At 44.4% G+C, this 139,705-nt stretch overlaps 3 protein-coding genes, 2 long non-coding RNA genes and 1 other non-coding gene across 9 annotated transcripts; 4 read left to right on the forward strand and 2 right to left on the reverse strand.

Moving 5' to 3' along the window:
* Positions 1-7,649: 7,649 nt before the first annotated feature.
* Positions 7,650-22,141, reverse strand: CTSE (cathepsin E). Of its 3 annotated transcripts, XM_001090284.5 has the most exons (9): positions 21,950-22,136; positions 21,142-21,298; positions 20,387-20,504; positions 19,284-19,402; positions 14,283-14,482; positions 12,117-12,239; positions 10,611-10,752; positions 10,411-10,509; positions 7,650-8,452 (listed from the first exon to the last, which is right to left on the reverse strand). In XM_001090284.5, exons 1-9 carry the CDS (start codon positions 22,015-22,017, stop codon positions 8,288-8,290), a joined length of 1,191 nt encoding a protein of 396 aa, XP_001090284.4. In that variant the 5' UTR covers positions 22,018-22,136; the 3' UTR covers positions 7,650-8,287. The 3 variants fall into 3 exon arrangements, with proteins under 3 accessions (XP_001090284.4, XP_028708360.2, XP_077860804.1); XM_028852527.2 differs by lacking the exon at positions 10,611-10,752 and having other exon boundaries at positions 21,950-22,137; XM_078004678.1 differs by lacking the exons at positions 10,611-10,752; positions 21,142-21,298 and having other exon boundaries at positions 21,950-22,141.
* An 11,431-nt stretch (positions 22,142-33,572) lies between these two features.
* Positions 33,573-98,307, forward strand: RHEX (regulator of hemoglobinization and erythroid cell expansion). 2 transcript variants are annotated; one of them, XM_078004693.1, is made up of 6 exons: positions 33,573-33,638; positions 93,598-93,704; positions 93,946-94,046; positions 95,526-95,669; positions 97,014-97,075; positions 97,624-98,307. In XM_078004693.1, exons 2-6 carry the CDS (start codon positions 93,676-93,678, stop codon positions 97,822-97,824), a joined length of 537 nt encoding a protein of 178 aa, XP_077860819.1. In that variant the 5' UTR covers positions 33,573-33,638; positions 93,598-93,675; the 3' UTR covers positions 97,825-98,307. The 2 variants fall into 2 exon arrangements, with proteins under 2 accessions (XP_077860819.1, XP_077860823.1); XM_078004697.1 differs by lacking the exons at positions 93,598-93,704; positions 93,946-94,046; positions 95,526-95,669; positions 97,014-97,075; positions 97,624-98,307 and adding exons at positions 50,617-50,875; positions 53,484-53,532; positions 53,811-53,917; positions 54,425-54,477; positions 54,742-55,659.
* LOC144341419 (uncharacterized) lies at positions 59,984-68,390 on the forward strand. Its single transcript, XR_013418339.1, has 4 exons — positions 59,984-60,113; positions 60,557-60,617; positions 60,764-60,856; positions 66,142-68,390. It is a non-coding gene; the product is annotated as an uncharacterized LOC144341419 (long non-coding RNA).
* Positions 71,286-71,371, forward strand: LOC114675071 (small nucleolar RNA SNORD60). Its single transcript, XR_003726173.1, has one exon. It is a non-coding gene; the product is annotated as a small nucleolar RNA SNORD60 (small nucleolar RNA).
* Positions 98,308-105,714: 7,407 nt separating the features above from the next.
* AVPR1B (arginine vasopressin receptor 1B) lies at positions 105,715-112,044 on the reverse strand. The gene is given in 2 exon segments (NM_001246222.1): positions 105,715-106,049; positions 111,105-112,044. Coding segments are annotated over 2 exon segments (1,275 nt in total).
* A 943-nt stretch (positions 112,045-112,987) lies between these two features.
* Positions 112,988-120,677, forward strand: LOC144338168 (uncharacterized). Its single transcript, XR_013412036.1, has 3 exons — positions 112,988-113,030; positions 113,270-113,541; positions 120,294-120,677. It is a non-coding gene; the product is annotated as an uncharacterized LOC144338168 (long non-coding RNA).
* Positions 120,678-139,705: the final 19,028 nt, after the last annotated feature.

Genomic DNA, 139,705 nt, shown 5'->3' on the forward strand with positions numbered 1-139,705 from the left:
TGAGGTTTTAGATACACATGGGTAGAAGATTCAGTCTACCATCAGCCTGGTAGGAAGAGGTTCTGGTCCTCATGCTTTGCCCTTACCCCAGTACCTGTACACACACACACACACACACACACACTCCTCCCCTACGCCAACACACACAGCACACACACAGATAAAACACATACATGCCACACACCACACGCACTACCCACACACACCCCACACATGCACATCACACACACAAACAACACCCACACATACCACGCACAATATACACACAATATACACACCACACACACATACACACCACATACACAAACACCACACATCACAGACATCACACAAACACACCATACACACACACCACACACACACACCACACATGCACACCACACACAAACACCACACATACATACCACACAACACACACACTTCACACACACACCACACATACACACCACACACAAACATCACAGATACATATCACACACAACACACACAACAAACACACTGAACACCACACATACATACCACACACAACACACACTACATAAACACACCACACATACACACCATACACAAATATCATGCATACATACCACAATACACACAAAGCACAAACACACCACACACAGCACACATACATACCACATACAAGATACACACCACACATACACACCACACACAAACACCATACATACATATCACACACAACACACACTACACACATACACACCACACACAATACACACATACTACACAAACACACCACATACACACCACACACAAACATACCACATACACACCATACACACCACCATGCACACACACCACATACACACACATACACACATACACACACCACACACACATACATACACATCACACACAGAAACAATACATATACATACCACACACAGTATACACACCACACACACAAACTGCATACATACCACACACAATACACACATACTGCACAAACACACCACATACACACCACACACAAACACATCACATACACACCATACACACCACTGCACACACACACCACATACACACACACACACATACACACACACCACACACATACATACACATCACACACAGAAACAACACATATACATACCACACACAGTATACACTCCACACACACAAACTACATACATGCCACACACACACCACACACACATTGCACACACACACGCCACACACACGAACAACACATATAGATACCACAGACAATGCACATCACACAAACACATCACACACACCCATGCCACGCACACACGCACACACACACACAACACATACATACATTAAACTCCACACCAGGCTTGTGAGATGTGAAGTAAGTCCTGATGTCTCCTCTCAAGTGAGGATTGTGACCCAACCTGAAATACCTAGGAGACCACAGCAATTTAAAACGCCGCTAACATGCGGCTAATTTGGTGTGTCTTTGAGCTGCCTGGAACGGTGCCTGGAATCGCTATGACTGGCGGATGAATGGAGAATGAAGTGAGTTTAAACAGGCCTCAGTCAGGGGATATCAGGCCTTGCCAGAGCCCCCTCAAGGCTTGTAATGCATTGGATGCCCCCTTCTTCCCCCACATCTCTGGGGGCAGATTTTGCCTTCTTGGGCCCATTCGTCGTCTAATAATCCTCTGGGTCAGGGAGTTCTTGCTCGTGTCCAACAGAAGTCTCTGACTGCTCTGTGACCGCTGTCTACGTCTCATCTGGCCGATCAGACTTCACATTTCTCAGGGGGGCACAGAGCGAGAATCCTTGAATACCACACTGGGCAGCTCACGGTGCCAGCTACAGGCCTGGCCTGGGTATGTTGTGTGTGGTTTCTTCAGTGGAAGAAAAGTTGAAGCTCATTTCATTGTTTCAATTAGCAAACATGCCTGGAGGGAGGAGGCAAAAGTTTCCATGGAGAGCCAAACTGGGCGGCACACACTGAAACTGGGAAACCTCTACCCCAGAGCACGTTCACCCCAAATGTTCCATTTGGGTGACTTGGGAAAGCGGGCATCAGGCCACCCTCAGGCCAACCACTAATGTTTGACGACTGACTTGTTCTTAAATTGTTGCCCTTTAGAATTGTCCCCCATAGTCTTCTACTTGTTTCTGAGGCCAAGTTTTAAGTGAACGTGTGTGTGTGTGTGTGTGTGTGTGTGTGACAGACAGAGAGAGAGAGAGACAGAGAGAAGGGATTAGACAGGGAGCCCACATAGGGGTGTAGAGGCACATTTGACCCTCTTTTGGAGAAGATGTGAGCACTCTCGTGGGGCCCGCTGCTGCCGAGGGTGCTTTGGGAATGGGAAGTGAACTGTCCATGCTGGTCCTTACAGCCTTTGCACATGGGACTGAAACTGGTACTTTCAGGGTCTATTTGCAGAACTATCCTAACACCTTTGGAAGCCAAGTCGCCAGCCACCCTCAGACTCTAGTCCCCACTTCCTCCAGCCACGTGGATAAAGAGTCAGCCAACTTCCCTTCTGTTCCTGTGACACATGCTCCAGAGGAGAATGACGCCAGCCTCGACCCTGCGGAGGAGGTCCTGATGCTGCATTCCCTCACTGCTTCCTTCCTTCCCTCCTGTAGGTGTTCATTCAATGATCTGAGCCCGTCAGATCCTTTCGGGGGTGCAGAAATGGAGAATTGCATTTTATCAGTGGAAATAAAACACGGAGCAAACAATGGCATAAAAAACACAGCTTAAGGGTTGTGGGGATTTAGAGGAAGGAGAGATTAATTCTAGTTAGGAGACGTCAAAGAGGGCTTTATGGAAAGAAGGCATATGAATTGGAGCTTGAAGGACGTGGAGGATAGGAATGTGCAGATGTGTGGTGAATGGAGCAGGGATTCAGGCTCAATATGCAGAGAAGCGATGTGGGGCCAGGGAGAGGAGATGCTGAACCTCTGGCTGGCAGAAGAGCGAGTGCATGGGAAGGGCTCCAAGTCATAGCTGAGCACCTTCACAGTGTATCCCATGGGCTGAGATTTCAGTCTTGTGTCTCACAGCACTGTGTCTGACAGCTTTTCACTGTCATCTTAACACTCATTGTAAGGGGGTCATTTTGGGGAAACAGCATGTTCCTCTGATGAACAGAAGAGAAGGAATTCTAGGACTAAGTGTACAAGTAAGAAAATCGGGATGATTCCGTTTGGTGCAGGGTAGACTAGATGTCCAGGGAGAACAGGTGGTCAAACTGAGGCAAGGCCCTGGGAGCCCTGGAAGTTGCGCCAGCTTGGATTGCATTTGGCGTGCGGCGGGGCACCACTGTGAAGTGTACGGCAGGGGAAGGGTGTGATTACAGCTGGGCTTCAGAAATATGTACCTATCAGGCACTGGTTTGTCGGAGGGCAAGAGACAGAATCAGTGTCAGGATGTTCCTGGAATATTTCTGGTGAAAGGTAATGACTGGAGGGTGGGGACAAGGAAATAGGTCACAGAGGCATTTCTGTGGCAGAACCAGCAGGGTCGTTGTGAAGACTGAATGATGTTGTGTGGCTTAGGCATCATTTTCACACTGCAGCCGCCATCACTCAGACTCCTGGCCAACACCAGACCAGCAGATTCAACAGTCGGGGCGGCCCTTGCACAGAAACGGCCATTCCAAAAGCCTGCAGGGGTGCTGTCTAACAATGGGCTTCCACATGGCTCTTGGGGTGCTTTGTCTTAGACGAAAAAATCATAAAACCATTTACTCTACGGCTTTCTGCCTTTTATGAGACTCGCTTATGTAGAGTGAAGGTCTGTGGCCTGATGAGCATAGGCATGTAAGCTAGGTAAATGTTTACATAAGTGCAATGTGATTGCATCCTCAAAATAACCCAATGCAACACAGTCATCCCTTGGTACATGTGGGGAACTGGTTTCAGGACCCCCAAGTACACTAAACTTTGAGCACACTCAAGTCCTGCAGTTGGCCCCAAAGAACCCACATATAGGATAAATCCGTGCTCCATATACATAGGATTTGCATCCCGAGAATACCGTATTTTGTTGTTGTTGCTGTTTTTGAGATGGAGTTTCTTTCTGTCGCTGAGGCTGGAGTGCAGTGGCACCGTCTTGGCTCACTGCAACCTCTGCCTCCTGGGTTCAAGCAATTCTCCTGCCTCAGCCTCCCGAGTAGCTGGGATTACAGGCACCTGCCACTATGCCCGGCTAATTTTTGTATTTTTAGTAGGATGGGGTTTCACCATGTTGGCCAGGCTGGTCTTGAACTCCTGATCTCAAGTGATCTACCCGCCTCAGCCTCCCGAAGTGCTGGGATTACAGATGTGAGCCACTGCACCAGCTGAATACTATATTTTTGGTCTGCCTTTGGTTGAAAAAATAAAATCTGTGAATAAGTGAACTCGTGCAAGTCCAAACCTGTGTTGTTCAGGGGTCAACTGTAGTTCCTACTATCATGCCCATTTGACAGATGAACAAACTGAGGTGCAGAGGTCCCACAACTGATGCTAGGAATGAAGTCCGAGCCTGCCTGACTCTGGAGCCAGTGTTGTTAACTGTTCTACTACGTTGCTTTGATAGCTTGTTTGGATCAGGCTGTTCTAAATTGACTTTAAAAGCAATAATTTGGTTAAAAAGGAAAAATAAAAGTAAAAACCAAACAAACAATGTATGTGTGCAGGTGTGTAGTTGTGATCTACTCTGAGCATGACACCCAAATCAGAAGGGAAGGTACCACTCTTAGCCAAGTGCTCCCACCCAGGTAAGATCACGGATTCTTCCCAACAGCTCTGAGGTGAGTGTCTTAGAGACATGAAGTCATTACCCAAGGCCACCGAACACAGACGTAAACCAAGGCTATTTGACTTTCAGCCTGGTGTGTCTTCTGTGATCCCTGCAGTCAAAAACTGACAGCCAGGGCCTCTCCCAGTTATGTTGCAGGTTTTCGAGTACTTCACTTAGTGTCTGGCATAAAATAAATATTTGTTGTATTGGATTGAATTGAACCCCAAATGAACCTAACGTTCATTAAGAGAGGATCTGATAAATAAATGGACACTGCATAGATGTTAGAAGAATGAGCTATCAGCAATGACAGGGAATCTACTGTTAAATGAAAAAAGTAGTTTAGAGAAGAGTCATTCTGGCACAGAGTGAACGCCACAACTGGGGTCCAGCCTGGGAGGCCACATGGGTTCTTGACTTCATGCAGGAAAGAATTCAAAAGCAAGCCAACAGAGTAAAGTGAAAGCAAGATTATTAAGAAAAGTAAAGGAATTCAAGGGTAGCAACTCTACAGGCAGAACAGCGGTATGGGCCGCTTGACCAAATATACTTATGGTTATTCCTTGATTATATGCTAAATAAGGGGTGGACTATTCATGAGTTTCCCGGGAAAGGAGTAGGGAGTCCCAGGAACTGAGGGTTCCTCCCCTTCGTAGACCATCTAGGATAACTTCTGGATGTTGCTGTGGCATTTGTAAACTGCCATGGTGCTGATGGGAGTGTCTTTTTAACATGCTATTGCATTATAATTAGCCTACAATGATCAATGAGGACCACCAGAGGTGGCTTTCATCACCATCTTGATTTTGGTGGGTTTTGGCTGGCTTCTTTACCACATCTGGTTTTATCAGCAGGGTCTTTGTAACCTGTATCTTGTGAAACCAGTCCTGTCGACTTCCTATCTCATCCTGTGACTAAAAATGCCTGACCTCCTGGGAATGCAGCCCAGCCAGGTCTCAGCCTCATTGTCCCCATCCCCTATTCAAGATGGAGTCACTCTGTTTCCAATGCCTCTTACATGTAGAGTATGATTCCTTTAGAAAAAGTTTCCTTACCAATAGCCACCTCTGTTAATATGTGCAAAGAAAAGTCTGTATAAAATGACTTCAAATTGATAATGGTACTTTTCTCTGAGGAATAAGGTCATGGAGGATTTTCACATGCTTTACAATAAGAAAAAACAGAAGATACTTTCATTTTGAAGGAAGCAAAAGCTAAAAGGGGGAAGAAAAAATAAGTTGTTTCTGATGGCAATAGATACCACCAGAAGGGGGATGTGCTCAGGCCAGGATTCTCCATGTCAGATCTCTCAGGGTGGGCCCTCAGTCCCCAGGGTGAAACAGGTGCTCTCTCAATCTCTCTCTCTTTCTCAATATCTCTCTCCGTCTCTCACTCCATCTCCAATGTACTATGAAATATTTTTATTTACAACATACATATGGGCATGCTACAAGGAACCAGGACTCTGCAGGACAATGGCTGATGCCACATATGGGACTGGAAGTGTGCAAGATGGGCTGGAAAAGTTTACAAGAACTAACTTGAAGATCACCCACTGGCTAACGATAGAGTGATCTGGCATTAAAGAAAAAACTGGTGAGCTGAAACACATCAAATACGTTTAAAATCCTTTGATGTTTAATATAGCACCAACTCATTCTGAAAACTGGTAAATAAAGGAAATAAAACTCCAAGTAATTGTCTTCTTTCCTGGGCAAATGGTTGATGAGGGAAAGGTTTTGTTTTGTTTTGTTTGTTTTTGAGACAAGGTCTTACTCTGTCACCCAGATTGGAGTACAGTGGCATGGTCATGGCTCGCTGCAGATTTGACCCCCTCGACTCAAGTGATCCTCCTTCCTCGGCTTCCCAGAGTGCTGGGACAGGTGTGAGCCATCGTGCCCACCCAAAGTTTTTTTTTTTTTTTTTTTTTTTTTGATGGAGTCTCGCTCTGTTGTCAGGCTGGAGTACAGTGGTGCAATCTTGGCTCACTGCAATCTCTGTCTCCTGGGTTCAAACGATTCTCCTGCCTCAGCCTCCTAAGTAGCTGGGACTACAGGTGCATGCCACCACACCCAGCTAATTTTTGTATTTTTTTTTTGAGATGGAGTCTTGCTCTGTCACTCAGGCTAGAGTACAGTGGCGCAATCTCTACTCACTGCAAGCAAGTCTTCTGCCTCAGCCTCCTGAGTAGCTGGGACTACAGGTGCGTGCCACCACACCCAGCTAATTTTTGTATTTTTAGTAGAGACGGAGTTTCACCATATTGGCCAGGCTGGTCTCAAACTTCTGACCTCGTGATCCGCCTGCCTCAACCTCCCAAGGTGCTGGGATTACAGACGTGAGCCACTACGCCTGGCCTAATTTTTGTATTTTTAGTAGAGATGGGGTTTCACCATGTAGGCCAGGATGGTCTCAATCTCTTGACCTCGTGATCCACCCACCTCGGCCTCCCAAAGTGCTGGGATTACAAGCGTGAGCGACTGCACCCGGCCCATTTCTTTAATAGAAGAATTCCAACAAACAAATGCCAAAGGGATAGCAGAATTAGAAAAAGCCCTGTTCTACAACCCCTAATTATAGCACGGATCTCAGCAATGATCATCAACGACCGCTGAAACGATCAGGTAAAATGCTGAACTTTGTAATGAATGATTGAAGCCAATAACTCCAAACCCACCCATCAGTCTTAACATCACCGATAGAGAGGCACCAGCATTATCTGCCTCCCGACGGGAGACCACAGGAAGTACCCAGTGCCATCTAGGAAGTATTTTTGCCACAAAACCAGACCTCCAGATCTAGCTACCATTTTATAGGAAAGATAAGTTCAGAGAACTATGTCAAATGACACCTTGGAATTTCAGCCAGGAACGTTTCATATGTGCTAAACTCCTTAGAAGGAAAGACACCTATAGACATTTCAAATAAATGCAATTTATAGGCCTTGCTTGAATCCTAATACAAACAATCCAACTATAAAAACAGCCAAACATTTGTGGGACAATGGGAGATGCTTGAATTCCAACTGTATATTTAAATTTAAGGATGTTAGAAATATTTATGTACAAAATGATGTAATGCTCGGAATTTGCTTCAGAATAATCCAGGTACAGCATGTGGAGCTGGAGGAGTGGGCAGCAGTGCAGATAAACAGGCCTGGCCGTGTGGATGGGTTGTCAGAGCTGAGTGGAGTTGCACAGGGATTTATTATACTATGATCTCTGCTTGTACGTATGTTTGGAGATTTTCATAATCAAATGTGAAAATTTTCTGATTTTCATAATCAAAAGTCAATAAAAAATATAGATATACAACTTAATTCCTCCATCATGACGGTGGTGGGAGTGGTGTGTATGTGTGAAATGTGTGTGTGTATGTGTGAAATGTGTGTGTGTGTGTGTGTGTTCTCATGTTCTGTTGGTCTTAATTCAAGTTGCAACCCTGGAAACAGCTACATTCTCTGGAAAAGCACTTTTTACAGGTGTAAAGAATGCCCCAACCTAACAGATTCAAGGGGTGTCAGACAGGCAGGCACAGACACAAGGCCCCTCCTTAGGGGACTGCTGGGGCCAGTCCCACACGGTTATTCCCACGGTCGAAGACCGAGTAAAACTGTCGAATGAAGACATCCCCCAGGATCCAGAGGGGCCCAGCTGGAGGGTGGATGTCAAGTCCTTGAAAGCCGCTGCTGCAGAACTGCATTCCATCCACGAAGTCCTGGGGTTGGAAAAAAGGATGCAAATGACATGGGAAAGAAGGAAGTAGTGCTCCCTGGCGGCTGCCTGTGTGGTGGTGGTGGCTGGCACTGGATGGCCTTGGACAGCTGGTGGGTTCCACCATTTTGGTCAGTGGGTTCTTCCTCCTGCTTCATATGTCCCTACCCTAGTTTTCTCAATAAATTGTTTGTCTACACAAGTCCATTCTTATGGACCTGGGGTCTATGTTCTACAATTTTGAGAAGGGTTCATCTGTTATATACTTCCACCTGCCCCCACCACCATCATTTTACAACTGGGAAACCCTCGTTGCATGGCTAGAAGAGCAAAACGGTTGGCATCGGAAGACCTTGGTTTAAATTCTGGTTTCTTTGGTTTCTAGTGAAGCTCAGCTTGGTTTTTGTTAAGGGAGAGAAAGAACTCTGTTAGTGGCTACCCACTGCTATTTTCTTGTTGATGTTCTGGGAACAAACATTTGAGTGACCCCCTTTAGATGAGGCAAGTAGGCATCCCTTGTTCAAGAGAAGAGTGTCACGTTCTCCAATCTTAATTTTTAGTTTGGCAAAGATGTGCTCTACCAGGCAAGTGTGGCCTTTCCAACAATGACTTGAAATTTGAAGTTGCTGATGAGGGTGTGGGAAAATTTGCAGAGGGCTCAGGGAGACTTCTTGAGAGGAAGGACATGAAAAGTCAACGTTTTTACAGCAGTTTTGATGGATTGAGGTGACTCTGATTGAAATCTGCTGGTGAGAAAGAACCATGCATCATACTGGGAAAGAACCAGCACAAGACCTTGTGATCCACCTGCCTTGGCCTCCCAAAGTCCTGGGATTACAGGTGTGAGTCACCATGCTCGGTCAGGTCATGATCTTCTAAAATGATCTTCTAAAGGAACCATGCACCGTACTGGGAAAGAACCACGCACCTCCCCTCCCCTGGCTTCTAGGAAACTCCCACTCTTTTTTGGGCTCTCCAGCACCTGGAACACATCAGTGATTTCCACCTGGGCAGGGACTCAACTCACATGGGGGAAGGTGAGAGTGTGGGTGTGCTAGGGTGTTGATGGGCGTGTGGACTGATGAACAGGGCTCAGTCTAAATGTCTCACTGGTCCTCAGTGTGGTGTTCACAGTGGCAGCTCCAGAATCCCTATGTGGCAGGAGCTTAGGGGACTTACCATGAAGCTGTGTTTTAAAGCAAACATTTGTTTTTATTTGGATTGTCTGTTGGTAGCTTTGGGAAGGAGTTAATAGAGGCTTAGGGGTAGGACTGAAGCCCTCAGTCTCTATCTTAGAACCTCTCTTCTGATGCAGTTACCCTGATGCTGTCAGTGACTCTTGGAAAAATTAGTGTGTTGAAGTGTAGTGCCAAATACCTACAATGCTGGAAATTCAGACCAACTGTGGTGTGAAGTGCTCACAGGTGTCCAAAAGGTCCAGGAGTTCCCTTTCTACTTCACCCTACAAACTTGAGAATTTACTGCAACAAAAGACATTTTCTTGCTAGAGGAGGAATGTTAATTTGAATGTTAGGACAAATATAATCTTATTCTCCACTCCTCCCTGCAAACAGCTCATATCTTGAACCATTTATTTGACTCTCTAAGTCTCGATATTCTCACCTATAAAATGAGATAGTAATAGTTCCAGTCTGACCTGGTGGTAGAGGAGATTAAACTTTGTCAGTTGAAAAGTCCTACATGGCAATATCAGAAGACTTCCTTAAATGGCTTGCCCGAACTTTACTACTGCTTCACGGCAGAACTGGAAATTAGAACAAGCCCCGTGGTCTTTCCATCACAGGCAGCTGTGTCCCTCCCAGAGGGAATGCCACCTCAGAGCAGAACAATGCGGGGCGGGGCTTAGGGTAAAGTCGGGCAAAGTGCAGGCGACTGAAAAGGGGAAGTGGTAGGCAAGTGGGGAGGGCCTTGTGGCCTGCAGAATAAGGAAATAGTTCTTACCAGCAGGGTGTAGGCAGTTGGGCTGAGGGTGTAGGGGACTCCGTTGATGGTGAAGGTGACATCCGGCATGACATTAAGGTTGGCACACTCCACAGCATACTAAAACCCAATACGGAGGATCTGTTTAGAGCCTTCCCACCTCCCAAGAGAAGGCCTGGCTCTCCTGCCCCCACCATTCCCTTCCCCAGGTAGGCACTCACTTCTCCATCCACGGGGGCTGCCCCGATGGCATTTTGCAGCTGCTTAATCTTGTCGGAAGGGCCAGTGATGAGGGAAGTCCCTGTGTCCACAATGGCCTGGCAGCCCTCAGAGCAGAACATCACAGTGCCTCCCACCTGGATGCTGAGGCGACAGAGTTGCAGTCAGCCCACCTTCCCTCCCCTGGCTCCTAGGAAACTCCCACTCTTTTGTGGGCTCTCCAGCACCTGGAGCACATTAATGATTTCCCCCCACCATATGAGTGTTCCTCAGTTGTTTTCTACTGAGATCCATAGGAAGAAATCTGTTTACTTCTTGACCCAGTGCACACACACACCCATTCATGCAATTGAGGTGCACTCTAGTATTTTCTACCACATTCCAATTCATCAAAAAATGTAGGTCATGATCTTATGATCTTATTTATTTATTTATTTATTTACTTATTTGAGATGGAGTCTCACTCTGTCACCTAGGCTGGAGTGCAGTGGCTCGGCCTCAGCTCACTGCAACCTTTGCCTCCCAGGTTCAAGTGATTCTCCTACCTCAGCTTCCCGAGTAACTGGGACTACAGGCGTGTGGCACCATGCCTGGCTAATTTTTGTATATTTAGTAGAGACAGTGTTTCACCATGTTGGCAAGGATGGTCTGAGTCTCTCAACCTTGTGATCCACCTGCCTCGTCCTCCCAAAGTCCTGGGATTACAGGTGTGAGCCACCACGCCTGGTCAGGATCTTCTAAAATGATGTCATGACCCATAAATAGGTGAATTCCTACAGTGTGAAAAACCCTCAATAGACAGTGAGCATTGAGACCTTTTATTTTTTGCATTCCTAATGCCTGATACCTTGCAGGAACTCAATCCTAGCTAAATTGAAACTTGAACTGCACTTTTCCAATTCCTGCATTGTCTAGCACGGCACTAGGTATGAGGCAGGCATGTAGTTCCACTTCCCCAATTGCTTCATGCCCGGATACTGTATATATTTCCCAGCTCAGTTTCAATGTAATCCCCTCCATGACGCACTGGAGGGTTCTTTAGATAGAAGCTGTCGTGCCTGCCTGCTGGACCACGTTGATGGCACCTCTCTTGGACCACTGACCACCTTCCATTTTATAGGATAGCGGTTTGGGTGCCTCTCATCTTCTGTACAAGTTTTTTGAGGGCAAGATCTGAATCCAATTCACCTGTGCAAACCCCCATGTTACTCATCCCTCGCCTTGTGTGTCAGTGTTGAAAGAACAAAGGGGAGCAGGCTGTGCGCTAGTATTGACTGTCTGTTGAATTAAAGGCACGCCACATGTACAAGGAAGGAAGCTTTGTCTGCTGCCCTGGTTACAGAGGTCCCTTCCTGCACACTTGCTCAGCACCTCCATACCTTCAACCACAGTAAGCTTCTGGCATCCTCTGCTAGCGACCAGTGGTTTTTCAGTTAATTCCGTTTGAGTTGTGCCTCTTTTGAGTACAGTACCCCTAGTACTGTAACTACTTCATGGGGAATACTCACTTATCCAGCGCAATCTGCCAGTAGCCTTGCTTGGTGACTGGGACCCAATTCAGGCTCCCAGAGAAATGGGAGTGGTCGTAGCCTCCGAAAATCAGCTCACTCCCCACACCACCTTCTGGGTTACTACATGGAGAGAAATACAAACTGTCCAGGAAGGGCCACTGCAAAACTCTAGGGGTGAGTCTCAGCTAAGACACTTTGCTTCTTGGTCTCATACCAAGCAGCCAGGTAGGCAGAAACATCAGCCTTGGCTTTGAGACCAGGACTCTGACTACTGCAAGTGGATTGGTCTGGGCCTTTTTGACACAAGATTAGAAACAGCTCCCCTTGACCATTTGTGAATGTCCTTCTGCTTCTTGGATAAAAAGGTTAAGGAGTTGGGAAATGGGGCCAGCAGGTCTGTCATTCAGAACCAAGGCCAGGACCATCCTGGGTGGGTACACATTGTGTGACTTGAAGCAACCCCCAAAGACACCTTTTCCCAAGGTATCTTCCCCACTATGGTTGTGACAGCACCTGGTGTTTTTGTGTTCTTCACTCATTATGTTAAGGCAAAGAGGCCGACTTGAATGTATCATGACTTACTAGAGCTTGAACACTTATTTCCATTGGTATTGATATCTCAGATTATGTTCTGGAACCTAGCAAGATTCTGGAGAAATCGGACCTAAGACAGATTCATTTTGAGGAGGAAAAGGATCAGAAAGATACAAAACTGAAATCAGGGTAGTAAAGAGGGAGAGAAGGGAATACCTGTAGGAATTTTAGGACAGTGGTTTTAGAGAGGGAGTGGGGAAAGGAACTCACATTTGTTGATTACCTTGGTAGAAGGCCCTGTACTGGGGATTTTGTCTATCTAAACTTATTTAACTCACATCAACCTAGTGGTCCGTGGAAGAAACTGAGCCTCAGTGAGATGAAGCAATGTAAGTGGCAGGATTCAAATTCAGGTCGGTCTGACTGCCAAGCCTCGATATTCCCCATTACAGCCCACTTTTCCCAGGCGACGGGAAAAGGAAGTTCTGCAAGGGGAAGCAGAAGTGTCTAGACAACCTGCCTCTCTCACTCACAGCTCTGCCTAGGCCTGGTACTGAGTGCTGTCATGCTGGAGAGGAAGCACAGCTTGATAGGGAAAATCCAGGACCCTCCATGTGGGAGAGGGGAATGAGAGGAATGGGCTTATGCTGAAACAGAGTGAGTGCAGGCCAGGTCTGACCTGGAAGCAGTCAGGAAGGTCAGAAATCACCTTCCTGTGTAAGGAGGAAGAGGAAATGACCCTCCAAGGATGCCGGGCAAGAGTGCCTAGAAACAACAAACATTGTTGTTGTTTTCCAACAACAATGCAATTTTTAAAAATTGTTGTAAAAATATGTAACATGAAATGTACTATCTTACCCATTTTTGAGTCTACAATTCAGTAGTGTTAAGTATGTGCACACTGTGTAAAATCCAGACCTTTCATTTTACAGAACTGGAGTTTTATACCCATTAGGCCATCAACAATGGTTTAAGAACTCCTCACTTCCCCTCCCCAGGCTCTGGCAACTGGCAGTCCACTTTCTGCCTGCGAATTTGACTACTCTAGGTACCTCACCTAAGTGGAATCATACAGTATTTGTCTTTTTATGACTAGCTTATTTCACTTCGCATTATGTCCTCAAGTTTCTTCTGTATTGTAGCGTATCTCAGAATTTTCTTCCTTTCTAAGACTGAATAATATCTGATTGTTTGGATATGCCACATTTTGTTTACTCATCCATCAGTATGCAATTATTTCATTGTCAGCTTAACTTTTCATTTGTTTCTGCCTGCTCCTCCTGCAGGTGCTGTCATTCTTGTTTCACTGTGTCCCCAGTGTGAGCATCATACTCAGCATATAATAGGAGCTTGATATTTAGTGACAGCATCAATGAAGAACCAATCCCAGAGATTCCTTAAATTTAAGCCAGTGTAGTAGAGTTTACAAAGTGCTTTCACAACTACTTGACGAAGCAAATCCCATTTCCTCAATATTCAGAGAGGTTAAATGTTTTGACTAAGATCACACAGCTGATAATAGACCAAGCTAAAGACCCAAATCAGGTCTTTTGACGGCTAAGTCAAGAGCACGTGTTGTCTCCCTATAGTTATAACTGACTTTAACCTCACAGTCTTGATGGGTCTTACCTGCTCATGTAGACAGAAAACAATGGCAAGTCCACCAGGTTCTGAGCCATCATGTTGTCAAACACTGGAGTCACTCCTCCCACAGCCAAGGAGGGGTATCCCAGGCCCAGAATTCCATCAAACTCTGCATCCACAAAGGTCTGGCCTGGCTCTGTGACACTTTCTCCAAACTGCTGGCCAACGACAGTCAGTCCTTCCACCTGGCAGGAGAAAGCCCACAGGAAAATGGCACAGGGGATTGCTGGCAAAGAGTTTGATTCCTGGATTCTCCTCTGTCTTGAAGTTAATTCTTCTCCTTCCCAACTTTCCTTGACTAAATAAGCACAAAGATGCTTGCTATATTCTCAAGAAACAGAACATTCCAAAACCTCAGAGGCCCTCATGCACCTGCCAATCATTGCGCTCCTACTCAAGAAGAGCCAGTCTCCTGACTTCTAATAGCGTATATTGGCTTTGCCTATTTTTTGGATTTATATAAATGGAATCATCCCATATGAACGCTTTGGTATCTGGCTTCTGTCACTCAACATTGTGCTTATTGCACACTGTTTTTTTGTAACTTGTTTCAGAAAATTTTGCCTCCCCTAAGATTTTGAAAACATTTTCCCATGTTTTCTTCTAAAAGCTTTATTGTTTACCTTTCACATTGAGATCTGGAGTCTATCTGAAATGTGGTAATGTGTAAGGTAGGAGTCAAGATTTATTTTTTTCTATCTGGATATTCATATGACCTGGCACTACTTAATAAATATACCACCATTTCCTCCACTTACTGCAGTGTCATGTTCAACATAAATCAGATGACTGTGTGGATAGGTTTTGTATTTTCTGTTCTGTTCCATTTGTATATTTTTAAAATTCTGTGCCAACACCACACATCTACATTGCTGTAACTTTATAATAAATCTTAATATTTACCAGTGTTTTTCTTCAGCAAGGTTGTTTTGGTGTATTACACATCCATATAAATGTTAGAATCAGTTTGTTAATTTCTAAGAAAAAGTGCTCTTGTTTTAATTGGAATAAAATTGGTTCTATAGATCAATTGGAAAAAATTTGACTTTTAAATAAAACAGAGTCATTCAATCTATGAGCATGGTTTAGTTTTCAATACAGGTCTTCTTTTAATTTTATTCAGTAACATTTGTGATTTTTATGCAAGTCTTTTACTTTTATTTAGTAAAGTTTTCTATTATCAGAGTAGAGTTCTTGCACATTTTTTGGTTAAATTTGCTTCAAAGTAGCTATGGTTTTGATGGTGTTATAGTGTCATTAAAAATCTATTTGCCATTTGTTTTACTTGCTACAGGTTGAGCATCACAAATCTGAAAATCTGAAACTGAAGTGCTTCAAAATCCAAAACTTTTTGAGTGCCAACATGACGCTAAAAGAAAATGCTCACTGGAGTACTACAGATTATGGATTTTCAGATTTGAGATACTAAACTGGTAGGTGTAATGCAAATATTTCAAAATCTGAAAAAATTTGAAACCTAAAAGACTTCCGGTCCCAAATATTTGTGATAAGGATCCACAACCTGTATATATAAATCCAAATGATTTTTCTTTGAGACGGAGTCTCATTCTGTCACCCGGGCTGGAGTGCCGTGGCATGATCTCGGTTCTACTGCAACCTCCGCCTCCTGGGTTCAAGCAATTCTTCTGCCTCAGCCTCCTGAGTAACTGGGACTACAGGTGTGCGCCACCACGCCTGGCTAATTTTTGTATTTTTAGTAAAGATGGGGTCTCTCCATGTTGGTCAGGCTGGTCTCAAACTCCTGACCTTATGATCCACCTGTCTCAGCCTCCCAAAGTGCTGGGATTACAGGCGTGAGCCACCATGCCTGGCCCTAAATGATTTTTTTATGTTGACCTCATATCCAGCAACTTTGCTAAGTTCACATATTAATCCCAATATCCTTTCTGTAGATATTTTTGGATTTTCTACTTATGGAATCTTGTCATACATTAATAACAACAGTGTTATTTCTTCCTTTTCCATCTTAATGTTCTTCGTTTCTTTTTTTCTTGTTGCACTGGCTAGGATTTTCAGTACAATGTGGAATAGAAGTGGTGAGATTGAGTGTCCTTGTCTCATTCTTGATCGTATGGAGAAGTCTCTCGACAATTCACCATTAAGTATAAAGTTTGCTGTGGGCTTCTTTGTAGATGAAGCCCTTCATCTTTCTCAGATTAAGGGAGTTACTTTCTATTCCTAGTTTGCTAAGGGTTTTTCTTGAAGTCATGAATAGATGTTGAATGTTATTAATCTATTAATATAATCATATTGGTCATATGATTTCTCTCCTTTTATTCTGCTAAATGATAAATTCCTAGAAAGATGACCCTTGGTTAAGATGTATTATCTTTTTATACAACACAAGATTTTATTTGCTAGTATTTCATTTAGAACTTTTGCATCTACATTCATGAGAGAAAGATTGGTCTGTAATTTTATATTTTCTTTTGTTATAATGTCCTTTTCAAGTTTCATTATTAAAGTTGTGCTGGTTTCATAAAATGAGTTATAAAGTGTTTTTACTTTATCAAATATCTGGAAGAGTTTGTGAATTTTTTTTTTTTTTTTTTTTAGTGTTTAGAAGAATTTATCAGTGAGGCTTTTCTTTGTGGAGTTTTCTTTGTGGAAGGATTTTTTAATAACAGAGTATATCTTTAAAAGATTCACATTTTCTAACTTTTGTTTTTGCATCAGTTTTGGTATGCTGTATTTCTCAAGGCATTTGTTGATTTTTTGAAGATTGTAAAATTTATCAATATAAAATTATTCTTGATAACTTTAGGGTTCTCTTTCTCATTTCTAATACTGTTAAATTGTATTTTCTTTCTTTTTTCTTAATTAGTCATGTCAGAGGTTAACCAATTTTATTACTCTTGCAAAGAATTAATTCTTGGCTTTGTTAATTTCCTGTGTGATCTCTCTATTTCATTAATGTCCCATTCTACTCTTTATTATTTCCTTCCTTTTGATTTCTTTGGGTTTGATGTACTATTATTTGTTTATGGTTTGCTCATTTTCTTGTTATTTGTTTCTTGAAATAGGAACTTAGATAATTGATTATTAGCATTTCTATTAATAATACATGCATTTTAGGCTAAACGGTCCCTTTAAGGGCTGCATTAGCTTCATCTACACATTTTGGCATGTCCTATCTTTATTATGTCAGTCAGGGTTTGATAAGGAGAAGCAGAGCCATTAGGAGGTACTATAGATATAGATGAAACGATATGGATATAGATATTGATTATATGCAACTGTGGGTGCTAGTTAAACAGTGTACTTGTTTCTGGCCTGGTGCTGCAGCTGCTGTCTACAGTTTGCACAGCAGAAAGGGAAGATAGATGTCAAGTGGGAGAAAAAGGGCCAGTTGGAACCCATGAGTGTGAGGGTGGACTGGAACCCTCATTGTTCTCTCCCTGCCCCCAAGTCTCCATCCTCAATGATGGGGATGTTCTGCAGCAAAATCTGATGATTCTTTATAGAGGTAAGTGCACACCTGGCCCTGGAGCCAGAAAAACTGAGGGAAGGAGCAGTGCAACTGACATTGCTGTGGGCTTGGCTGCTGCCCTACATCAGCCAGGTGAGCCAACAGATAGGTGACAAGCTATAGGCACGAATTCCCCTTTCTATTCTATTTCAGTGCCTTCCCTGCATCTCAGAGGTTATTGTGATGATCAGTTTGGGATGTAGCCTTCTAAATAGTTATTTGTACTTTTATATATATATTATGTGTAATTAGATATATAATGTATATGTATATGTCATAATATATATAATTTTACAGATCATATAATATATACACATTACATATATGATATGTTGTTAATATATAATAGATTAGTATATTATATTATATATTAATATACACAACATATTAATATATAACACATAATATACTATTAATATAATACATTATATCACTTATAATATATAATTAATATTATATAACATATTAATATAATGTATTACATATCATATTAAGTATATAATATATAACATATTATATAATAAAATTATGCAATTATTATAGACTATATCTAATATATATCTATATAAAATATACAGATGGATATATACAGTATACTATATATTATATATTCGTACATACGGATATTATATATTATATATGTAATGTGTGTATGCACACACACACAGATAGTTCCAATAGAAAATGCAGTGCATTGTTTTATCTGTATGATATTTTTACATAGATGGTGTTTTTCTGCTTCTGGCATTCTTTCAGCTGATAATATGTCCTACTCCACCCACTCTAAGGGATGTTGATGAAAGCTGTGCCCTCCTGGCCTTGGGAATACCCCCTCATGGACCAATGCTCACCAGGAATAGGTCAACCTCTGTTTCTCCCAAGGCCCAGGCATATATTGCTGTCTATAAGCCTGAAAAAGTACCTGGTTCTCTGTCCCCACATTTGTCTGATTCCCATAGTTCTAGGACCCATAGGACTTCAGAGGGAGTCAGAGGGTCAGAGGTCAGAGGGAGTTTGAGGAACAGCTCATGAGCTCAGCACTGAGTTCAGTTTGGGCCTTGGCCTTTGGACAACTGGGTTTCTGCCTTGGCTCTGTGACTGGGCTCTCATTTCAGACCTTGCCCCCTTATTTTACTGAGTCCAAACCTCGCCCGCTGACATGGGCTTCTTTATCCTTCAAGATGGCGACCTGGTCTTATCTCCTCAATGTCCTAGAGACTGGAGATCCAGCTGTGCACCCTGTCACCAGGCTTTGTGCACTGGGCAGTGCTTCCTGCCGGAGTCCCCCTACACTGTCCTCAACTAGGGCACAGCATGCTGTGCAGGCTGACCCACTGCTACCATCTCAGGTGGGGAGTGTTGGTCCCCCTTTCCCCTAGAAGTTAGTCCTAACCCCTGTTTCCACCCATTCCTGAGGCAGTTTTGAAACCCAAGACCTCTGAATAAGTCTCCCAAGTTTTTGGCCGAGATAGAAAAGATGAAGAACTTGCACTCACAGAGACTTGGTCGGCTCCAATGATCCCAGACAAGCTCCCAGTTCCATACTGAATGGAGAAAGATTGCCCCGGCTGGCTGTACGTGCTGGACTGGGAAGGCTGGAACCTGGTGTGCGTCTCTGGAAAGAAGTGCATCACTCTTGCCTATGCCATCTGCTCACTGCCTGCATCCTCGCCCTGGTGCCACCCAGCCCCAGTGTGTCAGGGTCTCTTCCCTTAACTCTCAACACTGAGGGAGAGCCCCTAGAAGCCTGGTGATGCCCCTCCCTAGTGAGCAACTACATTTCCCTCTAGCTACAGATGTGGCCTAATTGGAAACCAAATAGCTGTCCCTGAGCAAACCTGATTGTCCACAATGACCTCATGAGGCACACCAAGATAAGTGCCATTTATCAGGCGCCAGCCACAGTCCCGGCCACCCGTTGTGGGTCAGAGGTTGGCCTTCAGAAGAAACTCAGGGGTAAACAATTGCCCCAGGAAATTACTCCCAACTTTTCTCCCAACCCGTGGACATCTCTAGCCTTGGGCTTTCCAGGGAGATTCTGTCTCTGGGACTTGTCCTGTGTCGAACAAGTCATCTTTCTGTAGCTCTTCTTTTCCAATCCTTGCTGAAACCTCCGAGTTACCTCTGGCCAAATGGACCCACCCATGCCATTGTGCCCCACCAGCCGCACCTCTGTGCACCAGGAGATAAGGCTACCAAGCCTCCTTGAAGCAAGCAGACTCTCTACACTAGAACCCAACTAACCTACCTGCTCAGAAATAACCAATTAAATTAAACTTTCCCCTACATTCCTTTGGGTGTTCCAAAGGAAGTGAGTCATTATGTCAAAGATTTCTCTTTTCAATGGCTTTCTTTCTATTAATTCTGATCTGTATGGAAGTTGCTCTCTTGGACAGCAGCCACATTTTAGTTCTTCCTTGGCCTTGCTCTATCTCTGCTGTAAGCAGTTCCAGGGCAGACTCAAAGATGGAGAGGGGAAGCTGGTGTGGCAGGGGTGGCCAGTTTCTGGAACCTAAGCCCTGCTTCCCCAGAGTATCAGGCTTGGCTTCCCAGGACTGGCCCCCAGACATTCTCTGCTGGTGCTCCTGGCCCCACTTACTGCAGGCTGGGCTGGTGCAGTACACAGAGGGGACCCAGAGATTGGAGGAGCCAGTGTCGAAGATGACAGTGAAGTTCTGTGGTGGGGAGCCAATGGAGATAGTGCCGAAGTATTCCATCTGCAAGGAAGAGTGAGAAGGAAAGCGGGTGTGGGTGGTGGCGAGGGACAAGGGTGCTCACCAGGAAGCCAAGGGAAAGCTCCCTGGGGCCAAAGCCTCGGGTACTACAGACTGGAGTTTACAGAGCCTAGGAAGTGGCAATGCTGGAAAATAAAAGGTAAAAGGAGCAGAGAAATGGCCATGAGTGAGGAAATCAAACCAAGCCTCTGGCTACGTCATTTGATTTTACTTGCATTAACCTGATTCTTATAAATACATTGTAGGAGAGGCAGTGGAGGAAGAACCACCTGTTTTACAGACTAGGGAACTAGGGCTGGGAGAGGTTAAGTAACTTGCCTAAGGGTACACAGCCAGTAAGCTGCCCAGCTGAGAAAAGCAGAAGCAGGGGCCTTCAGTGTGGGATGATGCTTTCACTCCCAGCCCTTTCCTTCTGCAGAGAGCTCTGACATTTGGGTACACTGGGGCCTGCTTAGCCAACTCCATGGCAACCCAGGGAATCAGTCCCCATGGATCATCCATCCAAGTGAAGAAATCCACAATGGCCTTCAGCGCTACTGATATGGCACTGGCCATGCCCTGATGCTGGGCCTTCCTCCAGCTCCCACCTCTCCCCAGCCCTGATCCCAGGAGGCCTCACATCCAAGTAGTTGATGAGGGGTTCGTTGGCACTCTGGTCCATTGAGCAGGACTCGGTGAACTGGATCATGTCCAAATTCTGGGATTTCCAGAACTCAGAGAGCTGGCTCCGTGCCCGCAGCTTCTTCTTGAGGGACGGATGCCTCCTGAGGGGCACCCTGGAGACAAAGCCCAGTGTGAGGAGGAGATGTACTTCTACCTCCCTCTTCCCCCCGTTCCCATCCCATTTTCTCAGGGGCCAACTAGAGAAGACAGAGGGGGGGATCTGCAAGACAGCATGCAGGATCAGCGTCCTCTCTGCCATTCAGACTGCCCGGCCTCATCTCTGCCCTGGAGAGTCTTAGAATCTTAGAGTGGAAATGGCTCCCCTCCTGGAGCTGAGCTCTTTGAGATCTTCTAGGAAAATGGAAGATGTGGGGAGGTCTGCAGTTTTACATGAACATCACGAAGGGCTGATTTAAAGGGACAGAAAACTCTTGGAGGCAGTGATGGTCAGTCCCCTGGGGAAGTACTGGGGTGCTTTGAGCTACAAACCACAACTGCAGGTTTCTGCTCTTTTGTAACATAAGAAGCTCCCCGGGACTTGGGAAGACACCTCCATGGAGGTGGAGGCAGGAGGATGACTTGTTGAGGACTGGAGATGAAGGCCATACACAGGCAACCACTGGGTAAGCCTCTTCCATGCATTGATGCAAATCCTCAGCTTCTCCTCCTCTTCATCTCCCAGTCAGCTTTCCTATCCCAGAGCAGCCCTGAGCTGCAGGGCAGGGGTCTACCCAGCTGAACACAGTGCAGGGATGTCTCCTCACCTGTGAAGTGATCCTTGGGCCTCTCCCAGGTCCAGGAGCACCAGCAGCAAAAGAAGGAGCGTTTTCATTGTGGGTCCGACGGTCCGACCAGCAGCTTCTCCCTTGCCCCCTCCTTTCTTCTCTCCCCGAGGGCAGTGGGAACGGACTTTCCCTAACTCTCAGACCTACCCAGCCCAGTCTGAGGGCTGAATGATAAGGCCCTGGAGTCATTAGCCATGCCCAGAGTAAATACAGCATGTGGAACAGGGCGTTCCCCCTCCACCCCTCCGTCCCTTTCCCACCTACAAGAGGAGTGTGAGTCTGGGAGTAGAACTTGGGGGTCCGTGCATTCTCTATGAGCAAGAGGGTCCTCTGAGGCTTGGCTTCTCCCAGGGCCTTGGCACCTCCCCTGACCCCAAGAAACCCTGTGTTAATGAATCCAGAGGGCAGCACATCCCTGGCTGCCTGGAAGCGCCCACTGAGCTGTTACCGCGAGAGCTCTAGCTGGAGACTCTGGAGGCGTGGGAGCTGACTTGTCATGGGTGGCAGGATTCTCACGCAAAGTATTCATCCGTCTGTTTTCTCAGTGATTGTTCTTCTCTCCTCAGTCTCTCAAATGCTCCAAAGGCAGTGTACCCTTCCCTGGCCCACTTTGAAGCACAAACCAGCACTCCTCAAAGGTCCTGAAATGGGAAAATGTGGCTGCGGATTCATGGAGCACACTCTCCTGACTCCAAGGACTTGATGAATCCGGGGCTGGGGCTCAGGGGTGTATAGAGGAGAATGCAGGGGCAGTGAGGGAGGGTCAAGGGGGTCAGCGTCTGGAGCAAGTGCCCGCATGAGTCTACTAGAGCGGCCATGACAAAGTACTGAGGCCTGAAACAACAGAAATTTATTTTCTCACTATTCCGGAGGCTGGAAGTCCAAGATCAAGGTGCTGGCAGACTTGGTTGCTTCGGAGTCCTCTCTCCTTGGCTTGCGGATGGCTGCCTTCTCTCTGTGTCTTCACATGGGTCTTCCCTCAGCATGTGTTTGTGACCACATTTCCTCTTATAAGGACACTAGTCATATTGGAGTAGGGCTCACCCTAATGACTGCATTTATCCTTAATACCTCTTTAAAGACCCTGTCTCCAAATACAGTCACATTCTGAGGTACTAGGGGTTAGGGCATCAACATGGATTTTGGGGGACAGAGTTCAGCCCTTAACAGTGCTCAGGGACAATAGGATCTTCTATCTGTTAAGTGGGACTAAGCACAGGGGTGGAGAGTGGGTGGGGCTCAGGCCTTAGTTACCGCAGTGTGTGAAACCCCCTCACCATCAGCCTATCTCTGTGACCACCCGCCTCATAAACAGATGGTGGGACTTCACAGCCTGGGGTGGGGATGAAGGGGTTACAGGAAGGAAGACCCTGACCTGACTCAAGTTAATTGGACCCTCTTAGCCAGGGCAGCAGTGGCCACCACCATGTGCCAATGCTTCCAGAGGGCACTAGCTCAGCAGTAGGAAGTAGGTGGCCTGGGTTTAGCTTTAGCTCTGCCCTGACCAGCTAGTGGTCTGGAAAATCTCTTCAGTGCTATGGGATCTGCCTTTCATCTCTGAAGTTCAAAAGACAAGCAAACGTGGAGTATGGAGCTAAGTCAAACCTACCCTTGGGTCCAAAAATGTTAAAAAGACATCAAAAGGATTTAAGGAACAGCCTAGACCTTTGACCCCTGAACCCAAGGCAACAAAGCCTGTTTGGCATTTCCCAGGAGCCCGTCTCATTGTCCTTTCACTGGGGAGAGCGGTCTAACCCTAGAAGGTCAGCTTTAGTCAGAAGTGGCTAGAAGTGCAGATCATTCATTTTGGCAGTAAGCTCTGCCACGGTTTGCCCATAACTTCTTACTCACCAGATACCTTAGTTTTGTCATCTGCCAAATACCCTACCTACATCAATGGGTTTTTAAGGAGGATTAAATAATAAGGTACAGATGTACTTGTTGTACTGCATTCTGCTTTACTGCACTTTGCAGATACTGCTTTTTTTTTTTTTAATTGAAGGTTTGTGGCTAACCTGTGTCAAACAAGTCTATAGCACCATTTTTCCAATAGCATGTGTTCATTTTGTGTCTCTGTGTCACATTTTGGTAATTCTTACAGTATTTCAAACTTTTTCATGATTATTTTATCTGTTATGGTGATCTGTACTCAGTGACCTTTGATGTTACTATTGTAATTGTTTTGGGGTACCACAGACAGCACCCATATAAGACAGAGAATTTAATAAGTATAATTGTGTGTTCTGATTGCTCTGCTAACTGGCCATTCCCCTATCTCTCTCTCTCTACCTCTCTTTCTCTCCCCCTCAGGCCTTCCTATTGCCTGAGACACAACAATATTGAAATTAGGCCAATTAACAATTCCAGGATGACCTCTAAGTGTTTAAGTGAAAGGAAGAGTTGCATGTTCCTCACTTTAAATTCAAAGCTAGAAAGTATTAAGCCTAGTGAGGAAGCCATGTTGAAAGCCAAGAAGGGACGAAAGCTAGGCCTGTTATACCAAACAGTTACCTAAGTCATGAATGCAAAGAAAATGTTCTTAAGGGAAATTGAAGGTGATATTACAGTGAACACACAAATGATAAGAAAGCAAAATAGTTTTGTTACTGATATGGAGAAAGCGTTATTGGTCTGGATAGAAGATCAAAGCAGTGACAATATTTCCTTAAGTCAAAGCCAAATCCAGAGCAAGGCTCTAACACTCTTCAATTCTATGAAGGCAGAGAGAGGTGAGGAAGCTGCAGAAGAAAAGTTGGAAGCTAGCAGAGATTGGCTCATGAGGTTTAAAGAAAGAAGCCATCTCCATAGGTGAAGCCTATGGAGATTTCTGCAAGGTGAAGCAGAAAGTCCCAAAGCAGAAGCTGCAGCAAGTTATCCAGAAGATCTAGCCAAGATCATTGATGAAGGTGGCTACAATAAACAACAGATTTTTAACATAGACAAAATAGTCTTATACTGGAAGAAGATACCACCTAGGACTTTCATACTAGAGAGAAGTCAATGCCTGGCTTCAAATCTTCAAAGAACAGGCTGAATATTTTGTTAGGGGATAATGGAGCTGGCGACATGAAGTTGAAGCCAATGCTCATTTGCCCATTCTGAAAATCCTAGGGCCCTAAAGAACTATGCTAAATAGAGTCTGCTTGGACTCTATCAGTGGAACAACACAGCCCTGGATGACAGCACATTGGTTTACAGCATGGTTTACTGGATATTTTAAGCTTGCTGTTGAGACCTACTCTCAGGAAAAAAAAAAAAAAAAAAAAAAAATTCCTTTCAAAATTTTACTACTCATTGACAACGCAACTCATTGCCAAAGAGCTCTGATGGAGATTCACAAGGAGATAAATGTTTTTATGCCTGCTAACCGAATATTCATTCTGCAGCCCATGGATCAAGGAGTAATTTTGACTTTCAAGTCTTATTATTTAAGAAATGCATTTTGTAAAGCTATAGCCACCATAGATAGTGATTCTGATGGATCTGGGCAAAGTAAATGGAAATCTTCTGGAAAGCATTCACTATTCTAGATGCTACTATGAATATTTATGATTCATGGGAGGCAGTCAAAATATAAAATTAAAAGGAGTTTAGAAGAAGTTGATTCCAATCCTCTTGGATAATTTTCAGGGGTTCAAAACTTCAGTGGAGAAAGTAACTGTAGATGTGGTGGGAACAGCAAGAGAACTAGAAGTGGAGCCTGAAGATGTGACTGAATTGCTGCAATCTCATGATCAAACTTGGATGGATGAGAAGTTGTTTCTTATGGGTGAGTAAAGGATGTGGTTTCTTGAGATGGAATCTACTCCTGGTGAAGATGCTGTGAACACTGTTGAAATGACAACAAAAGATTTTGAATATTGCATTAACTTGGTTGATAGCAGTAGTAGGGTTTGAGAAGATTACTCCAGTTTTGAAATAAGTTCTACTGTGAGTAAAATGCTATCAAACAGCATCATATGCTACAGAGAAATCTCCATAAAAGGAAGAGTCAATCCATGTGGCAAACTTCGTTGTTTTCTTAGTTTAAGAACTGGGCACAGTAGCTCATGCCTGTAATCCCAGTATTTTGGGAGGCTGAGGCGGGCAGATCACCTGAGGTCAGGAGTTTGAGACCAGCCTGACCAACATGGAGAAACTCCATCTCTACTAAAAATACAAAATAGCTGGGCATGGTGGCATATGCCTATAATCCCAGCTACTCAGGAGGCTGAGGCAAGAGAATTGATTGAACCTGGGAGGCGGAGGTTGCGGTGAGCCAAGATCATGCCACTGCACTCTAGCCTGGGCAACAAAAGTGAAACTCCATCTCAAAAAAAAAAAAAAAAAAGAAAAAGAAAAAGAAAAAGAAAGAAATTGTCATGACCATCCCAAACCTGGAGCAACTATCACCTTGATCAGTCAGCAGCCATTAATGTTAAGGCAAGACCTCCACCAGCAAAAAGGTCATGACTCCCCGAAGGCTCAAATGATTGTTAACATTTTTAGCAATAAAGCATGTTTTCATTAAGATGTTTTTAGACACAATGCTATTGCACACTTAATAGACTACAGTACAGCGTAAACATAACTTTTATATGCATTTGGAAACCAAAAAACTTGTGTGACTGACTGTATTGCAATTTTCACTTTATTGCAGTAGTCTGGAACCAAACCCACAGTAGCTCCAAATGATGCCTGCATATGGAAGTTCTTGAAAAACTGTAACATGTCATGTGAACGAAAGATTGTCACTAAAAACTTCAGCGTTTCAGAAGTGCTGGAAAGCTTCTTACAAACTCTCAAGGCAAACCCACTTGTAGAGCAGAATGAGAAAACTGAGGCAGAGAGGCAAAGTGATCAGCCCAAGAGCACATGGTTCATTTAGTGGCTGATCTAGGATTAGGACTCAACCCTCCTAACTTCTAGGCGGGCAATCTTTCTGCTACAGAATTATAGCATCATTATCACTGAACTATTGAAAGGAGCGTAACCATAACCCCTTCCTCCTTTTCCATCTTTCAGACGTCTCCCCGCATCCCCCTTGCCCCTGTTTACTAAATGTAGAGGGTTTGCCTGGCCCAGGCTTGAGAAAAAGCTGACTGGTCCTTGTAGCTGTGGGCCACCTGATACTGAGTGGAGCAGACAGAGCCTGGACTGCCTGCAAGAAGCCCCTGGGTCTAGCTGGATTTTGGAAAATTTGACAAAGGTTAGGAGCAGGAACACTGGGGATGTTTGTCAGAGCTAATGAGATCTGTCCTCTCCAGAGACATTGGGAGCTGAACCTACCCTGGCTGTAGATTACTGGCTTTTTCCAGCAAGAACCAAATATTGCTGTGGACAATTTGAATACTTTCCAAAGAACAAAAGACCTTAGGCATATGTGTGGTGGTCTGTGTGTGTCCTTTGAGTAGAGGGAGAGAGAAGAGAAGAGCATTTGAGGTAAAATAGTATGATGTGGGGGAAAGTGACACATAGTATAGGCAATGACCCAGACTCTCTGCATTAGGAGAGGGTCTTTGGAGAAAGAGAGAGAGAGGGGTGGGGGGAGAGAGAGACCCTCAGGAATGTGGATTGGAGGCTGACTGGATGTAGAGACTTTATTCCCAGAACATTTGAAAGCTGGTGGTGGTGTCACTATCTAGTGAACTTCTTTCTGGAGCTTCAGCTACCAGAAAGTAAATTAATAATAAAAGGACATTTGGGAGGCTGAGGCAGGCAGATCACGTGAGGTCAGGAGTTCAAGACCAGCCTGGCTAACATGGTGAAACCTCGTCTCTACTAAAAATACAAAAATTAGCCGGGCATTTTGGCACACGCCTGTAATCCCAGCGACTCGGGAGGCTGAAGCGGGAGAATCTCTTGAACCTGGGAGGTGGAGGTTGCAGTGAGCCCAGATTGCACCACTGCACTCCATCTTGAGAGGCCAACAGATGTCTCAAAATAATAATAATAATAATAATAATAACAATAATATAAGAGGACAGTTGCTCAGTGCTCTGTGGATCAGTTTTATCAGGGCTTGATAGCTCCTAGGACAGAGTCTGTTACTGTCAGACCTGAGCTGGCTCCTGCTCACAGGGGAGCCGGCACTGCAGGATGCACTCCAGGATGCCTGACTCTGGCAACGTTACTGGTTCAGCACAAACCTGGCCAACTGGGAAATGGCCCAACCTCTTTTGCTTAGTTAGGAAATGAGGGAAAATCCATGATGCTGTGTGTGGTACAGTAGAAAGATGTCTGTACCAGATGAGATGAGATGAGATGCCTGGCTCCAGTCTTGGCTCTGCCACTAACTGGCCACATGACCGCAGATAAATCCCCTCTTTCTGAATCTAGTTTTCTTGTCTATAAAATGAAGAAGCTTGATTGGGTGACAATATCAAGGAGCACTTTGGAGGCATTAGCTCTTTGCCAGGCCCTGAGCTGAGGGACTTACAAGCATTAGTTCATTCAAGTATCTCACCAATCCTATCAGGTAGGTATTGTTTTTAAGCCCATTTTACAGATGAGGTATAACTGAGGCACAGAGGGTTTAAGTAACTTGCATAAGGTGCTGAAACCAGGATTCAAACCCAGGTTTACCTGACTTTGAAGTCAGTGTTCTTAACTGCGGCATTGGATCATCTTTAAGGTCTGACATTCTAAAATTTCTTTCTGGAAGAGAAGGGCACAGAGGAGTGGGAGAGAGGAAAAGGAGAGAGGGACAGAGGATAATTTCTTGCATGGTAAAAATTGGAGGCCTTTTTCTTGTAAGAAGAAATGGGTGTGTGCAGGGTGGGGTGTGGAGGTGAGGAGCTGCATGATGAGATATCTTCTCATTGCATATTTTTGCAAACATGTTCTATTTTGCCTTCAAGGATCCTCTCAGCAAGGGTGACTATTGTATTGCTGATAGGAGCAAAAACTCCCCCATGTACCTTTCTCTGACCCCCCATCCTTGACACTTAATTCTGAAAAAATAAAATTTAAGGTGCTCAAACCACTTTTTTATTCCCAAAAGAGAGCACCTGGCACTAAAAGCTTACTTTTTCCGTGTATCTTAATTTTCTTTGGTTCGTCAAAGCCTCTTGTTTTCATTCAACTGGAAATAAGAAAGATTCAATGTCTTCAGTATCTCCCGACGTCAAGGATTCAATTTGTTGGAGTCATTTCCAAAACCAACAGCAATTCTACTCCAGGAAAGTGCCTTTCAGACCAGAAATTGCTACAGCACAGACAGCAGAGGGCGCAGGCATTGGGGACATTTCTCACTTGAATGCTGCCTGTGTGTCTTTGTGGCGGGGAGTATGTGTGTCTGCACCTGTAAGCAGGAAGAGCAGCTCATGCCTCAGGCTTGCCAAAAAGCAGGACTGCACACTAACACCACCATCTGCTTTGCTTGTTACTGAGCCCAGGCTTTGGAAGCAGACAAAGCAAGGTCTGAATTCCCAACTCTGCCACTTAACAGATGATTGCGTGACACTGGGGATGTTCTAGAGCTTCAGATTCCTTCACTACAGAAAAGAAAGAATGATTTCCTTGCAGAATGATCTGAAGATTCCCTGAGACCATATTCAGGATGAGTGCTTTCTATGTATTACATAGCCCAGTGCTTGACACCAAGTAAGCCCTCATTACGGGTAGCCTGGCTAAATTCCACTTTATGCCATGCACAGATCTAAGTGTTTTAAATGTAATAGGAAATAGGCCCAGAGAAGGAAAGGAATTTGCCCAAGGCCACACAGCAGGTAATCATGGAACTATGCATGCTGAAACTCAGGAAGTCTCTCTATAAAATCTGTAATCTTGGCTGGGCGCGGTGGCTCACGCCTGCAATCCCAGCACTTTGGGAGGCTGAGGCGGGTAGTTTGCTTGAGTTCAGGAATTCAAAACCAGGCTGGCCAACATGGTGAAACTCTGTCTACTAAACATACAGAAAGTAACCAGGCATGGTGGCATGCAACTGTAGCCCCAGCTACTCAGGAAGCCGAGGCATGAGAGTGGCTTGAACCTCGGAGGCGGAGGTTGCAGTGAGCTGAGATTGCACGACTGCATTCCAGCCTGGGCGACAGAGCAAGACTCTGTCTCAGAAGAATCTGTGATCTTAAACACAACTCTCAGCTGTCATGTATAGTTTACATATATGTTACTGTGTATATTAACAGATTGAAATACATTCTGAAGGTCATTCACACTGATGTGCATTTTAATTGTTCAGGACAGTTGCTGAAGTTGCCACCTGTCCTTACTTCTTACTCTGTGATCAGGGGCTCAACTACTGAAAGGCTACAAAATAAATATACTCTTTGACTCTTAGTTTCCTTATCTGTAAAATGGAGTTATTAGGAAATTAAATAAAAGCATATGTGAAAATGCATGACACACAGTAAAAACTTAATAATTAATTAACATTTTATTGTAAGAAGAGAGAGTATACCATGGCAAATACATCATAAATCTGATTCCTTTCTTCCATTAATCTCCTTGAGTTTTCTTTTTTACATTTATAGTCACGGGGGCCTCCCTCTGCAGTGCTTGTTTCTTTAATGTTTTATTTCCTGTACCAGGACCACTGGACTTTCTGAATCAGTTTCCATCCTGGAACTTCCTCAAGAGGCCTCAGGGAAGGATTTAGGCTGTGGCTAAGTAGAATAAAGGCAGAACTTTAATCTCAGGTTCTTGTTTAAGGTGAATTTGTCTCCATTCCTAAAGATTCCTGCCTTGTTCCCAGCCCATTAAGTGCCCTGGAAACCCACAGAAGGAAAACACATACTAAAGATGCAATTAAATTTACGTATATTCCAAGACACAGAGACACTCATCTGATCTTCCTTTCAGGTTTAACAAGCTTCTTTTTTAGGAGAGCCTCCAAATGAAACCCCATTACTGAAGTCTTGGGAAACACCACTCATTCATTCACAGAAAAATCTGGATGCTTACTTTCATTGATCCTATTTCAGGAACAAAAAGTCTGAGGCCTCAAGACGGCTCTTCCTCAAAAGGGCAAGACACAAGTATAGGAATCTCAAGAGTCTTCCTGACCATAGATGTGTCCACTGCAATGGCTCAGGCAAGAGACAGTGGTGGCTTAGAATAGAGTGGGGATGGTGGACAAGGAAAGAAATGGTGGGCTGAAGTTTGTTTTGGAGATAGAACCCACAGGACAGGCTAGCAGATTAGATAGGAATGAAGGAAAGGAAGAATCAGGGATGACTCCTGGATTTGTCTCAGTCTGAGACAAATCAGTCTCTGTCTGAGTCCTGCATGAAATGCTGCAAGTTCAAGGTTATTTCTGCATAGGGCATTGTTTGTGATAAAAAGTTTGGAAATAGCCAACAATAAGAGATGGCTAAATAATTATGTCTATGCAATGGAATGTGGTGGTGCCAGGTTAAAACAATAAAAAAGCCTCAAAGAAAAACATGTAGACCATATTGTTGACTTGAAAAATGTAACAGTATGTATAGTATGCTATTATTTGTATTAAAATACAAGGTGAAAGTATACATAGCCCCATTTGCTTATATATGAATAGGATGTCTCTGGAAAGATATACCAAGAAGTCGGTAGCATTAGGTACTTCTGGGGAAAAGTTGGTGGGTAAGGACAGGGTGAGATGGAAGCTTGTTGTCTACTATTTTGTACTCTCTGAATTTTGAGTCATGTGACTATGTTGCTTTATTAGTTTTCTATTACTGCTATAACAAATGATCACAAATGTAGTGGCTTAAAACAGTGCAAATTTATTATCTTATAGTTCTGTAGGGTAGAAGTTTGACACAGGTCTCACTGGGCTAAAATAAAGGGATTGGTGAGCTGCATTCCTTTCTGGAGGCTGGAGGGGAGACTGTTTCTTGGTCTTTTCTAGCTTCTAGAGTCTCCCTGCAGGCCTTGGCTCATGGCCCCTTCCTCTGTCTTCACAGTCAGCAGAGTGTCTCTGACTCTTCTCCCAAATTCATGTCTTCCTCTGACCACAGAGGGGAAAGGTTATCCACTTTTAAAGACTCCTGTGACTAAATTCAACCCATCCAGATAATCCAAGATAACTCGCCTCAAGGTTCTTAATTACATTCACAGAGTCCCTTTTGCCATGTAAAGTCACATATTAACAGATTCTAGGGATTAGATACGAGCATGTTTGGAGGCCATTATTCTGCCTACCACAGTTACTTATTCAAAAACAGTTTAAAACACGATGAAAAAATAGTGACTCCTCAGCTTTTTGTTTTGAGCCATCAGGTGGATAATTTACAGAGTACAGGGACTGAGGCAGCAGAAACAGGCTGGAGGAAGCAGAGTCGAGAGACTTGTTTGGGCATATTAAGTTTGAGATGCCAGTAGACTTTTCAGAGGTGATATCAGCTTGACTCTTGAATGTGTGGGTCTGGTGGTCATAGGCTTGTTAGGGCTGGAGATATTAATTTGGGAGATATCAGTGTATAGAAAGTGGTTAGAGTCATGAAACTGGCCAAGAGCACCTAGAGAGGGTTTGTGGATGAAGGAGAAGCCTCAGGACTGTGCTCTGAAGCCTGCAGGTAGGTGAAGGAGGAAGAGGAAGCCAAGGAGGCCAAGAAGGAGCACCAGTGGGGATGCAGAAAAACCCCATTACCTCCTCCGGGGAGGCTTCCCCACCCAGCCTGGATCTAAAGAGCCTCCATCCTACTCCCTAGTTGCCTCTATTGCACCCCCTTGTTCATTTTGTTTATGGGATGATCACAGTCTGTAATTCTCTTGTTTTGTTTCTTTGCTTATTGCCTGTCTTTCCCCACCGTATTGTAAGTTTCATGAGAGCAGAGCTTCGCCCATCTTGATCATTGCTGTATCCCCAGCACTTGGTCCAATACCTGGCTCAGAGTAGGCACTCAGTAAATGTTTGTTGAATGAATGAGCGAATGAATGGGTGGACGAAAACAAATTTAATTCCTCTACCCTTAATCCATAAACAAAGAAAATGGCGCTAAAATTTAAGTTAAGGGGAAAAAAAAGTGCAGCTGTCTTACATCCTTCGCGGACTGTTCCTCATGTTAGGGTCGCATAGGAGTTGTCTACTGAAAGCACCAGGAAGGTACCTCTGTTCCACCTGTGCCACCTTGCTTGAAATCCTACCATTATCATTCCCTGGAGTGAGGCATCATTCTCTTAGCACAGTGCCCAATAGTTAGTAAGCACTCAATACATTTGAGTTCTTCTTTCTTAAAATTATTATTCAGTCTTTAAAAAATGCAAATATCCCTGGGAAAGATGGCCCACAAAGTATTAACTCCTTAGTACGAATTTGTGTCTCAGCAGAAATAGCTGAGGAAGAACCTGGTTTTTCCTTAAACTGGTTGTTTCCCCCCCAGCAGCACACGGCTTCATTTTTGCATTATCTGAGATTAGTCTACAGGGGTGGAGTTGCAGAAAGGGGGAAAGGGCTTTCCAGAAAATGCTAGGGAATCTAAAGCAAACTTCAATATCTGGTTTTGCTGAGGCTCATGCCTGCACAGCATGAAGGTTGCTCTGCAAGCCACGTCAGCCACTGGCTTTTCATTTTGGGGTTGTTTGAGTCTCCCTGTGAGCTGAGCCAGGCAGTGGAGGAAATGAAGAGGCTCTCAAGGGAGGGGCAGGGGAAAGAGACAGTGGCAGGGTGGGTGCAGCTGGCAGTGAGAGACTCTGCCTCTTCAACACGGATGGCTCCTCCCGCTGCCGCTGCTGCTCCAGGAGACAGGTAAACATTCTGTGCAGGGTTGAGACTTCTCTTTCAGTTTCTTTCCTACTTGTCTGGAATTTGGGCTCACACAATATAAAGTGGACATTCTGTAGCCTAAAGGGACTAGAAAGCAAGGCATCCCCCTCTTCCCTTGAGCTGTTTCCTAGGGTGCTATAGTCCCAAACCCCCAAATCAATTACATCATCTGACAACTGCTTGTGTGGACAATGGGAAAGAATATTGTGCTTGGGGTATGTCTAAGGCTTATAAGAAAAGCCTTGAGCTGCAGGTTGAGTATCTTATAATAAGCAGTGTGGGAACCTGCAGCCAAATGTATATTGTTGGGTGAATGTTCTCCATCTGTTCTAGATCCCTAACTAGATACTGAGTCCCTTGAGGGTAAACCCATGCTCTAATCTAGACTTTTTGGTCCTCCAACACCCAGCACAGTAGATGGACGTGGAGATTTGCCTACACTTCTACACCTGTGCTGTCCAAAATGGTGAGAACTTGAGGCGTACTCCAAGTGTAAAATATACCCTGATTCTGAAGACTCAGTAGGAAAAAAGAACAAAAAACACTAATAATTTTTAAATGAGAACAAGTTCATATAATAGCATTTTGATATATTGGGTTAAATAAAATGTACTATTAAGATTACTGTTACATGCTTGTTTTTACTTCTTAAGTGCGGCTACTAAAACATTTTAAATTACACATGTGGCTTATGTTATGTTTCTATTGAACATCTCTGGTTTATATTGTGCTGGCCTCCCCTCTCCCATCCTTTCTTGCTCCCTTTAACCTCTAATCAGACTAGAGAGGTCCTTCTCGCTGGGCGTCTAAAGCCCTCAGAATCTTTTATTGGTCAGAGCAGGATCTCCTGGGTATTTTACATTTGTCCAATCACTGATATATCTTAGCAAATGTGTTGGTCATGTCATTTAAGCCTTCCCTATAATAGCACCCTTTGTTCTAAGGTAAAGAAATTCAGGCCAAGTGCAGTAGCTCATGCTTGTAATCCCAGCACTTTGGGAGGTTGAGGCAGGTAGATCACCTGAGGTCAGGAGTTCGAGACCAGCCTGGTCAACATGGTGAAACCCCATCTCTACTAAAAATACAAAACTTAGCCAAGTGTGGGGGTGCATGCCTATAGTCCCAGATACTCAAGAGGCTGGAGAATCGCTGGAACCCGGGAGATGGAGGTTGCAGTGAGCCAAATCAAGCCACTGCACTCCATCCTGGGTGACTGAGTGAGACTTCATCTCAAAAAAAGAAAGAAAGAGAGAAAGAAATTCAAGCAGCCGCAATTAGGAGAGGGATTGACTTTAATTGAGCATCTTTACAAATGTTATCTTCTTTAAATTTATTTTCATTTGGTTAGGTAGGCATTGTTTTCTCTGCTTTTTTCAGCTAAAGAGACTGAGACTCAAGAGCTCTGATAATCTGTCCCAACCGAAATCATCCACATAGTAAGAGATGCAGGGTCAGGGCTCGAACCCTGGTGCACCTGACTCAAAGAGCAAGTTTTCCCCCCACCAGTAGCACGTGGCTTCATAGTTTGCATAACTTGAGATGAATCTACAGGGGTCTCCCCCTTCAACCTGCTATGGAAGGGGCTCATTAAGGACACCCTGTATGATTTATTCTTTATCACGGATTTCTAGATTGTGCAAGGAACAAGTCCATCCAGGTCTTGGAGCACCTGAGTACATTCTAGTGCTGGCATCGTCCCTAATTTACTAAGTGCCTAGAACAAGTAGCTTCTCGTCTCTATAAAATAAAGAGAACCTTTACAGTTTGTGATCCTAAGCCTGTTAGGTGGGGAAAGTGGAAATTGAATTAGGCTGCCTTTGTCATTTTTTGTTTGCTTTAGGGACAAGTTCTCACTGTTGCCCAGGCTAGAGTGCAGTGCTATTTATAGGCATGATCATAGCTCACTGCAGCCTCCAACTTCTGGGTTCAAGCAAGCTTCCTGCCTCATCCTCTCAAGTAGCTGGGACTACAGGTGTTCACCACCTCATTTGGCTGGCCTTGTAGCTTAATTTAATGGGTTACACCTGGAATTAGAGGATTTTTTTTTTCTAAATAAGAATTGAAAAAAAAAATCTGAGAGCCTATTATTTCTTCATGTCAAAATTTCTGTTGAGTGTCCTGAACATTAAATTCCAGACAAATGAGTCTATGTCATGTGGGTGGGCAGAAAACCTCAAGTTCATTTGCAAGGATTAGAGGGCGTTTGAAGGTTGCCCACTCAGCAGGCAGTTTCCAGAGTGGCTTCACGCTGGTGCATGTCTTGGAAGTTGTGATCTGGTATCATTGCTCTAATAGCTAGAAATCCTCATTATCTGTTTAGTGGATCGGAGAGGAGAGCCAGATCCTTTCATAAGTCTGCTTATTAATCCTCCCTGAAAAGCCATGTTATTAGAGCAGCATCAAAGCTGGGACGCCCTTAGGAGCTCCCTCGTTAAGACTCTGACAGCTTCTTCCTTTTTCAAAACCGGATGTAAAGCGTGAATGGAGTCCAGCCTGAGGCTCTTCCCAGCTGTGCTGACTAGTCCAAAGGCAGTTAAGCCCCCATATCCACTCCCACCCCCAACCACCGCAACTCAGGCTTTACCCAAATTTCTTTATTCAATGCCTGCTGATTGCTGTTAAGAAGGCCTGTGAAGATTAATTTTCCAAATGAGTTGCCATTTCTGGTTCCAAATCTTTGGAGGGTAAATTTAAGTGTCCCACAGTAGTTAGATCTTGCAAATGGATTTTGGGCTGACTAGTGATTTTTATCTGTTCAGCTAGGCTGAGCCATACATTAATTCACTTCAAGTCTTTGAGCCTTGATGTTTAAAAAAAAAAAAAAAAACATGGGTGAGGGAATACATCCTTTATCTACTTTCCCTTTGAAATTTGGTTCTGGGGTTTGAAGGTGGCATTGGGAAAAAGGGACAGAAAGAATTGTTAGTTAGGCCGTGAGAACCTATTTCTTAGGCGTGTCTAGTACCAATAAGGGCCTGCCTGTTGTTCCATGTATCCCCCTAACATAGTGTAGCTGTAAATAAAAGGAGGAAAAACATTTCATATAAACAAGGGTCCGATTGAGTTACTTCTGGAAAACAGACAAACTCTCCCAAATCTTTCTTCTTTTTTGTGTGTGTGGCGGAGGGGGAGATGGAGTCTCACTCTGTTGCCCAGGCTGGAGTACAGTGGCATGATCTTGGCTCACTGCAACTTCTGCCTCCCAGGTTCAAGCGATTCTTCTGCCTCAGCCTCCTGAGTAGCTGGGATTACAGGCTCCTGCCACCATAGCCAGCTAATTTTTGTATTTTTAGTAGAGATGGGGTTTCGCCATATTGGCCAGGCTGGTCTTGAACTCCTGACCTCAAGATCGACCTGCCTCGGCCTCCCAAAGTGCTGGGATTACAGGTGTGAGCCACCGAGATCTTTCAACATGTCAACAATGGAGATTGTCAAGGCATATATGTTACCTTTAAATACAATTTTTTTCCTGTAAAAATCCATAAGAAAAGACCAATGGAGGGTAACCTACTCTTGAGAAGCTTTAATGGGAAGAATAAGCTAAAGATGTTTTTCTATAACTGCTAAAGCTTGTTATTTATTCCTTCCCCAATCCCCAAATCCATGACCTTTGAAAACAGGAGGCGTGTCTGAAAAAACAAGCAAAAATGACCTTAATCCTGACAAGGTTGTAAGTAAATATTATCAACCTAGGGAACAGTGTGGCATTTTTAGAAACTGCTGAGGGAAATTTGCGTAAACTTGTAATTAGGCTGAGAGCCTTTCAAAGCAGGGAGTACATGGTAGGCACTCAATCAATGCGGAATAAACAGGAACTGGTGAGGAGCCAACTCTTTGCTGACTTGCCATTCTTGCTGGGCCCTGTCGCCTGCTCCTGAAGTGGCTGCAAGGATTCTGCCTCCACTGAAGCACACACGTGCCCATTCTATGGGGGGAAAGCCAAAGGGCCCTTCCTTTGGCTTTGGCCGTGTGGCTGCAGGGCTTGAAATCCTAAGAGATCTGTGGCAGTGCAGTCCAGGGTGTGCTGGGTCTGCAGTGAAGATGAGGAAGGGGATAGAGAAGGAGGATGGAGAGACGATAGTTCCCCGGAGGGCGCACACTTTCACTGCCCCTAAAGGCACTGCAAGCCCTAGGTGGGAGGCTTCTGGGGGAAACGGCTGGATGGTGGACACCCCTCTTCCCTCTGGGTGGTCCAGGAAGTTCTTCCTGAAAGTGGCACCAAAACCAAAACAAAACAAAACAAAAAAAACAGGCTGGAATGTCTGTCGAGTGATGAAGTGATGGAAAGTAGCTCAGAGAAGGGAATGAGGGGCAAGAGGATCTGCTTTCACTTGCTCTCTTTCTTTTACAGCTCTCCCTTTCACTTTACAGTATACACGTGCTTAACATCTACTCTGCACAAGGCTTTGATTTTCAAAATGAGCTACATATAAAGTGACTCCAACATGACTCAGGCGCTGAGTCTTGGGGACACAGATTAAGGGGACATTTACTGAGATGGGTTTTAAAATAGAATAGGATTCTATTTTAAAACCCATCTCAGTAAAACTAGAGATAGTCTAACCCTTGCTCATCATATATCAAAATAGATCCATTGCAGGAAAACAAAAAAAAAACAAAAACAACAACCTATATTAAAAGTAGCAGGCATTACTAGAAAGAGATCGGAGTGGCAAGATAAATTATGAGCTCTGTTAGGTGCAAGAAGAGATGCTCTGTAAATAGAAAGAAGAAGAAGAGGAAGAAGAGGAGGAGGAGGAGGAGGAGGAGGAGGAGGAGGAGGAGGAAGAGGAGAAAATCTCTAAGGGTTGTAAAAAAAAGTTTAACTGTCAGGAGAATTTTTTTGCCCCCAGGTGCTGCGTTCACAGGCAACTTCCATTATTCCCAGGCTGCCTTTGGCAATTCCTTTCACCTCTCAACACTTCTTTGAAAAAGTATCTTTACTTTTCAAAACTTGTTTCCTCAGTACCGGAGAGCTTAGCCTTTTCAAATCAGTCTTCCCCTTCTCCATCTCCTAACTCCCAATCTCTCCTTTCTTCCTGGACCACTTCCTCTCTTTGGTTTTCAGCCTCTGGGAGGCAGACACCCCCAGGGGAGGCCAGTTCTCTCTGCATCCTGCTCGTTTTAAATTTTTTTCTCTCCTCTCCTCTCATCCTTCTCTCTGTTAGCAAAATATATAGTCCCTGTAGAAAAATTAGAAAACAGGTCAGGTGTGGTGGCTCACACCTGTAATCCCAGCACTTTGGGAGGTAGGAGGATTGTTTGAGCCAAGGAGTTTGAGGCCAGCTTGGGCAACATAGGAAGCCCTCATCTCTATTTTTTTTTTTTGAGACGGAGTCTTGCCCTGTTGCCCAGGCTGGAGTGCAGTGGCACGATCTGGGCTCACTGAAACCTCCATCTCCCGGGTTCAAGCAATTTTCTGCCTCAGCCTCCTGAGTAGCTGGGATTACAGGTATGCACCACCATACCCAGCTAATTTTTGTATTTTTAGTAGAGATGGGGTTTCACCGTGTTGGCCAGTCTGGTCTCAAACTCCTGACCTCGTGATCCGCCCGCCTAAGCCTCCCAAAGTGCTGGGATTACAGGCATGAGCCACTGCGCCCGGCTCTATTTTTATAATGAAATTAAAATTTTTTAAAAATGGGAAATGCAGAGGTATAATAATAAAGAATATGAAAGTCACCAGAAATCTCAGCACCAAGAGATAATTACTACTCTCATTTTTGGTATTTACTTTTCCATGATATGGACATGGGAAGATGGCCGTAATATATTAAGCAGGGAAAGAGTTAACAAGATTACACTTGCAAGCACACATGCACACAGCATGTTGATTTCCACGGAGTGTATTTGACATTCTGTTGGCTTATCTGCCTTTTGTTGACCCAACAGTATGGTGTGAACATCTTTGTTTTCCCAGTTACTTTAATGGCTAAATTGTATTCCCTCTCATGGATGTCCTACAATTTCCACAACCATCCCCCACTACTGGGTATCAAGGTTGTTTCTCAATTGCTGCTAGTGTAAATGACACAGTAGTCCCCTACTTTACCCCTGGATCTTTGTACACATTTTCTTAATGATGTCATTGGGATTAATTCCTCTAAGTGGAGTTGCTGAGTCTAAGGAGTATGGACATTTTTATTGCTTTTTTTTTTTTTTTTTGAAATGGAGTTTTGCTCTATTGCCCAGGCTGGAGTACAATGGCATGATCTTGGCTCACTGCAACCTCTGCCTCCTGGGTTCAAGCAATTTTCCTGCCTCAGCCTCCAGAGTCGCTGGGATTACAGGCACCTACCACCACACCCGGCACATTTTTATATTTTTAGTAGAGATGAGGTTTCACCATGTTGGCCAGGCTGGTCTTAAACTCCTGTCCTTGGGTGATTCACCAGCCTCGGCCTCCCAAAGTGCTAGGATTACAGGCATGTGCCACAGGGGCTGGCTTTCATTGCTTTTTGATACCCACCACCAAATTGCCCTTCAGAGAGATGATTACAAGTTGCCTTCTTGCTAGAAAGTGTCTGTCTGCAGAAGACTTCGCTGGGCTGAGAGCATTTTAATTATTTTTAAAAATTAGTTTCAAATTGTTTTAACTTAATTTATTTAGTTTTTAGAGTTGGAACTTCTTTAAAGACATAGATATCTTTGGCCATCTTCACGTGTCTTTCTCCCAATAGGAGCATTACAGAACATCAGTTAGGTGCAGAGACTGGGCAGTGCACCCATGTGCAAGGACAGGAGACACACATCCTCCCTGAAGGAGTGACAGTCTAGGGAGGAAGGCAGACTGCAGGCGAGGTAACAGCAGCTCTGTGTGAGGAATGCTACGATTGCAGGCGCTGTGTGGGAGCCCCCTGAACCAAAGCCCTCCCGTGAGGGAGGGGGATGTAGGGGTGGGGCGGAGTGTGCACAGGCAAGAACAAGCCTGGGGCATTGAGAAACTGCAAGAAGCCCAGGCTGGCTGCAGCATAAAGTGTAAGAGAGCTTGGCTGGGAGGTGGGCAGGACTCAGATCATGCCAGGCCTTTCATGCCTGAGTAGGCAACCACTGTCAGTCAGGTTCATGCACAGTAATCCCACGCACTAGGTAACATGCATGTGGAAGAGAACAGATGCTTTGCTGGCTGTCCTCTTGCCCCAGTCACTTTTTAACAAATCACTAAAAGGTCCTGGGTTACTATTGACCCCTACAGCACTTGTGTGGGATAAGGAAGGGATGCCCCTAACGAAACAAACACAAGTTGGTTCTATATTAATTACATACATAAAATTATTAAATCCAAGATAATAGAAAATTAGTGTTTTTAGTCACAATACCCAGGATTTGAAAGTCTCTGGGATGTAACAATTCGCCATAAGCTAGTTTTAGTCATAAAATAATTTTCATGGGCACAACATTTTCTGTGGCAATTTTAATACCTACTTGTTCCAGGTTTTTTTTTTTTTTTTTTTTTTTTGAGACGGAGTCTCCTTCTGTCACCCAGGCTGGAGTGCAGTGGTGCAATCTCGGCTCACTGCAACCTCCGTCTCTTGGGTTCAAGTGATTCTCCTGCCTCAGCCTCCTGAGTAGCTGGGATTACAGGCATGCACCACCATGCCCCACTGATTTTTGTATTTTTAGTAGAGATGGGCTTTTACCATGTTGGCCAGGCTGGTCTCGAACTCCTGACCTCAGGTGATCCACACCCCCCCTCGGCCTCCCAAAGTGCTGGAATTATAGGCATGAGCCACCATGCCCGGCTCAGTATCTTATTTTCTATAAAAACGGTCACTAGAATTGATAGTCTTTCTTGTGACATTCTGGATAAGTAGCTTTTTATAATTGTTTTAAAAGTATCTATATTTTCCACTCCTTGCTGATACCACCAAAGTTAATGTATCCTAAGAGCTACGACGGTTTTAGGAAAATGTGTCTGTCTGGAATATTATTACTGAAAATATATTGAGGCACTTCATGGGAGGCAATTAGATTTTATTAATCTACTTATTTATTTATTTTTTGAGGTGCATTTGTTGTCTTGCTCTGCCACCCAGGCTTGAACGCAGTGGCACGATCATGGCTCACTGCAGTCTCAACCTCCTGGGCTCAAGCAATCCTCTGCTCTCAGCCTCCCAAGTAGCTGAGACTACAGGCATGTACCAACATGCTGGCTAATTTTTGTATAGATACAGAGTTTCACCATGTTGCCTAAGCTGGTTTTGAACTCCTAAGCTCAAGCAATCCTCCTGCCTCCCAAAGTGTTGTGATTACAGGTGTGAGCCACTACACCCAGACACGTCAACTAGATTTTAGAAAGTGACTTCAGGATTTTAGTTCCTCTTTCACCAATGCTTCATCAGTATCACTCTTCCTCCTATGTTTCTCAATTTCAGTTGTGTACTTTTAATGGTTGCAGAAGCTCATATTTATCATAATTTTTCAATTTATGCATGTCATCTAGAATACTGAAAAGACCTTGAGATATTCTTTATTATAAACTTCTCTTTTAAGGAGATATTATTGCTTCCAATATAGAAAAAAATTAATTTTGCTATTGACCTTCAGAATGTAGAGGATTACAGACGTGAGCCACCTCACCCGGACAGGACTTTTTAATATTGGCTTTAAAGAATAGGCAACACTATTGGCTTTAAAGAATAGGCAACCTGGCAGGGTGTGGTGGCTCACGCCTGTAATCCTAGCACTTTGGGAGGCTGAGGTGGGTGGATTACCTGAGGTCAGGAGTTCGAGACCAGCCTGCCCAACATGGTGAACCCCCCCCATCTCTACTAAAAATACAGAAGATTAGCGGGGTGCAGTGGTGCGTGCCTATAATCCCAGCTACTTGGGAGACTGAGGCAGGAGAATCACTTGAACCTGGGAGGCGGAGGTTGCAGTGAGCCGAGATGAGGCCACTGCACTACAGCCTGGGCAACAGAGCAAGACTTCATCTCAAAAAAAAAAAAAAAAAAAAAAAAAAAAAAAAAAAAAAAGAATAGGCAGCCTTAGAATCTTTTGGGGACTTATGCTGAAATCCATTAAGTTTGTCATAAATTTTTTTCATCTTTGTTGTATCCCTGCTCCCTCAAATCATCATAGCCTATGTTCAGTGTTTTTGTTGGTGACGTTCGACCAAAAACCTAAAGAATCCTTCTCCAGTTGTATCATTTACTGTAAGAATAAAATTAATGTTTATCTATATATATATTTGCATTTTGAAAATTTACAAATCTAAAAATAATTGTCAACTGTTCCACATGGCTTACATCAGGAAATGTACCTCAAATTATTTAACTGTGTGATATTTACCATTTCTTACAAGATTCACAATGATTTCAGTCAACAAATCTGCTATATTTTAATCATTTGGTTTTGCTTTTCACCTGCTAAATAATGTGTAAATGTTATTTGGTGTTTATACAAACATATCGTATATAATATTTGTACAATAATATACAAGTATATGTTTATATAAACAAATATATATTGTATATATACAAATATATTGCATATTTGAAATATATATTTGTATACTGCTCCAAGTTCTACTAAGCTTCTATGCTTTTTGTAAATGAAGAAAATTCCTGTTATTATGCTGCTTATACATTTTTGTAGATGATCCTCTGAATGCTAGATATTGTCTTGCCAAAACAGAATTGAGTTTATTATGTGTTCAGTGTAATATTTTCCTCATCATATAGAATCTGTTTTGCAGCATTAATAATTATATATTTCTAATCAGCTTTGAAATTTGAATACTTAGCATTCCTATTGATGTTTGTTTCAGATTCTTCACGTTTACTAAGAAAATGTGCTAAGTGCTGTAGAATCTTTGCCATTTTCCAGATGATTTTTTGTTCTCAAAGAGGTGGCAAAATACAGAGTCCTTTGAAGTATAGTAAAATAATCAGAATCTAGTCATTATCATTTCTCCTAACCATTTGGAAAAAAAATTGTGTCCATTGTATTTCCAAAAACTTCCAACTTGTATTATCTTTTGTAAAGATAACAAATTTCTTACTTGAGTTGAACAATTTTCAGCAAGAGTACATCTTTGTTTCCTATTCAAACTACTTGGCCATGTGTTTTAATTCTTTGCACTTTTAAAGTTACTTTTTTTTAGATTCATTGATTATGGTTGACAATGGAACTAAAAGGTAAATTCACATCTCACATTTCTGTGACACATTCACTGAAACAAACAGCCCTAAACTCTCTATTTTCTTTTGGTATTCCACCCTTTTCTCCCGAAATTTATTCAATAATCCAAATAGTTTTACTTTACTTTTTATCTAGACAGCTTTTCATCTTCTGGTTTTAGTTTGATTTTTTTTTTCTTATCAGTATCCTGGGAGAAATAATATTATATTAGCTTATAAAATATTAAAGAAATATTATTAAGGCTAGGCATGATGACTCACGCCTGTAATCCCAGCACTTTGGGAGGCTGAGGTGGGTGGATCACGAGGTCAAGAGTTCAAGACCAGCCTGACCAACATGGTGAAACCCCGTCTCTACTAAAAATATAAAAATTAGCTGGGCGTGGTGGCGCGTGCCTGTAATTCCAGCTACTCAGGAGGCTGAGGCAGGAGAATCGCTTGAACCCGGGAGGCAGAGGCTGCAGTGAGCTGAGACCATGCCACTATACTCCAGCCTGGGCATCAGAGTGAGAAACTCTATCTTAAAAAAATTATATATGTATATATATATAAAATTAAAACATAATAGCGTAGTTTATCCTAGAACTTAAAACTTTAATATATATATATAATGAACCGTGAAACTTTACCAGCAGTTAACTTTTCTCCTGAAGAAATTTTCTTTAACACTCCATAAACAATAGTTATGATACAATTAGCAATTCATGATATGATAGTCTCTAATTTATGAATATAAAATAATTATTTTATGAATAGATAATGGCCTTGATCATTAATTACTACAAAAGTGAGTTGTGTCATAATAAAAATCTGTAGATCTAAACTAGGAATTCAGAGCTACCATTCAGGCAGACAACATGAACTGTAATGCAAAACTTCAAATTTAGCCAACACACAAATGCTAACACAGGAGTTTTTAAAAAATTAGATAAAAATTGAAACAAGAGTTGGAAAACAACTCCTTGTTTGGAAGCACTAGTTATTGTGGCACTCGTTACTTAAGCCAGTAAGGTCTTTGTCAAACACTCTCTGTTTCAGCTTATGAAGTAAATGTCAACCCTGTTAGAAAGCCTATTTCCACCTGAAAGAAAGTTGTCATAAAAAAGGATTTTTGTTAGAGAAGACATTTTATTGTTATTTGCCAGAAAATTATTGTAATAAGAATATGTCATCTACCTTTAGAGTTAGCAGTTACATAAAAAAAGTGAAAAAAATTCAACATAATGATGTCTGTGATGTGGATAATTTCTTTCTTTCTTTTCTTCTCTCTCTCTCTCTCTCTCTCTCTCTCTCTCTCTCTGTTTCGAGTTTCACTCTTGTTGCCCAGGCTGGAGTCCAATGGTGCGGTCTTGACTCACTGCAACCTTCACCTCCTGGGTGCAAGCGATTCTCCTGCCTCAGCCTCCCGAGTAGCTAGGATTACAGGCATGCACCACCATGCGTAGCTAATTTTTTGTATTTTTAGTAGAGACAGGGTTTCTCCATGTTGGTCAAGCTGGTCTTGAATTCCCGACCTCAGGTGATCTGCCGGCCTCTGGCCTCTCAAAGTCCTGGGATTACAGGTTGGATAGTTTCTTTAGATGTCATGCCCTTGAGCAATAAACAACCTGAACAACTGTCCTTAGCTCCAAAATTTACATAGTCATTACAGCTAATAAAGATAATATAGAAACAATCTATGTAGTAAATGGAGGCATAGTTTAAGGGATTGTGAGACCTTTGTTGTTTGCTAACCGTGACCTTGAGCAATTCACTTATCACTCAGTTACCTCAGCTACAAATGGGGTTATGTATGCTTCATCCTTCAAACTGCTGACCGGAGGTCACACGAGATATCCCCAGTTCTGAACAGTCAATGAAATCATAAGATGTGCATAAGGTTTCCATTTTGCACTTGTTAAAAATGTGCTTGCAGCCGGGCATAGTGGCTTATGCCTGTAATCCCAGCGCTTTGAGAGGCCAAGGCCGGTGGATCACTTGAGGTCAGGAATTTGAGACAAACCTGGCCAACATGGTGAAACTCCATCTCAACTAAAAATACAAAAATTAGCTGGACATTGTGGTGGGTGCCTGTAATCCCAGCTACTCGAGAGGCTGAGGCAGGAGAATCGCTTGAACCTGAGAGGCGGAGGTTGCAGCGAGCCGAGATCACGCCACTGCACTCCAGCCTGGGTGACAGAGGGAGACTCTTGTCTAAATAAACAAATAAGTAAGTAAAATGTGCTTGCTTAATTTTTTTTTATTTTGTTTTTAAATTGAATGAAGGATATGCGCAGAGCCAGTAAAGGATGGTAATATGGGATCAGTTCCTGTTAAGTCACCAGTGGACGGTTCTGGTTTCACGTGTTCACTGGTGCTTTTTTGTAGGAGCCCGAGAGGCTGACAGTTTAATTTTCTTAGGATGCCAAATGTTAAGGCACTTGTTTGACATTTGCAAATAAGCTGCTGTGCAAAATGAAAACCTGATGGTGATCTTTAAAGCAACCCCAACCAATGAATGTCTCTGCAACAAACCTCAAGAGGACACAGGGTTTCTATTTTGAGAAATGAAATTCTGCAAAAACAACCAAAAAAAACCATTTAAAGTCATAGAAATGGTGAGAGTATTGACTTCAGAGGAAGCCAGGAGGAAGTTTGCTCAAACATCCCCCTCCCGTCTGCTCCTGATGGCTCCATTTGATTAAGCCAGCACATTTGTGGCCAGCCTGAAAATGAGCAAAGGGAATGTGTCCAAGTTCTCATTCATTCACTGAGCATTTATTGAGGCCTGCTGTGTTCCAGGCACTGGCCTAGAAGCTGGGGAGATAAGTGAAATTAGACATGATTTCAGTCCACTGGGCTCTTGAAGTCTAGTTCATGAACTGTCTTTCTTGCCCTCTGTCTTCCTAGGTTCTGTTCCTCCCTCCTTCTGCATCCTAGGTGACAGCCTTCCTTTCACCCTTAGGTGTGCAATTCTCCCGCTTAGCAATGATTTCAGATGTTCATTGAAGGAAAAATGGCTGCGTTCCAGCTGCCATGCCTTCACTCCAAGAACCCTCCCACCTGGTGTATCCACAGCCTCAGCACTGCCTATAGGAATCCTTCCTACACATCCGTGACCACAACAAAAGCCACCTCCTCCATGTAGTCTTCCCTTGTCACTCAAGTTAGAAACAACCTGCTCCTCCTTTCTGATCCAATAGCCCTGTTTTCGTACATCTTTTTAGCTTTGATTATACACCTACCTTTTGTTACAGCTGCTGTGGTTGCCGCGGATATTTTCCTCGCTAAATAGGGGTGGGGTTGAGCGTGGGGCAGCACTCCCTAAATCCAGGGCCCATGTCTCATTCTTCTCTATCCTTGAAACCCGTCTCACACTGCTAAGGACATACCACATGCTAAAGAAAAGTTTGAATTGGATTTTTTTTTCTTTTATTTTAGATGCCCAGAATTAGATTGGTCAATCCCCGTAGTGGCATTCTTACATCGTGGGTCCACGAACTGTTCTTATGTTCTATTTATTTCATATTTTTGAGTCTTCTTTGTTCTCCATTTCCCATCCACTCCACCCATCCCACCCCACTCCTGTTATAGACACACTCTCTTGTTTTATTGAAGTGTGACCTTCGAATCTATCTTCCATAATGTTATTTGCACACTTGTGTAAGCTTGAGTGATACTTGCCATTGTTGGGATTGAATTTGCCTTCGGCTAAGGGAATGAAACACCTCCACTGGAATTTCAGGCACCAGCGCCTGCAAGGAAGTGTTTTGAGGCAGCGACTCTTGGAATCAAGGCAGGAGGTAGTCAGCAGCTTAGTCCAAGGGCGGCGGACTTATCCTGCTTCCGCTTCCGCTTCTTCTCCAGGCTCCCCCAACCTCAGAGCCTCCTTGTTACCTCATGCCCGGACGCTGCCCGTCTAGTAGAGCCTTTCTACACAGCCGCTGCACTGCCAGCCAGGAGGCTCCAGGGGGAATTCTTATGCCCAAGCGATTGCTGTCCTCTTGACACATCGCTATTTGAGAACAACCATTTCTGTACCTCCTGAATCTTTTGGCTTGCACCCCTGGATGTAGCATAGCACACTCTTGGCAAATAAGGCAATACGCTCCTCTCTTGCCCTATGATGAAGAAATGCCATGTGTCCTTAGATCAGCAATTCTCAAACTCTTTGGCCTCCAGACCCATGTACACTCTCAAAAATTACTAAGGAACCCAAAACGCTATTGTTTATGTAGTTTATGTCTATTTATATTGACCGTATCAGAAATTAAAACTAAGAAAACTTAAAAATATTTATCTAATCCCCTTAGAAAATAGTACTAAAGCCACTACATCTTAAACATAACACTTTTTGTAAAATATAACTATTTCCCAAAGCACGAATAATTTAGTGAAAAGAGCAGCACTGTTTTATGCATGTGCAAATCTCATTATTCATACCTAGCTCAATAACAGACAGCTGAGTTCTCAGGTCTGCCTTTGCACTCAGTCTCGTGCCATACCACATGTCACATAGACTTTGGGAAACTCCACTGTATGCTTGAGAGAAACTGAGAGTGAAAAAGGCAACTAGTATCTTAGTATTATTAAGAGAGTGGTTTTGACCTCATGAACCCTCTGAAAAGATCTCTGGAACCCCCAGGGTTCTACACTTTGAGAACTGCTGCCTAGATCATCGGTTTCTTGATGACAAGGCCATTTGCTGTTCATCCTTACAGACTGGGTTATTTATTTATTTATTTATTTTAACTTAAAGACCAATGTAATAGGACAGACTGGGTTTTAAACAGACTATGTAGTTGGCACTCAGTAAACCTTGCTTGAATTGTTTGGAAATGTCTGTGTCATGAGGGTTTATTGCTCTATCATCAGCATCCAGGGACGTTCTATACCCACTCTAGTGATGCTGCTGTTGCTGAAGGCTTTTGGATTCTCCTTGGAGGCTGGCTTTTAGAGAAATCGGTAGTTCCGTTGAATATCCTCCGTGATGCCATATCTTTGTTCTCTGAGAAGCACTTTGATTTTTGGGAACAGCCAGAGTGATGAAATCTGGTTTCTAATACGAGTAGTCAAATTGGGTAACACTGTATTTTGGATTTGTAAAAGGGAATACTGTCTTCCTAAAACTGGGACGGCAGATCTACTTTAATGGCCATTTCTCTAATTTTACACATATATTTATACCTATGCAAATGATGTTTGTCACAGTTTAATAATTACATCATCATTTCAAGAGTAAAAAGTGGAAACAATCTAAATTTACTACTAGGTGACCAGTTAGATAAGCTGTGAGCAACCATAGAACAGAACACTCTGAAGCGGAAGAAAGGAATGATAAAAATTCTGTATGTATTAATAATAAATTAACTCCTAGATATATTAAGTGAAAAAGCAAAAGGCAAAACAAAGTATGTAGTATACTATCATCTGTAAAGAAGACGCCTGTATAGTGAGTGTGTGTCTGTGTCTATGTGTTTGCTCATGTATGCATAAGGTGCACAATAAACTGGGCATGTGGTTTCCTCCAGGGAGGAGAACTAGATGGCTGGGGTCAAGAGCAGGTGAGCAGCTTTTCCAGGACTGTCCTTTTGTACCTTTTGAATTCTAAAACCATCGGAATGTGACCTAATGAAACATAAACTTTAAAAGTCCCAAACTGAAAAGATGATGATGTCCTCCCCTTACAAAATTAAAAATAAAAACAATTTTAACACTTAGAAAACCTATTCTCTAAAAGAATTCTGTGTATTTCCTGGGCAATTACACAATTGTTAGAATAAATGTACAATGTACCAGGTGACATGTGGAAGGGGACAACAGAAGGGGGCAATGACAGGCACTTGTGAAAATATTCGCCTTTTTCTTAATCATGTCTTGTTCCTCTTCTCATCCTTGCTTCATTTCACAAATAGGGGAACTGAGTCCAGGTAGGTGAAGTGACTCATCAGTGCCACCTGGGCTCTTGGTTCTAATGCTTGCTTTGTTAGAGAGGAGATTTCCAGACTGCTCCTGCAGCTCTCTCTGCTAGGATGTGGTAGGAGTGAGGGGAGGAGAGGGTGGCAGATCCTCTTTCATTTGGCCTTAAACGTACCTCCCTCTTTGCCTCTCACCCTGAGCAGGTCTGGCATCTCAGGCCAGTGAACACCTGTGGTGGTGGCTGTGGGACAGCTTCTTCCCCTGCTCTTTCTCTTCCTTCTTCCCCTTGGCCACCCACACCCAGGCAGGTGTCCTCGCCAACCCCAGGACACTGCTCTTGATGTTTCAAAGGCACGTGTCCTCCTTTTCTGAAATTGACATTACCCAGTTCAATATCACCTACTTTACCAGAGTACTTTGGGCTCTTTCAAATCAATTTCTGCTTCAAAGGATAAAGAGTTGTCATCAGCTAAGAGGTTCAAAAGTCTTTGGTGTAGGCTCTCCAAAATTCTGGCAGAGGTCAGGTGACCCTGGCTTTTATAAAGGAGTCTGGCATTCATTCATTCATTCATTCATTCATTCATTGAAGAAATATGTATTGGACCTATTCATTGCATGAGGCACTTTCTAGGCACTGGGGATGAAATGTTGGCCGAAACAGATAAGGTCTCTGTTCTTATGAAGCTCACATTCACGTGATGAGAGGCTGACAGTAATCAAGCAAACAAATAAATGATCAAGGTAACTTCAGATACTAATAGATAAGAGGGCGATGTGACAGATAGGGGCTGGGGAGCCACCTTTGGACTTGTGCTGAATTCTATCTGAAGATACCTTCACTAAGAGAGAGGTGCTGTCTCCATGGCTTTTGAGGGCCTCCCCTCCAGTGGTGAGATTTTAACAATCTCCCCATCTGACAGGTTCTTATGCAGGAATGAAAGACATGGAGGGGAAGAGGGGGGCCAGCTCCCTGAGTCCTGTGTCCACCAGCTGCTGCTAAATACCTCTCAGAAACTCTGCTTCTAGCTAAGGGGACTACTTCTCTCGGGAATCTCAATACTTGGAACAAGAACCTCGTGGATGGACCCTTTGGCAAAATGAATTGGACCAACCATAGGTTCCAGGACTGGAGAGCCAGCAATGCCTCCCTGGACAATCCCACTCAATTACTCTGCTCAGGTAAGACCAACTGAAAACCAGACCAATACAAATCGTTGCTATTCCTGTTTTTTGTTTGTTTGTTTGTTTGTTTTTGTGATAGGGTCTTGCTCTGTCATCCAGGTTGGAGTACAATGGTGTGATCATGGCTCACTACAGCCTCGACTTCCCTAGCTTAAGTAATTCTCCTATCTCAGCCTCTCAAGAAGCTGGGACTACAGGCATGCAGCAGCACACCCAGCTAATTTTTGAATTTTTTTTTTTTTTTTTTTTTTTTTAAGTAGAGGCAAGGTCTAGTCTAATATTGCCCAGGCTGGTCTCAAACTCCTGAGCTCAGGCGGTCCTCCTGCCTCGACTTCCCAAAGTGCTGGGATTATAAGCGTGAGCCACTGCGCCTGGCTTGTTGTTACTGTTAAATAATAGTCTGATCACTGAGTTCTTAAACAACTCCATGAGGTAGACATTCATATTCTGTCCATTTCACAGATGAGGCTCAGAAAGGTTAAGTGTCTGTCCTAAGATCACAGTTAGGAAGTGTCTGAGACCTAGGTCACTGAACTTTAAATCTCAGGCACTTTCATGACATCCTCCTTTGTTCTTCTCGCCCCTACCCACCTCCTCTGCCTGCCCAGGATAGGTACTTGCCTTTCTAGCCCTGGATAGACACCCTCATGCTGTGTCCCCCTTGCTGTAAACAGGTGTGCTCCACTCCCACCAGCCTCCCCCAGCTGGTGACCCAAGTTCCTCTCTCATTGCTCAGGGCTTATGTGTGTCATCTGCCCCACCCCACTCCCCCATACATCATGCCCTGTGACTTGGTGCCTCGTCTTGTGTGATTCATGGCTGGTGCCCTGGGCACTGGGAAGATCTGGTTTCCAAGACCCCTTCCTACCCTCCATCCAGTAGCTGTCAAAGGGAAACTTGGTGAGGTCAGCTATGTCACTCAGAAGGGAGACAGGGAAAAAGGCAGAAAGGAAGGGAGCTGTTAGGATACCCAACAGTATTCCATCTGGCCTTGGTGCCCCCAAAGACTGTGAAACTTGGTATTTGTGTTCCCAGATGCAATTTATCCAAGGTGGCTAATAAATTGCCCTAGTGATCCAATGAGCTCCCCCCACCCCACCTTGGCTGCAGTCTCTGCATTGTGCAGCCAGCTCCTCAAGACATGTGGTCTGAGAGGTGCTATCTGCTGTTGTTGTAACCAAGCGAGTTATAGAGAAACGCCACACTCTGAGATGAATTCAGGAGTCCTTTATTAGTTGGCGACCAAGAGATGGCTAGTGCTCAAAATTTTCTTGGCTCTGAAGAAGGGGCTAGACTTTCTTTTGTACTTTGATTTAGAAAGGGGAGGCTCGTTAAAACAATCTTAGAGAAGTAAGCAAAAAGTTAAAAGGATAAATGGTTACAGGAAAGCAAACAGTTCCAGGTGCAGGTGCAGGGGTTTTAAATCTATCACAAGGTGATAGACGCTGGGCTTTGGGTGCTATCAACCGGACACAAACGCAGGGGCTCTGGGTGCTATTAAGTGGGTGAATTCCTGGGAACTGCGGATGTAGCTTGCCACAGTATCTTATCAGTTAATTTCATTTTGGATGTGCTGGGAGTCAGCTTGCACAAGTTAAGTCCTTGAGGAAGGAGGGTGGGTAAGGGGCTGCAAATGAAGGAGCCAAGATGGAGTCTGTCTGGCTATCCTAGCTAAGGGAGAGTCAATTCAGGTTAAAACAAGGTAGGGTATCACACTATAAGGGCTGAATCATGCAACTTCACTTTATGGGGAATAAACAGGAAGGAGCCTGAATGCAGGTAAAGAGAGCTTTGGGTTTGGAGTCAAAATGCGGACTCCAGTCCTGGCTGCAGTATTTGCCTCAGGCAAGTGCCTTCCCCTGAGATTCCTCACCTATGCAATGGGAGAGTTTAAGATTCCTTCTAGCTCTGAGAATCTACAGATGGAATGTGGCTGGAGAGGGGATGGGCTTTGTGTCTCCATTCCTGGAGGCAGGAGAAATTCTTTCCCGGTGTGAATAATTCTCCCCTTCCCCACCAGAGCATGGACACGCTCTCACGCCTGCCACATTTTCCTAGTCGTAGCTCTACTGGCCTTGCCTATGTCCTGATCCTGTCAACCCTTTCACGTGCCCCTCCCAAAATGCTGGGATTACAGGCGTGAGCCACTGCTCCTCCCCCAGGTACCTAGCACTGCACCATCCTGGTTATCTCTTTTTCTGGACCTCCTATCGTATCTGCTAACCCTTGGTAAGAATGGTAGATCTCTGGAGTGAACCAATCACATGGAGGCAGCAGAACGTACTGTGTATGAACACACGATTTAAAGTCAGAGACACGGAGGTTTACGTCCGAACTCTGCCACTTATCAGTCTTATAACTCTGAGCAAGTGTGATCCCCGAGAGCTGTTTTTCTTTACTGTATAATAGGAATAATGATTGTTCCTATCTCAAGTCTATTTATGAAGACTAAACAAGATAATGAATGTGCCCAGTATATATTAAGTTCACAATGAACAGTAGCTAATATTACCATTTAGGATTCTGTAGAGCTCGTTTGCATGGGTGTGCAAGAATTACCTTCATATCTCCTTCATATTACTTTCCTCTCCTTTCCCTTACGCAGAGAACATCACCACCCTGAAGCCAGAGACTAACCCTGAAGGACTCAGCAGGTGGGTGAGAGAAGGGCTGGACCCATGAAGGAGGAAGGTGGGCTCCTGGAGAAGGGATCTGTGGGGATTGGTGTGAGTGGGGCCACGGCTATGGAGGCTAGAGCTGAAGAGAGGGGCTAAAATGGAGGCAGGAGATGGTTGGCCACTAAGGAGGTGGAAGCCTGGAAGTGGGAGAGCTCCTACAGGGGCGAGGAGGCCCCAGGGCACTTTTGTGGAGGGTCACCAAAGCCAGCCAGAGCAGCTGGATGATCCTCATGTCTCTTGGTTGCTTCCTTCAGTCTAAGCACAGCAGCCACAGCCCTTTCTGGCTCCATTGCTGTGGTGGCCCTCATCTTGCTCCTGGTGGGTCTCTTGTCCATGACCCTGAAGAAATGGAGGCATGAGAGTGAGTTGAACAAGCTGGCCCTGGAACTGGGAATGAAGAGAGGAGAAACTGGGGGCAGAGACTGGGGTGTCTTCCCTACGGGCAGCCTTGTCGGAGTGGGGGCAGGTAGTGGGAGGGTAATATGAAGGAGATATGAAGAGGAGACCTCTTCTGTAGAGTTGTTGGGGACTCTGCACAGCAATAAGACTTACTCATCACGCAAGTTCTTCTTGCTGAAAGCGATATATAGTATAAGCCATCTGCATATATGCTTATGGTCTACATGCCTCAGCTAAAAGAAATATTGATGCCAAATAATCTCTTCTAAATCATAAACAAAATTATAAATTATAAAGTGTACTCATTTCTCCTGTGTCTTCCTGGGAATTTAACTTAGTCTCAGAGGCCCAATAGGCTGAGTGAGGTGGATTTTGCATTTTGAAGTTAAGCCCTAAATCCAGCAAACAACTGAGTAAAGATGGTTATTAACCCAACACAGACTGACTCTGAGTTTATCCATTTTTCTAGGACTATTTAAGAAACAACTGAGGCATCAGGCCAACTTTCCCCACAAGTCCTCGGTAAGGAGCTAGTCCAGTCGCACGTAGAGGGGGGCTCCTGGCCTCCTTGCTGCTTCCTACCTACCTAGACCCCACAGAGAGGGTGGTGGGATGAGGCAGGGGGCAGATCTGGAGGAAATGTTTCTGAAAACAGATCTAGGGCTTGTGCAGCAAGAACTCAGCATTCTACTTGCTGTCCTGTAGGGACAGCCTAGTGCCTGGTTTTGTCTTTGGGAGTCCCTGGCGCCCAGCGGTCTGCCTCTAACCAGGGTTCTGTCTCTAAAGGATCTTTCCCGCCATGCCGATGCCATATATTCCAACGTGATCAACCTGGCCCCCCAGAAGGAGGATGACTTTGCTGTCTATGCCAACATGCCCCCTTTTCATCACCCCAGGAGGACATCGCCAGACCAAGTGGAATATGCCTCCATTGAATTCCACTGATGGGAAGCCAACGAGATGCTCAGAGTGGGGGTCAGACCTGGCCCAGCTGGATCGTGGCATACCCTTTGCTTTAGATTTATGTGTGTGTTAAAAAAAATACATAGGCCAGGAGCAGTGGCTCACACTTGTATCCCTGGAGGCTAAGGCAGGCAGATCATGAGGTCAAGATATCGAGACCATCCTGGCCAACATGGTGAAACCCCATCTCTACTAAAGATACAAAAATTAGCCAGACGTGGTGGCACATGCCTGTAATCCCAGCTACTTGGGAGGCTGAGGCAGGAGAATCACTTGAACCCAGGGGGCGGAAGTTGCAGTGAGCCAAGATCACACCACTGCACTCCAGCCTGGCAACAGAGTAAGACTCCATCTCTAAAAAAAATACATAAATAAAATAAAACAAAAAACAAAAAACAAACAAAAAAACATAAAAACATATTCTGAGGGAGGTGGATGGCTGGACATTTCTTTTAATTTATTAGACTCAAAGTACAGTTCTAATAGGAAGGAGTGACATACAAGAGACACAGGACATGCTCATCCAGACCACCCCCAGCCCCAGAGGCACGGGGTGAGACAGACTGGCCAATAAGGGAACCCGCTGAGCTCCTGCCCCTCCTGGGGCAAAAGGGCTGAGGAGGGGGATTCAGACCATTTCAGGCCCAGCTGCTTTTGTCTCTCCAGTCTCGCCCTATCAGGAGTTAACACCCCGTGGGAGTCAACTTAGGAGTCATGCTCATGTCTGTGATCAAGTGCGTGGCTGACTGCCTGCTGTGTCTGCACAGTACAATTGCTGGACAATATGCCAGGTGTAGGGGAGGAGGCACAGCGGGGCTGCAGGTGCCTGGGAAGTGCTTCCTACTGAGGAAATGGTGAGCTCCCAGGAAGCATGGGGGCCGCCTGAGAAAGAGGGCAGGGAAGGAGTGCCAAGCGGGAAGTGGGCTGTGTGTCATCGCTGGCCAGAGACAGCTCCCGTGGGAACTGTGGTAGATGACTGGAACTTTACAATTGATTCACTCCTTCTTTTCATCATTCACAAATACTCATTAAGCACTTCCATGATCTAGGTCCTGGGAATATAGCAGTGAACCCAACAGACAAAGCCTTGTCCTCACAGAGCTTACCTTCTAGAATGAACAAAGAAACACACAAACACACAAAATGTCAGATGGTGGGATGTGCTATGGGGAAATAAAGCAAGCATTCTCTACCCTACACTTCCTTGTAAGAGGTGAGAGTGGGTTGCTAGTTTGTATCAGGTGTTCAGGGAAGGTCTCACTGACATCTGACCTAAAAAAAAGGTAAGAATGTGACACCTGATGATAAATAGGGAAAGAGTATTTCAGACAGGAGGAAAGGCAGTGCAAAGGCCCGGAGGTAGACGGGTACCTGGCATGGTCAAAGAAAAGCGAGGAGGTGAATGTGTCTGGAGTGGAGCTGGGGGATCGCAGGGGTCAGAGCAACGATGTGGAGGGAGTCAGGGTTCTTCACTATTAGGAGGGGGCTTGGAAAATGGAAAGTTTCCAGCATGGCTTGTGTTTTGAAAAGATTTTTCTGTATTGAGCCAGACTGTAGGGGCGAGAGCGGAAGTAGAGAAGGTAGTAATGCAGGAATGCCCAGTGGTTAAACCCTCAAAACAAAAGGACTTGCATGCTTCTCTGGAGACAGCTAGAAGGCAGGACGCCAGGCAGAAGAGAGAAATCCATATTGAGGTCAGTCTCTGGATGGCAGGGACCCCATAGACTGGACCAGTGGTGGCAGTGGGAAAGGTGCCTGGGGAGGCTGGTCAAAGATTAACAAGGCCAGAAGCCTTCTACCTTGAGTCTTGCTCTGGCAACCCCACCTCTTCTTTCATCTTCTTCCACCTAGGGAGAAGTCTAATGGGCTTGATAGTTAGAGGTGGTGAGAGGATAGGGACAGGCAAGTCCTGCCTGTGGGACAACAGGGATCCGGGACTCAACAAGTCTTAGGCCTCTCGCCAGGACCAGCATGTTGGGAACACGCCTCTACATCCACATGTGGTCTCAGAATGGGCAGCTGCTTGCCCTGTACCCTCAGCTTGGCCTGGTCTTGGTGATAGGGTGGGGAGCATGGGACATTGCACAGAAGGGGTGCAGAAGGCAGTGGGGACCCAACCATCGGTGTTTCGGTTTTTTAGTGGCCTGTATCTGCTTTAGCCAGGACTGGGCTAGGCCTCAGGACCAAAGGGACCAAAAAGAAGAACCACCGTTTAGACTGCCACGACACACAGGGCCCTGGAAGACTGCTGGCTGGATATGTTCAGCACCTTTGGTCCCTCCAGGGATTTCTGAAGATTCTCATTCAAATCAGTACCTGAGTTTGGGAATCAGTGACTGGAGACAGTGTTTCCCAGCATATTCCATGGAGAATCCATCCAGAGCCCTGGTCTTTAGAGGCATATGCCTCTGGTTCTACCACTCTCTACAATCTTGTTGCTCTTATCTGCAAATCTCTTATCTGCTAACTAGATATTCCCCTAATTTATAGGGGTGTCTACTTAAAATTATTGATATCTGTAAATTTTAAAAAAGGAGAACTTTCTTTCTTGTAAAGGGTTACAACCTGGGCCGGGCTCAGTGGCTCATGCCTGTAATCCCAGCATTTTGGGAGGCCGAGGTGGACGGATCACTTGAGGCCAGGAGTTTGCGACCAGCCTGACCAACATGATGAAACCCTGTCTCTACTAAAAATACAAAACTAAGCCGGGCATGGTGACATGCTCCTGTAACCCCAGCTACTTGGGAGGCTGAGAAAGGGGAATCGCTTGAACCTGGGAGGTCAAGGTTACAGTGAGCCAAGATTGCACCACTGCACTCCAGCCTGGGCAACAAGAGCCAGACTCTATCTCAAAAAAAAAGGGTTACAACCTGCAGACAGGGAAGTGAAGCCTCTGGCTGAAACTGAAAGCAGACACTTCAGAGACAGAAGGAAGAGGCTGAGATTTATGCCTAGTGAGATTGGCTGTACATACATATTCAGTAGGTTATAGGACAATCTTATAAATATTTATGAGGGGTCCTAATGCATGTGTAGTGGATAAACATATATGTTACATAGGACCCATGTTTGTAGAGACAGTGTTAAAATACAGTAAATTTAGGCACTGTATGTCAAAAGGTGAAACATAAGGCACAAAGCCATTTTGCGCTTAATCTCTGTAAACCAGTCAGAGCCCGTCAGTGGTTGGTGGTCAGTTATCAGGACAGGATGGAATTCTTTGTCAGGCCGCTCAGTTTTCATGGTGAACCTGTGATAAGGGAGTGGAGTCTGGCCATGGTGTCAGGTGATCTGCTGAAGTCCATGGAAGGATCTTCCAGTCTTTGTTTTTCAGGTGTTGGTTTCTGTTTATCTCTTAGAAAGCCTGGTAACAACAAAAAGAGGGGGTACTGGCTGGGCGCGGTGGCTCAAGCCTGTAATCCCAGCACTTTGGGAGGCTGAGACGGGCGGATCACGAGGTCAGGAGATCGAGACCATCCTGGCCAACACGGTGAAACCCCGTCCCTACTAAAAAATACAAAAAACTAGCCGGGCAAGGTGGTGGGCGCCTGTACTCCCAGCTACTCGGGAGGCTGAGGCAGGAGAATGGCATAAGCCTGCAAGGCGGAGGGAGCTTGCAGTGAGCCGAGATCCGGCTACTGCACTCCAGCCTGGGCGACAGAGCAAGACTCCGTCTCAAAAAAAAAAAAAAAAAAAAAAAAGAGGGGGTACTGAGGCTTGTCTAACCTCCTATCTCATCAAAGCCAGGGAAACTTAAAGTTTTTCTGGGGAATCTGGGCCAAGAGGGATCCATTCAGTCTGTCAGAGGCATCAGATTTTATTCTGGTTCCACAGGGGACTCTAGAACATGATTCCTGGTCTCTCCACCCTAATCCTGTCTTCATCCAAGGAGATTTTAGTGGCAATGTAGATAGTTCTTTCTAGCTCTGAGCTCAAAGTTTCCCAAAGCGTATTTTTCTAGTTATGAGAGACGTTATGAGAGATATTAATGGGGGTAGGGATAGAGAGATTAAATGAGACCTATGATCAAATGAGTTTGGGAAATGATGAATAAGCAAAGGATAATGTAGAAGAAGAAATTTTCATTTAAAACCAAAGCTGATGATGTGGATTCCTAATAAGATAAGTGAGCAGCAACCTGGAGGGGGCCTCAGGTGGGGAGAGCAATTGTTCTGCCGGACAGCTAATCACTGACAACCCACTGGCACGACATCCTGTTCCCAAATACCTCGCGCTACACATAGCCCCAACAGCACGACCTCATTCTGCACATAGCCCCTCCAGTACAACCCTAGAAAACCTCCCTCCAGTCCCTGCCTCTTTGCGGACAGCCCCTTCTCTGCTGTGCTGCCCATTGCCTCCTTGCAACATATTCTCCCTGTAATGAGCTTGCTTTCTTTAACTCACTACTGTCTTGGTAAATTCTTTTACCATCTGTGACGCCACCCCCAGCCAGTTGCACCTGCAACAGATGACAGCTACTTTTGTCTTCTAAGGAGGGTGGAATGGTTCACATCGATAAGAAAATACGTACTCCGTGGTTCCATTCCACTTACGGGGACTGGAGACGGGAGGAGAAGGTAGAAAGGAAACTAACATTTCTGTGCTTCTGCACCTTTTCTGTGTTGATAACCTGCAAGTGCAGGGCAGACAGCCCATGTGACCTGATTGCTTAGGACTTTTCTGCTGTACATCTGTCGGCCAGCGAAGTTATTACTAGGCCCACTTTCACTCTCAAAAGTGTCATAGTTTGGACGACGAATTATATGGCTACCTGTTAACAAGGCTTTGAAAATGTAAAAGTAGCTTCAAGACCAAATACGGAGAGGAAAACAAAGTTGTTTTGTACAATAAAGTGAGAAGAGTTGAGTTGGGGTGAGGTGGAGGGGGTGAGGGAAATAAAAGGAAAGTTTTGAGGGGGAAAAGGGGCTAAAATCATGGCGATGTAAAAGGCTTTCACCACCACAAACCTTAGTAAAGCCACTGAACACAGACATGCCTTATAGGGTATTTTGGGGAAAGGAAATTCATGAAGAGGGGACTGAAATCCACAACTCTATCAGCATAGAGCAGAAATAAGGCAGAAGTGGCAAGAGGTGCACTATGAATGAGCTGGAGAATTTAAGGGGAAGCTGAACTCAGAGTCGAAGTGACCTTGAGAAGATACACCCTCTGGAAATTCTCAGAATCTCAGGGTGGGTCCCAGAGTATCTAAAGACGCCACAGTTCAAGGGAGTGAGCCAATTATATGTAAACCTTAATGGATAGGTTGACCTCGGCATAAAACTTGGTGGAAATTTTAAACAGGTTTCTTTATTTCAGCACTTCTCAAAGCGTTCATTGTATGAGGTACTTTGTGAATGTCCATATAGTATTTTTCGAATTCCCTTTTATTTCCCCAGGGGGCATCCCATAGGACAAGAAGTATTCTTTGTGACACCCCTGTGGGAAGAACTGGTTTAAAGGGGTACCTGTCTGGGCAACACTGTCCCATGGGGGCCCCCATGACCAAACTAACTCTGCTTCTATCCAGAAAGGGTGCAGAGCAGCCACTAGACTTTTATGTGGCAAATAGGATGGTTATGCCCAGCCTGAAGCCAGGATGCGCTTTCTGACTGCCTTGATTTGTGTTCAACAGCTCTAAATGCTTAATGAGGTAGCAAGACATGTCTCTCTTGGGCAGTACTTCCCACCTGGGGGTAAGTTTGCCACCCTTACCCCCATCCCAGTGAATATTTGCAATTCCTAAAGGTGTGTTTTGATTGTCACACCTGGGTGGGGAAAATGCTACTGGCATCTAATGCATAGAGGGCAGTAATGCTGCTAAATATCTTTCAACGCACAGGACAGAGCCCCACAAAAAAGCGTTATCCAGCCCCAAATGTCCATCACACTGCTGCTGAGAAAACCTACTGCAGGATCTTCCTGGGCTTCACAGGTAAGCTTGCCTTTATTCTGGCTTCTGTAGATATCTAAAATAAAGATACTGCCCAGGCCCTCAATGTCCCAAGCCAGGGCTCAAGGCAATTCCAATAACAGTAGAATGAACACTAAACATTGATTTCAAAATCTCAGCAACTAGAAGAGTGACCAACCCTCCTGGCTGACCTGGGACCATCCTAGTTTTAGCATTGAAAGTTTCAGGTTCCAGGAAAGCCCTCAGGCCTGGGCTGCTGGTCACCCTAGCAGCTGAGGGACTCTTCACTACAGAATTAGTCTCTATGGGTTTTGGGCAAGCAACTGCCCTTCTCAGTTAGGATGGGGGAATTCTGGACATTTCCAGCTAAAGCCAGGGGGTCAGGGGAATGATAAACTTCTCGGTCTTAAGCATTGAGAGAAATTCTACCAGCTCACCCTCAGTAGAAGGGTCCATACCCCTGCCCGTCACCCACCTGGCAGGGAGAACTGCCTTTCTCTCCTGCCATCCCCCTATATACACGCTTCTCTCAGAGGAGCTGCTGAGTGCATTTTGCAGAATGAGAAACCAGGTGCTGCTTTTCCAGAAGATTCTCAGGAAATTCTGTTCAGTAGGCAGAAGCACTGCTAGACATTTGGCTACGTGACTGTTGTTATCTCTCCTGGGAAAGCATAATTCTGGAAAGCTCTGAACATCCCCAAAGAAAAAAAAATACATCTATGTTTTAACAAAGGCAGGGACTTGGAACATGAAATGCTTTGCACAGTCCTGAGAGAAATCACCCATATATCTGGAAATGAGGCTCGCTTGCTCTCTTAATGTTTCTACTGTACTGGGGAATAGGAGAAGCCAGCTTCTCGTGTCCACTGAGGAGGAGTATTTTATCACTGAAATTTAGAATTGCTGGTGCCTGGTGATCATAAAAAGCAGACTGCCTTTAGTTGATTTTATTATTTTTAAATCCTCCATAGACAATGCACCCCTTGAATGCCAGATTGCCCTCCCCACCACTGGTTCACCCCTGTCCTATCAGCCATCAGTCTTGGCCCAACTGTGTACCACACTTGGCAAGGTAACTAATTTCTGTGAGTCCAGGCTTTCTCACCTGTAAAATGGAAATAATAATGACATTGATAGGTACTGGCTGATTTTATTAGTCAGGGTTCTTTAGAGGGACAGAACTAATAAGATAGACGTATATATAAAGGGGAGTTTATTAAGGAGTATTGGCTCACACCATCACAAGGTGAAGTTTCACTATGGAACAAGGAAGTCAGTCGGAGCCCCAAAACCTCATAAGCAGGGAAGCTGACAGTGCAGCCTTCAGTCTGTGGTTGAAGGTCCGAGAGCCCCTGGCACACCACTGGTACAAGTCCAAGAGTCCAAAAGTTGAAGAACTTGGAGTCTGATACTCAAGGGCAGGAAGAATCCAGCACCAGAGAAAGATGAAGGATGGAAGACTCAGGACAGTCTAGTCCTTCACGGTTCCTCTGCCTGCTTTTATCCTAGCCACGCTGGCAGCAGATTAGCTGGTGTCTACTCAGATTGAGGGTGAGTCTGCCTCTCCCAGTCCACTGGCTCAAATGTTAATCTCCTTTGGCAACATCCTCACAGACATACCCAGGAAAAATACTTTGTGTCCTTCAATCCAATCAAGTTGATGCTCAATATTAGCCACCATACTGATGATATTATATGATAATATTCTGTAAACTATAAGATGCTGTCAAACATGCCAAAAAAAAAAAAAAAAAAAGGAAAAAAAAAAGGCGTTGAGCAGTGAGTCACATTTGTCATCCCAACGCTTTGGAAGGACAAGGTGAGAGGATCACTTAAGGCCAGGAGTTCAAGACCAGTCTGGGCAACATGGCGAGACCACGTCTCTACAAAAAAATAATAAGTAGGCAGGCCTGGTGGTGCATGCCTGTGGTCCTAGCTACTAGGGAAGCTGAGGCAGGAGGATCCCTTGAGCCCAGGAGGCCGAGACTGCAGTGAGCTATGATCATGCCACTGCGCTCCAGCCTCGGGAGCAAAGTGAGATGCCCCCTGACCACCAACTCAAAAAAAAAAAAAAAAAGAAAAGAAAAGAAAAAGTAAAAAGTGTAAAAAATGAACAACTTATTAAATTGATTATAACTGCTTATGTTATAAAGGATTATTTCCCATTGGTCAATTGAACTAAATCAGTTGCCATTTTGCCATCATTAGATGGAAGAAGCCATTATGAGTTAATACCTTTTTCTTTTTTTAGAACCTGTCTCAGGTACCATTTAGCAACAGATCCTCATAAACAGGAACTCAACAAATAAATATTTCATGCTGTCCCTAATTTTTCATTTCCTTAAGGAGCTGATGATCTAGGTGGGAATTTAAAACTGGCACAAAACAGTGGAAGAAAATCTAGCCCAGAAGGAGGAAAGGACAAATTCAATGTACAAAGGTCCAAACATACAAAACTGATGAATGTAGAAACATGGACCATATTCCAAGAAGAGTTTTGTTTTTACAAGAGAATGGGCCAGGCGCAGTGGCTCACGCCTCTAATCCCAGCACTTTGGGAGGCTGAGGCTACCTGATCACAAGATCAGGAGATCGAGAGCATCCTGGCTAACACGGTGAAACCCTATCTCTACTAAAAATACAAAAAATTAGCCAGACGTGGTAGTAAGAGCCTGTAATCTCAGCTACTAGGGAGGCTGAAGCAGGAGAATAGCTTGAACCCGGGAGGCAGAGGTTGCAGTGAGCCAAGATCACGCCACTGCACTCCAGCCTGGGCAACACAGTGGGACTCCGTCTCAAAAACAAAACAAAACAAAAAACCAGGATGTATTTCAGGTTTGTAAAAATACCATACTCCCCTAATATACTCTGAAAATATGTTTCTGGGCATAGATATTAAAAAGTCAATTTACTGAATTTCAACATGTCCCCTGGAAACACCACAACTGGAGGTGGTCTTGACTGCCCAAGGAAAGTAGGGTGACAACCAGAAGCCCTAACATTTCATGAATGCTCCTCATGGCTCAGCATCTGTATTCAGCATTTGTATACACCCACAGCATTCCTCCTGTGTCTTTTTTTTTTTTTTTTTTTTTTTTGGTGGCAGGGTCTCGCTTTGTCACCCAGGCTGGAGTACAGTGGTGTGATCACAGCTCACGGCAACCTCAACCTTCTGGGCTCAAGCAATCCCTCCCACCATGCCTCAACCCCCCAAGTAGCTGGGGCTATAAGCGTGCTCTACCATGGGCAGCTAATTTTTGTATTTTTGGTAGAGAGAGGGTTTCGCCATATTCCCCAGGCTGGTCACAAACTCCTGGATTCAAGCAATCCACCTGCCTTAGCCTCCCAAAGTGCTGAGATTACAGACATGAGCCACCATGCCTGGCTCCTCCTGTGTCTTTACCAGGCCTTTAGGATCTCCTTGTCAGGCTCCACCTGTCTCTCTGATGTGGGAGCACCTCAGGGGTCTATCCTGGCCCTTTGCCCTCTCACTCTACCCCCAAGGCTTCAAATGCCATCTGCTTGCTGATGCCACTAAAATCTACATTGCCAGCAGCAGACTGGTGCATACATCTGTTTCCTGGACCTCATATTTTGGGCATATCATAGCAACAATCATGATGATGATTATAAAGATTTGTATAGTCTTTAAGTGGGCCGGATACATTGAAAGCATTTCACATATATTAACTCACAATTCTCATGACAGCACTTCAGAAAGCTATTATTGTTATTATTGTTATTATTATCATCTCTAAAAAGTAGAGTCACAGACAGCTTAGGTAACTTCTCCAAGATCACACAGCCAGAGCCTGTTGGGCTTCGGAGTATGAGTTTTTGTCACTATGCATACTGGGCCCCGTGTTCTCAAACTCAACACATCTGAAATGAAAGTATCCCACTGCTCCTCCATGAATCCCTGTCTCGCCGCCACCCACCCACTTGCCCAAGCTGGAAATCTATGAGTCGCCCTGGGATTCTCTCCCTGCCATCTCCATTCAAAGAAGTTCAATCACCAAATTCTATCGTTTCTACCACCTACATATTTAAAACATCTGTTTAACAGCCTGTTTATCTCCTCCACATTGCAACCAGAGGGTTCCTCTAAAAAGAACTTGATCTTGCCTCCTTTTGACTGACCAACTAGCTACCATTGTCTGTTGGTTAAATCCAAACTCCTTAACACAGCCTACAAGGGCCTCCGTAGTCCGGCCCATTCCCACCTCTGCAGCTGTGTCATTCCTCACTGCCTCTTACCCGCTCCCTTCTATCTTGGCTGGCTCTCAGTTTTTCAAATGCACTGGGCACTTTCTCTCTCATGGGACTTTATGCCCTTTCCTCTGCCCAGAATCCTCCCTCCACTCCCTAGATCAGAGCTGGGACCTTCTCTGACCAAAGACTGTGATGGGACCCTCTGCTGTATGTTCCTTGTCTCCTTTTAACTTTCCCTAATACAAAATTCATCACACTTCAGTGCAATTTTTTATCTAAAGTCTATGTTTCCAGTTGCCTGAGGATGGGGACAGTGTCTATCTTCTTCAACTCTGTATCCCAAGTGCTTAGCACAGAGCCACATGTATAATGAACTATCAAGAAATATCTGTGGAATGAATGAATGAATGAATGAACGTCAGAGTCACTTGGAGGGATGGCATACTGGCCATAGTAGCAAAGCAAATGTTTTATATGATTCTTTTTAATATCAGCCTTATGAGATAGAATTCACATACCATACAATTCACCAATTAAAAGTGCACAATTCCATGGTTTTTAGTGTATTCACAGAGTTATGCAACTACCCATTATTGTACGCCACAATCAATTTCAGGCCATTTCCATCACTTCCAAAGGAAACCCTGCACTCAGGAGTCATCCCCCATTTCCTTTATATTATTACAGGTTGGGTATCTCTACTCTGAAAATCTGAAATCTGAAATGTTCCAAAAGCTGGAACTTTTTGAGTGCCAACATGATGCCGTAAGCAGAAAACTTCGATTCGACCTCATGTGACAGGTCTCAGTCAAAATGTAGGCACAGAACATACAGTTTATTCAACATTCCCAAAGGAAAAAGACCTTCTCAGCTCCCTCAGCGGTGATGTATTTTTTCTGCACGTGCCCAGGTTCCCTTCACACAGGCACACCCACAAAGGGTAATAACAGGGTCAGATATGCCAACAGCCTGTTCCCACAATGCCCTATGGGGGGCCAAAATTGTGTGCATTACTCACTGTGTGTGTTTTTTTTTTTTTTTTTTTTTTGCTCATTCTCTGCCTGTGGTGTAAACATATTGTTGAAAATGTCCAGAAGGCCTGCAGATGTCTCTACGGGTAACAGTGATAAGAAAAAGAGGAAGCATTCATGCTTATCTATAGCACAGAACATCAAGCTTCTGGAGGAACCGGACAGCAGTGTAAGTGTGTAGCGTCTTGCTGGAGAGTATGGTGTTGGAATGGCCAACATATATGACATGAAGAAACAAGAATAAACTGTTAGAGTCCTGTGCTGAAAGTGATGAACAGAAGTTAATGAAAAACAGAAAAACACTGCATAAAGCTAAAAATGAAGACCTCAATTGTGTATGAAAAGAGTGAATCATCAGCAGTGGACATATGCCATTAATGGTATGCTGACCATGAAACAAGCACAGATCTATTGTGATGGACTGAAAATTGAAGAGACCTGTGAAAATTCAACAGGCTGTGGCAGAAATTTAAGTAAAGATACAGCATTAATTTTTTAAACAATTGTGGTGACAAAGCATCTGTTGGTTATAAAGCAGCAGAGAAATTCATTGATGAGTTTGCCAAGGTCATGGCTGATGAAATCTGATGCCAGAACAAGTCTTTGTTTTGTTTTGTTTTTTGAGACAGAGTCTCGCTCTGTCGCCTAGGCGGGAGATCTCTGCTCACTGCAACCTCCACCTTCTGGGTTCAAGCAATTCTCCTGCCTCAGCCTCCCAGTAGCTGGGATTACAGGTGCCCACCACTACGCCTGGCTAACATTTTTGTACTTTTAGTAGAGACAGGGTTTCACCATGTTGGCCAGGCTGGTTTTGAACTCCTGACCTCAAGTGATCCACCCGCCTCGGCCTCCCAAAGTGCTAGGATTACAGGCATGAGCCACCGTGCACGGCCAGAACAAGTCTTTAATGCTGACAAAACATCACTGTCTTGGCATTATTGCCCCAGAAAGACACTGACTACAGCTGATGAGACAGTATTTATAGGAATTAAGGATCCAAGGAGAGGATAACTGTGCTTAGATGTGCTAATGCAACAGGCGTGCATAAGTGTACACTTGCTGCGAGAGGCAAAAGCTTGTTGTTTTCTGTAAGTGAATTTCTTACCAGTCCATTATTATGCTAACAGAAAAACATGGATCACAAGGGAGTCTTTTTTTTTTTTTTTAAATGAGACAGGATTTTGCTCTGTCACCCAGGTTGGAGTGCTGTGGCATGATCACAGCTCACTGCAGCCTCGAACTCCTGGGGTCAAGCCATCCTCTCGCCTCAGCTTCCCAAGTAGTTAGGACTACAGGCATACACAGGCATATGCCACCACCCTCGGCTAATTTTTGTATGTTTTTGTAAAGATGGGGTTTTGCCATGTTGCCCAGGTTGGTCTCAAACTCCTGGGCTCAAGTGATCCACCCTCCTTGATCTCCCAAAGTGCTGGGATTACAAGCATGAGCCACTGCACCCAGCCCAGGGACATCTTTTATGCTTGGTTTCATAAACCTTTTGTACCAGAGGTTCACGCCAACTGCAGGGAAGTTGGACTGGATGACAACTGCAAGATTTTGTTATTCTTCGACAACTGTTCTGCTCGTCTTCCAGCTGAAATTCTCATCAAAAATGTTTATGCCATGTACTTCCCCCAAATGTGACTTCATTAATTCAGCCATGTGACCAGCATATCCTTAGACCAGGAAAGAATAAATATAAAAACATTTTTCTTGAACAGCATCCTGGAAGCAGTGAACAGAGGTGTGGGTGTGGAAGGTTTTCAAAAGAAATTTAGCTGAAGGATGGCTTATATGGACTACGTTTTTCTTACACCTCATTATAAGAATTTTTTATTAGATCATTTCCAGCATCCTTTCTGCTCTAAAATCTCATGGTTTTGTGTATTACATGTCATCCACAATTCTGCTTTAAATAGCAAAGTCAGAATTATTGAAGTCTGTGTCTTATTCTCTGTATCCCCACGAGCTGGGATTGTGCCTGTACCAAGCATGTGCTCGATACATGTTTGTGGCATGGATAAATGAGTGAATTAAGGTGCTGTGTTACATATGCATGGTGTATACATGCATCATGTCCAGTCCCTACTACATGCAAACATTTGCCGATGATGAGAAGAGGTTGTTGCCAGGGCTTGGAAAACAACGACACAAAAACACAACTGTGCGTGCCTGGCATGAACTCTGGTCTGCAACTATGTTCAGTGAGGATGATGAACAGGTGATGACTTGGAAGGATTCCTCATGTCAAATGAAAAAAAAAAAGATGTCTAAGCTCTTTACATATGCAAAATATATACCTTCAGAGTCTGTAAGTAAGCAGGAAGAAGTGTATGTCAAAGAACTTTTTAACATTCATGGGTCTACGGTTGTTCATTCATTGACCAATGGTGAAATAGCTGAAATGGTTCTGATTCAAGGTGATTGTGATAATAGTGACCATCAAGTGACATTAATACTGCAGAAAAAGTGCCTATAAAGAACACGGTGAGGCTGGGTGCAGTGGCTCACATCTGTAATCCCAGAACTTTGGGATGGGAAGGAGGGAGGATGGCTTGAGGGTAGGAGGTCGAGACCAGCTTGGTTAACATAGTGAGACCCTGTCTCTACAAAAAAATTCAGAAGTTATCAGGGCATGGTGGTGAGTGCCTGTAGGCCTAGCCACATGAGGCAGGAAGATTGCTTGAGCCTGGGAACTTGAGGCTACAACATCGTAAGTGGAGACTGAAAGCCTGGGGATGCTTGTTGCTGCTGTTGTCTAACAGCTGGTACACGTATTATAGGGATGCTACGTAGTTGCTTAGTTACCCTGAACACATTGTTTTTTCACTGTATTAAGGGCACATTATATTTTTTTCTGTTAAGTACTTATGTGTGAATAAGTGGAAGAAAATCATTGCTTATCAGTAGCAAGTAAATTCAGAGCCATGATTGATGGTGATGCCAAATAGCCAGATTGGTCACATGGGTGCCGAGATAGTGACACCTTTGCTTTCTGAGGTTTTGCTGTACACAGACTTTGTTTCATGCACAAAATTGTTCAAAATATTACATAAAATTACCTCCAGGCTATGTATATAAGGTGCATAAGAAACGTAAGTGAATTTCCTGTTTAGGCTTGGGTTCCATCCCCAAGATATCTCATTATGTATATGAAAATATTCCAAAATTCAACCCTCCCCCGCCAACCAAATCTGAAATATTTCTGGTCATAAGCATCTTGGGTAAGGGATAGTTAACCCATATTTAAAGTTACGTAACAGGCTGGGTGCAGTGGCTCATGTCTGTAATCCCAGCATTTTGGCAGGCCGAGACAGGAGGATCCCTTGAACCTAGGACTTTGAGACCAGCTTACGCAACATAGTGAGACCCTGTAGCTACAAAATATTTTAAAAATGTTTTTAAACATTAAAAATTAGCCAAGCTTGGTGGCTTGGGCCTATAGTCCCAGCTACTCAGGAGGCTGAGACAGGAGGATGGCTTGAGCCCAGGAGGTTGAAGCTGCAGTGAGCCATGATCATGCAACTGCACTCCAGTCTGGGCAACAGAGTGAGACCCTGTCTCCAAAAAAAATAAAAAATAAAATAAAGTTATATAACGAAGCCTGATATTTGTAGTGTTTTCTAGTTAACAGAGTACTTCATATGAGTTCTTTGAATCTTAACTCTGTAAGGTGGACATTTTAATGCACCTGTCATTAGGGTTAAACTTCAGTGTATAGAGTGAGGCCTTCAATCAATGAAAAGTTTATTCTGAAAGGCAGGGGAAGGGTGGTAGAGGTGCCTGGGGGGCAGGAAGCGACTGTCTATAGAATGCTGTCCTAAAGACACACACGAAGCCATGTCATCATTCTGTCTAGACCTGCTGGACTGCACCCTAAGCCATGACATGTTGACTGTGCAAAAAGCCAAATAGCTGGGGGGATGCAGAAGGTAGACAAATATTGCATAAAGCAAATGGCTTTTGAAGTAATAATAACAATAATAAATGATCTGAATTCAAATCCTGATTCTGCTACTTGCACAACTCTGTGACATTGAGCAAGTTAACCTCCCCAGTCTTGAGTTTCTTCATCTTAAAATAGTGTTCATGATATATTCCTTGTGAGGTTGTTCTGAGGATTAAAGAAGTATATATAGAGCAGCTGATATAGTGGCTGGTGCTGAAAAATAGTAAAATATTTTATTGCAAATAATAGATTTTTAAAAATATATTTAAAAACTGGTGGAGATATAATTATTGAAAAATGATAATTCATTGCTATCTAGGTTGCAGTGAAATAGATACACTCAAATGCTGCTAGTGGTGTAGTAAAACGGACTTGAAATGAAAGCGGAAGGTCAATATGATGCAAGAGTAAAGATGTTTCCTTTAACTTCAATATCTGCTCCTGGAACTTTAAGGAAATAATCTAAAATAAACCAGAAAAGTAGTATGTACAAAGGTATCCATCACAGTGTAGTTACCAATAGTAAAACCCTGGGAATGGTTAGGAATTTAAGGTTATATCAGCAAGGTATTTTTTTTTTTTTTTTTTTTTTTTTAGATGGAGTCTCTCTCTATCGCCCAGGTTGGAGTGCAGTGGTGCAATCTCGGCTCACTGCAACCTCCACCTCCTAGGTTCAAGCGATTCTCCTGCCTCAGCCTCCTGAGTAGCTGGGATTACAGGTGTGACTACCATGCCCGGCTAATTTTTGAATTTTTAGTAGAGACAGGGTTTCACCATGTTGGTCATGCTGGTCTCAAACTCCTGACCTCGTGATCTGCCTCCTTGGCCTCCCAAAGTGCTGGGATTACAGGCCTGAACCTCCGCGCTCCGCCAGCAAGGCACAATATTTAGCAGCCATTACAAGTACTATGAAAACTGTTTGGATGCAGAGGCACCCACATTTGCAAACATCCTGAAAGCCTGGTAGAGTGTGAAGACAGAAAAGAAAGCAAAGTGGCAGAAATACAGTGGAAAGGGCACACGACTATCAGAGGGGACAAGCCTTATAGACCTTGTTCAGGACCATGGGTTTCATACTAATTGCAAAGGGAAGCCACTGGAGAATTCTGAGCAGAGGGTGACATAACCAGAATGGTGGGTTTTAAATGATCCTTCCTTATAATGTGGAAATCTATTCTTTTAAATGCAAGTATGCAGACAAGGCATTACACAAAAATGTATCAGGGTGATTGCATAGAGGGTAGCGTTTTTTCTCCCTTGTCAAAAATTCCCCAATCCTATTTCTGACACCTCATATGAAAGCTGCACATGCAGTCTTATTATTATTTTGCAAGCCTGGGGCTTGGGCAAAAAAAGAAAAAAAAAATCCCCAATCCTGTTGACATAACATTCCCTACTTTAAAATAGAGAAAACAGTTATCCTATAGACAGCAGCTGTGTTTTCTGTGAAACATTGTGTCCCACAAATGTAGGAGACTATGCACAGAGTGGGGAGGCTTGGGAAGGAGGCTGTTATCTTACGAAATGGGCTAGTGGGTGGGGTAGGAGGTGAAAGTGTGTTATCGACCTCCATCAGAAGTTCTTTTTCCAGTGGGTGATAAACCATCAAAAAGAGCTTCCTGTTGATGTTACAGATGTTATAACTTCACTTATCACTGTTTGATCTCCCCTAGCACGTTACCCTCGGGGCAGGAGTCTGTCAGCTCGAAGCAGAGATAAGGGGGCCACATGTCCCAGGGCTTGGCAGATGGAGCCCTGAACCCAGACCTCAGTAGGAAGCATCAGCGTGAATCCATTCCCAGTAGCCTCTGAGCAGGAGCAGGCAAAGTGCCTTCTTTTTGAAATAGGGCCTCACTATGTTACCCAGGTTGGAGTGCAGTGGAGTGATCATGGCCCACTGCAATCTCTGCCTCTCAGGCTCAAACGATTTTTTCACCTCAGCTTCCCGAGTAGCTGGGACTACAGGCACATGCCACCACATCCAGCTAATTTATATATATATACACACACACACACACATATATATACACACACATATATATACACACACACACACACATATATACACACACACATATATATACACACACACACAAAATTTATATATATATACACACACACATATATATAAAATACACACACACACACACACGCATATACACAACATAGCAAAATCTTGTCTGTATATGTATGTTGCCCAGGCTGGTCTCAAACTCCTGGGCTCAAGCCATCTGTCTGCCTTGGCCTTCCAAAATGCTGGAACTACAGGCTGAAGAGTCGTTTTGAGCAAATTATCTTCTCATCATCAGCAAGTGTTTGCATGTAGTAAGGACTGGACATGATGCATGTATACACCATGCATATGTAACACAGCACCTTAAATCACTCATTTATCCATGCCACAAACATGTACCAAGCACATGCTAGGTACAGGCACAATCCCGGCTGGTGGGGAAACAGAGAATAAGGCACAGACTTCAATTATTCTGACTTTGCTATTTAAAGCAGAGTTGTGGATGACATGTAATACACAAAACCATGAGATTTTAGAGCAGAAAGGATGCTGGAAATGATCCAATCCAAAATTCTTATAATGAGATATAAGAAAAATGTAGTCCAGAGAGGATAAATGCCTCAGAAGTTCAAGTCAGGTGGATTTTCTAATAAACTCTGATGTGTCTTATAAAGATGGAAGCATATTGCTGCAACGCAGTCCTAGCAAGAGTGTGCACGAAAGTGTAACTTAAATAAAGGAATCATTATCTCTGACATGTGGTAAAAATGCCCCATCACTGTCCTTAATCAAATGAGGATCTCTAAAATGACACTGAAATACGTCATGTTCAAAGATCTTTAACAACCCTATGATCTTGTGAATCTTGGAGTAGCATGATGGAAGGTTCTGGTCCGAGAGTGGTCCACACAGAGGCTAGAGCTGCATGCATGTTATGCAACATTGGGTGCTGCCATATCTACACTGGGTTCCTGTGAATGGATAATAGAAATAGCAAGTCAAGCATCTTGGCATCACCCCACAGTTAGCTGTAGCTAGAATGGATTACTTAGTGTCCATGGCTGAGTCAGGAGCAGAGCGAAGTGTGTATTGACGCTGGCAGGGCAAACCTAGAGCCGGTGGAGAGCCCAGTTAGGAAATCACTCCACATGGCTACCAGTGTTCTTCTGCTTTCCTCAAATCATGAGTGATAAAGGGGCTTCATGTTTTTAACAGGAACTCTGCAAAGGGAAGCAAACTGCAGCTACAGACGTAATTCCACAGTGAGCTGTGATACACCAACGGGTCATAAAACACTGAAAGGGACTCAGCCCAAGGGGTGGCTTTCTGACTTACATTTAGAGAATAAAAATGTTAATAGTGGCCGGGCGCCATGGCTCATGCCTGTAATCCCAGCACTTTGGGAGGCCGAGGCGGGTGGCTCATGATGTCAGGAGTTCGAGACCAGCCCCTGACCAGCGTGGCGAAACCCCGTCTCTACCACAAATACAAAAATTAGCCAGGCATGGTGGTGCGCACCTGTAATCTCAGCTGCTCAGGAGGCTGAGGCAGGAGAATCGCTTGAACCCAGGAGGCAGAGGTTGCAGTGAGCCGAGATCGCGCCATGGCACTCCAGCCTGGGCAACAGAGGGAGACTCCATCTCCAAAAAAAAAAAAAAATGTTAATAGATACCATCTGTTGTTCACTACAGAAAGGATATTCTGTTAAGTGCTTTGCCTACTTATTTATATTATTTAACCTTAAACAACCTCATGAGATTTAAAAAATATCAGGTATTTATTATTAACCCAATTTTACAGATGAAAAAACTGACAATCAGAGAGGTTAACTAACTTTTCCCATGTCACCCAGCTACCAAGTGGTGCAGCCAGGATTGAAACCTGATTATATCTAACTCAGAAGCTGTTACTCAAATTGCACCAGGCAATTTGTTCGCAGCAAGGGACTGACATCGTAGAGGCCTACAAGTCTGTTTTATTTGTTTGTTTTATATCTGGGTCATTTTATCCTCCTCCCATTCTTCTTTCCTCTTAAGTTTCTATTTTGGGGTTTTAGAGCCCCCCCAAAGAGCCTGAAATCAGCCTTCCTTCCCTTCCTGTTGTTATCGTACAAACTGTAACAGCCATTTTTGGTTGGCCTCATTTGATGCTTAATGACAAAGAAGTTGTCCTCAAAAATTTATTCTTATCTATTGCCCTACTTCCCCTACTCACTTAATCTTTGACTACATCACATATAGATTCAGAGATGAGCTAGGTTGGAAGGGATCTCTGCTAATGTCTGAGACCTACTTCTTCATTTTATAGAGGAAGAACATGGGTCCCTTTAGGGGAAAGCAAATTGTCTGAGCTCATGTGACACATTGGTGCCAGAGCTGGGACTTGATCTCAGGCCTCTTAACTCCTCCTTTAGGGCCCTTTCCACTCTACCTGACTGCGTGTGTATTTGCGGTATTTAAATGGTGCCCACAGGGAGAAAAAGAGATTACTAATCTCCATCTACACAAACTGTCTGTACCAGGGAGCTGGGCAGAGCATGGCCAAAAGAGACAGGCATCATCTCTCCCTTTACCCTGCTGTACTCAACGAGCGAGATTGCTATCTTCTGAGTGGCAGCGTCCCCGCCTTGTTGGAAATGTTGAAACACTTGTGACTGACCTCAGTGACACAGAAGTTTCTGGGTAGGGGCTGGACTCGGGTCGGGGAGATGTTTCCGTTAGGACATCGCTGAAACACAGACTAGGATCAGACTGAGCTCGTAGCCCTGGGGTAAGTACTGTCTGTGGAGACAGGATTTTAAATTAGTTTGCAATGTGCATTTGTTTGCGAACATGTACGTGTGGAAGTTTTAGAGAGGATTCTCTGTTTATGGGCTGAGATTCCAGGGTGTGGAATTCAGCCTGCAACCAGCTTACAGCGAGCCTAAGATTACACTTTATAGACATGAATTTCTTGTGCCTGAGGCATCTGTCTGCACTAGCAGCAGCAGCCATCAGGGATCTGGCCAGAAGGTACATGGACTTTGGGTCCAGCAAAAACCAGTTCCAAATCCTCACTCTGCTCACCTTTTGTGAGCCTCAGTTTCCAGCTTCCTCATCTGTAAAATGGGCATAAAACACCCACCTTACAGGGTTGCTACGTGGATTCAGACAATGTACATTTAGTGCCAGTACAGTGCTCCACCAATAGCAGCTGTGAAGTTTCCTTTTTAAGTCAAATGGGAACCAGATCTCAGAGCCTATCTCCCCCATAAACATCCCATAGGAGTGTTTTCCCTGAGAAAACATTCTGAGCAGCAAAAGACTAGTATGTGTGGACGGAGGAGAGCCAGCCTGGGAGTTTTAAAATTTTATGAATGGAGGTCAGAGAATGTGCACCATCAAAGAAAAAGGCCATGTGAGCATCTGGACAAGGAAAAGCTAATAACAGCACAAAACAGAAACAGTTGACCCTTATATAGAGCTTACTATCTGCCAGGGACTGTTAAAAGAGTTTTATGCAGATTGGCCCATTTACTCCTCACAACCCTAAAGACGTGAGTGCTATTAACAGCCTTAGTTTCCATTTGAAGAAACCAAGGCACCAAGGTGTTAAGGGACTTCACTGAATCAGTGAAAGAAAACTCTTCTGGAAAATTTCATTACAGAAGAGTTAGATCAGGCCTTTCTCCATCTCTCCAACCTGGGAGGGGCTCAGACAATGCGGTGCTGGGAAGCATGTATCAGGTACCCAAGGATGGGCTAATCCTTCTTCTTGTTCTGTGTGTTGACCTATTTTGTGAGCATTGGCAATTCTACCCAATTCAATGCCTTGAGTAGGATCTGTCACATAATTGGTGGAACCCAATGCAAAATGAAAATCTGGGGTCCCTTACTCAAAAATTATTATGAATTTAAAGATGACAGGCACAAAGCATTAGGCCAATCATGGGTCCTTGTGAGCACAGGGCCCTACTCGTCTGCACGGGTTGCAAGCCCATGAAGCCAGCACTGGCCCTGAATTCCGACAAGGAGGCAGGAATGGTACTGGAAGTCTCCGTGGTCTCATGTAGCCCTCCTAATAATTCTGAGCTCCCCACCCTCCCTGGGTTGGAGAGATGGAGAAACGCCTGGTCTAACTCTTCTGCGCTAAAGTTCTCCAGAAGGGTTTTCTTTCACCGATTCAGTCAAGTCCCTTAACACCTTGCTGCCTCAGTTTCTTCAACTGGAAAATAAGTCAAATAAAGAGACATTTGACTGCCCAATTGAAAGAGGAGAAAAGTGAGACTCTGAGACATTAAGTGGCTCCCCCAAGGTTAAACAACATTTATTATATGCGAATTGACTTAATGGCAATGTGTACAGAGTGTTACACATTGAAATGCTTTTTCCACCCCTATCCCCTCCGTGTCTCTAAGTACTGTGCTATGAATTGTGGAGTGTAATATATGCAGTCTCAGCCAACAAGGTGCATAATCTGTAGAAGGTGCCTAGTTTTCCTAAAATTTAGTAGGCCAATCGATGAAACAGAATAATTTGACCCCTTCCAGTTCATCTGGAGTTTTGTGGGAACTAGCAAAATGAATCTGTGAATACTGCTTGAGTAGCTTGCAACCTTTTGTATTCTTGCTGATTTAGTCTTGGAACGAAGTTGCATCCACATTGCATTCATCTCTAATAGTTTCCTGCAAAACTGCTTTCCCCAAAATTACTAATTAGAAACTCTGGATGACTTGCTTCCCTGCTAGAAATTGGCAGTGCTTGCACCTAGAAGTAAGTGTGACTGGAGATGTGGTTTATCTACTTGAGGCTCAAAGTTGCTCTTTCTCGTTAATTTGAATCTCACTTTTTAGTCCATTTTAGAAAAATTATAAAATAACAAAATGTCGCAACTAAATTGATTTAGCCCACCCCTCTCATTTTATAGACAGGGGAAGTGAGGCTCAGGGAGAGGAAATAATGTGCCCAAGGAATGTATAAAGTTGTTGAGCTGGAATGTTCATCTAAGCTCTCATGCCATATTCCAGATGAGCCCTAGCCTCATAACCACCTGGGGTGAGGCCCCTGACATGGTGATCAGAGCCAAAGAGAATTCAGGCAAGATTTCTCTGATATGAGAATGAAGGTGATCCTGTAACCCTCTGTTGGCCTTTTCCCCATGATATTTGGCAGACTCCATCCCTCCCTTCCCTCAGCCTGGCGTTTTGACCTTCTTTATTCCCTGGTGAGTGACTCATTGACAGTCATAGGAACAGGCATTGTTTAGGACCAGGGATGTCGCAGGACCTCGTGGTTTTGTATATTGTGTTGCTCCCACCTGAAAATCATGAGTGGGCCCAGTGTTCTTACAAGGCCTTATGGAAATAGGTGTGTTTATAAATTTAAGACAATTTTGAGTTGAATGTTCTGGTCCAAGGATCATCCCCTGGTACCCATATATGCCAGGCTCTCTACCGAGCATTTTCTTTTTTTTTTTTCTTTTTGTGGAGAATGGGGTCTCACTGTGTTGCCCAGGTTTGTCTCAAGCTTCTGAGCTCAAGCCAACCTCCCACCCCTGCCTTTCTAATTGTGATTATGCGTGTGTGCCACCATGCCTGGCCAGCATTTTCAATACTGAATGCAATGTGGTGAAGGCTCTGGCCTCAAACCACCTGTGTCTGAATTCTGTCCCCTTCACGGGGGATTAGAAGCTGGTTTTCTCATATGTAAAATTGAGAGAACAATAGTATCTACCTCATAAGGTCGTTATTCTGAGGATTAAATAATTGATGCAAAATGTTTTTTATGATACGGGCATATACATGGTAAACACAAGACATGTTTGAGTTAAAAACATGAAACAGGCCAGGCACGGTGGCTCACACCTGTAATCCCAGCACTTTGGGAGGCTGAGACAGGAGGATTGCTTGAGCCCAGGAGTTTGAGACCAGCCTGGGCAACATGGCAAGATCCTGTCACTACGAAATTAAAACCTTAAGCCAGGCATGGTGGTATGCACCTGTGGTCCCAACTACTCAGGAGGCTGAGGTGGGAGGATTGCTTGAACCCAGGAGGTTGAGGCCACAGTGACCTGTGCTTGCACCACTGGACGCTCCAACCTGGGCAACAGAGCAAGACCTTGTCTCAAAAAAAAAAAAAAAAAAACCCATAAAACAGGTGCCATCCCCATTTACAGATATAACCCCGAAGTTGGAAAAATAAAGCAACTCACAGCTAGGAAGGCCAGAACTGAGGTCCTAAACACAATCTATTTGGCCACTAAGTCTCTGCACCTGACCAGCTGCCTATACTCACTTGTGTGGTCGCTTTGCATTATACTCAGCTGTTTCCACATTATGCTCTTTACGTGTGGTCAAATAGAAATCCAACTTTGTTAGAAGACAATCAATTCCACTAAAGCTGCCCCAAAGCCAGGGTTGGCAAGACACCTTTAGCTAGATTGCTTTTCTCCCCTCCTTCCATCCATCCATTACCTGTCCTTCAAATAATTTCCTCTCAGTGACTCTTCCCTGAACATTCTACCGCTTGGGGATCTCTTTTTCCTCTGAACTATAATGCATTATTGATACCACTCCTTCTGACAATTCATTATTCTTCACCTGTGTCATCTCTTCCACTTTTTGACTTTTCACATATTAATGTCTTGATTTTCCAAGTACAAATGAGCTCTTGAAAGTGCAAATGGCCTTTTCTTCTTCGTGCCATCAAGAGTATTTCACACAGGACCATGTGCATGGACCACTTGATAAATATTTGATTGATTGAAATTCAGACATTCAGGTGATCATCTCAATGTTCTATTAACTCCTGGGCTCAAGTGATCCTCCCACCTCAGCCTCCCAAAGTGCTGGGATTACAGGTATGAGCCATCATGCCCGGCTTTATGTTCACGTTTTACAAAATTGTGATTATATCTTATGTAACTAAATACAACTGCATTGTACATTTTCATAGAACAGATTTCTTTCTCCAGATGAATTCTTCCTAAATGTAATTTTAAATGACCCCGTGGTCTTCCATTCAAAGCCTCAATCCTCATTTCTCCAGTTTTTGTTTTTTTCTTTAGATTGCTTCCCATTTTTCACCTTTATAATGACACTGTACAGAGCTCTTTTGCATAACAGCTTTAGTCTGTTCTGGATTGTTTGCAAATTGTCTGCTCTACACTCTTTACCCATTTGTTATTTGGGGGTCCTAGTGTTTTTCTTAACAATTTATAAAAACCAAAGATGCAAAATCTTTAAAATTGTGGTTTGCCTTACTTGTTTCAGGTTTTGTTTTTTTTTTTTCTGTTTGCCTTTAAATTTTGTTAACATGTGAAGTTCTAATAGTTTAGAGCCAAATCTATTTTTCATGTATTTCTTTGTGATTTCTTCCATTGCATATAAACTGAGAAAGTTTTCTCTCATCTGGGGATTTAATAAAGATTTTAAATATAGTAATATTCAATCCTAATTTCTTCTAATTTTAATGGCTTGATTTTAAAATATTTACCTCCTTAATCCGTTTGGAATTCATTTTGCTATCTAGGGTTTTGATCTAAGTTATTTTCTTTTTTTTTTTTTTTTTTTTTGAGACGGAGTCTCGCTCTGTCGCCCAGGCTGGAGTGCAGTGGCCGGATCTCAGCTCACTGCAAGCTCCACCTCCCGGGTCTACGCCATTCTCCTGCCTCAGCCTCCCGAGTAGTTGGGACTACAGGCGCCCGCCACCTCGCCCGGCTAGTTTTTTGTATTTTTTAGTAGAGACGGGGTTTCACTGTGTTAGCCAGGCTGGTCTCGATCTCCTGACCTCGTGATCCGCCCGTCTCGGTCTCCCAAAGTGCTGGGATTACAGGCTTGAGCCACCGCGCCCGGCCCTAAGTTATTTTCTTTTTCCTTACAGGTAGCTAAACCATTGTCTTGGGGCCAATATTTGTTAAATAATGATTTCCTTTCCTCCACTTGCTTTGTGGACTACTCTTATAACATTTACTGTATACAGTAGCACATTTTTTCAAATCTACACTTCTCTTAAAAAGTGGTAGTCAGAAATCTACCTTACAACAATTTCTTTTCTTTTCTTTTTTTTTTTTTTGAGACGGAGTCTTGCTGTATCCCCTAGTCTGGAGTGCTGTGGCACAAACTTGGCTCACTGCAATCTCCGTCTCCTAGGTTCAAGCGATTCTCCTGCCTCGGCCTCCAGAGTTGCTGGGATTACAGATGCCCACCACCTCACCCAGCTAATTTTTGTATTGTTTTAGTAGAGATGGGGTCTCACCATATTGGTCAGGCTGGTCTCAAACTCTTGACCTCAGGTGATCCACCCTCCTCGGCCTCTCAAAGTTCTGGGATTACAGGTGTGAGCCACTGCACCCAGCCCACAATTCCTTTTCAAACGTTTCCGCTCTTTTTGGTTGTTCTTATGTTTTCCCAGATACATTTTAGAGTAAACTCAAGTTATAAAAAACTCACCATAATTTTTATTAGAATTGTATTAAGTCTATAAATTAACTTTAAAACTGATTTTTAAATGTTACAGCTTCTCAATCTGAAATAGCGTCTTTTTATGAGTTTAAGTCTTTTATGTCTCTCAATAAATTTTTATTTTCTTCAAAATAATTTTCTTATAATTAATATTATTTTTAGGTATTTCTATTGTTGTAGTTGCTAAATCTCAGGGTATTTTTCCCCATTCTATTTTATGTCTGTTGCTAGTATAACAGTAAGAATAGCTGGTAATTTTAGAATATTTATTATATCTACAGGACTTTACTGAGCAATCTCATTAATTCCTCTAGTTTTGCAATGAATTCCTTTGGGATTTCTAGGTATAAAATCATATATTTTGCAAACAAGAATGAATTTGATTTCTCCTTGCCCAAAACTATACTTTCATTTTGTTAATGTAGCAGCTGACAGCTCAGGCTCCAGCACCTGCCTGCCTGAGCACAAAGGCTGATGAACTGTTTTTGTCATCTTGAGTATATTAGGTAGCCTTTCTGTGTCTTAAAAAATGTTAATTAAAAAATAATAATAGTATCTACCTCCTGGGGTGGTTGTGGGAATTGGATGAGTTAATGTATATAAAAGTGTCTGCCACATAAAACATGCTCAATAAATATTCAATACCCTTATTATTATTAGAGATTGGAGGAACTTTCCATTTCCAGAAACTAGAACTTCTAGTACTCGTTTCAGATAAGGGTTGCAGCATACACCCTTGCTCTCAAATAGTTGCTAAAAATAATTTACCATTTCGTCAGATACTGATTATTGGTGCAGTAATCAATACTGCACCAACTTGTTATTCTTTATTATAGTAAGAAACAATCCTCATACTTTTATTAACTTTGAAAATCAGTAATAAGTGTTCAGTTTATCCAGCACATTTTGGCACTTTACCAAGATCATAATTTTAAAAATTTGATCTATCAATGTTGTATTTGTATTATATAAAAGACAGCTTCCTGACATGATTGGGATTTAGGATTTTGAGTCAGTTGGTTTAGGAAACATGAATCTTCCAGCTGGCAAAGCGGCAAATTTTTTAATCTTCTTAAGCCTTAGTTTCCTCATCTATGAAGTAGTGGAAATGTCTATATATATATATATATATATATATATATATATATATATATTTTTTTTTTTTTTTTTTTTTTTTTTTTTTTTTTTTGAGACGGAGTCTGGCTCTGTCGCCCAGGCTGGAGTGCAGTGGCCGGATCTCAGCTCACTGCAAGCTCCGCCTCCCGGGTTTTTTACGCCATTCTCCTGCCTCAGCCTCCTGAGTAGCTGGGACTACAGGTGCCCGCCACGTCGCCCGGCTAGTTTTTTGTATTTTTTTTAGTAGAGACGGGGTTTCAACATGTTAGCCAGGATGGTCTCGATCTCCTGACCTCGTGATCCGCCCATCTCGGCCTCCCAAAGTGCTGGGATTACAGGCTTGAGCCACCGCGCCCGGCCGTAATGTCTATTTTTGTAGAGTGAGAGGATTAAAGCACACGGAAAACACTCAGTGTTAGTTTCCATCTTTGTTATAATCAATTTCCTCAACGTACTGGGCTAACTTCTTGATATTACCATATATACCTCTGTATTCATAAATGAGATGGACCCCAAAGTTTCTGTCTTCCTGTGCCCTGTATTGGCTTGTGGAATAATAATTATGTGTTCCTTAAAAGTTTGAAACTCCTCATTTGTCAAACCATCTAGACAGGTTTTGAGGAAATAAGTCTGATAACGCTTCTAATTTCTTTCTCTTTCTTTCTTTCTTTCTTCTTCCTTTTTCTCTTTCTTTTTTCTTTCTCTTTCTTTTCTTTTCTTTCTTTTCTTTTTGATAGAGGTGGGGTCTTGCCTTATTGCCCAGGCTTATCTCCAACTCCTGGGCTCAAGCTATTCAACTGCCTCAGTCTCCCAAAGTGCTGGGATTACAAGTGTGAGCCACTGGGGCCAGTCAATGCTTTTAATTTCTAAATAATAATAGCTTGCATTCATTGGATGCTTATTACTATGTGCCACAAGTTCTAATAACTATTTCACATAGCTCATCTAATTTCATCCTCAGAAGTAGTTGTCATTTATATTTGTCTTATCTAGTCCCACAATTAGTTATTGTTCCCATCTTATATATTAAAAGACTGAGGCTTTGAGAGGTTAAATAACGAGGCCAAGCTCATGCAGAGAATGAGCTGGGATTTGAACCCAAGCAGTTTGACTCCAGGTTCTTTGCCTTTAATGCCTAGATACCATGCTGCTTCCTAAACTTATTTTTTGTTATTTTGGTTTGGTTTTGGTCTAAGTTTTCCATGCCATATGGAATCAATTTTGTTAATTTATATTTTTCTAGGAAACTATCCATTTTACTGAGATTTCATCAAAAAAATTTTGTAGTCTAACAATTTTTTAAAAATCTCTTCTTTTTTTGGTACCTCATTTTTGTTGAAAAATTTTAATCCCTTCTGTTTCTGAGATTAATAGTCCCTATACTATTAATTCGGTTTATTTGTGTTTCCTCCTTTTCTTCATTATTGGAAACTGCATATTAAACTGGGGGAGAAAGTCTAGCAATGTGGAGGAGGCTGGATATTACAAAATGGAAATAAAGATTTTTTTCTTTTTAAAATTTCCATTTCCATCAGCTTTGCTTTCTTTTCACCTTACTTCACTCCAACCTTTAAAGAGCAGGATGCTCAGGGCTGAAAAGAGCCTTAGGAGTACTTTGCCAAGCTCCCTAATTCACCAGGGCCTAGAGGGGACGTCTCCCTGTCCAAAGTTACACTGTTAGCAAGTGACAGACCCAGGAGAAGGCAGGCCCTAGCTCCCTTCTTTCCCCTTCTTTTGTTCTCCCTTCTTTTTGTTCTCTTTCCCTTATACCTTAGCTAATGTTAAAAACAACAAATTAATGGAGACTGCAAAGAAAGTTTACAGCTACTTCATTTGAAAAGATGGATAAAGTCAGCTGACAATGTTGATTATAATTACTTTGATCCATATGATTTTTCTTTTCTTTTCTTTCTTTTTTCTTTTTTTTTCCAGACAGAGTCTCACTCTGTAGCTCAGGCTGGAATGCAGCGATGTGATCTTGGCTCACTGCAACCTCTGCCTCCCAGGTTCAAGCAATTCTCTGCCTCAGCCTCTCGAGTAGCTGGGATTACAGGCACCTGCCACCTTGCCTGGCTAATTTTTGTATTTTTAGTAGAGATGGGGTTTCACCATCTTAGCCAGGCTGGTCTTGAACACTTGACCTCGTGATCCTCCCGCTTCGGCCTCCCAAAGTGCTGGGATTACAGGTGTGCGCCACTGCGCCTGGCCTAATCCATATGATTTTTCATAGAAATCATCTTCTATTGTGATCTTGTTTTAAATCATTCTTTCTAGAATAAACCTATCCAAAGAAAGCATGGCGTCTGGCAGGAAAGTGGGTGTCTTTTTATTCCCCCCTGATGTTACGCTGCACCTGTTGGAAAGGCCATGAGAAAGCTCCTGTATCAGTGGAGGAGGGAAACTTAATAAAATGGAATCCAGCCTTAATTACAAGTCTGAAGCAAACAGAATAAATGCTGTTAGCACTGGGACGAAGTGGGGTTTTTTTAGTGGGGGGAGGAGGGACAGGGTTTTACTCTGTCACCCAGGCTCTTCTCAAACTCCTGGTCTCAAGTGATCCTTCCATCTCGCTCTCCCAAAGTGCTGGGATTACAAGCATGAGCCACCATGCCCAGCCTGAAGTTTGGTTTTGAGGTGCCTGGCAGGGCACTACATTAGTGTGAGATCTGGGTGCCAAAATTCAGCACAGCATAAGAGGACAGGACCGCCCCTACCTCGAGGATGGAACAAGGCATGCCAAACCCTCACATAGTCCATGTGCTTTTTCACAACATAATTACCTTAAATTGCCCATTTCCTGGTTATTTGGGGTGTGTGTGCGCACACCCGCGCATGTGCCCAAATGGGCAGATGTCTCTGCTGACTGTCTGATCAGCAGTCTATAATTAGACCCCAAGGAACAACCTGCTCATTGTGGTTAGAGCCATTAGCCACTTAAATAATGACATCTGTCATAATTTTCATACCTCACCCTGTCCTGGATCTTATCTCCAAACTGTACTCAAAACAAATGCCTAAATTTTCTAAAGTAGACCAATCCAATTTTTAATAATTCTAGTCACCATTGTGGTGGAGGATTTTAGGGTTGAATAATACCTAGTTACTGAGTGCCTCCTGTCATGCGCGTCCGTGTGAAGAGACCACCAGACAGGCTTTGTGTGAGCAACAAGGCTGTTTATTTCACCTGGGTGCTGGCGGGCTGAGTCCGAAAAGAGAGTCAGCAAAGGGTGGTGGGATTATCATTAGTTCTTATAGGTTTGGCATAGGCGTGCAAAATACATTCTTAAGGGCGGAGGAGAATATTACAAAGTACCTTCTTAAGGGCAGGGGGAGACTATATCGTATCAGTTAGGGTGGGGCAGGAACAAATCACAATGGTGGAATGTCATCAGTTAAGGCTATTTTCACTTCTTTTGTGGATCTTCAGTTGCTTCAGGCCATCTGGATGTATACGTGCATGTCACAGGGGATATGATGGCTTAGCTTGGGCTCAGAGGCCTGACATTCCTGTCTTCTTATATTAATAAGAAAAATAAAACAAAATAGTGATGCAGTGTTGGGGCAGTGAAAATTTGTGAGGGTGGTATGGAGAGATAATAGGCGATGTTTCTCAGGGCTGCTTTGAGCAGGATTAGGGGCGGCATGAGAACCTAGAGTGGGAGAGATTAAACTGAAGGAAGATTTTGTGGTAAGGGGTGATATTGTGGGGTTGTTAGAAGGAGTATTTGTCATATAGAATGATTGGAGATGGCCTGGATAAAAGTTTGGATGAATTGAGAAACTAAACGGAACACACAAGGTCCAAATAAGAGAAGGAGAAAAACAGGTATAAAGGACTAAGAATTGGGAGGATCCAGGACATCCAATTAGAGAGTGCCCAAGGGGGTTCAGCGTAATTACTTGCTTGGTTGGCGAGTTTTGGGGCTCTATCCTTGACAGAGTCCTCCTTTTTAAGTTGGTGACTGAGCTTGGTGAGGTGTGTTTTTAAAAGACCATTAGTCCGTTCTACCTTTCCTGAAGATTGAGGATGGTAAGGGGTATGAAGGTTCCACTGAATACCAAGAGCCTAAGAAACTGCTTGGGTGATTTGACTAGTAAAGGCCGATCCATTGTCGGACTGTATAGAGGTGGGAAGGCCAAACCCAGGAATTATGTCTGACAGAAGGGAAGAAATGACCATGGTGGCCTTCTCAGATCCTGTGGGAAAAGCCTCTACCCAGCCAGTGAAAGTGTCTACCCAGACCAAGAGGTGTTTTAGTTTCCTGGCTCGGGGCATGTGAGTAAAGTCAATTTGCCAGTCCTGGGTGGGGGCAAATCCCCGAGCTTGATACGTAGGGAAGGGAGGTCACAGGGCCTGAACAATCCCTGAGGAGTAGTAGAATAGCAGATGGAACACTGAGAAGTGATTTCCTTGAGGATAGATTTCCATGATGGAAAAGAAATGAGAGGTTCTAAGAGGTGGGCTAGTGGCTTATAACCTACATGGAAGAGGTTATGAAATGATGACAGAATAGAATGGGCCTGTGAGGCTGGAAGGAGATATTTTCCTTGGTCCAAGAACCATTTGCCTTGTGTGGGAAGAGATTGATAGGTGGAAGTTTCAGTGGGAGAATAGGTGGGAGTGACCGATGAGAAGGAGAAAAACTGGCTGTGAGGGAAAAAAGTTGGAAGCTAGCTGCTTCTTTAGCTACCTTATCAGCATAAGCATTGCCCTGAGCAATGGGATCTGATGCCTTTTGATGGCCCTTGCAGTGAATGACTCCAGCTTCCTTTGGAAGTAAAGCAGACTTGAGAAGAGTTTTTATTAAAGAGGCATTAATGATGGAGGATCCTTGCATAGTGAGGAAACCTCTTTCAGCCCATATAACAGCATGGTGGTGTAGGATATGGAAGGCATATTTAGAGTCAGTATAAATATTAACACGTAGTCCCTTTGCAAGAGTGAGGGCCCAAGTTAAGGCAATGAGTTTGGCTTGCTGAGAGGTAGTGGAGGGGGGCAGAAAGTATATGCATCAGGTGTGAGGAAGAAAATGATTTTGGAAGTTATGAGAACTGTAGAGAGTGAGTTGAGCATAGTTTGTGATTTTTGAGGGCCTCTAAAACTATTAAAGCAGTGGCAGCTGCCACATGCAGACATGAGGGCTAGGCTAAAACAGTAAGGTCAAGATGTTTGGACAGAAAGGCTACAGGGCGCGGTCCTGGCTCTTGTGTAAGAACTCTGACCGCACAGCCCTGCACTTTGGCTGTGTATAATGAAAAGGGTTGGGATGAGTTAAGGAGAGCTACTGTGGGAGCGGCTTCTAGGGCTGCTTTTAAGTAATGGAAAGGAGCAGCAAAAGGATTTAGGATCTATGGGATCAGCTAGGTTTGCTTTTGTGACTTTATATAATGGTTTAGTCAGGATGATAAAACCAGGTATCCAAAGGCAGAAGTACCTAACCATGCCTAGGAAGGAAATAAGTTGTTGTTTTTTGGAAGAGATTGGGGTTTGGGAGATTAACCGGACACAATCAGCAGGGAGAGCACGTGTGTTTTCATGAAGAATTATGCTGCGATAGGTAAGAAATGAGCAAGAAATGTGGGCTTGACTGAAGTAATGGGGGCTGTCTGTGAAGCCTTGTAGCAGTATAGCCCAGGTAAGTTGCTGATCCTGATGGGTGTCAGGGTCAGTCCAAGTAAAAGCAGAGAGAGGCTGGGATGAAGGGTGCAAAGGAATAGTAAAGAAAGCATGTTTGAAATTCAGAACAGAATAATGGGTTGTGGAGGGGTTGTGGAGGGAGGTATTGAAGATAGCAGAGTCTGTGGGTTTGGCACCATGAAGTTGATAGGCAAGACAATTTGGTTGATAAGGCGTAGATCCTGAACTAACCTGTTCAGGCTTGTCCGGTTTTTGAACAGGTAAAATGGGGGAATTGTAAGGAGAGTTTATAGGCTTTCAAAGGCCATGCTGTAACAGGCGAGTGATAACAGTTTTTAATCCTTTTAAAGCGTGCTGTGGGATGGGATATTGGCATTGAGTAGGGTAAGGGTGATTAGGTTTTAATGTTATAATAATGGGTGTGTGATCAGTTGCCAGGGAGGAAGTAGAGGTATCCCATACTTGTGGATTAAGGTTGGGGGATATGAGAGGAAGATGCGAAGGAGGCTTTAGGTTGGGAAGAAGGGTGGCAATGAGATGTGGCTGTAGTCCAGGAATAGTCAGGAAAGCAGATAATTTGGTTAAAATGTCTCAGCCTAATAAGAGAACTGGGCAGGTGGGGATAACTAAAAAGGAGGACGTAAAAGAATGTTGTCCAAGTTGGCACCAGAGTGGGAGAGTTTTAAGGGGTTTTGAAGCTTGGCCATCAATAGCCACAGCAGTTACAGGGGCAAGGGAAACAGGCCCTTGAAAAGAAGATAATGTGGAGTGGGTAGCCCCTGTATCGATTAAACAGGGGATGGACTTACTCTCCACTGTAAGAGTTACCCGAAGCTCCACGTCCGTGATGGTCCAGGGGGCTTCCTAGGCGATCAGGCAGCATCAGTCTTCAGCCACTAAGCCAAGGAGATCTGGGAAGGAATCGGCCAAGGAACGGTGGGTTTGGGCTCCAGGAGCTTTAGGAGCGGCGGCGATGAGAGTCAGACAGTCCGACCTCCAGTGGGGGCCTGCACAGACAGGGCACAGACAGGCTTAGGAGGAATCCTGGGCTGCAGGCATTCTGAGGCCCAGTGACCAGGCTTTTGGCATTTGAAGCAAGGTCCACTAGGAAGTTTTGAAGGAGCTGTGGCTTGGATGTTCTGAAGTTTTTGTATGCTGGAGACGTGGTTGTGGGTTGTCTTACAGCAGAGGCAAGTAGCTGTAACTCAGAGATGCGTTGTCGTTTGGCTGCCTCTTCTCTATTGTTGCACACCTTGAAGGCAAGGTTAATTAAGTCCTATTGTGGGGTTTGAGGGCTGGAATCTAATTTTTGGAGCTTTTTCTAATGTCAGGAGGGGATTGGTTAATAAAATGCATATTGAGAATAAGACGGCCTTCTGGCCCCTCTGGGTCTAGGGCGGTAAAGCGTCTAAGGGTTGTTGCCAAACGGGCCATGAACTGGGCTGGGTTTTTATATTTGATGAAAAAGAGCCAAAATGCTAACTGCTTTGGGAGAGGTCAGATGAAGAAAAAGGAGCATTAACCTTGACTATGCCTTCAGCTCCAGCCACCTCTTTAGGAGGAAATTGTTGGGCACGTGGGGGAGGGCTAGTCAAGGAACAAAACTGTAAGCACGACTGGGTATGAGGAGAGGAGGTGGTAAAAGGATTATAGGGTGGGGGAGCAGAGGCTGAGGAAGAATTGGGACCTGGCTCGGCCTGGCAAGGAGCAGCCTGGGGAGGAGGGTAGAGGTCAGATGAGTCCACAGAAAAGGAAGATTCAAAGGACTCAGAGCTTGGGGTGGAGACTGAAGGAACAGACAGGAGAGAAAGAAGAAAGATTTGGGACGAGTTGCATTGGGAGAAGGGAGGGGCCAATGTGTAAAAGAATGCCTAGACGTCAGTCACCTCAGACCATTTGCCCATTTTTCGACAAAAATTATCTAGGTCTTGTAGGATAGACAAACTGAAAGTTCCATTCTGTGGCCACTTGGAACTACTGTCGAGTTTGTACTGGGGCCAAGCAGTATTGCAGAAGAAAATAAGGCATTTAGGTTTTAGGTCAGGTGTGAGTTGAAGAGGTTTTAAGTTTTTGAGAACACGGGCTACGGGAGAAGAAGGGGGAATGGAGGGTGGAAGGTTGCCCATAGTGAAGGAGGCAAGCCCAGAGAAAAGAGAGGGTAGAGATACAGAGAAGGGGGTGGAAGGTGAGCAGCCCTGGGCTGCAATGTGGGTGAGCAGCCAAAGCAGGCGTCCCTGCAATTGACTTGCCACCAAGGACATGTGGGTGAATGACCAAGGCAGGTGTCCCCGTGGTGAACAGACACCAATGAAATGTGGGTGAATAATCAGGCAGTCATCCCTGCAGTGATTAAACACCAAGGGAAGACTATTTTCCCGAGTCCATGACCGGCACCGGAGTTTTGGGTCCACAGATAAAATGTGTCTCCTTTGTCTCTACTAGAGAGGAAAAAGAACTGGAATTGGAAGGACAGGGAGAATGAAGGGTAGTGAGAGAAGAAGATTGAAGGGTAGCGAGAGAGGAAGATTGAAGGGTAGGGAGAGAGGCTGGAGAAGAGTGAAAAGACCGCTTACCCGATTTGAAATTGGTGAGATGTTCCTTGGGCTGGTTGGTCTGAGGACCCGAGGTCATAGGTGGATCTCCTCATGGAGTGAGGGCAAGGACAGGGGACTGGTCTCCTGAAGGAGTCCTCCTGTCCCAGGTCTTAGGCACCTAATGTCGTGTGCGTCCCTGTGAAGAGACCACCAAACAGGCTTTGTGTGAGCAACAAGGCTGTTTATTTCACCTAGGTGCTGGCGGGCTGAGTCCGAAAAGAGAGTCAGCAAAGGGTGGTGGGATTATCATTAGTTCTTATAGGTTTGGCATAGGCGTATAAAATACTTTCTTAAGTTGGGGGGAGACTATTACAAAGTACCTTCTTAAGGGCAGGGGGAGAATATATCATATCAGTTAGGTGGGGCAGGAACAAATCACAATGGTGGAATGTCATCAGTTAAGGCTATTTTCACTTCTTTTGTGGATCTTCAGTTGCTTCAGGCCATCTGGATGTACACGTGCATGTCACAGGGGATATGATGGCTTAGCTTGGGCTCCGAGGCTGACACCTCCTATGTTCCTGGAATTGTGTAAAGGTCTTTACAAACAGCATGAATCACTGAGCTCATGCAAGAACTCTGTGAAGAAGGAAGCTATTATTCTTCTCATTTTATAGATACAGAAATTATTAAACCAAGACCCTGAGTTCAGTGATTCACATCTAGAAGGGAACAGAACTGAAATTCGTATTTAAGACTGTTAGACGTCCGTACTGTTTACTGTTTTCATTTGGATGAGCTGCTCTGTGTCATTTGGCTAGTAGAGGTGACAGGGTCTTACTCTGTCACCAGGCTGTTGTCAAACTCCCAGCCTCAGTGATCCTTCCACCTCGCTCTCCCAAAGTATATGCTCTGAGTATATGCTCAGAATATATTCAAATGTGGAAGAAGGTGTAGGCAATCTAGTTTTGTATAAAGGGCCAAAATAAGGTATTAATTTTAAAATAATGGAACATATATCAAATTCAGTGATTCTCAACTGGGAACAAATCCTCCTACCTCAGGGGGGCCTTTGGAAATGTGTAGGGTAATTTGGGGTCCTTTTGGCCATTACACTGGACTGTTACACTGGGGTGCTTTCAGGAGGCTCCATGACCTGCAGTCTGCAAAACAATTTTAGACAATAAGGACTTGTCTGGCTCCAAATGTCAGATACTACCAAGAAACACTGATCAAGGGCAATGGTAGGAATTTGAAATGATACTACAAAACTCAAAGGTGGCAAACTCAAATGCCTTTAGGGATTAGTCAGCAAGTGAAGAAATCACATCCCATTTTAGGGACATACAAATTCAAATCACTAAAGCACTTCATCAGACAAAAATTAGGTGTCAAATGTGGCCTGTGGATAGCCAGGTTGGAGCCTTTTAATGGGGGTTTTTCTGACCAAAAAACATGTTTATGATATATTAAAAGAAAAAAAAAGCTAACAATCTGTATGATTCCATGTTTTAAAGGCATTGTCTCTGTGCACACACATATTTGCATATATACTTGCACTTACATTCGTGAAAATATTTAGACAATTTTCTGGAAGGATATGGAATAAGATTTGGGTTAATTTCAGCCTGGCACGGTGGCTCACCCCTGTAATCCCAACACTTAGGGAGGCCGAGGCGGGTGGATCACCTGAGGTCGGGAGTTCGACCAGCCTGACCAACATGGAGAAACCCTGTCTCTACTAAAAATACAAACTTAGCAGGGCGTGGTGGTGCACGCCTGTAATCCCAGCTACTTGGGAGGCTGAGGCAGGAGAATCGCTTGAACCTGGGAGGCAGAGGTTGCAGTGAGCGGAGATCGTGTCATTGCACTCCAGCCTGGGCAACAATGTGAAACTCCATCTCAAAAAAAAAAGATTTGGGGTAATTTTTTTTTAATATATACCAGATCTCACTCTGTCACCCAGACTGGAGTGCAGTGGCATGATCATGGCTCACTGCAGCCTCGACCTGGACTCGGGTGATCCTCCCACCTCAGCCTCCTGGGTGGCTGAGACTGTAGGCATGTGCCAGGCACACCTAGCTGATTTTTTTGTATGTTTTGTAGAGATGGGGTCTTGCTATGTTACCCAGGCTGGTCTTGACCTCCTGGACTCAAAAAATCCACCTGCATCAGCCTCCTGAAGTGCTGGGGTTATAGGTATGAGCCACTGTGTCTGGCTCAATTTGGGGCAATTTTCTAAAACGCGTTGCTCATTCATATTTTTAATTCTTTGACGACAAATGTCTACTAGTTGCATAATTTTAAATAAATAAAGTAGAAGAGGAGCCTTAAAAAATAAAAACTTTGAGTGTAATATTGGAGGACAGCCCGGGCAACCTACTGGCCGACCCCCTCAAGGGGAGAATCGTATCTGTGATTAAGGACAAATGAGACATTCAGTATTAGACAATCCACACTAAAGCACCTGAATTCCTTTAAAAGTGGAACATTGTTGCTTTCTCAAACACACTGGCCTAGCTTCTAGCCCCCTTCCACAATTTTCATTTCTTTCATGATACAATAAAGCTCTTCTGGTAAAGCCCAGACTTCCTTGCGCAGCTGCCCTGGCAGGGGTCTTGAGGAACCCCAGATGAGGCTTGAGAAATCAGGATCTGTACTGCAATGTATCTTAGTGGGGGGCTTATCCAAAATTAGACAAGAGCAGGACATTTTCAGTACAGCTCTCCCCTTTTTTCAATCAAGCCACCAAATCCTTCAAGATCATTGTTTTTTCTGAAAAATCTCTGTCTTGCTTTATTGCAATCATGTTTGTGTTTTCTTTCCAGTGTGTTGGCTCTACACTTTTTATTTTGTGCACAGGTCCCTTTTTCTTTTTTTTTTTTTTTTTTTGAGATAGGTCTTGCTCTGTCACCCAGGCTGGAATGCAGCAGCACCATCTCAGCTCACTGAAGTCTCAACCTCCTTGGCTCAAGCGATCCTCCCACCTCAGCCTCCTCAGTAGCTGGGACCACAGGCACATGCCACATGCCCGGCTAATTTTTATATTTTTAGTAGAGATGAGGTTTCGCCATGTTACCCGGGCTGGTCATGAACTCCTAGGCTCAAGTGATCTGCCCACCTCAGCCTCCAAAAGTGCTGGGATTACAGGGGCAAGCCATCCTACCTGGCCCAAGTCAATTTTGACTGAACTTTCTTTGTGGAGTTTGCTGATCATTGGGCAATAACGGATTTTCTATCCATTTGTCTAAGGACTCCGAGGAGGTGAGAGGCACATAATTTCCTGGAGTCTTTTCTCGTTCGCTGTCTGGGTCAGTCCCCAGGGTCCCTGCCTCCTGCCTCCCTGCGGCCCTCCTTACCAGCAACTAGTCACAGCTCTCCTACAGAAAGAACCCAGAAACCCTGCTGGTAACAAGGTGACCTGTGGTGCTTCTTGGCACTGGGTGCAGGGACAAATGGAGAGAGAGCTCCAGCACAAACAGGAAGGGGAGTTCTCCCATCTAGAACATTGCTGCTTTTCACTCCCCACCTACCCCTTTCACATGCTGAATCTATATCAAATAAGGAACTCATATCTGGATTCTGAATCCACCTTTATAAACCGAACTAGACAGAAATCTTTGGGAGTGAAAATGTTAAGTGCACTTTACTCATTAAATTTCCTTAGGAGAAGTGTCTAGAAGGTATCATGTAGGAAAGTGGAGACTGAAGCAAGTATGATGAATAAACTGGGCATGTGTCACAATTGATCTTCAAGTAGCTGAGTTTGCCCAAGGGAAATTTGTATAAAGAGCCGTGGAGTCCTGACCAGCTCCTTACCTCTTGCAGATCTCCAGCACCCTGCCGGTGGCACTACTGAGAGACGAGGTGCCAGGGTGGTTCCCGAAAGTGCCTGAGCCCCAACTTATGAGCAAGGAGCTCATCATGCTGACAGAGTGAGTAGGCCCAAGAAGAGCAGGAGCAGGGTTCCCACCAAGCTAACTGGTGTAGCTGGCTTCCAAGCACACACACCACCCTTCCTGGCTGCCCCAGCCTTGTTGTCCAGAGAGGCAAAGGGACCTACCCTGGGACACGCAGCAATGCCAGATGTCTGCCTCCAGCCAGGACAGGGATAGATTTGCAATTGTATTCACATCTCTGCAATCTCTGACTTTGCCCCTTTTTCTTTCCCTACAGGGTCATGAAGGTCTGGCATGGCTTAGTGATTGCAGTGGTGTCCCTCTTGCTGCAGGCCTGCCTCCTCATCGTCATCAACTACCTGCTCAGCAGGCAAATCGGTAACTGGCTCAGCATCCTCTTCCCTCCTAGTCACTCTCAGAGACCATTCTTGAGCCTCCAGCAGCACAAGACCCCTTTGGAGTTCCCAAATGTCACTCAAAAACCTACCAGAGGACCCACCAGCCAAATCCTTCCCCCTCCACACCTTCCACCCTATCCCATAACTGTAATTGGGTAATCCCCACTCTGACCTCACCTTTTAACCAACTATTTCTGGCTGGAAGTGACCATCCATATCCTTCCACTACCCAGACCTTCTGCCTAGACACAGCTTTTGCAATGCCTGTGAGGAAGTGCTCGTGTAACCTGGGTCTAATTAATTTTCTTCATCACTGCCAAAGGACTGAACGTGAAGAAATGGCCTTGAATTACAACAGAAGGAAATATGGCTAGACTTAGAGATTAAATTCTTGAACTGATATACAATAGAAGGTAGTGAAGCTCAGTCCTGGAAAGGCATTTCAATTAGGGAAAATAAGGCAAGATGCTGCTGCTTTGGTTGTGCTAAGAGAAAGGACCAGGCAAGATGATGTTTTGAGGGTCTCTCTAGTTAAGTTGAGCTTCATTCATCTGTTTGTTCATTCATTCATTCAACAGATATTTCTTGAGGATCTAAGACACTCTCTGGGCCTAGGTTATACAACAGGGAACAAAACAAAAATTCCTACCCTCGAAATCTTTCATTCCATGTGACAACAAACAAGATAAATAAGTAAAACATGTATTTGCTAGATTATGGTAAGTGCCAGGGAGGAATAATGGAGCAAGGGAGTAGATGCAGCTTGGTGGATGGTTGGCATCCCCGAGAGGCTAACCTTTGAGTGTAAACTTGCAGGGAGTGAGGAGTGAGCTCTACCTGCAAAGGCCTGAAGGAGGAACGTGTTAGGCACACAGTAGCAAGAGCAAAGAGGCCAGGCAGCTGGAGCGGGCAGAGAGAAGCAGGAGAAAGCCAGAGGGGAGGGAGGAGTGAGCCCTCCGAGGCTGGGACTTGGCTTTTTCCAAGTGAGGTGCAGAACCACGGCAAGGTTTTGAGCACAGCAGTGCTGAGGTTTGAAGGGATCTTTCTGAAAGGTTTGCTTTATTGAGGGCAGTGTTCAGAAGGCACTGATTCAAGAGCTGATGTGCCCAACCCAGGCAGCTTCCACTTTTTTTTTTTTTTTTTTGAGATGGAGTCTCACTCTGTACCCCAGGCTTGATTTCTGTGGCACAATCTCGGCTCACTGCAACCTCTGCCTCCCGGGTTCAAGTGATTCTCTTGCCTCAGCCTCCCTAGTAGCTGGTATTACAGGCACACATCACCATGCCCAGCTAATTTTGTATTTTTAGTAGAGACGGGGTTTCCATGTTGACCAGGCTGGTCTTGAACTTCTGACCTCAAGTAATCCATCCACCTCGGCCTCCCAAATTGCTGGGATTACAGGCATGAGCTATTGTGCCCGGCCACCTTCTACTTTTGATCCCTCCCTTCTCCCTTCTAGTGCACCAGAGTGAACAGATACTGAAAGCGTCCAGGCTCCAGGTCCCCAGGCCCAGCCCTGCCCACCATCATCCACCTGCTGCCAAAGAGATGAAGGAGACTCAGACAGAAAGAGACATTCCAATGTCTGATCCCCTTTACAAGAGTGAGTAAGGGGTTGAGGGGAGAACTTGTCTCGGCGCTTACTTTGCTCTGTCTGGACACCCAGGACCTCCCTGCAGCAACCCCGTGGGCCCAAACCTCTAGGCTGAGGATTCTTCACACCCACATCAGGACAGCCTTGCCAGCCTACTTTTTTCAGAAAGCTGTTTTATTCTACTTCGTGGGGGAGTTCCTGCTGAGTTTGTGTGGGTCTAAGTTCTTTTCCGGGTTTAATCGTGTGCAAATGATTGCAGGGGGCTTGGGAAATGTCCCTGCTCTTCTCTTTGTAAAGCTGTGGCATCTTTTCTTCAGAATGATCAGCTAACAGTGGAGTTAGAATTTCACCCGCCTCTGCCTGCCTCCACCATGGCTACTGCTATGTCAGTGTTATTGACTGGCTCCTTAGTTGGCTCCTCCACAGTCCCTAGAGGGACCCTTCTTCATGGTCTTAGATCTGCATGGGTATCTGAGTGTATAAATGCGAATCTTGCTGCTGGTTCAAATCTATATCACCCTCCTGCAAGTGAGCCAATAGGTCACGATTCACAGTGGAAATGACTGCTTTGGCAACAAGGCAACTCCCGGATGGGGGCTCACTCACCGGAGATTGCACTTCTTCCACTGGTTTATCTCTTGATTGGTTTGAATTTGCTCTGTCCTGATTTTATCTTTTCAGTTGAGACAGTTGAGACATGGCCTCAGTGCCTGCCTGTGGGGACCTGCGGGTGCTGCTCATATGCATGTTTCAGCAGAACTGGAGAGGCACTGGCCTTACCCTAACCCCTGGCCCCAAAGCTTCACCAGAGCCTGGCTAGAATCAGAGATTGTTTAGCTGGCAGGGACCTCAGAGACTCTTGCTCAACCCTCTTGTCTTGGGGGGGATGAAAACCAGGGCACCAAAAGAGATGTGATCTGCCTAGATTTAGTGACAGCTTTGGACTAGAAGGTGTAACTTCTGAGGCCAAGGCTGTTTGCATTGGGCCACATTGTCCCAGCATGTTCCTCCTGACTTTTCTTTCTAGAAGACAGCCCTTTCCAAGCACAGTCAACCTAGTGTATTTTTTAAAATTAGTTTTAGATGCAGTTGAATGAAGCGGCAGTGCCTGGCCTCTTGGATATGTCCCTGCCTATTTTTGGAGACTTTCTCTCCCCCAACTCTTGCCCTATTCTGTTTCTCCTTCTTCCTCTTTTGGGGTCTCTGTATCTCTCTTCCCTACCCCACTTTGTGTTGCTGGCTCTGCCTCTGTCTTTATCCGATAATAAGCCAATTCTCCCTTCCATTGTCTCTATCCTCTCTTAACACCCTCTGGCTTGCTTTGGAAGAGGAACCGTTTCTATTTCTCCCCAGATGGCAGCGACACATCCTCAGATAGCTCGGACAGCTCCTGCAGTTCGCCTCCCGCCTGCCAGGTAATGGATGTGCCCAGTGATCTCAGACCAACATATGCCATCTGGGGGTCCCTGCTGCAAAACACTGAAAACTCAGGTTACCCCAGCTATAGAGTGGGAGCAAGAAAAGAGGGGTTCTTGAGTCATTACAGCATCTTCAGGTGAGGGGAGTCAGGCTTCCACCCATAACCCATATCAGCATGGATCACCCAAACAAAGTGGGTCTGAACAGACTATAAAAATGAAAGTGCTGATGGGAAACCCTCTCCCCATGCCCCAGCCATTGGGCTAAAGTCTGTTCTGAGTCCTGATCTCACTTGAATTGAGTCTCAGCATCTTCCTGTTGCCTCCACGTGCTCGTCTGTAATCCCATTCCCTGCAGACAGGTGGAACAAAGTCACTGGTACTCTTCCTCGCTGCCCTGGACTGCTCTCAGACACAGCTACTTGGACCCAGATCTTCCCCACCAAGCCATGGGCAAACCTCTTTGAGTAAGAGTTCAGTCTGGGTCTTATTTCCTCCAAACGTGGTAGGGATCTTGACCCACATGTCTCTGCTTTTCTCCTAAGGACACCGAGGATGTGGATTACACACAAGTCATCTTTTCGGCCCCTGAAGAACTAAAAAATGACTCCGCCCTGGACTATGAGAACATAAAGGAAATCACAGATTATGTCAATGTCAATCCAGAAAGCCACAAGCCCAATTTCTGGTATTTTGTCAACCCTGCTCTGTCTGAGCCAGCGGAATACAATCAAGTGACCATGTGAATTCCAGATATTTTTAATGGGGTCCAGTTCTCTACAGATTCTTACATTTAATTTGTAGGGAAATGCCATTTTTCCCCCTTAAACAAGGCATAGGGCTCACAAATCTATGGAAACAGGCCAAAAAGAATGTGGAAAAGAAAGCTGACAAACACACAGAGGTCCTCAAGACCCTTGGACTCCTGGTCTGTACCCAATAAAGGCTGTTTATTCCTCAAAAACAAAAACAAGACTTGGGTATGAAAACAGGCCTATGCCCCGGCAAGAAAGATTCAGATCAGATGTTAGGAAGAACTTTCAGGTAAAGTATGAGAACCATGGAGTCCATTAGCAGAGACAGTGCTGAAGTCTCTCCCCAGGGAAAATTTTAAAAAGGTTTAATCAGCTGTTGTAGAGTTCTATTTGGCAATCTCATGGTTAAATGACTTCTCTTTGAGCTCTTTAATTATTGGCAATAAACAACTTCTTTAAAAGTTTTAAATAAAATAGCAACCACCACCAGTTCTTCTTTTCCTATTGCCTAACCCTGCAGTTTTCCTCGTTTTCAGTGACGTGTTTTGTTGAGTAATCCTTCTCGGCCCTCAGAACTTTAAATAGTGCATTTACAAAGCCCAGCATCCATCAACCTTTGAATCTGCTATTTCTTATAAGCTAAAGAGGACAAATGGAATTCCGGTAAATATCAATCAGCATCATAATCTCTTATTCCAAGAAAAATCTCCCAAAGCTCAATCTAATACAATTTAAGATTCATTCCTGGTTTAAAAAAAAAAAAAAAAAAACGACTAGGAATACAGGGACACTTCCTAACTCAATTAAGAATGATTTATCTCAAATCAGGAGATTACATGATATTTAACTGTAATCTCCTAGACACAGTCCTATTAAGTCAGAAACAAAGTAAGAATGTCCACAAGCCTGCCATTTCCTTTGTTATCTAACATTGTTCTAGACGTTCTAATCAGTGTGATAAAACAATTAACAAAATCAAGAACTATGAAAAATTGGAGCCAGGCACGGTGCTGCACGCCTGTAACCCCAGCACTTTGGGAGGCTGAAGCAGGTGGATCACTTGAGGTCAGGAGTTTGAAACCAAACTGGCCAACATGGTGAAACCCGTCTCTATTAAAAATACAAAACTTTGCTAGGCTTGCTGGCAGGCACCTGTAATCCCACCTACTCGGGAGGCTGAGGCAGAAGAATCACTTGAACCCGGGAGTTGGAGGCTTCAGTGAGCCAAGATCGTGGCACTGCACTCCAGCCTGGGTGACAGAGCGAGACACTGTCTCAAAAAAAAAAAAAAAAAAAATTAGAAATGAAGAAAAATTTGTCATCCTTTTCAGATATCCTAGCCCTAGAAAACCACAGAGAATTAAAATGCTTTAAAATTGATAACATGAGTAACCAGTGACTAGAGGAGTATTTTTCTCCAACAGCTAATTAAGACATGAAGTAAAAAGAAATTTTGCTCATAATAGCTAAACAAACATGCCCCCAGAATTGAAACCCTAGGTTTACTCCTAGTCAAATTCAAACCCAAGACCAGTGGCATTCAGGTCTCAGACATCTGAGATTTATGAACTGTGCTCCATTTGCTGGCTGTGGATGACCTTTTCAGTCCTGGCCCTGAGAGCGGCAGGCAGGCTTTCCTCTTCCTGAGGTATTCTTCCCCAAGCTGATGTAAGGGGATGATTCTGGTTTGGGTTTCTGGGTTGGAAAATGTTGCTGGTTTATTTGTTCCTTCACCTTTTAGTTACCATTGTCATTCCTCTCTTTACAAAGCTTTTCTTAATGGGACACAACAGAGTCTACTGATTAGACAGGTAGAATGAGGAATAAATACCAAAAATAATAACAGCAACATTGTCCCATCAAGAAGTGAAACTCTACTTCTTATTGATTTCTTCTATTTATTATTTATCTATTTATTTACTTTCAGAGACAGGATCTCTGTCACTCAAACTGGAGTGCAGGAGTATGATCATGACTCAGTGTAACCTCAAATTCCTGGGCTCAAATGATCCTCCTGCCAAAGCGTCTCAAGTAGCTGGGACTACAGGTGCATGCCATGATGCCTAGCTAATTTTAAAAATTGTTTTGTAAAGAGGGTCTCACTATGTTGCCCAGGCTGCTCTTGAACTCCTGACCTCAAGCAATTCTCCTACCTCAGCCTCCCAAAGCACTGGGATTACAGGCATGAGCCACTGCACCCTACCTGATCTCTTAAAAAAAGGAAAAAAAAAAAATGCCAGGCGCAGTGGCTCACCTTGTAATTCCAGTACTCTGGGAGGCCAAGGTGGTTGGATCTTTTCAGGTCAGGAGTTCGAGACCAGCCTGGTCAACATGATGAAACCCTGCCTCTACTAAAAATACAAAAATTAACTGGTTGTGGTGGTGTATGCCTATAATCCCAGCTACTCGGGAGACTGAGGCAAGAGAATAGCTTAAACCGGGAGGTGGAGGTTGCAGTGAGCCGAGACGTGCCATTGTACTTCAGCCTGGGTGACAGAGCAAGACTCCGTTTAAAAAAAAAAAAAAAAAATTCAAAAGTGTACTGAAGAGATATAGACAATTTACAATGCACCCAAGAGACACTGCAGGGACGCTGCTGAGACAGTTCCCACCAGGAGAGGGGATGAGAGTAAACAGACTGCCTGCTTTCCGCAGAATTCTGGGACAGGCCTTGGGTGTTGAGAGAGAGATCAACAAAAAAGAAGATTGGGTGGGGTCAAGGCATCTATGACCTAACTATGGGGACAGGAAAGAGCCAGAGAACATGTACAAAACAACAGGTAACAAACAATGAACACAGAGCAATGAAACAAGAGCCTATCAGTATTTTCACAGATCCAGGGAATAGGATGCTAGAATCAGGCAGTCTTAATCAGAGAAAACATCCCAGAAAGAGGTGATTTCTGATCTCAGTTTACAAAAAAAGGGTGGAAAATCAACAGATGGGAAAAAAGGCAGAAAGTAAAGGAACAGATCTGACCTGCTACAGGCTCTCAATAAATGCCTGAGGGGCAGCCCTGAGTGGCACTGTCTGGAGAACTGTCTGTGTCTGGGCTCAGAGGCTGCTGTGATACTCTGGCACAGGGAGGTGACGTCAGGGGGACCAGAGACCAGAGGCTGTAGAATGATTATAGACCATCTGATTAAGCTCTATAATAAACTCTGCTTCAGAAATATGACATTCAATAGTGAATATATCATGGAGGTTAATATTAGAACCCATCCTGATTGCTTATAAAGTGAAGGCATTCTTGGAGAGTGCTGTTTAACAGTAGATTTAAACATGTGACTCTACCAAGAGCTTAGAACTTCAATAGTGCACATGACTGCTTAGGTGCCCTCGTAAGTACAGAGGAAGGCTGATGTCACCTCCTGAGGAGTTTGAGCCAATAAGCTAATGATTGGGGCCAGCTAACAAACTGAACTAATCCTCAAAGTCATTGCAAGCCACCTAGAAATAAAATGGCCTTTTGTTTGTCATATTTCCATGAGCTTCAAGGGTGAGCTATCTAAATCGGTACAAATAGTCGCCTGTATGAGTAACCACCCTTTGAGGAGCATAGCTTCCAGTTCAATGAAGTCACATTCTCCCACGTTATATGTCACTGGTACCTCCCAGGAACAATTATACTGTTTCACACTGGGTTTCTCCAAGGACGTGGACTGGACAAAGATTTTTCCAAAATTATCTGATAATAAGACACAGAAAAACTGATTTGCTATTGACAACCACTAGATGGTGGATTACATGCCAACAATGACCTAGGAATATAGACCACAGTAGACCATAATAAATGTGACCTGTCTTCAATGAATTCTTATTCTAAAGGAGCAAGCATCCAAATGCATACCATGGGAACCGCAGCAAAATTCCATGAGCATCTTATTAGCCACCAAGACCTACTGGGGGAGGAGGTATTTTACGCTCAACATCAGTGGGTTTCTTTGCTTCTGGAATTGGGACAGATTGCTGGGCTCTGAGGCACACTCAAGGAGGCCTCCTAACCCATGCCTCCAGATTCTAAACCAGAATCCGTAAAGTAACTATAGCTCATGTGGCTTTTTGAGGTCCTACTAGGGCCCTCAAACACTGACTAATGTGTCTTGCTGCTTTTTGGGCAGGAATTCCTATACTCATTTCCTCACCTTGCAATAGAAACCTCTTGTTCTTTGCCTTGCCAAATCTCCGTGGGTCTAGAGAGAACTAAGTGTATGTCCAGTTATCTCAGGAGAACAGGGTCAAGTGAGGGACCAAGACTCTTTGGAACTTGAGGACTCACAAGCTAAGAGGCTGGTGACTTTCCTGGCCTTCCCTGTAAGTCATTACTGCTTCGTATTCTCCAGGAGAGTTAAAGAATGTGCACTGGATCTCAGCAATATTTGGCTAGAGAAAGGGCCTTACCCTGATTCTTAGGCAGGAGCTGCCAAGTAAAGCCCAGCCCAGGCCAGGCCCACTTTTGGCTCCACACTGCCACCTTGTGGTCCCATGGCAAATTCGAAGACACTCTGCTTTTCCCACTTAAACTGGATGCAGGGTGGTCCCTTCCCCCAACCACCTCACCCCTTCACTCAAGACAAACACACTTTAATTTTATCTTGCACATCCCATTATCATTGTCCCTAGAAAACTAAAGATGCACAGGAATTTCCTGGATATTAAATCTTTTTATTGGTGAATTTCAACCTGGGTTTCTCACCCAGGAATAAACTGCTACAGCCTGGGCTGAATCTATAGCCCTGTAGTAGATAAAAGACCTATTTACATAGAAAACACAGACACATTATCTGGGGAAGTACTGGCCTGTACCAAACTGTGTAAGAAACGATTCTGAGAAATCCCCATAGTCAACCGATGAACCCCTCCTGCCCTCCTCTCTGTCCCGTCTACCCCCCATGTCCTGCTTGTACATAGGTTTTAAGGGACTAAAGTACTGTCATTCACAGTCACAGGATGGCATAAACATTTTACACAAGTGTCCCGGCAGAGATGGCATTGTTCAGCTTCTCCTGGGGTTAGCTGTCAGAAATGGGATTCACCCCGGAGAGCGCAGAGCCTCCTTCTTGCTTCCACAGGGCCCCTCCTCCTTGAACCCTATCCAAGGCTCTTCCTCTGGCCCAGACTGGCCAGGCAAGCCTCCTAGAGGTCCTGCAGAACTTACACTCATAGATCCAGTGAGATCCACCATTTCCTTCGGGAGCTTCCTGGAATGGTTTCCCGAGGCCCTCAGCCAGTGTGCGGTCGCTCCCCACGGGCCAGATCACAGGACAGAACCAGCTTTCTGGAAAAGATCAACTGCAGCCTTTCCATGGGAGGAACAAGGAGGGCTCCAAAGCCACCACCCCAAGTAAATTCTTCTTGTGCAATGCAAAACAGAAAATACCATAGTAGTAAGAGGGGATCTATAGAAGGCAAAGGGTAGGCAAGAAAAGTGATTTAGCCTCCATCCCAGGTCTGTCTCCTCTTTTCCTCTCTGAACTGTAGACTCTCCTGGGTCAGGACCCTGGAGGTTATTGACCAGACGCAATCTGGAGCCAGGCCGTTATTCCCCTCTCTAACATCTGTTGAGTGTTCTATCTCTAATCTAATCTTACAAATCCCTCCTAACAAAGTGGGCATTGCTATTTCTATTTAATAAGTGAAGAAAGCATTGCTCCGGGAGATTGGACAACTTGCTTAAGTTGATACAGGTAGAAAAGGGGTGAGATCAAGATGCAAACCCAGGTCTTTGGGGCACACAGCTGGTGTTCTTTCTACCTCCCAGTCATCATGAAGAACAAAGATTTACCAACTCTAGGCGTTAGGGTCAGAAACTGTGGTCTAAAGATGGGTCAAGGGGGTGGGGAGGCTGCTTATGTATGCAGGGGAGGGAGCAGATTCAACAGCTCTGGCTGGCATGGAAGGCTTCTAAGCCCACTTCACCAGGGCAGATAGACAGGGAAGAAGCATTGGATGTCAGGGGCTGATATGGGCAACAGAACTCAGTGAGAGGGAGACTGTGGGTCCTCTCATATGCCTGAGCCTTGGTCCCATTAGGGTCTCACTCTCCAGTTCTCTAGCACTGAAGGACTGGGATGCTTTGCTCACTCACAACATTCAGCAAGGCTCTTTTCTTTTTAGAAAGCCTCAGGCCTCTTAAAGTGGCCTCTTAAAGAAGTATATCCGCAAAGCCACAGTCATTCCTCAAAGCTTCCCTGGGAGTCAAGGGTAGAGACCGAAAGTGTTCCCTAGAGCTTCCCTCAGGAGCTTTTAATTAGATTAGTAATTCCTTACATTAGTATAGAGCTCATGAATTTACAAATGACTTTTATATCCACAGTCCTATTTGATTCCCAGAACCAAGCTAGCAAGGACTGGCCAGCATTTTATTGATGTGTGTCATTGCTGGTGGCAGAACCAGGATACAGCTCCCCTGACGTTTCAGCTGATGTCTTTTCCACCAGCAAGGCTCTCTCTTCAATTGGAATCAGAATTGGGGGGGGGAAGCTACCCCATGATAAAAGTCCCCTGGAGTCCAGAAAGTCTACCTTGGCTCTCCCTTGGCCTATAGCCTCTCCCAGCCTTGGAGGAGGATTCAGCATCCCAGATGAGGACAAAAGTGGACAGTATGACCATGGGGGGACCCACCATCACCAGAATTGAGTCAAAGAGTATATCAATGTCATTGTCATAAAAATGCAACAACTCTTCTAGACCCTGTTGCTTACCTTTGTGTTTCTCTGTAACACCTTTTCCTTTGTGTTTCTCTGTAACACCATTTTCAGGATTACAGAATCGTGGAAGGTTGGAGCTTAGAGATCATCTCACCTGTTATACAGGTGAGGAGACTGAGTCCTGGAAATGTATGGTGACTCACCCAAGGTCACACAGATACTGAAGGCAGAACTGAGATTCAAACCTAGGCTCCTAACTGGATCACAGCATCCATATGATTCATGGGGGAAGCTCTGAAGAGCCTGGAGGGTGTCCAGAGCCACGACGATGTCACCTTTTCTCAAAGGTGTAGCCCCTGAGGAAGGAGCAGGCTGGACTCCCTGGGGGGTGGGTTGGGGAAAGGAGGGAGGGCAACAAGTCCCTGCTGCCCTTGAGGCTTATTCCTGCTGTTAATTTTATGATGACCATTTTCATCTTCTGCTTCCCTCCCTCTTTCCTCCCACCCACACTCACAGTGGACCAGACCACAAAGAATAGACAACACTTTCTCCTGTCATCCACGCTGTCATAGGGGGTGGCATGGGGAGAGAAGGAACTGGCATTTGCAGAGATCCTGCTAGGTACCAAGTACTGTACTGAATCCTGCATCTCCATGAGACCACCTCCCCTCAACAGACAGCTGGGCACAACAGGGTAAGCCCTACATACTCATTCACTTTTCTTCATGAAACCATTTTCTCTCTACCAAAAAAAAAAAAAAAAAATCCAAGATCCAAATAGAGTCCTCCTCCCAGTTTTTCACTTCTCCCCTCTCCTGGTTAGGCTGAGATGTGCCAGTCAGGTTAGAATTGAGACAGGTAGCCAGAGCACAAGGCCAACCTCTGGGTTCCTGCCCCCTGTGGATCCCTAGACGGCACCATCCTAGGCCTGCCTAGATCTGGGACACCATGTGTGCATGGACACCCTGTGAATATGGCAGGACCAGGGAGACTGGCAGTTTGATTCTCCCTGACTGCCAGCGTCTGAGATTGGGAGCTCATGAGGCAGCCCTCACTCTCGGGGCAGCTGTGACACCAGGATAGGGAGCCCACTCTGGCCTTTTCACCCCGCTTCAGACAGGGCTCCTCTAACTCCAACCCTCACCCTCCCAGCTCTCATGTCCAGTGCCCGAGGTTGGCAGAGAACCTCCACTAGTCCTGGGGGCAGTGCCAGACCCCAGCGAGTCTTTCCTAAAAGATGATGGTCTCCTCGGTGGCTTCCCCATCCACCGGCTCCAAGTCCCTTGGTGACTCTTCAGGTCTGGGCCTCCCGCTGAGGGTTAGGCTGAGGCTAAGGCTGAGGGTGGCCGGGCAGCTGGAGTGGGTCAGCAGCGTGGTGTGGCGGCTCGAGAGGCTGCCATCAGAGAGCCGCCGGCACATCCTGGGCTGGCGACCCCCACAGCAGGCAAGGTGACGCAGGGGCCGCGGTAGCAGGTGGCTGTTGAAGCCCATGTAGATCCAGGGGTTGCAGCAGCTGTTGAGGCTTCCCAGAAGCATGGAGATGGTGAAAGCCACATTGGTGGAATCTACCAAGAGAGAAGCATGAGAAGCCTCAGAATGGCAGCTCGAAGGGACCTGGGAGAGCGTCCAGGCCCCACAATGAGGAACAGATGAGGAAACTGAGTCCTAGAGAAGAGAAGGGAGTCACTCAGGGTCCTGTAATTAGAGAGACACACAGCTGAGACTTGAACCTGGGACTCCTGGCTCCAGAGTCTTACCATGCTGATTTTGTTTGCTCGTTTTTGTTGTGTAACTGCAGGGTGAAGGTAGGAGCTGAGGTTTGCTTCAAGTTTAATTGAGAAGAAGGAATGTTGTCAGGGATAGGATCAGCCCAGATAGGAGAAACCAACTTTTTTACAAAACTTAGACCTTGAGTCCCCTAATGAATGTAGACCTAGAATGAGACAACTTCTGTAAAACAGGCAGGGAAAATAACCAAGCTCAGGCCTCATCCATCTCCATCCCCACTTACATCATAGATCATGGATTCACATGGCCTCCTGGACTCTGTCCCCTTCCATTCCTCAGGGGCAGGCCCACTCATTCTATATTCAGTCATTGAGTGTGTGGGCATCGACTCTGCCAGGCCCAATGCTGGGGATCTGATGGGGCAGTCAATGGAGCATGAATGCCCTATAGACACCTATGTCATCATTGCTGCCTGCAGCTGAGGGGGCAGCTTCTACGTACTGGGCTTCCAAGCATCCCTCTCCAGACCAGAACTTGTTCTGTATTCTTAGATTGTGCCTAGGAAATGTACCTTTCTGTAGGGAAAAACTAATTTCTCTCTTGGGCAGTCAAAATGTGAGGATGCCAAGGCTATAAGATTCCTTCCAGACAAAACGTTCTTTCTAAAGACTAAATGAAACCCTCATGGCAACAGGAAAGCTGCTGGGATGAGCTCTGGCCTCCTGCTAGATCTGTCATGGTTATAGCCATGGCATAGGTGGCATACTGAGTCACCTTACTCTTCAGTGGAGGTTGTAGAATCAGTGAAAGCAGTTTCAGAACTGGAAGGAACCTTAGAAGTAAGCTTTCTAGTTTTTATAGCACAGTTAATAACAGCTGCAACTCGAAGTCTTTCAGCTCCAGGGTAGAGATCCTATACTCCACCAGAGCTTCAACCAGCAAAATAAAAGGCAAAGCTCAAGTGCCTACTCTGCAAGGCACTGTGAAAGCTTCAGATACACTGACTCCTTGTGCACATGTCCCAGGGACATGCTCATGGGTGTGGCAACTCATGGCTCAAGAGAAGGGAAGACATAGGCCGAGAACATTTGATAGAGGGCATGAGTCATACAGGTGGGAAGCTGAAGGTACCTGGGCCTGGATGGACTGGTTCAGGGAACAGAAGTGAAGGTAGAGTGGGAAGCACCTGGAAGTGGAGGAGGGATGATATGGTTTGGATGTCGGCCAGGTGCAGTGATTCATGCCTGTAATCCCAACACTTTGGGAGGTCAAGGTGGGTGGATCACCTGAGGTCAGGAGCTCAAGGCCAGCCTGACCAACATGGTGAAATCCCGCCTCTACTAAAAATACAGAAAATTAGCCAGGCGTGGTGATGCGCACCTGTAGCCCCAGCTATTCGGGAGGCTGAGGCGGGAGAATTGCTTGAACCTGGGAGGTAGATTGCAGTGAGCTGAGATCATGCCATTGCACTCCAGCCTGGGTGACAAGAGCAAGACTCCATCTCAAGAAAAAGAGAGAGAGAGAGAGAGAGAGAGAGTTTGGATGTTTGTGCCCTCCAAACCTCATATTGAAATGTAACCCCCGGTGTTGGACGTGGGTCTGATGGGAGGTGATTGGATCACAGGGGTGGATCCCTCATAGATGGCTTAACGCCATTCGCTTGGTAATGAGTTCTCGCTCAGTTAGTTCACATGAGATCTGGTTGTTTGAAAGAATCTGGGACCTCTCTCTTCTCTCTCTTGTCCTCTCTTGCCATGTGATATGCTGGCTTCCCCCTTCACCTTCTGCCATGATTGGAAGCTTCCTGAGGCCCTCACTAGAAGCAGACGCTGGCACTATGCTTCTTTTTTATTTCCTTTTTGAGATAGGGTCTCGCTCTGACCCTCAGGCTGGAGTGCAGTGTGTGATTATGGCTCCTGTGCTCAAGCAATCCTTCTACCTCAGCCTCCTCAGTAGATCGGACCACAGGGGTGAACCAGTGTGCCACCATGCCTGGCTAATTTTTTTTCTATTGAGTAGAGATGAGGTTTCACTGTTTCCCAGGCTGGTTTTGAACTCCTGGAATCAATTGATCCCCCTGCCTCAGCCTTGCACCGTGCTGGGATTACAGGCATGAGCCACCACACCCAGCCTGGCACCATGCTACTTGTACAGCCTGCAGAACCGTAAGCCAAAATAAACCTCTTTTCTTTATAAATTTCTCAGTTTCAGGTATTCCTTCATAGCAGTGCAAATGGACTAATACAAGGGACAAGCCTCAAAAACAAACTCAGTCTTCCTTCCGTTTTGCCTGAGTTCTGGCCTGCTCCCTAGTTAATGTGTAACTAACTACAAATTGCGGAAGATTTGGGAAGTGGCTTTGGCTGAGGGGACAGTATTCATCCTGTCTGCTCCATCAATGTGCCTTTAGTGTCCAAGATTAAGCCAGGGACAAAGGAGTTCCACAGTTTCCTTCATTTAGGAGTGCCTGTTTGGTTTGGCTCACCTGAGCCAGGCCTTGGTAGGGGCTAGAGATATGCCACAGAGGCAGTGCTGCAGAGGAGGTGCCAGAGGCAGTGGTGGTTGCGCTTCCCAGCCCTTGAGGGTAGATACATCACACCCAGTTCTGGCCTTCGTTGCCTCTTGCCAGAAACTCAACTGATGGTCGGGGACAGGGGCAGGGACCAGGAAACAGGCAGGCTCTGACCAAAGACTTGGGGCCAGGGGGCCTGGAGGCCAGCATACGATGGAGGGGAACTTTGTGTACTGGAAAGCAAGTTTAAAGTAATGAATTTCTGCCCCAAGGGCTTTCATTTTTCTGGGAGCACATTGTCTGTAAGATAACTCTTTGGGACAACCCACTGTCCCATGCATTCCTTGCCCAAATAAGTCCTTGGTAAGTGGTAAATCACTGTACTCAAGTGAGGGCTGAGGTGTTGAGGGACAGGTTGGTGATGATGGTGGACACCATGGGCAAGCAGGAAAGTCTGCACTGGCTAAGTGGCAGGAGCACCATCTTCTCCTCAATAAAGAGGCAGATGACCATCTCACCCCAGTGCCACTGACTAAGCCACAATGTTGGGAGTAAAGCCATGACCTGGATAAAGCTTGGCCCATAAAGACCTCAATTCAAGCCCGAGCTCTGTCTCTCACTAGCAGTGGCATTTTGGACCAGTTATTTTACCTCTATGAGTCTCAAGTGACTCAAATGTAAAATACAGAAGGCCACTCCTCAGTAGCATGAGGGCTGAATGAGCCTGTACCTAGGAAACCCTCCTTCCTTCTATTCTGTGCTTGGCTAGAGCAGGGAGGTCCCCACAGTTGGTTAGAATTAATATGCTCATTGCTTAAAGGATAATCTACAAATAGTCTCTTGCCCAGACAATGTCAAAAGGGTGATTAAGAAGGGATATTGTATTAAGAAGGAAGTTTGGTATTACTTTTGCACTTCTCTTGCATGGTTGTGTTAAATTCATGAATGGCTCTCCTCTATTTCATCTCTCCTCTATTTCATCTCTCCTCTATTTCTCCTCTCCTCTATTTCATCTCTCCTCTATTTCATCTCTCAGAAAAATGATGAGAGCCAGGCCTCCCATGTGCCAGCTGGAGCACAGTCCTCTTAGAGGTTCCCATTTTGCTTTTCACACAGAAGAAAGGTCTCCCTCCTTTTATAACCACTTTTAAAATCAGAGTTATTAATGAGGTTGAGGAAAAAGACAAGGAGACAGAAGACTTGGGCTTTATTCTTCACTTTGTCACTCCCTAGCTGTGAGGCCTGGGGCAAGTCATGGTTCTGAGGCAGGAAAACAGCAGAGGGAATTAGAGGTTGGATAAAAAGCAGAATGAGTAGGAGCAGAAGCAGGATAAAGAGGAGGGTGAGCAAGAGGCAAGATAAAAAGCAGAGGTTGAGCCAAAACAAAAGTTATATGAAGTGAGTCAAGAGCCCCTTGGTTGGCTAGATCCAGACCAACCCAGTAAGGGGCAGCTCCGCAGAGATGGGCATGTGTGTTAGAGAGAAAAAGTATCCCTAAAATGACCCCATATAAGAATCAGCTCATTAAAGCTCATGCATAGGTACTGCATAGAATACATGCACTTAAAATTGAGATGAAGGCCACATGCAAGTGCACAAGGGCCAAAGTAACTAAGCAACCCACCTATCAAAAGGCAGATGCTGGCTAAAGATTAAGCAGCTCAGGGAAGAGAAAAAAAAGAACATATAAAAAGGCCCAAAGTACACCAAACTGATGCCGATCTCATTTCACAGAGGTCAGCCCGCTCTCCCCTCTCTGAGAGTGTTACTGTGCTTAATAAACTTTTGCTACTTTGCTATTTGTGTGTGTCACATCCAATTCTTTGTTTGTGGCACCAAGAATCCGGGACTTCACCACATCAGCTGGTAACATTTCCTCTCTGAGCCTCTGTTTCCTTATTAGTAACATGAAGAGGTTGAACTGGAAATTTCAGGGTTTTCATGTGCCAACTCTAATTAACTGGAAGAGTCTGTTGAGAAGGAGCTCAAAGGCATGTCCAGGAGCAGGAGGGAAAAGGCTGAGAGAGCAAGTTCATGGGCCACAAATTGCTATCATTCTATGATTTTAAAGCCCATCCAGCAAATTGGTAGTTGGTGGCCAAATGTGCTAATGGCCATATTTCACTAGTACCACACAGCATTTTAAAATTGTTAGTTACCAAAATTTTTAAAGCTAGAAATTTCACATAAAAGATACTGACATGGCATTGGTAGGGTAGTCATAACTGCCCCTTTTCACTTGGAGGAGGCACCATCTTTCTTCATTGCCCCACTAGTTTGTCACCTGCCTGGCCCTGGGAGGCATTGTAACCCTGACCTAATCCCCCATCCTCTCTTCCTGTCTCTCCCACCTCACTGCCCCCACACAGACCCCACTTGCCTTCATCAGGGGCATTCTCGTCCCACACGGACCACATCTGGACACTGAAGAAGGGAGCCCAGCAAGCGATGTAGGCCAGCACGATGACAAAGGTCATCTTCACAGTTCGGATCTTGGCCTGTGAGATGGTTTTGATGCTGCTGACCCGAGATGGCAGCCCCTGAGTGGTGGCAGCTGAGGCAGAAGGTGAGGGCCTGTCCCAAGTCCTCCAGCCCCCTCCTCCCACCCGCCAGGCCTGGGTCTTGACTTTTAAGTTTTTACAGATCTCATGGCAGATGAGGCTGTAGCAGGCTGTGAGCATGGTCACCGGCAGGACAAAGATAGCCAGGGTGGTCCAGGTGAGGTAGGCCCGTGGCCCCCAAGGGAAGCGGAAGTCTGCCCAGCAGTCCAGCACCCCTGAGCCCTGGATCACCTCCCGCAGGGAAAAAATGAAGACTTGAGGAAGGCTGAGGATGGCGGCCAGCAGCCAGGGAGCAGCGATGAGCAGGTAGGTGGACTGGCCGGGCTGCTGGAGGCTGCGCAGGGGGTGACAGACAGCCAGGTAGCGGTCCAGCGTCATGGCCAGCAGCATGTAGGTGGAGGCGAACATGCTGAGCACCTGCAGGTACTTGACGGTCCTGCACAGGAGGTCCGGGCCCTGGAAACGGTAGGTGATGTCCCACAGCAGCTGGGGTAGCACCTGGAAGAGCGCCACAGCCAGGTCTGTCAGGGCTAGGTGCAGCACGAACAGGTGCATGCGGGAACGCTTGTGGCCCAGCTGGCCCAGGGTCAGCAGCACAGCCAGGTTGCCCCCAGTGGCCAGCACCAGGACAGTGGCCAGGACTCCGATCTCCACCTTGGCCAGTTCCTCATCCCGGCCCAACCAGGGTGTTGTGGCATTGGGGGCAGAGAGGGTGCCCCAGGGAGTGGGGTTGGCATCCCACAGAGGCCCAGAATCCATGAGCAAGGTATGCTGGGAGGGGAGGATGGAGGGAGGATGGAGGGAGGATGTGGATGCAAGTGGAGAGGTTTGATGGATAAAATGGAGTGGCAAAGGAAAGGCTGAAGGCGGAGAGAAAGGAGAAGCGTGAGAATGACAGGGAGAAGGCTTGCAAATAGTTGGAAATCGTTCAGAGGACAGGGATAGAGAGGAGGAGGGAGGATGAAATATGGAAGGAGACAATGTGACTGGGATCGCTGATCCCAGTGAGGAGAGGGGACCCAGGAGAGAGAGAAGGAGGGGTCAGGAAGACAGGGAATCTGGACGGGAAGAATGGGGGAGGCTATGCAGAGTGAGGCTTCTGGAAGGGAAAGAAGGCTGGGGAGGGGCTACCACTCTCCAATCCACCTCAAATTCACTTTCTCCAAACTTTTCTGGAAGCCAAGAGCGGAAGCCCTTCAGCCTGCTTGGAGGCGCGGTCCGGGGCTGTCGGTGTCGCGCTCAGGGCTGGAAGTCCCAGCCAAGCCCGCTGGCTCTGCCTGGTGAGCAGCGGCGGGAGCGCAGCGGAGCGGCCGGATGGGGTTTTATGGGCTCTCACGCCGAGCCCGGCGGCCTGCGGCTCGCCAGTTGGCTCCAGCAGAGGAGGGCGGAGTGAAGCTCGCAGGCAACCACCCGGCTGGAGGACCAAGAGGCCGGCTGCTGGAGGGAGGGGGGCCAGAATGGGTAGCGGACGAGGGACAGAGAGCGAGACAAGCAGGCGACGCCAGCCAGCACCCAGCAGCCGGCAGGATCCACCGACCCGCAGGCAGGCAGGCAGATAAGCTCCAATGCGCACTCACCCTGGAACTCTCGGGCTGTCTCTCCACAGGTGGAGTCATCCCTGTGGGTTGGTGAGAGGCGGTTACTCCTCCCACCCACGCAGGGGCACTTCGGCTGGCGGCTCTGTTGGCGCGCCCCCTGCCAGCCGGCTAGCCGGTGCAGGATCCACAATCTTCAAGGATGGCCAGGTTGGCTAGGCGGCATGCCTGATTGGCAGTCACCTGGGAGTGACGTCTGATCGCAGACCCTGCTGAGGGACTGCGAGGCATAGGGAGAGTAAGAAAAAGTGAGGATATTTGTGGACGTGGGGGGTGGAAGGAGCTAGACCTGAGAACCCTGGTGCGCTTGACCGACGGGGACAGCGGGAGAAATTCCTGGTATTTGCGTCCCCAAGAGACTTCTGGCTTATGTGCTTTTCCTGCGTTAGGTGCTTCCAAGATCCTAAACGCAATTAACCACCCTGCGAGGTAGAAAACAGGCCCAGAGAAGTTCAAGAACTTGCTCTAAGAAGATTACTGAACGAGTAAGCAGCAGAGGCCGGTCTAGAACCAGCCCCGTGTGCCGTTCTGATAGCGCAGCAGCAGCGCTTAGCACCTAACTGGCTTGGCTAAATTCTGTGTGAGAGGCACTGGTGTTGAGGGTAAGAATAAAAACAAAACCCCATTCAGTCCAGAGGCAGCTTACAGCTCAATAGAGAAGGTGTTGTGTGGTGTTGGCTGTGGAATTCACATCATCTTCAGTATGCCAGATGGACTATTAGGACTCTCCCTGGAGCAAATTAGAGGTTAGGAGCAACAATAGCAAGGTCCCAGACTCTCAGAAAGGGCAGAGTCTGTGACCATAGGTAGGTCCTTTTGTCCTGGCTTTTTTTTTTTTTTTTTTTGAGACAGAGTCTTGCTCTGTCACCAGGCTGGAGTGTAATGGCACGATCTCAATCCACTGCAACCTCCACCTCTCAGGCTCAAGAGATTCTCCCTCCTCAGCCTCCCAAGTAGCTGGGTTCACAGGCAATCAAACCAAGCCCAGCTAATTTTGTATTTTTAGTAGAGACAGGGTTTCACCGTTTTGGCCAGGCTGGTCTCGAACTCCTGACCTCAGGTGATCCACCCCCCTCTGCCTCCCAAAGTGCTGGGATTATAGGCATGAGCCACCGCGTCTGGCCTTTGTCCTGCCTTTTAACCAGACTCCCCTTTACAATGTCACCAAACAGCAAATTAGCATTACTTCTTGAAGGTTCTATCTCTGCAACAGCCTACAAATTCAGCGCCTTCATTCCATCCCATGGCCACTTACCATTTAGCTGCCTAGAGTGTAGTAGCATCCTCCTTTTGTGCTTTGGAGCCCAAGCTTCCACCTTCCAAAGGATTTCGCTCTTTGTAGGTGATTTTTCAGTCTCTCTACCAGATCATTCCCACCCATTTGCAAACAAGCTCTAGTAACATTCATTAAAAAAAAAAAAAAAAATTATAACTCTCCTCAGCCACTATACTCCCACTTCCAGCTGTTAAAATCCCTACCATATCACAGCAGCACTTCTCAAAACAGCTGTCTATGTTTGTCCCCATTCTCTTACTTCCAATAAATGATACATTGTACTATTCTGGAAATCGCTTTTAAAATTCTACATTATGGTCGGGCGTGGTGGCTCACGCCTGTAATCCCAGCACTTTGGGATGCCGAGGTGGGTGGATCACCTGAGGTAAGGAGTTTGAGACCAGCCTGGTCAACATGGTGAAACTCCCATCTCTACTGAAAATACAAAAACTAGCTGGGCGTGGTGGCGGGCACCTGTAATCCCAGCTGAGGCTAAGGCAGGAGAATCACTTGAACCCAGGAGTCAGAGGTTGCAGTAAGCTGAGATCAGGCCATTACACTCCAGCCTGGATGAGAAGAACAAAACTCCGTCTCCAAAAATAAATAAATAAATAAATTCTACGTTATTTTTGACATCTGTCTATGCTGATACATAGGGTAGATCTAGTTCATTCATTTTTAACTGCTACAGGGAATGTTCTCATATGCCTGTTTGTGTTCACGTGTCAGAATTTCTCCCAGGTGTATATCTAGAAGTATATGCTGAGTATAAGTATTGTTGTGTCATATAATTTATAAGTTTTCAACTAAGTAGGACCATATCCTGAATTTTATCTCTAAATTAGTTGTACTAAATTAGTTGTCCAACCAGCTGCATTTCAGTTTCCCAACATCTTCACATTCAGACTTTTTAATTTTTATCAACCTGATAGGTGTAAAATAGCATCTCATTTTTCTTTTTTATTTCTCTGATTACTAAGTATTTTGAGTATCTTTCCTTGTATTTATTTGTTGTTTGGATTTTCTCTTCTGTAAATCATTCATATCTTCTGCTCAACTTTTTATTAGGTTGTTTTCCTTATCAAATTGTAGGACCCCTATATATTCTGATATGTTGGAAAATATCTTCTCTAATCTGTCACTATCTTTTTGCTTTGGATGGGGTCATTTGTTACACAGAAAATTTAATTTATGATGCAATCAATTCCTCCTTTTATTATTTTGGCTTTTTGTGTCTTGTGTTCTGTACTTTGAGAATGGAAATATTTCCCCCTGTATTTTCTTCTAACAAATTTAACTTTTGTTTTTCATATTTAGAGCTTTAATCCATCTGGAATTTATTTTTGTGTTATGTGTGGAGTAAGACTCTAACTTCATTTTTTCCCCAGCAGGGCAAACCAATTACTCCATTTATTGAATTGTCCATCATTTTTCAACTATCATCTGTATAATATATTATTTCAAATTTCATGTGAGGCTATTTCTGGAATCTCTGGCCTATTCTATTAATTTATTTTTCTATCCCTGTCCCAATATTTCACTATCTTATGTACGACAGCTTTCTAATGAGCCTTAATACTTGGTAAAAACAAGCCTCCCTTTGTTCTTATTTTTTAAATGTTTCTCACAATTTTGAAATGGTGAAATTTGTTATCAGTTTATTGAGTTCCAAAAAAGTTCTGTTGTTGAGCTTTTGGTTTGAGGCATTGACTTTAGAGATTAATTTGGGAGATAATTAATATATTTATGATTTCATTCAGGTCTATTCTTATGTCCCTCAATAATGTTTTATAATTTTCTTCAAAAATGTCTTCCCACCTTTTGATAGATTTATTTCTGTGTATCTTACAGTTTCTGTTGCCATTGTGTATATAATATTGTTATACCACATTTTCTAGTTACTACTGGTTATTGCCAGTATATGGGAACAATGTTGATTTTTGTGTCTTGCTCTTATATCCAGCAGTTTTCCTGCAGCTTGTAAATAATTTTGGATTATCTATACACACAGTATTGTCTGCAAACAACAATAATTTTTTTTTCTCCCATTCTATTTAGCTCATCTTTTTCTTGTCTAATTGCAAAGGTTAAGACTCTAGTACAATGTCAAAGAGCAGGCATCATTGATGTTTCTACATTTAATGAGAATGCACCTAAAGTTTCACCATTACATGTTATATATATGGTAGGTTCTCTTCACTTTTTAATTTTTAAAAGATACTTAGTTTTACATACACATATTATAAAGAGTCAAATGATTCTACAGTAGTTGTTATGAGAAAAAGTAATTCCCCCACACTACTAATATTTTTCAATTTCCTATTTTTCATTTTCTTCCATTTTTTAATTTTTTACTAAAGAAAACTGTAACCATATACAAAAGCAGAGAGAATACCATGAGGAAACCCCATGCTTTCATCACCCAGCTTTAACAATTACCAACAGATAGCCAATCTGTTTCATCTAAATCTTTATCCATTTCCTTCCATCCTAAGATTATTCTGAAGCAAATGTCAGACATCATATCATTTTATCTGTATTTCATATATGTATTTCTAAAGGATGAGCACTCTTAAAGATAACTACAACACCTTACCATCGCTGTATTAGTTAGCGTTCTCCAGAGGAATAGAACCAATAGCGGTTTATTTGTTTGAATCCAGATTCAAATAAGGTTCACGCACTGGCATTGGTTAATGTGCCTCTTAGGTCTGTGATTTGCAGATTACACTTCCATCCCTTTGTATGCTTTGTTCCTTGCAGTGTTGTTGTTGAAGAAACCAGACTGTTTTGTAGAATTTCCCATGATGTATGTTTTCAAAATTGCATCCCTGTGAAGTTGTTTAACAAGTTTCTTTGTTTGCTGATGCCTGATCAGATTCTGGTTAGATTTGTTTAGTTTAGTTTTTTAGCAAGAGTGTTTCATAGGTGTTATTGGGTGCATCCATCAGGGATACATAATGTGTGATTGTCTCTCTTTTTGTGATGTTATCAACCATTGTTAATTATGGCACAGATCCAATAATTCATCTCTTTGCAAAGTGATCATGTTCTATTATTCCTTCATTGTTTATTAATTTAAATAATTCTGTAAAGAGAATCTTCTCTCATCAACTATTTGGTTATCCTTAGGCATAGCTTGTACAGAAAAGACAGAATAAATGCTTATTTTTCCATTATTAATAGTTTTCAAGAAAATAAATTTGTTTTCTGGACTTCTTCAAATCGGATTTTTTTTTTTTTTTTTTTTTTTTTTTTTGAGATGGAGTCTCACTCTGTTACCCAGGCTAGAGTGCAGTGGCGCGATCTTGGCTCACTGCAACCTCCGCCCCTCCAGGTTTAAGCAATTCTCTGCCTCAGACTCTGGAGTAGCTGGGATTACCGGTGCGTGCCACCACACCTGACTAATTTTTTTTGTATTTTTAGTAGAGACGGGGTTTCACCATCTTGGCCAGGCTGGTCTTGAACTCCTGACCTCATGATCCACCTGCCTAGGCCTCCCAAAGTGCTGGGATTACAGGTGTGAGCCACTACGCCCGGCCAAACCATAGATTTAAACAAATTTTATATATTTGAGTCACTTATAGTTATTACTTTGATGCTCAAATTGTCCCACCTTTGGCAAATGAAGCTGATTTATGTTGGTACCTTAGTCCTTTTGTGTTGTTGTTTGTTTATCAATGAATATTTACTTTAAAAATTTAATGTATATATCTTTTTTTTTTTTTTTTTTTTTTTTTGAGACAGTCTTGCTCTGTCCCCCAGGCTGGAGTGCACTGGCAGGATCTCAGCTCACTGTAACCTCCACCTCCCAGATTTAAGCAATTCTCCTGCCTCAGCCTCCTGAGTACCTGAGATTACAGGCGCCCACCACCATGCCCCCGCTAATTTTTGTGTTTTTGGTAGAGATGGGGTTTCACCCTATTGGCCAGGCTGGTCTCAAACTCCTGATCTCAAGTTGTCTTCCTGCCTCAGCCCCTCAGAGTGCTGGGATTACAGGCGTGAGCCGCCACGCCCAGCCCTAATGTGTATACCTTTTTGATTGAGAAACAATTCAATATACCATAAAAGTCACCCTTTTAAAATGTACAGTTCAATGGTTTTTAGTATGTTCAAAAAGTTGTGCAACTATCACCACCATCTAATTGCAGGATAATTGCCTTACCTGAAAAAGAAACCACATGCCCATTAGCAGTCACTACCCATTCCCCCTCCCACTCCCAGCTCCTAACAACTACCAATCTACTTTCTGTCTCTACAGATTTTCCTGTTCTAGGCGTTTCATGCAAATGGAATCATACAATATGTGGCCTTTTGTGACTGGCTTCTTTCACTTAGCACAGTGTTTTCAAGGTTCATCCATATTATAACATGTAGCAGTACTTCTTTTCTATGGATAAATAATATTCCCTTGTATGGATACACCACATTTTATCTTTTATCAGTCAATAGACATTTGGGTTGTTTCCACCTTGGACAGATTACAAATAATGCTGCTAATGAACATTCATGTATGAGTTTTCGTGTGGACATACATTGTTAATTTTGGGGGTATATACCTAGGAATGGAATTGCTGGGTTATGTGGTAACTCTGTTCACATTTTTGAGGAACTGCCAAACTTTTTCAAAATTGGCTGTACCACTTTATCCTGAGTCCTTTTTATAAGTCTTAGTGTTTTTTTGATAGCTCTATTGCTTTCTGGCATGGCAAACATGTAAGTGGCATACTGCACATTTTTTGTAATTCTTTTTTTCACTTAACATATCCTGCAGATCACTTCATGGGAGAATTCAGACATGTTTCTCTTTCCTTTTTGCAGTTTTTTAATACTTCAGTGTATGGAAATACCATACTTTATTTATCCAGTCACCTTTGATAGGCATTCTGATTGTATCCGGTCTTGCTGTTACAAATAGTGCTATAATAAATTGCCTCTTTCTATAGATAGATAAATAGATCTATGTATAAAGATAAACATGTATATATATATGTGTGTGTGTGTGTGTGTGTGTGTGTATCGTTTCATATTTCACTAGTACAATCTTTGTAATAGGCTCCTAGAAGTGAGATTACTGGGTTAAGGGTATATGCACAAACAATTCTGCTATATATTGCCAAATTATCCTCTGTAGGGATTGAACCAATTTGTGTTCTGACTAGGAATGCATGAGTGTCTGTTTTCCCAGTCTTGCCAACAGTGTATTCTTAAATTTTGGATTTTTGCCAATCTGATAAGTCAAAAATAATATCTCAGTTTACCTTTGATTTGAATGTCTTTTAAGTGAGGTTGAACATCTTTTCATAATGTTAAGGGTCATTTCCATTTCTTTTTCTAATAATTATTGATATGTCTAGCTGATTCTTCTGTGATTGTTGACCTTTTTAATTATCTTTTTTGAGAAACTTTATATACCGTGGAAATTAACCTTTGTCTGACATTTAAGTTGCAAATATTTTTTCCCATTTTGTCACTGATCTTTTTACTTGACTTGTGGTATTTCTTGATGTAGGTCACCATTTTAAATTCAATTTAGTAGATTTATTTGCTATTAACCTTGATTTTTTAAATAACAAATACATACTGCCACTTCTTGATTTTTTAGTTTTAGGAATTTTCTATTTACCTTCTCTTTGGTGGATGAGCAGATAGTACCCTTCCAGCAAAGACTCAACACTCACATTGCACATTTTCAGTACCCCACCCTCCCAATATAGTAATGGGAATAGTGACTTGTGCATCCTCATCTGAAACTGATGTCATAAAAACCAAAAGTTGGATCTTAAGGGAATAATAAAGAGTTTGTGAAGCTCCCTCCCAAAATTAAAGTTAAAAATAAAAAATAAGGCACAATTTATCCTCAGATAATTTAATCAAATCGTTTAAAAAAGGATTTGCTTCCCTGGATTTGAATGTTGGTTTCTACATTATCAAGTAGTGGACGTAAGAGGCAGAGAAATCTAAATCCAAATTGTTAGGTGTCACTTCCATTGAAGAAGAAAGAAGTTCTGTTTTCATATGTTCAACTTGAACACCATGTTTTCAGGAACAGATCTATCATGAAAAATAAAATTTCTTTCTCAGAATACATATTTATCAATGTCTCTTCATTTAACAATCTCCCATTTTAGCCAAAGGGTGAATTCAAAATTTTTCCAGCATTATTATTTGCCAAAGAGGAGTGGGGACATGTGTCCCTCTTCTACCACACCATGATCTGGACAGAAGAAAGTGAATAAGGACATTTTTCTCCCTGAAGCCTTTGGGAGCTTGGCCTGCAGAAGCCTCTTCTTGGTTACGACTCAGAACCCTCTCAGAACATTGTGACCTGCATTGTGCTGGCACTGCACAGAGATCTTCCCGGGCAACCCTTGATTCACCATTCCATAAATGTCCGGGTGGAGGAAGTGGTATGGGGAAGATGGACCTTTACAAAGATTTATGCACCTTTTATAGCTAGGAGCAGCACTTGATGTTGCCACCGTCTTCTGTTAAGTTGGTTTAACACAGTGTGATGGACAGTAAACAGGTAAAAAGAATTGTGTGAATGACAGGAGGGTTAGCCTGTCCGGTTTTGATTTCAGGGACTCCCAGAAAGCCTCCATTTTGCTCTTCTAATCACAAGATAACTTGTACAGTCACAAAATGTTGCAGTTGAAAGAGACTTATCTTTTGGTTCTGGCCAAGAGGCTGAGGACTATGGAAAGGACCTCAGACCCAGCTAATTTTGGTATTTTTAGTAGAGATGGGGTTTCTCCATGTTGGTCAGGCTGGTCTCGAACTCCTGACCTCAGGTGATCCGCCCGCCTCGGCCTCCCAAAGTGCTGGGATTACAGCCTGAGACACCATGCCCAGCCTACAAATGGCATTCTTAACATTGCACAGAGATGATCCAACCTGGAGCAGGGGAGGGCTGGGACCCAAATCTACCCAGGAGCTCTTTTTTCCCCTTCTGTGCATCGCTTCCTGAGGGCAGCAGTTCCCCACCCTGGTTGCACATTCAGATCTCCAGGGCAAACTAAACTGCCTAAGCCTCACCCACAGAGAATCTGATTCACTGCCTTAAGGCAAAAGATTCAGCCCTGGAGCCAATAAAGCCAACTAACCTTGTACGATGGGCTTGGCACATCGCAGAAGCTCAATAAACTTTTATTGAATGTTAATGCAGAATTTAATGGGCATGAATGAGTAAATGATTATCCTTCACAGCTAATATTGCCTTATTTTTTTTCAACTGGATTGTAGAATTTCTAAAATTCACAAAAGTAGAGAGGCTAGTATAATACTTTGTATAGTATATGATCTGCATTTTTCCAGGGGCTTTTTAGAGAGTAGATCAGAGAAATGACTCTAATGGTGGTAAGAAGTTCAGTCGCCCCACTGGATCAGGGGCATATGTGTGTACAGTGGTTTTGGGAGGCTCTCAGGCCTGCGAGGGGATCTAGTGCCTAGGCATCCTGGCAGCCAGAAACAGAGGGATTCTATAAAGGGGTTTCCCTCTCTAGTGTCTAGGCATCCTGGCATCTACAGAGGGGTAGCCCTTTATAGAATAGGAACTCTCTCCCCTGGAAGCCCCCCGCAGACCTCAGCTCCAAGAGCGGGGAGAGGCAGAGTTAGTGTAACGTAGCTTCATTGGCAATGGGGCTGGAGTCTCCAGGGATACATACTTAGCTCTCTGACACGGCTTCTTAGAAGAGGAGGCGATCTTGCTATGCTCAAATAACACCACCCTTGACTGCTCTGGGAGAACAGTTGAAACTTTCGACTAATTATTGTCATTTCATGAAAAAGTTTTAGTTTTTCTTTTAAGCTCATTGTAGCTATCAGACCTCCAATAAGCTTCCTTAATGACATGAGGGCAGTGACTCACAGAGGATAGATGCAAAGCATAGCTTTCTAGTTTCTGGGAAAGCTGTCCCCCAGCCAACTTGTGGGCTTGACTGTTTGAGGCTGGGAGCCCTGTGGAGAGAGGGGTCCAGGGTGCAGGAGCAGGGAGGTGTACAGCTGCTGAACCCAAGAGGTGGGAGGCTGGGAACAGCTGCTGAGTCCAGCTTCCTCCTATTTTTTTATTCAGTGCCAGAGTTTCCTTGATCCTCTAGAGAAGTAGAGTCTTAAGCAAGACTCATCATTAAGCTGGCCCAAGTAGGCACCTGCTTCCTCTCCTTCAGCTACAACAGGAGGAGGGAGGTTTGGCTTCAGTGTCTTCCTAAGCCTGCTTTCAGAGATCTGTGCTTCTTTTTTCCTGCCCCACACCCGCCCCCGCCACACACACTCCTGCCATGTTCCCAATATTCATGTGCATTCCCCCAACAGCAAGTGTTACTGCTCAGGTTTGGTTGGTGGATGGGTAAATGGCAGCCTGTATTAGGGACATCCTTCTTCATTTATCTTCCCATCAACACTTACCAATTCTGTGCCCACTGATGGTGGCAGAGGGCAGGGGAGTTCATTAATCCATGTGGCCAATGTGCACAGGTAGGCAGCATGAAGGCCAAGTCATCTATTAGGCACCTCTGTATCCCCAGCTCTCTCCATAATTCCTGGCACATAATGGGTTCCCAATAGTCCTTTATAGGAAGGGGGGATGGATGGCAGATATGGGGGAAAAAAACACTGGACCTGAAATGGGGAAACCTGAGTTCTCCTCTCGGTACTGCCAATGACTCAGTATACCCTTGATAATGTCACTTCATCACTCTGGCCTCAGTTTTCTCTTATATAAAACAAGGTAGTTAGATTGGTTGATCACTAAGGTCCTTGCAGTACTTCTTTTAGGGTCCTATGATGGTACAATTCCACAATATCCTGACCCATGCTGAGCTGTTAGGGCTGCGTGCTGAGGAATATATGCTGAGCTGTTATTCTTCTCAGGTGATACCAGTGTTTAAAACAGGCCTTCTGAAAAATAGCACCCAACCCAAGGAGGGACTCGAATTCTGAAAATTCAGAGCTAAAGAGGGAAGTCATGGCCCAGATTCCTGGGCACAGATTCCGAGTCAGAGTCCCACTCAACAACCAGGATAGGCAACTGCCCAGACAGAGGATGTCTGAATGTTGTACAGCAGGCCAGGCTTCAGGGCAGTGGGATGGAAGGTGAGCAATCTCATTAAGAGAGATAATGTCCCTCTCTGAGATGCCTCCCATACTGGTCCATGCCATGTTCCCTTCCTGTGATCTGGCTTAAATTCAGGTCTGGTCTTTAACATATTTCTACCTTCAGAATCTGGTATCCTGATCCCCTCAATGAAAAAAAAAAAGTCATTGTATGCCAAAAACATATTTTTAAAGGACGTGTCTAAAATGGAATTGCTGGTACATTTCTATAGTGAACTTTTTATGAAATAAACATATTCCTGGCCGGGTGCGGTGGCTCACGCCTGTAATCTCAGCACTTTGGGAGGCTGAGGCGGGAGGATCACGAGGTCTGGAGATGGAGACCATACTGGCTAACACGGTGAAACCCCATCTCTACTAAAAATACAAAAAATTAGCCGGGCGTGGTGTCGGGCACCTGTAGTCCCAGCTACTCAGGAGACTGAGGCAGGAAATGACGTGAACCCGGGAGGCGGAGCTTGCAGTGAGTGGAGATCGCACCACTGCACTTCAGCCTGGGCAATAGAGGGAGACTCCATCTCAAAAAAAAAAAAAAAAAAAAAAAAAAAAAAAAAAAAACAGTCCTGACAAAATATTGCATAGGAGGGCAGATTTAAGTGAACCAGTACGTTGGAGAGAAGCACAGACTAGATTTTGTTTGCTTTTTAGTATCTAGCTGGTGCCAGCTCTATCAAGGCATGATTCCAAATTCTTGCTATAAGCCTGGAAAATAAACCCTGTATTATTTTCCTTTTTTCCCCCACAATGGTGAGTAAATTGAGATGATTCAGAGAGGTTGAGTGACTTACCCAAGGCTCTTATGGTCAGGAAGTGGGGGATTACAATTCCAAGTCTTTTCCAGATAAGACTCCAAAATTCAGTCTTTCTTGCTGTTCCTGGGTACTTAGAGAAGGTGACATACAGCTGGAGCATCTCCATTATCTCCTTAATAGAACCAATAATACTAATAACAGCTAATATTTACATAATCCTTCAAAATTGAAAAATTACTTCGATCTTGCATTATCTCATTTAATTTTCACCATAGTCCTTCCTAGTGGATATTTCAGTCCAGATTTTAAGAAAGACATTGAGGTTCAGAGGAGCTAATTACTACACCAAGATCACACAGCACTTAAAGACTGATATAAGGGACAAGAACAAAAATCCTTTGGGGTTCTCCTAGGGAGTATAAAGGGATTCTGAGTGTAAAAATCTTGAGAATCACCGTTCCAAGCCAAGCCTTCTTCTCAGCTTTGCATTTCTACCTGTTTTTTATCAGTCACACAGACTTGAAATGCAGGAATCATAGACTCATACAGCTTGAAACATGGAAAGGCTCTCAAAAATGATCTAGCCTGGCTGGGCACCATGGCTTATGCCTGTAATCCCAGGTCTTTGGGAAGCTGAGGCGGGAGGATCGCTTGAACTCAGGAGTTCGAGACCAGCATAGACAACATAGTGAAACCCATTTCTACCAAAAAAAATTAGCCGGAGATAGTGGTGCACACTTACAGTCCAGCTCCTTGGGAGGCTGAGGCCAGAGGATCACTTGAGCCCTGGGGATCGCTTGAACCTGGGAGATTGAGGCTGCAGTTAGCCTTGGCCATGCCACTGCACTCCAACCTAGGTGACAGAGAAAGCCACTTGTTAAAAAAAAAAAAAAAAAGTAATCTAGCCCATCAGTTTTCAAAATGGAACCCAAGAGTTCCCCAAAGGTGCTCCAGGGGCTCCCTTGGGGGCACAGGCTAGGCCAAGTGGGTGAGGTTCCTAGAAAATTGCTATTCATAAAACTAACACTAGGATCTCTCAGAAAAGAATTGCCTTTGCTTAGGAAAAGACCTAATAAGCTCCAGGGAGATAGAGGTAAGGCCCTGGTGGTAAGGTCTGGAAGGCAGAAAGGAAGAGATAGTTAAACCAGTAACTTCAGGTGATCCACCCACTTCAACCTCCCAAAGTGCTGGGATTACAGGTGTGAGCCACCGTGCCCAGCATCATGAAGCATTTTAAAAATTAGTTTGAGTTGACTGCCAACACTTAAAATACAAGTGATTTCACCTAAAAATCCAGTTTACCAACTTCTCTTAAAAAATATATCAGACCTGCAGGAGATCGAGACCATCCTGGCGAACACGGTGAAACCCCGTCTCTACTAAAAAAATACAAAAAACTAGCCGGGCGAGGTGGCGGGCGCCTGTAGTCCCAGCTACACAGGAGGCTGAGGCAGGAGAATGGTGTAAACCCGGGAGGCGGAGCTTGCAGTGAGCTGAGATCCGGCCACTGCGCTCCAGCCCCGGCGACAGAGCGAGACTCCGTCTCAAAAAAAAAAAAAAAAAAAAAAAAAAAAAAAAAAAATATCAGACCTGGTAACTTCAGGGCCTCGTTCTCACCTGGCCACAGTCTGCTGGAATTGAGCAGTAGTCATCTTGCAAAGGAGAGTGCCCGCCCCAGTTTACCAGAGTCCCCACAACTCACCACTGCCCACTCACCCCACTGAGCTTTCATTGCCATTATCTTCATGTCTGTATTATTTTTTTCTCGTAGTAAAGAGCATGAAAGTCCAGGCACAGTGGCTCACGCCTATAATCCCAGCACTTTGGGAGGCTGAGGCAGGAGGATCACTTGAGGTCAGGAGTTCAAGACAAGCCTGGCCAACATGGTGAAACTCCATCTCTACTAAAAAATACAAAAATTAGCCAAGCATGATGGCACGTGCCTGTAGTCCCAGCTACTCAAGAGGCTGAGGCAGAAGAACCCGGAAGGCCTCCCAGTTTCAAGCGATTCTCCTGCTTCAGCCTCCCGAGTAGCTGGGACTACGGGGCGTATGCCACCATGCCTGGCTAATTTTTTGTATTTTTAGTAGAGACGGGGTTTCACCGTGTTAGCCAGGATGGTCTCAATCTCCTGATCTTGATTCACCTGCCTCGGCCTCCTGAAGTGCTGGGATTACAGGCGTGAGCCACCACGCCTGGCCGGCATGCATGTTTCTTATGAGGTTAGGTTATCACAGGTCTATAATCCCCAGGACCATTAATAAAACTGAGCTCCTGGTATTATATCGGTTGCAGCGAGCCGAGATCATGCCACTGCACTCCAGCCTGGGTGACAGAGTGAGTGAGACTCTATCTCAAAATAAATAAATAAATAAATATATAAAGAAAGAAAGAAGAAAAGAAAAAGAGCGCAAAGAAGCATATTTATATTCAAATTGCTATTAAGATTGTTTTATTCAGCTTGTTTCCTTTATGCTACATACCTGGACCCCATTGCATTTATGTTTATGAGCCCTGTTATAACACCTGCCAACATCACACAGAACCAGAAAAAGGGAAGAGTTGCCAAACTGTCACCTCTGCCCCCACCCTCACCTCTATACATCTGTATACAAATACCAGAACTAGTACTGAAGAAAGCCCTGGGCCACGGTGCTGTCCAGGGTACAGTCACCTACCCTCCCCCAGAGTATCAAGGAGACCTCAGGAAAACACAATGAGAAATATAGCTGATATGAAGAAAGTTGTAACCTTTTGAGATGGTGTTATGTGGCTATCACAAAAGGCGTATCCAGGAAAAGAGTCCACTCAAGGGAAACCCCGTTCGTGGAAACAGGTATTTTGTTGTAAAATCCAAGGGTAGCTCTCCCTCAGCTTCTTCCATAGCCTCCCCGCCCTTTAAGCTAATTTCATGTTCACCAAGCAACCTCCTAGTTATAAATCCCATACCAGGAAATGTGTGTCTTGGAAAGCAAACGTGAATATTCTGGTTGCTGGACAGCTGTGCTCGCTCATGACTCATTTGTAAATTGGCCTCTTGGCATGCATGTTTCTTTTTTTCTTTTTCTTTCTTTTTTTTTTTTTTTTTTGAGACAGAGTCTCGCTCTGTTGCCCCGGCTGGAATGCAATGGCACGATCTCAGCTCACTGCCACCTCCGCCTCCCGGGTTCAAGCGATTCTCCTGCTTCAGCCTCCCGAGTAGCTGGGACTACAGGCATATGCCACCACACCTGGCTAATTGTTTGTATTTTTAGTAGAGATGGGGTTTCACCGTGTTAGCCAGGATGGTCTCGATCTCCTAATCTTGATCCACCTGCCTCGGCCTCCTAAAGTGCTGGGATTACAGGCGTGAGCCACAGCACCTGGCCAGCATGCATGTTTCTTATGAGGTTGGGTTATCACAGGTCTATAACTCCCAGGACCATTAATAAAACTGAGTTCCTGGTATTATAAAACCAAGGAGCTGATCAGGCAAAACTCAAACGGTGGCATCCTTACCAAGGGATATAGTTTCATCTGCCAGCCAGCCACCTTTTTGCTGCTAGAGGGAGATGGGCCTGCCCAGAGTTTTGGGTGCTGCGGCTTCCAGCCCCCACTGCAGAGGTCTGCAATAGGAGACCGGTGGGTCCTGGGTGCAGTTTGCTACTGAACTCTCACTGTCCCTGGGCTCTGACCCTGATTAGTGCCTTCCTCTGTGCCTGACCCAGAGGAGTATTATGTAAATGTTTGTGGAAACAATCTCCAATGGGAACATTTCAGCAAAGACCAGGTGACCACCCATCACAGATGCCTGCAGGGATCCTTGCTCTGCTTGGGAGGCTGCACTTCTTGATTTCAGAAGTCTCTTCCCTCTCTGATGCTACATCTCAGCTTCCTGGCCTGGCTGGTGGCAGAGGGCAGAGCAAGGAGATGTGAGAACAGTGCTGGTGTTCGGCCAGTGAGCAGTCTTGGGGGGGCTCTGAAATGAGAAGACAGTACTATTGCCCAGTACGCATCTAGCAGCTTCCTAGTAACCAGAAGTGCTCTCCTCAGATCCCTGGATGCCCAGGAGAGGGAAATGAGGTGGGGAAGGAGAGAAAGACTTTTACCAGCTCAGTATTCCTTTGAGGCAGCGGGTGCTAGCTTAGGGGAGGGCATATAGGGAATGGGGGCGTGCTGCGTAGGGAGAGAGGATTTTGCCCACTCCAATAAGACAGGCAGGATGGGCCAGACAGCTGTAGGGGTTGGGGGTGGATGTGCATGGAGTTAGCCCTGCTGCTAATGTTAAACCATGTTACACGTCCTTTAATAAGGTTGAGCAAAGAGTTACACTGTGGGAGAGTTTTAGGGTGTAGTTTGATGCCTTGCCAGCACCCATGGGTGGTGAGTGAGCAGATGAATGTAGCTGACCCCTGTATTCCCTCTGTGCCCTGCTCTAGACTGGCACCCAAAGTCTCAAAGAAAAACTGCGCCAATAAACCTATACCTCCTAGGATACCTACGACTACCAGCTTGAAGCATTGCTTTTAAATTTTTCAGAGAGATTATAATGAACCCATAACCCACCACTTCAACTTAACATTATTTTCATTTTGCCATATTCACTTCATTTTCATTTTTTTCTCTTCTTTTGTTTTGTTTTGGAGACAAAGTCTCACTCTGTCGCCCAGGCTGGAGGGCAGTGGCATGATATCAGCTCACTGCAACCTCTGCATCCCAGATTCAAGCGATTCTCTTGCCTCAGCCTCCCAAGTAGCTGGGATCACAAGTGCGCACCACCACACCTGGCTAATTTTTGTATTTTTACCAGAGATGGGATTTCACCATGTTGGCCAGGCTGGTCTCAAATGCCTGATCTCAACTGATCTACCCTCCTCGGCCTCCAAAACTGTTGGGATTACAGGTGTGAGCCACTGTGCCCAGCCCATATTCACTTCATTTTTATGCAAATCTCAAGCATCATGAAATAGGAAGCTTTAAAATATCAGGATGTTGTCTCACATAACCATTATAGCATTCTCACATCTGACAAAATGAACAATAATTCCTAAACATCCTCTAACACCCAGTCAATATTCAAATTTCCCCAACTGTCCCAATAATGAGTTTGTATGGTTGGTTGGTTTGCAGCAGAGCTTTTGAAACAGCTTTCCTGGAACCCTCCAGCTTCCACCCAAGTGTCTCAAGGGCCAGCAAGGGTGAGGCTAAGGGGGAAGGCCCAGGCCCCTGCTTCAGCCAGAGCAGTTATTATTATTAGGGACAAAAAAGGAGTTTTCTGTTAAAAGAAAAAACAGAAAATCATTTCTATAAGGCACTATTTCTCTTATATTTTTGAAAGAGAATGGCCAGTGCTGTAAATGCCTTAAACCTGAGGGATAACTCCCTAGTGGTGGGACAGTGGGAGCCCTTGCCAGTGCAGAGTGGGGATGGAATGAAAGGATTTGGGAGAGAGTTGGATGGCTATAAAAGGAAGAATTTTATTCCTGTTGGGGATGACTCTGGATTCACAAAACAGACTTTCCCAGTACCTGGAATACTTTGGATCTGCCGGGTAGTTTCTCCCTGACTGCTAATACATCTCATGCTTCACCTTTGCCCTTTCTAGCTACCTAGATCCCATTCTATAGAATCCCACCTAGTTCTTGCTCATTCATAGGGCAGAGTTGTACAATCTGAGTCCAGAGAATTTTGAAACCCTCCCCTGCTCTGTTTATACTTTCCACTTTCCCAGGTATACTCCAAAGAATCTGACCTGAGGGAAATGGTCTTCCAAAATTCTAATCATTACAGTTTGATATTACCAAAACAAATAGTAACACAGAGTACCAGAATACAAACCTATCAGTAGCAAAGCAAGGGTTATTCTTCCAAAATGCAACAAATCAGCAATCTGACCCAGCAACGGGCTACAGCTATTGTTATACCAGCCCAAAAAAGAAAGCATGGATAACAAGAAAAGTGAGAAATTCTAGGGAATTCTAACCTTTTCAGGGAACCTTAATAATCACAGCTTTCAATAATAGAGGCCAGGTGCAGTGGCTTATGCCTGTAATCCCAGCACTTTGGGGAGCCGAGGCAAGTGGATCACCTGAGGTCAGGAGTTTTGAGACTAGCCTAGCCAACATGGTGGAACCCCGTCTCTACTAAAACACAAAAATTAACCTGTAATCCTAGCTACTCAGGAGCTGAGGCACGAGAATTGCTTGAACCCAGGTGGTGGAGGTTGCAATGACCCAAGATCTCACCACTGAACTCCAGCCTGGGCAACAGAGTGAGACTTTGTCTCAAGTAATAATAATAATAATAATAATAGCTAGAGACCTTTCTCCTCCTTTGGGGAATGTGCCCAGATTAACCTGCCAAAGTACTCAATATGCTTTCAAGACTCTTGAGGTCATCAACTGAAATTATCATCAACTAATAATGCTTGGCTCTATTGTCTGTCTTGTTCAACTGCAGAACTGAAAGCTCCATAAACATGGTGACAATGTCTATGTAATATACACACACACGTGCCCTGTAGGTAATCAATGAACACATGTTTTTCCACTAATATGCAGATTATACACAAATAAGCTCTGCTTGGGAAGACAAAAAACTTGGGAACATTTCACATGAGTTTCATCCTCTCCCAACACCAATATTTGTGTAGCTTTTCAGTAAGGATGGATAAGATTCTAGCTTGCCCTTGAATCTAACTGACATGTATGATCATTTAGTAAGTGCCTAGTTCTCTTTTTGTGTTAGTCCATTTTGCATTGCTATAAAGGAATACCTGAGGCTGGGTAATCTATTTTTAAAAGAGGTTTATTTGGTTCACGATTCCACAGGCTGGACAAGCATGGCACCAGCATCCACTCAGCTTCTGGTGAGGCCTCAGGAAGCTTTTAGTCATAGCAGAAGGGAAGAGGAGCTGGCCTGTCTTGTGGCAAAAGAGGGAGCAAGAGAGAGAGGAGGAGGTGCCAGGCTCCTTGAAACAGCCAGCTCTTGCGTGAACTAACAGATCAAGAACTCACTCATTGCCACGGGGAGGGCACCAAGTCATTCATGAGGGATCCACTCCTATTATCCAACACCTCCTACTAGGCCCCAACCTCCAACATTGAGAATCACATTTCAACATGAGATGTGGAGGGGACACACATCCACACCATATCACTTTGGCTATAAAAGATGCATAAAATATAGTCCATGTAATGTAGTTGGTGACACAAACCTGCATGCAAAAAACATGAAGGAAGGCAAGATAGTGTATGCTTTTTCCTCTATTTATCCAAATATGACCCTGCTTTTCAGGTCCAAATCAAATCTTCCCCACTCACTAAGCATTTATCATTCTTTCCTATACTCAGTCAGCCTTTAATGAGGACTCATTGAATCCCAGGTACAATAGTCAGGAATCAGAGACAGGGCAGTGAACAAGATAGCCACAGTTCCTATTCAAGGACTTAACAAACCAACGATCTTGAAAAGTTATGTAACTGTTACATATGTAGGTATGCTGGTAACAAAACTGTAAGCTCCTGAAAGGACATGATCATATCTTACCTTCTTTTGCCATCTCCTTACCAGCTAACATTTGTCCATAGAACTTATTGAATAAAGTTTGAAGGGCTGGGCTGGGTGGAACTTTTAGTAAATGTGAAAAGCTATAAATTGATAGTAAAATCTCAACACAGAGAAATCTTAAAACACTAAGAACTCTTGCCCACTCTTCAAAACTCAAAACTCAAATGTCACCTCCTCCATGATGCCTTCCCTTAACTACTCAGGCAGGGTTAGACGCTTTCTTCTCTGAGTCCACACCATTGGGTGAAGACCATGGATACAACTTAGCACAGTTATTGTAATTACTAGTTTACTTGCTTCCTCTCAGATAAGTAGTTGGGTGTTTGGAGGAAAGGGGAGAGGGTTCCCAAGCCCTCCCAGGGAGACAGCTGCTCCCTGTTTCTTGAATGGAGAGAGAATAGAGAATGCACGTGCCCAGCAGGCTTTTTCCTGATAGAATGACAGACATAAAAATGAACATTCACAAAATTACCATTCCATGTAAACATATGAATGATGGTCCTCTTAACCCTTTTCCTGAGAAGTTAAGGATAAAATGTTCAATTGTACATTTTAAGGTAACTTCAAGAGTGTAATTGAATTGTAACTCAAAGGATAATGGTTGAGGGAAAGGATACCCTATTCCCCATGATGTGCTTATTTCACATTGCATGCCTATATCAAAACATCTCCTATACCCCGTAAATATGTACACCTACCATGTACCCACAAACTTTTTAAAAATTTTTTAAAAATATAAATAAATAAATAAATAAAGCTCAAAAAGAACTAGGAAAAAACAACAACAAGAAGAAGAAAGTGTTCTAGACCTTTGTGAAAGGGAAATGGTATAATTGGAGACTACAGGTCTGGAGGTTGGGTACCTCCATCAGAGTGACTTGGGGCTGTCTTCATTCCACATTATGAGAAATAAGGAAGATGGTAGTAGTAGGTAGTACTGGCTGTTAGATAAAAGGGGATACATCTCAAAAGAAACCACTAGTAGTGGGTAGGGAAAAATTTTAACTGAGAAGGTAGAAATTTTAACCATAGGAGACAATTCTGGTAGCCACAGATAGTGAGTGGTTTAGCTAATAGGCCTCCTAGTAAAGGAGAAGTTGTGGTCATGAGCTGAGGGCAGCAGGGATCTAATCAGAGTCAGAGATGAGAATATCCTGAAGGAATGGGATAAACCAAGCAGGTCCAAAATTCCAGGAACTTCAGTACCAGACAAATAACCCAAGTAGGAATTCAACCTTGAGAAACAGAGAGGAGATTCAGGCATGGCATTTGGTGAGGAGGGCACTATATGATAGCTATTTTAGAGCTCAACTTTCACAGCCAAATGGACCGAGGCTCAAACCTCAGCTTGATCAGGCAAGTTACTTAACCTCTCTAAGTCTCCACATCCCTATGAAATGAGGCTGTTGAGAGGAATAAATGAGATTATGTGTGAATAGGGTTTAGGACTATGCCTGGTTCATAGTAAATACTAAAATAGTCATTGCAATTGTAATGGTAATGGGGAAGGAATTAACAGGAGTAGAGGTAATAGTAAGAGTGGTGATGGTGGTAGTAACGAGGAAATATTCCAGAATCTGATTGCTGGAATTAAGATAGCTGTCAGTTGGCACTGAACTGGAAGTCAGGACATCAGATTCCAATCCTACTTTTGCTGAATGCTAGATATGTGATCTTGTTCAAGTCAGTGAACTTCTCTGAGCCTCGGTTTTCTCACCTGTCAAGTGGAGGTGTTCACACTGGTTGTGCACTCCTCCCAGAATTCCTGTGAGAATTTCATCAGATGAAGCATCTGCAACCCCCAACACAGATACTTGATGAATCCTATCTTACCTTCTCCAATGGTCAGGATTTGCCAACAAGACTGACCTGAAACTGAATCAAATGTTCTCACCTTTCCTTTTCTGAAGCCGGGTAAGGCCCAGAGTTTGGACCAGGTTGAACTTTTTCAACCTGTGTTTTTGTGATATAGAGAGGAGACAGGGAAATACTGGGTAGAAGAGGGTGGTTTCCTGGCAAAGGCCCCACCCTCAATCCTGGAAATCCATGGCCCTAAATGGGAATAGGCATTACCAGTTTTCATGCCCCAAAGTTGCCTTTATATAAACCCCAGGCTCCAGAGGTGGATGAGGAGACAAACAGAAAAGCAGAAGAAGGGCAGAACAATGCAGCAGAGGGAAGGAAAGGAATGTCTGAACATCGAGAGGAATTCAGCTGGGGGCAGTCGGAGAGGAGATCAGCCACTGGACATTCAAATTAAAGGGGAAGATCATCTTCCCACTCCATTCCCCTTCTAACTCCCCATCCATCCCACTGAGAGCCACCTCCACCACTCAGTAAAACCCCTCCATTCATCCTTCAAGCCTGTGTGTGACTTGATTCTTCCTGGACATCAGACAAGGACCTGGGTACCAAGAGTGTCTACTGAGCTATCTAACACTTAAGCCATCCCTAGACAGCAAGACTAAAAGAGAGCACTGTAACACGTGCCCACTTGGGCTTTGGGAGTCGCAGACACCCACCCATAGACACTACCATGGGGCTGAAGCCCAAAAAGCGCTCACCCTGACTCCTGCACCTGACTGTCTGCATGCTCCCCTTCCTGTAAGGGGTTTGAGCACGCAGCAACCCAACATACGAACCACCCTCCATCACACATCCTGCGAGGGGGGTCAGGGAACTCTCCCAGTTCATCTGTTTAAGTGGTCTCAGCTGATACACTGATTTTCTAGGGGGCAGAGAATTAGGCAGGTCATCACTTTCTCCCTTGGTCATAAACCACCTCCAAATAATCCTAGCTGTGACCATAAGAAAGCTTAAACTCACTTTGAAACCAACCTTTGAGTTAAAAGGAACTTGGGATTCTTTCTTTGAATTCCTTGGGCATTTAGGTTTTAAATTCATTTGTAAACATTGGTTTGGAAAGAAGTCTAGGTAGATCCAGGTTTGCAACTTTAATCCGAAGCCACATTTCTGGGCTTTCCTACAGCATACCCAGCTAACTGGAAAATCTAAAAGTAAATACATTTTGAAGAGAGAGAGAGAAAAAAAATATAAGTTCCTGCTGCTCTCTGATGAGGCCTTTGCAACCTGTGAATGATGTCATCATTTTGTTGCCTGTACAAGAAATAGAAAGGTCTATTTGCACTTTCTTCTAAGCCATTTATGTGAGTACAAAGGTGGTAGTGGGGGTCTCTAAGAATTGTTTTATAATGCTGTAGTGCCCTCCTTTGAAACACAAAACCAAATTATCCACATATAGCACTAAGTGAGGTGGACCTGAGCAAGGCATAGCAATGTTTGCTTTCTGCAGACATCTGAAGTGGGAGCCATGGTGACCAGGCATGCCTGATGGCCACACAGCTATCCCCCAGCACTCAGAGGAGCCATCACAGGGATATTAGATCACATTAACATTTTAAAACCTACCAATGCACTTATCATACTTTACTCAACTTGTCCAGTGAATCTGGTATTTCAATCAAAAGAGTTCTAAATAGTAGGGCGACCAACTGTCTTGGTTGCTGGGGAATGAGGGATTTCCTGGGATGTGGAACTTTCAGTAAAACAGGGACAGTCCCCCACAAACTGGAACAGTGGTCATCCTGCTGAAGAGTGTCCCATTTTCCTATTGTTGATGCCAACAAAAGGTGACCAGGCGAAGAGACAGCATGACCCCTTCTTTAAAGCAGTGGTTATTAAACCTCAGCCTGCCTCAGAATCCCCTGGAGGGCTCAGGAAAGTGGCTCGCTGGGTCCACCTTAGAGTTTCTGACTCAGTAGATCTGGGTAGGACCCAAGAATGTGCGTTTCTAATGAGTCCCCAAGTGAGGCTGATACTGCTAGTCCAGGACTACATGTAAGGACCACAGCTGTAAACACTGGGTTCTTAGCTGCACATTGGAATCACCTGAAGACCTTTAAAAAAATGGGTGCTTTTGTCTCACCCCTTAGAGGTTGTGATTTAATAGCTATGGGGGTATTTTTAAACCTCTCCAGGTGATTCTAATGTGCAACAAAGTCTGAGACCACTGCCCTAAAAGACACTGAATTCAGGAAATTACTCGACTGACATTTGTTTCCTGACATTTGTTCATTTGACATTCAACATGCCAGAGGCTGGGTGGTTAAACTATATATGATCCCTTCCTCAAGGAGCTTACTGTTTTACGGGAAACACAAGATAAACAAGTCAACAAAAAATAATACACAATTAAAAATTGAGATAAAGAGCCCTGGAAAAAAAAGAGCAGGGAGCTAGGGATCTGGGGGAATAAGGGTGTGGGGGGAACTATTCTGGACAGAGATGTTATTAAGGATGTCTCCAAGATGACATTTAAGCCAAAACCAGGAAAATGAAGGTCAGCCATCCTGTGTATGGGGTGAAAAGCACTCCAAGGAAAAGAAAAAGTTATCAGAACTGTCGGGAGGGGAGTGCTCCTGGAGGATGAAGATCTGGGCAGGGCAACTTGAGACAAGGTCATGGGTGGGGTGGACAGGGCCACATCCCTCCTAGACCATGGGAATGAGCTGGAGTCATATTCTAAGTGCACTGGCAAGCATTGAGGGAGAACAACATTTCTGTTTTCATTTTATATTTGAAAGTATATACATTTTTAAGGCTGCAGTGTGGAAAAGAGATTGGAAGCCTCTGAACCCAGGTTCTTCACCAGAGACAGATGAGAGCTAGGGATTCAGATGGTGACAAGTCATGAGAATGTCTCCCGAGGGTTGCCAAGAAGGGCTGCATCGGGGACACAGTGTGCGGCTGTAGCTTTGGGGAGGAGAAGAACTCTGAGTGCCAGTCACATACGGTGGCTGAATGCGCGTCTCTTGTGTACTGCGTGGGCGAACTCACCAGATATTAAGTTACAGGCATCAGTTTAGCACCTGCATCTCTTTTCAGTGTGGACTTGGGCTGCAGGCTGTTCTAATGAGGGGCTGGCTTTACAGTTCCCTGTTAGATGAACTGGAGGTTCCAAGGCTGTCAGCCAAGCAGCGAAGTCCAACGCCAGGCCCTGCGACCCAGGGATTTGGGACTCCCAGGTGCACAGCCATCTGCAGTGGCCCTTTGCATTGTGTGGGGATTTTTAATCTGTTGGCCAGATGGAGGGTCGGAATAAATGGTTCTGGCAGTAACCAGACACCTGAGGTGGGAGGACAGCAGGGAGGACAGTCTGTGGAAAAGCCTGTCCTGAGTAAGCAGGTGCGAACTCCCTCAGGGCAAGAGAAGGGAGCTGTCTCGCAACACATACACAAACTCTTTGTCACTGCGAAATCCCTGCAGAATGCATTTGAGCTGAAACAAAATCCTTTTAAAGACTGCATTAATAGTCCTCTTGAGGCCTCTCACAGCTAAGAACCTCCACTTTGTCCTAAACTGCATGCAGGGGAAGGAGAGAAGGGCAGGCCTTGCTTCAGAGTTTTACAGCCAGGGAAACAGAAATGGGGAGGAAGTGCAGGGCTGCCAGGGAAATGGAGACTTGGAGGAGGGCTGAGACTGCCTTAGGCTTAGAAAATGAGGACATCAGAGCAGATGCCTAGGCCCCTGTTCTCAATGCTATCCTAGGACCGATACATTGCCTCCCTTGGGGGATAGGAAGGACTGTGTGCCAGAGGATGCAGCTCAGGAAACCATATCTGGGGCCAGAAGTGGGGCAGGATTGCATCCCATGCAATAATAGGGCTAAGGCAGAAGAGAACCTGAAGCCTGCACTGAGCACCTCTGAGATTAAATCGCTGTGCACTGGGTTTAAATAGGGATGACACCAGGGTCATCCCTATTTAAGCAACATTCAGGGGAGATGAGTGAAGATGGGCCTGAGAAATGGGTCCAATAATGTTCTCAACAATAAATATTTACTAAGGGCCACCCATGTGCTAAGTACTGAGCTAGGTGCCAGGAACAAGAGAGATCCTGACCCAGGTGAGGGAAAGAGACAGGGTATCTACTTGGGCACAAAGTTTATATTTTATTTATCTCTGTATTATTCGTGCCTGGCACTCAGCGTACAGTTATTGAAAGCAATGACTTAGTGACTTAATAAATTAACTGAAGCAGGTCTGGTTATCAGTGGGCACTCCATGTCTATTTTTAAACAAATGTGTTTCCTCTACAAAGGACTCTGTGTACAAGATCTCTGGGAAGAAAGGTGGCAGATAAAATAGGTGAGATGATGGAGGTTTGGAGAGAAAAGAATGCGGCAAGGATCAAGGCAAATAGTATGAGGAAAAAGAAAGAAATGTTGAAACTAGGGGCAGAGAAAAGCTAGAGAGGAAAAGAAATGTAATCATGGCATAGTGCATACTTATTCTGGGGTCAACAATAGTTCAGAGTCATAAAAGCCCAGACACTATATTAGGAAGATGGAACAGAAGAGCTGAGAAGCGTCAGTGTGTGGAAGAGTTACCTACCATTTCGGAAAATAAATAGGTAATGTCCAAAATTGATAAGTAAAGAAAAAGCACTAGAAGTTTATGTTTCGGGCATATGAAGGACAAAGAGTTAAAACGCGGCGGCTCATGCCTGTAATCCCAGCATTTTGGAAGGCCGAGGCGGGCGGATTATAAGGTCAGGAGATCGAGACCATCCTGGCTAACATGGTGAAACCCCATCACTACTAAAAATACAAAACATTAGCCGGGCATGGTGGCGGGCACCTGTAGTCCTAGCTACTTGGGAGGCTGAGGCAGGAGAATGGCCTCAGGAGGCAGAGCTTGCAGTGAGCCAATATTGTGCCACTGCACTCCAGCCTGGGCAACAGAGCAAGACTCCATCTCAAAAAAAAAAAAAAAATCAGTGGTCACCCTTAGGCAAAAGGACAGGAGATGCCCTAACTCTCCCCATTCCAAGGTTAGTCTAATTCCCTCCCTTGGCCCTAATAGCCTCCCCTGCTTAGATCCAAGTGGCAATAGGACCTGAGTCCCTTAGGCAGCCAACCCCACCGAAGCAGAAAGAAGAAGCCAGAACAGCAGCTATAAAATGGAAAACAAGAACAGGCCTTTGAATAAAGAGGGATCGTGAGGCACCCCAGGCAGCTGTGAGGCTAACTTCCAAAGTCAGGATCTTTTAAAATGGTATTTGATTTTCTGGGTTGAATGAGACACTTCAACCAAATAAAAAAATCTCTTCCATGGGCAACAGCTGAAATAATGGAGGAAACCACAGGAGGGAGGAGGGGGTCACGGCAGGATCAAAGCTAATCTCCTGGTTGCTCCTTGCTTAGATGGCCCGGTATGCCCCAGACCAATTCAGTCTCACGCTGCTCAAAGACAAGAAGAGGCTCTTAATAAAGAGAAGCATAACATAGAGGCAGAGAACAGAATGCCAGGGCTGGAACTGGTCTCAGCAACCATCTTGTCTGACTCCCCCTTTGCATGAAAAGGGAGGTGGTAAAGTTCAGTGGGATTGGGCCATCTGTCTAAGGGCAACAGAGGCAGACAGGACAGACAGGGCAATGCTGTCAACAGACTTTGCATGTTCTGACTCCTGTCCACCTGTCTAGTTCTCTTTTCCCTCGCTACACCATTAGCGAGAAAGATAAGCAGAACAACCATCTCTGTAGTAAGCACTGGCTGAGAATCAGGAGACCTGGATTCCAGTCCCAGTTCCATAGAAAATCAATTGTTTAACCTTGGAAAAGTCACTTAACACTACCCTGAATTTTTTTACTTGTGGGCTAGATGGTACTTCAGGAGGTTCTGGTTCCACCCTCACAAGGCAGATTCCAAGCTTGGAGAGAGAGATTTCATACTCATGTTATGCTCGAAAGGTCTAATTCAATACCTAGATCACCAAGGCATACATGTAGAAGCCCAGATTGCACAAGTAAAGAATCAGGTTTTATACCTAGAGAGGCAGGATTCACATCAGGAGCTACTTTCCAACCCTGGAAAGTCAGGTTTCATACTTGGAAACCCAATTTCCATGTTTATAGAGCCAGGTTTTATGTGGAGGAGCAGATTACATATGCATAAAAAGGCAGGATTCACACCTAGGAGAGCTAAATATATCTCTGAAAGTCCATGTTTCATAAATGGAGTACAGGTTCCATGTTTATGTGGTCAGGTTCAATGGCTGGGGATTGATATTCTACACACAGAGTGCCAGATCTGGAAGACCAGGTTCCATGCATG

The sequence above is a fragment of the Macaca mulatta genome, chromosome 1 (genome assembly GCF_049350105.2).
Source record: "Macaca mulatta isolate MMU2019108-1 chromosome 1, T2T-MMU8v2.0, whole genome shotgun sequence".
Classification (NCBI taxonomy): domain Eukaryota; kingdom Metazoa; phylum Chordata; class Mammalia; order Primates; family Cercopithecidae; genus Macaca; species Macaca mulatta.

What these genes read in the sequence shown, in the direction of transcription:
- CTSE (XM_001090284.5), bottom strand. Translation starts at nt 22,017, where the DNA reads ATGAAAACGCTCCTTCTTTTGCTGCTGGTGCTCCTGGACCTGGGAGAG. An exon ending in CTGCACCAGCCCAGCCTGCA is followed by an intron (nt 19,403 to 20,386) that starts GTAAGTGGGGCC and finishes ACTTCTTTCCAG; the next exon opens with AGACGCACACCAGGTTCCAG. An exon ending in TTTTCTGTCTACATGAGCAG is followed by an intron (nt 12,240 to 14,282) that starts GTAAGACCCATC and finishes CTCTCCATGTAG; the next exon opens with TAACCCAGAAGGTGGTGTGG.
- RHEX (XM_078004693.1), top strand. Translation starts at nt 93,676, where the DNA reads ATGAGCAAGGAGCTCATCATGCTGACAGA. An exon ending in GAGCTCATCATGCTGACAGA is followed by an intron (nt 93,705 to 93,945) that starts GTGAGTAGGCCC and finishes CTTTCCCTACAG; the next exon opens with GGTCATGAAGGTCTGGCATG. An exon ending in CCTGCTCAGCAGGCAAATCG is followed by an intron (nt 94,047 to 95,525) that starts GTAACTGGCTCA and finishes TCTCCCTTCTAG; the next exon opens with TGCACCAGAGTGAACAGATA.